This window comes from Rhinichthys klamathensis, unplaced genomic scaffold (genome assembly GCF_029890125.1).
Source record: "Rhinichthys klamathensis goyatoka isolate OS25496 unplaced genomic scaffold, OSU_Roscu_1.1 h1tg000420l_1, whole genome shotgun sequence".
NCBI classification, from domain to species: Eukaryota; Metazoa; Chordata; class Actinopteri; order Cypriniformes; family Leuciscidae; genus Rhinichthys; species Rhinichthys klamathensis.
Genome location: NW_026606918.1, coordinates 132353 through 244314, shown reverse-complemented (window position 1 = coordinate 244314; position 111962 = coordinate 132353). Strand labels below are relative to the sequence as shown.

General features: G+C 37.7%; 5 protein-coding genes and 1 long non-coding RNA gene across 9 annotated transcripts in view; 2 read left to right on the top strand and 4 right to left on the bottom strand.

Moving 5' to 3' along the window:
* Positions 1-2104, top strand: part of vamp1a (vesicle associated membrane protein 1a) — an 8157-nt gene extending 6053 nt beyond the window's left edge. Inside the window, exons 5-6 of the mRNA XM_056235370.1 lie at positions 879-930; positions 1677-2104. Coding sequence (XP_056091345.1) covers positions 879-930; positions 1677-1693 — 69 coding nt within the window. The 3' untranslated portion in view covers positions 1694-2104. The remainder of the gene's footprint in view (positions 1-878; positions 931-1676) is intronic.
* A 3989-nt stretch (positions 2105-6093) lies between these two features.
* Positions 6094-8852, bottom strand: si:ch211-288g17.3 (chromosomal protein D1). 2 transcript variants are annotated; one of them, XM_056235358.1, is made up of 2 exons: positions 8697-8852; positions 6094-7388 (listed from the first exon to the last, which is right to left on the bottom strand). In XM_056235358.1, the coding sequence occupies exon 2, from the start codon at positions 7317-7319 to the stop codon at positions 6165-6167; it is 1155 nt and encodes a 384-aa protein (XP_056091333.1). In that variant the 5' UTR covers positions 7320-7388; positions 8697-8852; the 3' UTR covers positions 6094-6164. The 2 variants fall into 2 exon arrangements, with proteins under 2 accessions (XP_056091333.1, XP_056091334.1); XM_056235359.1 differs by having other exon boundaries at positions 8702-8829.
* Positions 8853-46158: 37306 nt separating this feature from the next.
* LOC130070822 (uncharacterized) lies at positions 46159-47010 on the top strand. Its single transcript, XR_008803931.1, has 2 exons — positions 46159-46274; positions 46543-47010. It is a non-coding gene; the product is annotated as an uncharacterized LOC130070822 (long non-coding RNA).
* Positions 47011-58914: 11904 nt separating this feature from the next.
* si:ch211-288g17.4 (uncharacterized) lies at positions 58915-66402 on the bottom strand. Its single transcript, XM_056235366.1, has 17 exons — positions 66295-66402; positions 65937-66084; positions 65058-65159; positions 64822-64899; positions 64670-64726; positions 64400-64483; positions 63894-63974; positions 63617-63712; positions 62000-62092; positions 61804-61887; positions 61473-61577; positions 61073-61225; positions 60661-60777; positions 59553-59645; positions 59361-59447; positions 59169-59255; positions 58915-59040 (listed from the first exon to the last, which is right to left on the bottom strand). The coding sequence occupies exons 1-17, from the start codon at positions 66341-66343 to the stop codon at positions 58956-58958; spliced, it is 1599 nt and encodes a 532-aa protein (XP_056091341.1). The 5' UTR covers positions 66344-66402; the 3' UTR covers positions 58915-58955.
* A 3943-nt stretch (positions 66403-70345) lies between these two features.
* On the bottom strand, positions 70346-77406 carry LOC130070811 (uncharacterized). The gene is made up of 16 exons (XM_056235348.1): positions 77301-77406; positions 77079-77220; positions 76886-76990; positions 75733-75807; positions 75570-75626; positions 75321-75404; positions 73479-73571; positions 73189-73284; positions 73004-73096; positions 72832-72918; positions 71849-71953; positions 71443-71589; positions 71228-71335; positions 70952-71047; positions 70695-70781; positions 70346-70515 (listed from the first exon to the last, which is right to left on the bottom strand). Exons 1-16 carry the CDS (start codon positions 77350-77352, stop codon positions 70416-70418), a joined length of 1527 nt encoding a protein of 508 aa, XP_056091323.1. The 5' UTR covers positions 77353-77406; the 3' UTR covers positions 70346-70415.
* Positions 77407-79600: 2194 nt separating this feature from the next.
* kmt2ba (lysine (K)-specific methyltransferase 2Ba) lies at positions 79601-111669 on the bottom strand. Of its 3 annotated transcripts, none has more exons than XM_056235375.1 (37): positions 111302-111669; positions 107269-107335; positions 104949-106400; positions 104491-104675; positions 103628-103735; positions 103391-103547; positions 102183-102393; positions 101997-102049; positions 101406-101663; positions 98082-98176; positions 96402-96776; positions 95082-95195; positions 94788-94934; positions 94500-94592; positions 94248-94365; positions 93770-93883; positions 93501-93688; positions 93278-93376; positions 92902-93012; positions 92657-92733; positions 88932-89032; positions 88763-88845; positions 88548-88682; positions 88310-88468; positions 88105-88222; positions 87946-88024; positions 87481-87641; positions 87166-87321; positions 84263-86717; positions 83785-83898; positions 83586-83704; positions 83351-83479; positions 82992-83244; positions 82763-82870; positions 82233-82316; positions 80560-80689; positions 79601-80441 (listed from the first exon to the last, which is right to left on the bottom strand). In XM_056235375.1, the coding sequence occupies exons 1-37, from the start codon at positions 111590-111592 to the stop codon at positions 80166-80168; spliced, it is 8973 nt and encodes a 2990-aa protein (XP_056091350.1). In that variant the 5' UTR covers positions 111593-111669; the 3' UTR covers positions 79601-80165. The 3 variants fall into 3 exon arrangements, with proteins under 3 accessions (XP_056091350.1, XP_056091349.1, XP_056091351.1); XM_056235374.1 differs by having other exon boundaries at positions 104491-104678; positions 111302-111668; XM_056235376.1 differs by having other exon boundaries at positions 96402-96512; positions 104491-104678; positions 111302-111668.
* Between the last annotated feature and the right edge of the window lie 293 nt (positions 111670-111962).

Sequence of the window (111962 nt, the reverse complement as noted above, 5' to 3'; positions counted from 1 at the left end):
CAATTAAGGAATCGATCAAAAATGTGCCTATAATTCATAAACGGAAACGTTCCTCTTCTCTGTCACTTTATTTATGAGTAGATGTACAAGTTATTAGATTATAAATCTTTTATTTATCCAGCAGTTTACATCACTGATATAGGGACATGTTGTTTTTTTTAATCTAAAGTACTCAAATTAATATTCTAAATGAGTGTCTTAAAAACAAATGAAATATTTTAAAGAAACTAAATGTATATTACAATTTTAATATTATTTCCTTGATTTGATATTAATATTATTAATATTATTTCTTTATTTTAGTGCTGTCAAATCGATTAATTGCAATTAATCACATCTAACATAAAAGTTTGTAAATATACAATATATATATGTGTGTGTGTGTGTGTGTGTGTGTATGTTTTCAAACCTTTATGTTAGATGCGATTAATCGACTTGACAGCACTAGTTTATTTATTTTGTATTTATTTAAAATGTATCTAAAGGTATCTATGTTGTAGCCGAACAGTTAATTGTTTGATTAAAAACATTATATCTTAAATAAAGTATCATCTTCATTTTATAATTCTAATGGGTAACAATTTATTTTACAGTGTCCTTGTTACACGTTACATGTACTTATTATAGGAATAACAGTAAATTATGCATAATTACATGCAACCAACCGTAACCAATCCCTGATCCTGACCCTACCCCTACAGTAAGTACACGTAGTTATATTAATGTATAACTACACTGTAACAAGCACACCTTAAAATAAAGTGAAAACTTCTAATGTCTTTATCCCTCTACAAAAAGATATACAAAACTGTATTGTATTTAAATTTCATATTTAGAATTTAAATGTATTTCCCTATTCTTTTCTTTTTATTTCACAGATGATGATCATGATGGGAATTATTGGGGTCATCTTGGTGGGCATCCTTTTCAGTGAGTAGAAACTGTAATGTAATTCCACAAACACCAATGTTGGCTGATTTACAAACACTTTATTTTCTTTTATTCCCAGCATAAGATGTTTTGCCATCTTCCATTTTGATCTGGGATTAAGAATTATTTATGGGCGTATTAAGTCATACATGTGATAATATTAGTAAGAAGGACAAATCTCGTGTTGCAGCTGCTTCAAGCAAATACTAAAATACTGATCTTATTAAGATCACTTATAAAATGTAGCCTCCAAACCATCCTACTTTTGATCTAAGATCATCTCTCAAATGCGTACGTGTGATTCAGAGAAGCGAACGCACGCACGCACAAAAAAAAACTCTTCCAGATGTGAAATCTATAAATCGCAAATGATCTTGAAATTGTGCACAGCTGAATGGTTTCAGGTCTCCGCTTTGTAAACGGCCCCTTATTAATGTCATTTGCATATAAATGAGCAACGTCCAAATGCTTTACCTCAGAAGCGGCAAGAATATCTTAGATTTCCAAATACCACAAGGAAAAGGGTATACGCCTGCTTAGAACCTGACGTGGCGCTAAGCACTTTTCCACGTCAAACCGTTTTAGCATACGCACACTCTAAGATCAAATCTGTGTGTACGCACGTTTTATAAATGAGGCCCTAGGTCTAGATTTATGCATCAAATTTAAAAGGCTAATTTCTTTCTGAATCAGACTGGACTAACAAATTTCAATTATTTTTTTCTCTTTTCTTGTCTTTTTTCCAGTGTACTTCTATTACTGAGCCTCTCGTGGGACACACAAGGACAGGAGACTATGGCTTTGTGTGAACTCCACCACCCCCCACCCCCCCTTTCTCCCCACCAATGCCTTTCATTGAATCCACCGTGTGTAAGAGTGTGTGTGTGTGTGCAGTCATTGACGCAGTGCCTCTCCCTCCCTTTGTCTGTCACTGCATTTCTTTGTACCTCTCTTGAGTGCTTTGCAACAGTGCCCGAGCTTACTCAAAAACTCCGTCAGTTAGGACGATCTACATACGGTTTTTGGATTGGAGAATGTGTTGGTTCTTTTCAAGGTAAAAACAATGGGTGATGCAATAATATAGGTTTCTAGCGTTGTCCAAATGAACCCATGAATAACTAAAGAGGGAGAACGAAACACAAAGATCAATTTGAGTTTAGGAACAAGTCATGCATTTATGCACACAAAAAAAACAAAAGTGTACTAGTTTACCCAGAAACAACTGTTGTGGTCCTATCATTACGGTATTAACAAAGTGCAACTGCAATGAGAAGTTACAGGAACTTGTTTTAGCCCTCCTCCATATAGATTCCTAACAGCAATTTGTTTTCATTTCCTAACACCTGATTTCCTTTAAAAATCTGAATGACTTTAAATAGAGCAGTTACCATTTGTATTAAACGTCTTAAAGATAGGATATTTCCTTCCATATCATAATGTTAAACATTTCTTGGATGGTGCAATTTTATAATTAATTTTCTCATTTAAAAAGCGAGGCAAGTTGTAGGAGTGTGCAGTCGACTTGAGGGGAATATCTGATCATAAATCGACACTTTTGCTCTTTGATGCACTGTTCATGTCAGCCAGATCAGTGGAGTCTGGAGGAACAAACAGGAATGGGGGGAAAAAAACATAATATCAATCAATCTCAATATACATGGAGATTTAAGATGTTAGCTGTGACCACAATATAAAAGAATGTGACTGAAATTTGGTTTGAGATTTTTACTATGTTCTATTTTTTATTTATTCATATTTCTATATTTGAGATTTTTGTGACAGTGTGGTCCATGTCTTAACAAAATGTGACCGATAAAAGAAAAAAAAATGGGTAAAATGAGTGTTAAACTTCTCCTGACTTTACTGGCGCCATGATGTTTTAGGTTGAATGAACAACTACTGATATGCAAACTTGGAAGATAACTGATAATGAGACTAATTTAATGTCTTTGTAAATATTTGGGATTCAGTGTGGGAAGCGGATACGTAATCAGCACTGGAGACGACAATGTTCAGGGATGTACCTCTGCATGTGTTTGTGTTAAATATACATGGGCACTTTAACCACCTTCGTTATAATGATTGTAAGTTTGAGAGGACTTTTCTTTTGGGGTATTAAGGACATATTGTCCAGCACCTAAATCTAAGAATCTTATTGATGTGTACCATCTGTGTGAATAACATCCCCTACATTAAGCATTAACCCAAATTGCAAACCTAATACAGGGCAGTGAATGTCATTCTCTTAAAAAAACCGAAAAACTCCTGAATACATTGTGTTTTATGCAAACTATTCATTTGTAAATATGTGCTGCAGAGCTGCATAAAATAACACCCTGTCCCTGATCATTTTGAGCTAAGCTGCTAACTCGTGGTTCATTTTAAAGCATGCCTGCTTGCCCACCATGTGCTGATTCTAATAAAGTGCTGATGCTGTTACTTGCTCCTCCCCGTCTGTAGTGTTTATTTGGGAAACTGAAGGAAAGTTACTTCCGAGTTGAGCGTCGGCTCAGCTCACATTGCAAACCATAAATGAATGTCACAACAAGGCTTGGTGAATATGGTATGATTTAATTGATTATTAATCAGCAACAATGCTCATCCAAATCATTACGGTATTAACAAAGTGCAACTGCAATGAGAAGTTACAGGAACTTGTTTTAGCCCTCCTCCATTTAGATTCCTAACAGCAATTTGTTTTCATTTCCTAACACCTGATTTCCTTTAAAAACCTGAATGACTTTAAATAGAGCAGTTACCATTTGTATTAAACGTCTTAAAGATAGGATATTTCCTTCCATATCATAATGTTAAACATTTCTTGGATGGTGCAATTTTATGATTAATTTTCTCATTTAAAAAGCGAGGCAAGTTGTAGGAGTGTGCAGTCGACTTGAGGGGAATATCTGATCATAAATCGACACTTTTGCTCTTTGATGCACTGTTCATGTCAGCCAGATCAGTGGAGTCTGGAGGAACAAACAGGAATGGGGGGAAAAAAACATAATATCAATCAATCTCAATATACATGGAGATTTAAGATTTTAGCTGTGACCACAATATAAAAGAATGTGACTGAAATTTGGTTTGAGATTTTTACTATGTTCTATTTTTTATTTATTCATATTTCTATATTTGAGATTTTTGTGACAGTGTGGTCCACGTCTTAACAAAATGTGACCGATAAAAGAAAAAAAAATAGGTAAAATGAGTGTTAAACTTCTCCTGACTTTACTGGCGCCATGATGTTTTAGGTTGAATGAACAACTACTGATATGCAAACTTGGAAGATAACTGATAATGAGACTAATTTAATGTCTTTGTAAATATTTGGGATTCAGTGTGGGAAGCGGATACGTAATCAGCACTGGAGACGACAATGTTCAGGGATGTACCTCTGCATGTGTTTGTGTTAAATATACATGGGCACTTTAACCACCTTCGTTATAATGATTGTAAGTTTGAGAGGACTTTTCTTTTGGGGTATTAAGGACATATTGTCCAGCACCTAAATCTAAGAATCTTATTGATGTGTACCATCTGTGTGAATAACATCCCCTACATTAAGCATTAACCCAAATTGCAAACCTAATACAGGGCAGTGAATGTCATTCTCTTAAAAAAACCGAAAAACTCCTGAATACATTGTGTTTTATGCAAACTATTCATTTGTAAATATGTGCTGCAGAGCTGCATAAAATAACACCCTGTCCCTGATCATTTTGAGCTAAGCTGCTAACTCGTGGTTCATTTTAAAGCATGCCTGCTTGCCCACCATGTGCTGATTCTAATAAAGTGCTGATGCTGTTACTTGCTCCTCCCCGTCTGTAGTGTTTATTTGGGAAACTGAAGGAAAGTTACTTCCGAGTTGAGCGTCGGCTCAGCTCACATTGCAAACCATAAATGAATGTCACAACAAGGCTTGGTGAATATGGTATGATTTAATTGATTATTAATCAGCAACAATGCTCATCCAAATCACAAAGTGAAATGAATCATACAAAGCGGCGATACAGAAATGTTTCGTACTACAGCACAGATGGGTAACCTAATTAGAAAGCGTGTACATGAAACGCACATAATGTCTATTGAACCATCATGTCGGAACCGTAACAGGTTTTATTAACATGAAAACACTTCTAGATGCATGATTTCAGCTAAAACAATCTGTTTTCAGCATCTACTGGTACATACAGATTAAAACTAAATAATACATGAAAATGAATCAAGATCTACAGTTTATAACAAGTCTATAAGGTTTTACACAAACTAAGCAAATCAAGAGGAAAAAAAAAACTGGTTAAATGAGAAAAAGTCGTAAGAGATGTATATAAAAAGCCATACATATGAAAATTTAAAATCAGGACCCATGAAGACTTGTCAAAGCAGAATATGAATGTATTCACATTTTGAAAAACAAAGGCATGTCTTAAAAAAGAAGCAATCACGATATTTGAGCAAAAATGAGGGGTGCAGTAAACTAAGCACTCGACACCTATAAATGACCAAACTATCAGGCAACTCGGATGATAAAAAGTAGAAAATGAAGACTGTTTCACTATAAAACACTGAACTCGGCGGGGTTGGTTTTACAGAGTTGGAAGTATGAACGATGATAAAAGAAATGAAACTACAGCAAAGACGCACTTAACCGTCAACCCCGAAAAAAAGCCGCAGATTTTTCCACAGCCACTACTACATCAAATTAAAACCATCTGGGCGATTTGAATTAAAAAGATTAGCCTTGAGTTTAAGAGCCTGTGCACACGGACTACTGTACAGGTATGAAGACACTGCATCTGAAACAGTCTGGTTTGGTAAACGCTTTGAAATTGTTGGCACAAACCATTGGTAACAAATAAGGTTGATGGTAACGTTTTCAATGGAACCGTTAATTGCGCATCATCTTTTAGGATCCCGTGATGTTAACAGGCTACATACTTGTCCTTCGATTTTGCATGCTTAAAAATTTTGCAATTTTTTTCCCATGCAAAAAAATTAAAATAATAATAATAATAAAATCAACTGTGCTCACTCTCATTGTGAGCAAACATTTCGGTTAATAATGAGCTTTAAAAAAAGAAGAGAAAGAAAGAGAAAAACAATACAGTCTGGCATGGCAGGCAACACCAAAAGCACACTTATCAGATAAAAAAAAAAAAATTATTGACATAGCCTATTAAAACCCTTCGAAAAATATACCCACCAATTTTCAATGAAGCCCCCCTATCTCTTTATTTCTTTTTTTTGAATTTGCCCACCATCTCGTTCTCACTAGTGTTGTTCACTTTTGAACAATCGATGGCGTCATCTTCGTCTTCTGGGTCTGCGTCGTTCTCGCTCGCCCTGGTCTCTTCTTCATCGTTCTGATTTTGCGACGAGTCGTCAGAGGTGCGGGACTGTTTGGGAGAGGGCGCGTCGGTCTCCTCTTCCTCTCCCTCCGGTAATGCCGAGGGGAGTTTTTCGAGCACGAGAGCCAGTCTGACTTTGCTTGGACGACCTCTCTTACGGCGTGGAGCGGCGCCGTCGGCGTTCGCCCCTTCTACATCTCCACCTTCTGCACCTTCTGAGGTGCGAGCCTTGATTTTGCCTGAACCAGGTGGCCGGCCTCTCTTGCGGGGAACGTCTCCGACTTTCTTTTCGACGATCTTGACTTTCTTTCCAGAACCTGGAGGCCGGCCCCTCTTTCGAGGAGTGCCGTCTGCGTTCCGTCGAATGATCTTCGGTTTGGTGCCAGAGCCTGGGGGTCGGCCTCTCTTTCGAGGGGTTCCGTCAGCCCGCTGAATCTTCTTCACCTTGTTGGCCGAGCCTGGAGGGCGGCCTCTCCTTTTGGGGGTCCCATCTGAGGACTTGGCAATTGAAGTCTTGGTAGGACCTGCGGGCCGACCCCTCTTCCTCTTCATTGAGCCCATCGGCCTCCCTCTCTTTTTAGTTGGAGATCCATTAGCGTCAAGGCTGATTCCGTCACTACTTTGCTCAGCCAGATCGCCAGATTTGCGAGGTCTTCCTCTTCCCCTTTTTTCTTTGGGGCCTTCTGCGATGGGATGAATGCGGGGTCTTCCGAGGGGCTTTGACAGTTTCCGCTTGCGTTGTAAACTCAACCTGTTAAGTCTCTCTGATTCTTCCTCAGGCGTGAGAGGGATCTTTCTCGGCCTACCGGGCATTTTTATCTTCTTTGGTCGACCACGTTTCTTCACCTTGTTCTTTATGACTATGTCAGGGGAAAAGAAGTCCACCTTTTTCGATGGCCTGGGATTGTGTGTCGGCGCTTTCTCGGCAGTGAACTTCTTATTGAGCGACCCTCGTGGTCTGCCTCTTCCACGTTTGGGTGGATGGGTGCTGCCGTTGGGCAGAGGGCTCTCAGATCCTTCTTTATTCTCAACCTCCATCACGGCGTTGCTTCTCGCTCCCAACTTCAGGCGTATCAGTGCCACCCTTGTCTATTAGGTGCTGAGATTCTGAAAACTACAAGAGGAGAGAGGGGGAAAAAAAAGGTTTTACATGAAGATGCGACATATTTGAATTAAGTGCTTGAATACTTTTAGTAACCTCACATTGTTTTCCCCTCCAAATCCAGAATTGACCATTTCCATTAAAAAATATATTTTTGTGCAAATGTATGACAACACAAATTAAAGATGTTTTTACGTACCCTGTATTTTCACAGGGGAAAAATCTAAAGTTTCATACACAACCTCAATGAACCTACTTTATTTTTGTTTTCTCAAACTTTATTTTAGAAGATAAATAATTTACTGCAGAGCTAGCCAGATGAAAATGAAATGAATGAAAGAAAAAAAGCACATTTGAAAACATTTAAACATTATTAGACTTTACAGGCCAGGTAAACACACAAAACTGTATTTATTTACAATATATTATTTTAAATAACATTATTTGGACATGGCTGCAGTGTTTGGGGAATCATTGTACAACTTCACTGAAATCATTCATTTAGTTTATTCATAACAAATATAACCATGTTAACACTATCAGGGCATTTATATTATAGAAAAAAAAAGCAATTTAAAGTATTCGTAGTAATACACGGAAGTAAATTAAGTATATCAACCAAATTAAATGGAGTACTTTAGCTGAGAATCAAAGAGCAAAATGTCTACATTTATATTAAATATACACAGGTGTTTAAATATAGAAATGCACTCACTGAAAAATATTTTATAAGAATGGAAGGGGTATGATGTGCATTGGTGATTTTTTTTAAAATAATTTTGGGAGCAGTTTATTTAAAACTGACCGTATCGTTTGTAGCGCTGTTTGAAGACACAAGACAATAGAAAAAAACCCATCACAGTATTTACACCAGAACACGCTACAGAAGTTCAAGAGCGTTGCTAGCGTACTTCATGCATGCTTAATGGATGCAAATGGACATCTTTATTACAGCAGGAAAAAAATGAATCGTTTTATAACGCGAGATCTTACATATTAAAAAAAAAATATTGACGATAACATTCTACTTGCTTTTAAAAATATATGGAGAAATAACGCAAAATGTGTGCGAATAATTTCAAAATACACACGATTTCATGCAGTATGACACGCATAAAAGAGCGGATGCTGTAGACTGGCTGCCATCATGTACAGTGAAGCCCGCGAGCTTTTGTAGTTCCAGGTAAAATGTGAGGCACTGGCGATTTTTGTTAGCTGCCTGCTAACCCGACTAAGACAACTTTTCAATGGAAAAAGAGACGGCTTTCTTCGTTCGATATTAAAAATCGGCAAATATTCGAAACACAACGCACCTTACTCGTAAAGCGCTTTCACAACAGCAGAGATGATCTTTTTCATGCATTCGACAATATTTTCGATGCAAACAGCATCGGACAGTGGGCGGGCGACTGTGATTATTTGAAAGGCAATGCCTGTTCTTCCTCGTCTCTCGCTCGCCGCAGATGCTTCAAGGCACAGCGCCGCCTATTGTACTGGAGTGCGCAAGCGCGAAGAATGAATGAATGAGTTAAATTAAATAAACAAATAAACAAGTTGTGTTTGTGTGAAACTGAATGTAATGTGACATATCCAAATCATTTAAACTATATTACTGTATAGCTAAAGAACACAAGGATACAATAAATCCAGTTATGAGTTGCTGACAAGTAACGTGCTAAAGTGTTTTTTAAAGGCCTATCTTTATTTTTTTAACAGACATTTGTTGAATAACGTAAAATGCACCTATTGTCTGACAGATACAGCAAAACGGCTTGAGATTTCACGTCTCTCTAAACACACACACACACACACACGCACACACACACACACACACACACACACACACGCGCGCGCGCGCGCGCACACACGCACGCACACACACACACAAAAGGGTTGCCGCCCTTTTTAGCCAATCAGAAACGCACTATTCTTTTCAATCATTTGCTGCGTTTCGCTTTGCGAACATCCGGTTTGCTGGCATATCTTGTGGGCGGGATTTCATGGAGAGGGTTCTTCTGGTTGAAAGAGAAAAGAACAAAACAGCTGAAACATTACAAGGGGTAAAATAATCATAATAATCATAGAAATAATATGCGTAAATAGTAGGCTAAATAAATTGTTTAATCACTATCTTTTATGGTAAATAATGTGTATTCAGAATGTGTATATAGGCCTATGTGTAATAAGAAATTCTCTAAAAGCATAAACTAATTTATATGTGTGTGTGTGTGTGTGTATACAGGTACACACACGCACACAGTATATACGGTAGGCTACTGTAAAAATGCTGGGTTGTTTACTAGACAAACTCAACCATTTTATTAAAAAATTTAAACCAACGCTTGGGTTTGTCCATATTTGACCCAAACTTGGGCTTTTAAAAAAAAAAAAAGTTTTTTTATACATATATATATATATATACAGCTTATTCAAGTGTGCTATTAGTAGGCCTACTTCTTGTAAACTAAAAATAAGAGAGTATACTGTCAATCTAAGTGTCACCCCCCTTTTTTTGAATATGAAAATGCACATTTCGAACTTAAATGTTTGTAATTCAAGAATGGTTTGGAATATAGACGTAAGATTGGTCTCGTTTTAAAGAAGACATTTGGCAGATTTTTGTAGAAGTGAAATACATTAAGAAAGTGAAACAGAAAAAGTTATAGAATTTTGAGTTTATGAAAATGTACAATGTAAAAAAAGTAATTATTCATATTTTATATAAAATATATATTTTCAAAAACCTGGGCGACTCTAAAACTGCAACAAAAAAAATCAAAGCCAAAAATCTGAAGTTGCGTTTCAAATTTTAGGTTGATATCTCAAAAAATGAGCTTTCAGTAAGATTTTGTTTGGGCGCAGTACCAAACTTTTTCACTAGATGACAACCAGACTCCATTACTGCCCATATAAGGGCGCCTCCATTTCCATATGTGTTTTGAGTGATATGAACCATTATTTCCACAATTTTCATACAATATATGAAGTAGACATCCTATTCAGAAGTAATATGAGAAGTTTGGCAGATTTTGATATGAATTCAACCTCAAAGAAACATAAAAAGAACAAGTATGTGCGTTGTAGCTTCCTGCCACATGCATCACAAATGGTGAATCTATAATTTTTTTCTTTATATTTAGAAAAATTTCAGACCTTTTTTCTAAAATAATTGAATGGATGCTATCTTTTGAACTCTTGGCATGAAAACAAACTGAGATTTCTACCCTTCTTTCAGGATTTTTTATGTTCATCACTATTTCAAAATAAAGGTCTAAACACGCCTTAGGAGTATGAAAATATTATTGTTTCAAATTGATAAATTACGGCTCCTCTGTAATTTATTTAGAAAATCAATCACCAAATATGGAAACTAGAGATAAGCTTTCAAATGATTATATCGTTTGTCAAGATTAGTTTAGGTTTAGTATAGGATTTTACTGTTTTAAAAATGTAATGGATTTGGGCCCACCGGTGTGCCAGTGACACTTAAGAGGTTAACTGAAACCGAAAAAGGATTTTTTCTTGGTAGCTTCCAGACTAGTGCACACATAGGCCTATTACAACAAGATACATATTACAATTAAAGAATAAAAATCTGAAAAAAGTATAAAGGCACAGTCACAAGTCAGACTCAGCATATTTAACAAAATTATAGACCTAGCTATACTTGGCTTATATTTGCCCAATACTTGTATTTGATTGAGATAAAATTGTAAATAGCCTATTCTGCTTAGTTGTGATTCCTCTTTTTATACAGTATATCAGCCTAAATAATATTTTCACATACTATGGGTTTTTAAGGTAAACTCCGGCATGTCTTCATGTTCAAGTTTATGTAACAAGTCAGCTTTAGGAAGAACTTCCCTTACAAAGTTAATTTTATTAAGTAAACTTAACTAAGCAGTTGCAATATTAACTTAGGGTAGTCAATTTAGTTATATACTTCTAACCCATTTTTGTTTTGTAATATTAATAAAAACATTTACCTCCATTTGAACTATACTGTCAGTGTTTTTTTAATGTCACTGCCTTAAATGTGATGCCAGGAAGATCAAAACATTATTTTTTAAAGGAAGCAAATATTACAGCGTATCAGGGTTCAAGAGAAAGTGAGAGACAAGAGACAAGAGTGAGAGACATTAAGAATAACCTTTAATTTTGATTGTATGTACAGCACTTCATTATCCATTCAAATGTATGGTGATGAATGGGGCTGATATTCTATCAAATATTGTGACTGAATTTGTATCCTGTCATGAGGACAGTGAATGTTTCCTGAGAATGACTCTCCATTAAACACATCGCAGTGTAGAAAAGCACTAGACAATGATTGTCAAGATGTGGAAATAGTCTCTGATGGGTGCTGAAGTTCCCCATTATGCATGGTGAGATCCCCCATTATCAAAAGCTGGGAAACCTACTTCAGGCCCTGCATGGGAACGAAGAACATGGTGTGTAGGCATTGATGGCCCTCATCTCATTCCTAATGATTTCTTCTGCATTTTATGTTCCCATCTTTCCAAACACAATGTGAAATTGTATATTTTCTCTGCCTCATATATTAGTAAGGAACAAATTACTTTCCTCAAAATATAGGCAAATACTACTCACACCAGTTCATGCTTGATAATGGCGAGGGTCTTTCAAAATGAAACGATGCTGTAGAAAAAAAGGTTATTTGGTACCCTGCATGTGTTTGTCTGAAACGTAACATTAAGAGACCACCTGCTGATTTCAATGCTCAATCTCATCAGTTCGTTCGCATCGTTGTGAAACAGATTTCTGGTGTGGCTGTCAAACGAATACACTGCATACCAGATGGTGAAAGTCGATGTTCCGTATCTGATGTCTCGAAACACCAGCAGAAAGGAGTGGGACTGTTTCTTTTTGCCTACTCAGATCCAGGGGACTTTTTGGAGAGAGCCTGTGCTTTGCGTATAACTTAATCATAACTGTTTGGCTTCATGGTTTGAGGCACTGATAGAACAAAAGACATGAACATATGGTTGGAAGAAAATGTGACGCAGATTATATAACACGGTCGGTTTATATATACGGGTTGGCTTTGATTTTCAGGCCACTGCACAACATATCAGATTTAATGGTTTATTTTCAGGTTGCACAATGCAGAATCAATGTCTTAATGAATTTATACAATAAGATCATCAAAGATGCATAAAAAAATCTCATGACATCAAGATCAAAACTATGCTCCACATGAAACATATTAAGTGTTAACAACAACACTCGATTCATACAGCCTCTATAGTATCGAACTATATCTAATTGAAAAAAACAACAACGCATATACACTCTCTTTATGTTCACTCTGTCTCGCGCTGTAAAATACAATTATCTTCACTGCAGTAAAACACCATGTCTCGTACGAGCTGCTCCGGGGCAACATCCATCACCAAAGCGTTTGGCAATAATGAGCACAAGATGGCAGGCTAGCCCGTAAAATGGTTTCATGGAACAGTTCCACATCGAAGCCTCAGGAGAAATGTATAGGGGTCGTGAACCTAGGCTGGATTTGGATTGGTCGCTCCGAGTGGTCAGGGCACAAAGTCAGCCAATCGGTACCGTCCCCGACAGCTGCGTCAAAGTGGTCTGAAGCTGATGTCACTGCTGTCTGGAAATCTGTGGAGCCGTTTCAGGTAATGTGGAGTAGAAGTAGCATGGCGAGTTTAAAATCACAGTCAAACAGTCGTGCTAATGGTAACGTCAGTCACGACACGAGACGTGTTCAGAGGAAAGACGAACTAGAGGGGAATCTGAAGGTCACTCAATCTATGAATTCATTAGAAGTTACCTAGGATAATGTGTCCGTCATATCAATCAGCAAGATCAGACTCCAGATGTTGCAGACGGATCATGTGTTAACATCGACTGATGTCGTCATATACAGCTGTGTTCCCAAGGACCTCACCTGTGACCTTTAAGACATCACAGGTTAAGGGTCTCAGGGACACAGACGTACACTAGTTCAAATTCAAAGTATTCAGATGAACTCAAAAGTGAGGGGGAAATTCCCGCTCTGGGTTCGTTTGAATGCAGCTTTTCCCACAAATTGCATGTCATAGACTAAGATTTCATTGTACATTCTCAAGTAGATATACAGAAATAATTAAGACCACAGATTTATGAGACAGCTTTTTATTATTTTTATTAAAAAAGTATAATTTACCACACCTTATGATATACTGAAATATATTTGTTATAGCTGTTCTTTTAAACTTTCTTTTTATCGAAGAATACTGGGAGAAAATGTATTGCGGTTTCCACAAAAATATTAAGCATAACTGTTTTCAACATTGATAATAATAAATGTTTCATGAGCACCAAATCAGCATATTAGAGTCTAAAGGATCGTGTGACGCTGAAGACTGGAGTAATGATGCTGAAAATTCAGCTTTGCCATCAGAAATGACATTTTAAAATATATTAAAATAGAAGACAGTTATTTAAAATTGTAATAATATTCTCAATATTGCTTTTTTACAGTATTTTTGATCAAATAAATGCAGCCTTGGTGAGTATAAGAGACTAACATGATTCAATCTTACCAACCCCAAACTTTTGAACGTTATTAATAACAACGATTGATCTTGGATGAGGACACTTCATTACCGTCCTACGTACCTTTGTCAGATTTGCCGAAAGAAAAAGTAAATGAATCGACCTCACAATGACGGTTTCTTCTCCGAATCGAGTGACGTCGCTGGATGTCTTGAGACTGCGACCTGTGGCGAACAGAAACAAGGTTTGACATTAAACTCATTTGAACCCTCAGGAATTGACAGCAACTGCCCAATTAACACTGAAATTAAGGCTTAGCATCTCTGCTTCAGCACCATAAAAGAATGCGCAGTTTGTTCCGTCCGGCCCCCTGGTGGCAGACACCGAACACGACGCTTGAACCGAATGAACCCAAAGACAGATATGCACTACCAGCAAACTGTCTCTGCCCTCTCTCTCTGGCTGCCCTCCTTTTCTGCCACGCCACAAACACAGAGGCATCGGTGTGAACGCCAGCGACATAGATCTATAAATGTGTGAGGCATATCATAAACCGGCTGGCCTTTGTGCGGTATAGGCGACGCGTTGCGGTTCTAAGATGTATAGAAAGCACGTAGTCCCAGAAAACTGCAAACGCTGCTCTCTCTTCCTCTGTCTGTCTCGGTCTCGTAGTGCCCCAGTTTTAAGGCTCTTTCCAAAGAAGAGTGGAGGGGGAAACGGCAGACAAAAAGGCAGATTTGGAAAGGCATGCAGGGAAAAAACAACAGTTTGCAGGGTTATAAGGCAACGTCAAACGTTTAAAAAGCCGAACATAGAAGTCGAAACAGCACTGCTTCTTCTTCTTCTGCAGTCTTTTGCTCACTATTCCTGCTCGTCCCAACCTAATTTATGGCTAAACACGCGCTCACGGACATGCACGGTGCACCTCGTATGTTATACATTAAAGAGTTGTCACGAAATCCGCTATAGTGTCTCCCGAGCGCGATCCGACGTTCGCTTCCTTAGAGCCGTACGATAAACTAGTTTCCTCCATCCCTGTTTGACTTCTATCTCCCCACGGTCCCCCCGCGCTCTCCTCTCTTCTTCTTCTCTCTCCTAGCGTGGCGTTGATGCTGTGACACTCGTGGCGATCATGAGATAGGTGCGCTTTGAGCAGCCCACCATTATCTGATGCCGTCCCCTCTTCTCTTCCCTTTCTCTCCGTTTCTCCCTCCCTTCCTCTCATTACTCCTTCCTCCCGCCCGACAGAAACCATGTCTAATCCCCCCAGCATCATAAATCAGTGTCACCTAAACACTAACGCACCCAACCAGCGTGTGCCGTGGACGTTCAGACCTAGTGCTGCTCCCTGTCGTCACTGTCCCTGCCTCCGCGTCTCGCTCCGCTTCCTCTAACCAACACCCCCCCCCCCCCTCTTTCTTCTCCTACTCTCCTGCATTTTGTCCATAGAATATCTGCCGTTCTCTCTCTCTCTTTCTCCCCCCCACAGAAACGTCTGGCACTCGAACGCAAGAACAGTCATAACACCTTGTGATTGATCTCAAGGCTTGGAAGGGTGTCTTTGTGTGTGAAATGGAACAGATGAGACAATATGGGATAGATTGGGAAATTGGGAGTTAAAGATCATTTGGGAGATGGAGAGAAAGAGAGATTCCTCTCCCAGACAACAAAAGCTCTGAGGTGATTACCCTGCAGTAATAAAAAGTGTCACCAGCCATCATGCTGCGTTATACTAAACTCCTTCCTTTGACAGAAAGATCTGATCTAATGACAGGTTGGAATAACTCATTTAAGGCTGTTTGAGGAAACTGTGCATACATGTTAGGTTACACATTTCATTTTCAGACTGTATGTAATATGGTACATTTATATGAGCTAGCAGGTTACATAATCCTATAGCCTACTTAGTTTTTAATAATATACACTAGGGGCCTCACAATCTGAGATCACACTAGACATACAGGATTTAAATCTGGAAATAAGTAGGAAATGTATTTTTCTTTTTAAAACAATAATGATAATGAAACAAAAATTAAGTTATTACCTACATTGAGTTTTAAAAAATGTATATTTAAGATTGTGCGCATTTCTAGGTCATTAAGCAAAAAATGTATTTGTAACATCGATCATGTGACTCCATTGTACAAAATATTTGTCTTTTTATTATGTATAATAATAATAATAGTAAAAATACTCAAATGAAACCATAAAAGTCTTAAATTAAAAGGAAAGAAAAAAAATGAAGGAAAATGAATAATATTTAAAACAACAACAACAACAAAAAACAACAATAAAACGTCAAATTAAAAGGAAGTGAAAATTAGGGAAATTAATAAAAAATAACTTTATCACTTTTTAATGCAATCACTTTTTATATTCTTACATATAAAGGACTTCCAGCACGTTTATCTATGATATACTTTTAAGAGTAAAAAAAATGAATTGTTCCGTGTAAAATGTATTATTATTATTATTATTATTATTATTATACGAGATTGTAACGCGATGGCTGTAATAACACATAACGACGGAGAATACAAAAGATCAGTCTTTAATGACAAACATTTAGGAGAACACGGAGAAATACAACCAATACCATAAACTATACAGGACAAAGAACTAAGGAAAACTCAGGGCTTGAATAGACAGGTAATGATTAACGTAACTTAGGAACACGTGCAAACTCAATGAATTACGATGGAAACAACCAACCAAAGGGAACACAGGTTAAACAGGAACAGAACACAGAGAAAACAAAACCAAAACAGAACTACACGTGAATTTTATAAGAAGGCGCGCAACACTATTTATAGGCAAGATATTCGTGCTAGAACGCTTGTTTTTCAGCGGGAATGCAAATTAGAATAGCATTTAACCATGAACACAAAAGCCACACCAAACAAATGGCTTTTAATTAGTTTATTTCGTTAGCAAACATATCACTATAATTGTTAAGTTCTTTCCATCGATCAATTTTCTGCAAACATAACGATCGACATGCTTGTTTGCTTCGCGCCCCCTTTAAATAAAGTTTTAAAAAAGACCACGCATTCGATCTACGTCAGAGCATCAGAGCGTCCACGAATCTTTCCACGGCGTCGCTGACAGGGCGGCGAGAGCGAATTTTGCCGCTCTCGCCGGCGGCGGTGTGAACGTACGGTAACAGTCCAACTGATGCAAAGCAGGCAAAGGATAGGGAGCCAGGGACGATGACAGAGTAAAATACCAGGGTGCTGAAGATGGTGGGATGAGCCAGGGTGTAGACAGGAGCAGGAGGAGTCTGGAAGAAACCCAGAGATGATGCCCTATGGCGGGAGGAGGAGCCATGGTGTAGATCTCCTCGACAAAGCCATGGGGAAAATGGAAGGAGGCGGAGCTGATAGGAGGGGAGGCCAGAGTTCAGACGGAGAGCATATGGACCAAAACGACACCGGAAGCATCGGAGGCCGTGACAGAGATGTAGTGATGACCCCCAAGGTGGAACCAGGGTATTGGAGGGCTGAGGTGGAGCCGGAGCAACTGAGGGCCAAGGTGTAGCCAAAAGGGAGGGCGAAGCCAGACGGAGCCATAGGGGTTGAGAGACAGAGCGCACTGGACGGCTCGCAAGTCTGTGGCGCAGTTGAGGTGACGCCTGACCGAGGTGGAGCTGGAGGATCTAGGGAGCCCAGTGGAGGCGTAATTTCGATGGTTCCAGGTGGAGCAGATGGAGGGAGGAGTCAGGGCGACGGGCCGAGGAGGAGTGATGGGAACAGCAGTTGGAGGCTCATCTGGTAGGAGCTGGGTGATGGAACGCCCGAGGTGGAGCCACACCACATAGGGGAGGTCGAGGAGGAGGCTGACGGGAGGCTACGGAGATGGGGCTGACGGACTGGCTGATATTGAAAGAGGAGGCAGGAGAGGGAGGCTGGGTGGGAACTCTGGAGACTACGAGCTGGATGGAACCAGCGGGAACAGGAGACAAAGGGAAACATCCTCTTCCAAATCATCAAATAAATCAGATGCCAGTGGCAGCTTACCCTCAGTGGCGGGAATGTGGGCAGGACTCCAATCCATACCCTCGAACTCCACAAGCAGTCTCTCGGCGACGCACAGAGTTGCCGACTTACACACCTGCCAGACGTTATTCGAGGCTCAGGCTCCGGGACGATGTATGACTCAGTCCTTGTAGTAGGCTCCGGCTCATTCATCGTGGCAGGCTCAATTCCTCCATCTGCGGTGAGCTCTGGTATCGCATTTATGCAGATATCTGCTTGAGCCAAAGTCATTATTAGTCATTATCAGAATGATTTGATTTAATTCCCTCCCAGAAACATCTCACATGATTGCGTTCCCTAACACCAGTATCCGAACGCAAGATAACATGGCAGTGTTTATTGCGTTTCAACTGCACTCTCGGAGATGCAACTCATTTATGATGTACGAAAAAAGAGCCACAGTGGCTTCCCCGATTCCAGCAACTTCCATTTTTATTACAGATATTTTGCGCCATTTTCCTATGTGGTAACGATTTTGTTCTCTTTAATACATGGTATGGAAACGCTGCTTCATTAGCCAGCGTTTTATTCAATATTCCGCATAAGTAAAATTTGCCACTTTGAATGGAAAAATAGCTAATGGCAAAAAATGCAATATGATGCTGTTTGTACCCAGATGGTGTAGTTACGACATCTACCAGTAGGGGTTAACTAAGTAATGCTAACCAGTCAATTCATCACCACTGGTTTCATATTAAATACACAAGTATATAATCTCCAAGGATCTGAATACCAACAGCCTGTGTACAATACATATTCATGATCCACATTGTGAATTCACAAAACACACACTGATGAGGGAGCCGAATAAACAAACAAACAAAGAAGTTATAATCATGGCAATATTGAAAAGGGAAACAAACAATTAGACGGATTAATCAAAAGATAACGAGCCAAAAACACCAGAGACAGACAAAGTGTTTGGGGAAAATAAAGTGAGGAAGAATCAGGTGATTATGACAGAAAGCATGATGCGCCTTTAAAAATGGATGGGGATCAAGGTGATGCTTCGAAGAATTTCAATATATTAGCTTGCATTATGATGCGAGATATTTAGAAAAAAACATCCCTTGAGACACCTGTTCTAGCATACCATCAAATGAATGCATCAAGATCTATGGTGCATTTGTTTACGCCACTCAAATAATTGTCATTATATGATCAAACATTTGAAAAATCTGGAATTTTCCATCAAATAAAAGTTAGGCTTTCATTTTGTGCCGTTTTTTTTATGTACACAGGACCGTTTCTTTGTTGTCGAGTCAGTCTCGCCCCAGTCTCTCCTGAGTGCGATTCCTCTGTTTCTCGTAATGTGGAGCTGGGTGTGTGTTTACGTGTCCGGAAAAGAACAACGACAGGCACAGATTGCTGATATGTGCTCTTTTTATCTCTTAGAGGAGAAGGGCAACGCAATGCGGATCCTGGCAGACCGTGTGAGCGGCCAGACAGTCAGCGGGACAGACAGAGGAGGAGGAGACTGTTCTCATTCAGAAGAGTGCTGGAGAGATGATTGAGGGGCTAATTGCAAACACACACTGACCACACAACTTAAAACCAATCCTAATTTCCTGCTATTATTATATTGTATGTGCTTGAGAAGAAAAGAACAGCAGTTTGCTCCTGAATTCACACTAAAATGAGCTAATCTGAAGATTATGGGTAATGGAAAATGGATAATGAAGTGCTGCCTGGTTTTGTTTAAAATACTTTTAGTATTGAGGAAAAATGAGAAGAATGAGAGCCAAAGCAGTGCTAATTCTCTTTTTTTAAAACCATAAATAAATACCTGTGCGAATTGAGTCATTTTTTCAATGACAAAATACTTTCTCCACTTCCAGTTTAGTCAGCTATTGTGTGCTTATCTACAGTACAGCTTGTGATCAAATAAAAAAACGCGATGTTTTATCAACATTTATCCACAAATTTTTCTCCATTGAAAAGATTCGAAAGTATCTGTGTATGTAATAAATATTTTATAAATCAACATATCAATTGCTATATAATATAATATTATCCTTTTTTTTTTTTGAAATATAAATAATGATAGAAAAATTCTGGGCTAATTAGAATGTTTTATTAAAACACTTAATTTACCTTAAAGGGTTTGTGTGGCAAGCAGGACGAGGCCGAGGGCCGTGAGAACGGGGCGAGGCTACTCATTGCGCGGCTCGCCAAGCTTTAATTTGTGACTCGCATGGCAGTAAATAATACAGTGATATGATCATGCAGGCACTACAGATATTTCATAAAAACATTAGGGCTATAACATAACCCATTAAAAACTATTTATCAGTAAATCACACTGAACAATGAAATCTATTATTTAAAGTGTCAGCTCTATTACAGATAATTTTGATCGGATTGAAAGGGGTGGTTCATTCCTTTTCTAATGCGATCGAGAGACGATGTAAACTCTTGATCGGATTGAAACCCGAAACTGCGAGCTGTTCTTCCTGTTGAATAAAGTCTCATATAAATGAGTGTCCCGTCATTCTAAAATTCTCCTTTCACTCGGCATCTTTAAAGTGGAGCAGGACAACGTCCCACCAGTCCTTGTTTCAATTCTCATCCACAGACGACGGGGAGGATTTAATCAAAGTGACTTTAATTGCATTCAATATTTTATAAGTTCATGCATTCCCTGGGAATTGAAACCAATACTTAGCATTGCTAGCAACACCATCCTCTATACTGTTTGAGCTACAGGTTGAACAACCCTATTAGGTACACAAAACACATTTAACCTCTTGTATATTTTCTCATGTCAATCTGTTATCTTCTCCACCGTGTTGTTTTTAATTAGGAATTTACTAGACTTCATGGATTTGTTGGAGCCCTCTTGTGGATGGGGGCATTTGGGCACTCACCCAAACTGCCCATATGGGAGATAGGGGTGACTAACAGCCTGTTAATGAGCGCAACAAACACTGAAACTACAAAAACAACAACAAAGAAAGTGCTGTGCGGATTCACACCATATGTTGCAGCTCAATTTTAAGGCAAAAACGATTGAAATGCTTGTCTATATGCATCTGATGGTCATTCATACTCACCTCGACGTAATGGTGACACCGCAGGGAAAGCTAGAAGGTTGTACAGTTAACTCCAGGCTGATTATGATGCAAAACCATACAACCAACTACCTCAGCCCGCAGCGCACTGACTCGTGGTTCGATTTCTATATACTCTCACAGTCAGGTGTCAATATATTTAATGCATAATGTCTTCCCCTACTGGACAACTGATGTAAAGCAACACATCATCCACTTTTGAAAAATGACAATACTGTACTGTACAAGTAGATCTACTTCCCAAAGATTTTTGCTCAAACAAATACTCCTATAAAAAATATTTACATAATGTAAATCAATAAATGAGCAAAGAAAAAATATTTGATAGAAGGTTCTTTCGGATGTCTGATTGACCTATAGGGTTAATTCACCTAACATCGGTCATTATTTACTCACCATCATGCTCCAAACCCACAATCCGAACTCATGAGACTTTCATTGGTCTTCGAAACAAAAATGAAGATATTTCTAATGAAACCTGAGTGATTTCTGTCCCTACATTGAAAGTCCACACAACCAAAACTTAGATAGTTCGAAAAGTTCATAAAGACATCGTAAAGAGTAAACCATATTTTGTTTAGTCCAAGTCTTCTGAAGGAGCACAATTGCTTATCAAATATGATATGGAAGCTCAAATGTGCTTTGTTGACGTGTAAAAAACCAATGAGGTTTCTTCTTGTGTGTCAAACAAGTATGACTGAACTCTATACATGTTCGCTATTTAATGTTTATATGCGAATGAAAGCCTAAATCAAACCTTTTCAAACATAAAGTGATTGTGTCTCTTCAGAAGACTTGGATTAAACCTTTCGATCCTTTTTGAAAGAACTTTTCATGGAGGGACAGAAATCTCTTCGGTTTCATTCAAAATATCTTCACTTGTGTTTTGAAGATGAAAAAGTCTTACAGGTTTGGAACAACATGAGGGTCAATAGGTTGATGACAGGATTTTCAACTACCCCTTTAAGGAGTGCACTATGGGAATGTATCCTTTTCTTATGCCCAGACATACACATCTTTATTCTTTTCATAGCGTCCACAGCCTTAAAGTCTGGAAAAGCTGCATTTCATTCTACAGTGTTTTTGTGAACACAGAGCGTTATGTCGAGGGACGTGATTGATTTCTTGACTATTATTTACTACTAATTTAATCATAATGGTGTTTTTACTATTCAAATTCTTACATTCATTCCATAAGTGCGAAGAATCCTTGAATGAAGCTGAGAGCAAATCAAACTATGTAGATAAAATACCTTCTAAGAGAAGGAACTGGTATTTAAAACACAATTCAAGAGACTGACATGAAGCTTTTCATGGAGAAAAAAAAAAAATCAGGATGGATCAAGCCATCCAATAGTGCTGTTGTTCAAAGTCTTACTTATTGTACTACCGAAAACAACCGAAAAGAAAGTCAGATTTGGGGCGTTTGAAGTACAGTACTTGGAAATTGCACATGCTTAGCGAGGTGAAATCAATCAATTTCATATCCAGTTCAAACAAGATAAAGACCCTTCATCTGTTTCATTTTGAACTTTTGTCTGAAATCCTGGAAAATGAATCCAGCCTCTGGATAAGTCTATATTTGCTCATCTCTAGAATGAAGAATCTCTCATTTGTAACCACAAAAGCTAGTTTATCTGCAAACAATTACCAGAAACTTGGCACCAGCTTTGAATTAAGTTATAGTTCACCCAAAAATGGAAAAAAAGGCATTGTTTACTCACCCGCATGTGGTTCCAAAACCTTATGAATGACATTCATTCTGCGCAAAACAAAAGGAGAAATGTTTTGTTTTACATACAATTATTATGAATGAGGATTTTAAAAATTACATAAAAGCACCACTTAATCATAGATGTATGACTCGTGCACTATATTCCAGACCATAGTGTATTTTACATCACTTCAATGAAAATCTTAAAATACCCCCTAGAAGTAGCAAGTTGTAACGGTCTCGTTCTGTTTTGGTTTCGTTTTAATTCGATTCCTGTTTACCAGTGTTCCCTGTCATTATTAGGGTGCGTCTCAATCAGCTCCCTAGTTCAGTAGTCAGGGCACTGATCGGGGAGTCAGCCATTTTAAAAAACATTCCAGTGCACTGAAACATTCGCTTCCTAAAAAGTCCCACAATTCACTGTGAAAACCAGGGAGCATTGATGCTCACTATGTTCCCTTAATGGAAGTTCTGAAGCGCGAAACATAAATCACGTGAGCCAACTCACTACACATAATGACACACGATAGATGTTAAGTTTATTTCAGCACAAACATACATTGCTATACAGGTAAGGAACATTATGGCTGAAATGTTGCACGTATATGTAACAAGCAAGTATTTATTATAATGTACTTTAAATAACATTAAACTATGTCAGAAAGATATCAGTACTGCTGTTGTTCATAAGTAGCAGTACTGATGTTGCCGGAAATAGAGTCATCAGTGTCCCAATGTGTAGTGAGCCAGGGTCCTTACTGTTCATTCCAATTCCTGTACATGATATATTGATTCATGACCTAGGAAGCTTGGGAGCTGATTGAGACGCACCCTCGGTATCCTTGGTTGCTGATTTGAGTTACACACCTGTTCGCTGTTACCTTGATTACTCCCTGTGTTTATAAGCCCTGGGTTTTTTCAGGCCTTGTCCACACTAAAATGGTTTTGTTTGAAAACTCATATTTTTTTCTCAGTTTTGGCCTTCTGTCCACACTGAGTTGGAGTTTTTGTCCTGCAAAAACTGAGCTTTTTGAAAACACTAACCCAAGTGGATCAATTTGAAAACAGCGTTTTTGTGATGATACATGTTTAGTCATGTGACGGATATTGAACCAATAGATATCTATGTTTATACCGCTATTGTGCCTGTTATGTGCTATTCACTTTAAAGATGTTACTTTGCACACTCTTCATATCACAGTACTGCAAAGATAACAGAAAATATACTCGTAATTGCCGTTCTGCGGCAAAACATGAGAGCAGTTGCGTTTTAGACCAAACATATAACGGTGATTGAGTGCGACCTGGACTCATCAGTGAATGGTGAGATATTTTGCTAAATAAAATGATCCTGCCAGAAGAATAGCATGAGAAATGTATGATGTCTGCCATCTGCAGAGCTGGGTATTTACAATTTGTTGTCAGTTAACTCAATTCTAAATTACATGACAAAAATTGTAAGTTAGTAATGTAATCTAGATTACTCATTTTAGGTAATGTAATGACTACTTTTTAAATTACTTTTGACCCAACTCGTTTATCAAATTGATTAGATAATCTTGTACCATATTGATATATAAATATAAAGAGATGAACAACATGAAGTGCATTCAATATTTCATTACATCAGGGTTTCCCAGACTGGGGTTCCAAAGAGTAATAATTCTAATAATTTTTCATGTTTTCGTCAGGAGCTGATTAGATATACAATGTTGCGAAAACATTAAAAGTTAAAAGTTAAATGATTTCTGTAAATCCAGTGATCAAATCTATTGTGGGTCTCAGTTTTCAGTGATAGATGTGACTAGTCAGTGAGCTTTTATAAAGGGGTTTAAGCAATCACAGTAAGGTGAATTTAGTTTCTGTGAATCAGAAACTTCTGGAAAACGCGTGTGGAGTTTTCAAATGTCTCCAAATTAAGGTAGACGGAGTTATCTAAAGACTTTCTGAATTTCATTCTGAGTTACGTGTGTTATACTACATGTTACACAAGTGAGCCGTTTCATGTGCAAAACGTTCTTTTGTGAATCAAACTGATGCGGTTCTTGAGTTCAAATCACTCATGATACGTTTCGCATCAGTTAACAGCTCACTACAGGGGGAAATTATCAGATTATTGCGATTTTTGAGTGAACCGTTCTTTTAACACGAAACGGTTAACAGTCACACTGTTCCCAGACAACTGCAGACACATATGTTGGACAGCTCTGTTCCTCTGACAATGACAGAGATCTCCAGGGTGAGACATGAATGCGGTCCAAACATTAACTGAGCGGTCTATTCAGGTCCTTTCTCATTCTCTGTCCTTTTCACAGCCAAACGCATTCATTTTTTAGACGCAAACTAAACTAAAAAACTTGACAGTTGATAGCCTATCAACTGTCAACATTGTTGGCCTATAGATTTGTGCCTTCTCCTCATAATGTTGCTGTTGGTCACTTATGTGGCTTAATATCCTTTAAGACTTTTGTCCTTCTCTTTCTGGCTCGGCTCCACCCTATCTTCCTCCCTCTTTCTTTTTCTTTCTCTCACTGCCACATTCACAGTCCAATCACGTGCGAATGCGGCACGGTGGTGCCAGTGCCAGCTTTTTGCCAACCTGAATGTGTGTGTGTGTGTGTGTCTTTGCCAGCCCGAATCACTGGGACATAAGGTCAAAACACACTTGTCATGATCTTAATTATCAGACCACAAAGCGATGAAGCCACAAATCTTTAGGAGTTTTAAAGTGTTTTCAGTTTTAAATTTAAAAATGTTGATTTTAAAAAGATAAGATTTAGTTTGAATTTTTGATTTAAAAAAAAGTGGCATTGAGAAGGATTATTTTTGATTTTGTATTAAAAAAAAGCACAACATGAAAAAATTCAACGTTTATCACATACATTTAAGTTCAATTTAGGGCCAGTTAACAAAAGTCTTTCTTATTCCCTCCATCTATCTCTCTTTTACTCAAAAGAGGGGTTTTTTTTCAATCACTCTTTATCTACTGTCCAACCTCATCCAAACTCCTCTTTCTCCCCGTAAGCCTGAGTGTTTGTCAGCCGATACCTTATTCAAAATGCCAGGGAATGGCAAGTTGCTATGGGAACTCGCTGCTTGGCAACTTGCTGGCTTGGCGACGTGCCCATCGGTTGCCAGGGCAGTGTTGTCAGTGGCAGCAAAGTGCCGTGCCAGCTGTGTGCGACTGGATGTGTATCTATAATGTGTTCATTTTGTTTGAGTCTATACCTGTAAATTATATGTACTGAGTAAATATGCATTTAACCATGGCTATGGGATTAAAAATGATGCGGAAAAATGTATTCGTAAAATCCATAACTAGAGAACGCCGCATCGAAAGTGGAAGTGCTCTACGTCTTTGTACAGCATGCGGTGAATCTCACGAGACCACGTCAAAAAAAATGTCCAGTTCATATTTAAGACATAGCAATCAACAGAAAAAAATAATAAAATGTTATTTTTCCTTATAGAAATGTAAGCATATTATTAAGATTAAGACTTTCTTGCACAACATTATTTTCATAAAAAATAATGTAAAAAAATCACTCATGTAGAAAAAAAAATATTTTACTTCAATTGTTAAGAATTTATACACCATTTTAGTATTTGTGGTACAGTCTATCATTTATGCAATGCAATTTTTTTTTATTGCAGCACAGTATTGAGAATAATAAAAAGTGCCGCTTATCATGGGAAAAATGGGAATTTTATTTAATTTTTTAAAGTCGAAAATCCAAAGATTTTGGGAGAAGGATGGTTTAATTTAATGAAAATATGAACAAAAATTAGGGTTCATTTTATTTATGCAAAATATAACTTTTTCCCCTCTGATTTGTGATGAAATATATCCATGTTTTCACAACATCAAAGAAACGTTTGAAATTCCCTTCAGTCACAATGTATGACAGAGAGATCAATATATAAAAGCAAAGAAAGAGAAAGATGGTTATTTTCATTATTACCGTACATGCTGGAATTCCTTTTGTCATTCCAGTCTTGGAGAAACATTCTAAACTGCAGTTCCAAAGCATTCCTGCCATCAGAAAAGACATTAAATATTGATGAATATCTGTATGGAAAGATTTACAGGATAGGGTCATGGCAATTTATTTATTTACACAAAACATTTCTCATTCCTTAACAAGATTCACCTCCCAAAAAGGCAATAAAATGCAAAAGTGAAAAAGGATCTATCTATCTATCTAAAGTGTTTATCTATGTTCATCAACTGTGGACATTCTATGCAGCAGGATTTACTTATTAGATGCTATTATCAGCGTACACTGTCAGGTAACATTTTCCATTGTATATAAGTGCTCCTCAACTAATGTAGAGAGGCATAATTGGCAAGCAGAAATTTGAGGTCCACATGTTGATGAAAAAGTATTTAGGTTAAGAGCGTACTTATATTGAATGAATAAAAACGTCTATGTCACATAAATACTATACATTCTTAAGGCCCATTCACACCAAGAACGATAACTATAAAGATGACTATAGTAGCATCCACACCAGCGGATGATATCACTCTGTTTATTCTAAGCACATGCTTGTCAATCACTTTAAATGGTTGAGCTCGTTACAGCAGGATGGATTCTGATTGGCTGGTTTTATTGTTCATCAGCTGGATAAAATCATTCTGAAAGTGATTCCAAAGATATCGTTTCTCTTTGCCGTTATCGATATAGTTGTGGTGTGTCCTCTGATATTCTTTAAAATTGAGAACAATTTTTAGAACTATATTTTTATTGTTATCTTTATAGTTTTCATCCTTGGAGTGAATGGGTCTTTACACTGAACAATACAAGCCAATACAAAGAATGCAGATGACAACTATTACCAATAAAAAAATCTTGACTAAATTCATTAAGCCTCACAGAAAAATACCAAATGAATGTCTGCAATTCAATTCTAGTTGCAAAGTACCTTTCTCAACGCATTCAGAATGCATTCAAAGCAGCTTTACAAAGAATAGCCCCACAGTGAGCAAGCCAAAGGTGACAGTGACAAGGATAAACTCTTTAAGCTGTTCCAGATGTGTGTAGAGAAAAGGGAATGTACAGAAGAGGAATTTGAAGTGTTTTTCATACTATTTCTACCTTGAAAATATTCTAAACTCTTCAAAGCACTATTGAAACAAGTGATGTGGTGGTCATGACCAGTCTTTACATATAAAAGTATTTTTTATGAAATTCATGTGAAAGAATAAGGCTAGATAATATAATGCATTATACCTATTATAACTGAATCTTTAAACTTGAATAGTCTTTTAATTTAACAGATTGAACATGTTCTCCATTCAATTATTTGAGCCTCAAGTAATTGCATCATGGTACTTTGATGTACATCATGGTACTAAATACCATATACCATACTATTTAGATGGTAGTCAAAGTACTTCAACATTTCTGTGGCATAAAATAATACAATAAAAATAAATATAAAAAATAAGATGAAACCTTAAGTAACACTTTTCGTTTTATATTTTGTTTTATATATATATATATATATATATATATATATATATATATATATATATATATATATATATATATATATATATATATATATATATATATATATTTTGTGATTATTTTCCCATTCCCATCATTTTTCTTATAAAAGAGGCTCTTCAGAGGTTATCAAGGGACTGCACCTTTAATTTTGTCACCAGTCAAGTCCTTCTCAAATCTTTCCTTCAGGACAGAGATCAATATGGCATCTGTGCCTCCAGTCTACATCATTACACAGTCTGATGGAGAGACCTGGTGCAAGTGTGTGTTTTCAAACCCTTTACACTCTTTAAACTTCTAAATAGTGCTGATTTTTTTAGTGAAAAAGTACGTTTAAGGATGAAAAATATTTCATTGTTTTTTTTGTATTTGAGCGCAAGTGACATGCACTAAAGAAGTGAGTGGTTTATGGCGTGTGATTCTGAGTGTGTGTTGGCAGTGGTCTGAGCAGTCTGTGTGTCCTTGTGTTTGCACAATGCGGCAGAGGGCGGATAACTAAATCAATAAGAAACAAATGAATTCAGATCAATATTGAGTCGAGTGATGGATAAAAGGGGATGAAGGAGAGAAAGACTGACAAAGGGAAAGAGAAAATGAAAGATGGGGAATTTGGGGAAACACTCAAATAGCCTCTTAGACAAACTAATGCACTTGAACCTTTAGACTACACTGTAAAAAATGATATGATCAATAAGTTATGACAACATGTGTTTTTACATTGCTTTAACTCATCACAATAAGTTAAGCTATTTTCAACTTCTTTTATAAGCTATTCAAGATTCAACTAATTCAGTTTAATGTAATTTAAGTTGAAATGACTTAATATTTAAGTACAATCAATTTGGATGTTTAAGGCAGTAGGTGCTTTGCGAGTTTGCTTTACTAATATTTATGGGCTGAAATAATTCATATTGACCACCTAAATTTTTTATTTTAGTAATACTATAATACTCCAAAGGTAGGTAAAGGAGATGCCAAGATATGTGCTGGTAATTCTCTTTATTTCTCCATATCTCACCCAAGAACTCACCATGGAAACCATATTTTTCATAAAAAGTCCTAGTAACTACAGTAATCATTAGTGCTGTAAAGCATATTAATAAAAAAAATAAAAAATAAAAAAAAAGTACTGTGGCAGTACCATGGGATCAGATGATAATATTATGATCATTTTGGATATAACAGTACTGAATTTTCACTATTTTCCTATTCATATTCAAATACTATGGCATTTAAGGTGTTCACACTTGTAGATCGGTTCTCTTGGTTCCTTTGGTCCAGAACAAAAAAAGAAAATGATACATTTAGTCCTGGTTTGCTTAACATTCACACTGTCATTTTTAAGACCTAACCTAAACATACAAATAAAATAAAAAACAACAATGCTGTATGCTGGGCTAAATGAACTTGTTTATGTGCGTATGGTATTTTTACCAGCTGAGAACAAAACAGCACTATTCATTTCTCCGTTACACTTAAATGAAGATCTGATGCAAGGAGACTGCGGTTCTGATGCCTGTACCAAACTGTAATGGGCAAAATAACTACTCTGATGAGTAAAAACATGTATGCTTGATTTTAGGGTCGCATCTTGTGACATCACGTCTAGTTTTTGGTTTGTTTAGATGTCTTTGGTTCGTGTTGCATTCATATTTCAGTCGAACCACACCAGCGTTCGTTTGGAAGTGGACCGAGACCCATCTTTTCAGAGGTCTCGGCCCATTTGTTTGGTGCGCATCAGGGTTCGGATAGCAGTGTTCACACTTATTTAAATGACCCGCACTAAAAGAGCAATCGGTTTTGCAAAATTTGGTTTTAATTGAACCAAATATGCCAAGTGTGAACACACCCTTAGATAGCAAATCAACAAATACCATGGTATATCCATTTTTAAAAATGGTGTTTCCAATGGTACAAAAGTAATTTATTTAATTTCCTGTTTGATGACAGTGGTGGCCAAGTCACCACTGTTTTAGTGACTTGTTTTAGCGTTTTTCTTAATTTTATCAAAGTTGAAAACAGCTGTGCTGCTTTAATACTTTTGTGAAAACCGTGATACAATTATTCAGGACTCTACAATGAATAGAAAGTTCAAAGAACAGCATCTATTTGAAATAGAAATTCTTTGTAATAATGTAAAAATGTCACTTTTGATTCATTTAATATGTCCTGGCTACATAAAGGTATTAACTTTTGAACAGTAGTGGATCCAAGAAAACAAAACCGCCAAAGATCGTAAAGTATCTATACTTTAACATTACCCTTTTAAATCCACGAAGCCCAAATCCATAAATCCCTCGCTCACTTCCTCTTTTACACCCATCACTTAGCAAAACCACCTCATCTGCTTGAAATCACCACAGACTCTTAAATATGATTTCATTTGACAATTCCATTGAGGTAAATTGTTCACAGAAACAGCTAAATGCTATATATTTTCATATGAACTTGGATGGAGGGAATGAGTGGATCGCTTCATAAGCCTGGTCACATCTCAAAACACAATTTATTTATATGCTTGCTGCATTACGTGATACAGCAAAGTGTGTGTGTGTGTGTGCGTGTGTTTAAGAGGACATTAAAGAAGGAGGACAGAAACGGATGAAGGGATGGAAATCTATAGTAATTGAACTATTCTGCAATCAACAATTCAGTTAAACGAGTGAATCATGCAGCGGAGGGTGAAAGAGAGAGAGAACAATGCAGGACGAAGAGAAAAAAGGTATGTATATAGTGACAGCAGATTCAGTAGCAGCCTGCGTTTTTAAATGTCTTAGAGCCTTGAACCTGAAACTTAATTATACTTACTCTTAATTAATTTCTTAGTCTGTGCGTCTTATTTCTGTGGCATTTTCAGGCTTTTTTGTATTAAAGAGATAGTCCACCCCTACTATCCCTTTAAGACAGCTGTACTGTTTAATTGTGTGGTATAAACGTTTCTTTATCTATTATAGTGGGCAAGCCAATTACAATGCAGTGTATACTTGACCTTGAAACCTAACTCGTATTATCAAGGTGATAATGGAGTGCATAACAACACATGACTATATAATAAACATGTTTACATCATACAATATTCACTTCAACCATCACAAAATCTCTCATTATACAGCCACTAATACTATAGTTGTCCCCAGAGTAGATAGATCAAATTAATAGATAAAGTATTAATTAAAAAGACCATGCACCTTTAAACTTTACTTACATTCTTTTGTAACTGGCATTTATTCCAGTAGAATAAAAACAGTGATCTGAAAAGAAAATAGGGAGAGAAAATAGTGTGATATAAAGGCCTGACTCGTGTATAAATTCAAGGTCTATAAAATCTACATTAAAGACATTCAGCCACAAATCTCAAAACAATTTCATTTAAATTCAATTTAATAATGATATTGTGAAATTCAATCAGTAACATCACAATCCAGCATCCTGAATCTAAATTCAAATGCATTAGGAATAACTAACCTATGCACACACTGTAAAAAAAAAATATGGAAGACAGATGGATGGATGGTTAGATATGTTATTTGGGTTAACAGCTGTGTCTTGTCTCCAATGCTTGAATTGAATTTCTATGTGTCCCAGAGCTCTCTTGAGGGTCTGTTTAGCCACTCAGATCAATACGACTTCCGAGACTGTTAGCACAAAATGAGTGTGAAAAATGTGTTGTGTAAAGATGGTTTGTTAAAAGGGATAGTTCAGCCAAAAATGAAAATTCTGTCATCATTTACTTACCCTCATGTTGTTCCAAACCTGTATGACTTCTTCTGCAAAACACAAAAGAACATATTTAGGAAAAAAATGTCTCAAGTGTTGTTGTTTTGGAACCCAATGTTCTTTAAAATATCTTCTTTCTATGCCCTCCTTGAACTGCCACCTTACCGTGGGTACCTGAATGACCCTAGGAGCTATGTTGTCCGGGGCTATATGCCCCTGGTAGGGTATCCCAAGGCAAACAGGTCCTAGGTGACGGGTCAGACTAAGAGCGTGCATGGAGTTAAAATCGTGACGTCGCCTGGCATGGCGCAGCTGAGGCCCCACCCTGGAGCCAGGCCCGGGGTTGGGGCTCGTATGCGATTGCCTGGCGGCCAGGCCGGCCGGCCAGGCTCAACCCGAAGGTGCGACTCGGGGCCCCCTTCCCGTGGGCTCACCACCTGCAGGAGGTACCGTAAGGGGACGATGCTTAGTGGATCGGGCGGTAGTCGAAGGCGGGGCCTCGACAACCCGATCCCTGGACACGGAAACTAGCTCTAGGGATGTGGAACGTCACCTCGCTGGCGGGGAAGGAGCCTGAGATTGTGCGTGAGGTTGAGAGGTACCGACTAGAGATAGTCGGGATCACCTCCACGCACGGCTTGGGCTCTGGAACCACACTCCTTGAGAGAGGATGGACTCTTTATCACTCTGGAGTTGCCCATGGTGAGAGGCGGCGGGCTGGTGTGGGTTTGCTTATAGCCCCCCAGCTCAGCCGCCATGTGTTGGAGTTCACCCCGGTGAACGAGAGGGTCGCTTCCCTGCGCCTTCGGGTCTGGGATAGGTCTCTCACTGTCGTGTGCACCTACATGCCAAACGGCAGTGCAGAGAACCCGCCCGGCCTTCTTGGGGTCTCTGGGAGGGGTGCTGGAAAGTGCTCCGACTGGGTACTCCGTCGTTCTACTGGGGGACTTCAACGCCCACGTGGGCAGGGACAGTGACACCTGGAGGGGCGTGATTGGGAGGAACGGCCCCCCTGATCTGAACCCGAGCGGTGTTTTGTTATTGGACTTCTGTGCTAGTTACAGCTTGTCCACAACGAACACCATGTTCAAGCACAAGGGTGTCCATCAGTGCACGTGGCATCAGGACACCCTAGGCCAGAGGTCGATGATCGACTTTGTAGTCGTTTCATCCGACCTCCGGCCATATGTCATGGATACTCGGGTGAAGAGAGGGGCGGAGCTGTCAACTGATCACCACCTGGTGGTGAGTTGGATCTGATGGAGGGGGAGGAAGCTGGACAGACTCGGCAGACCCAAACGTACTGTAAGGGTCTGCTGGGAACGTTTGGCCGAGTCTCCAGTCAGAGAGATCTTCAACACCCACCTCCGGCGGAGCTTCGACCGGATCCCGAGGGAGTCTGGAGATGAGTTCGAGTGGACCATGTTTTCCACCTCCATTATAGACGCGGCCGCTCGGAGCTGTGGCCGTAAGGTCTCTGGTGCCTTTAGAGGCGGCAATCCCCGAACCCGGTGGTGGACACCGGAAGTAAGGGATGCCGTCAAGCTGAAGAAAGAGTCCTATCGGGCATGGCTGGCTTGTGGGACTTCTGAGGCAGCTGACGGGTACTGGCCTGGGAAGAGTTCGGTGAGGCCATGGAGAAGGACTACCGGTTGGCCTTGAAGAGATTCTTGCAAACCGTCCGGCGCCTCAGGAGAGAGAGGCAGTGCCCTACCAACGCTGTTTACAGTGAAGGTGGGCAGCTGTTGACCTCAACTGGGGATGTCGTCGGACGGTGGAAGGAATACTTCGAGTCTCTCTTCAATCCCACCGACACGTCTTCCATTGAGGAAGCAGAGGCAGAGAGCTCGGAGGTGGACTCGTCCATCACCCAAGCTAAAGTCACCAAGGTAGTAAAGAAACTCCTTGGTGGCAAGGCACCGGGGGTGGATGAGATCCACCCTGAGTACCTCAAGTCTCTGGATGTTGTAGGGCTGTCTTGGCTGACACACCTCTGCAGCATCGCGTGGCGGTCGGGGACAGTACCTTTGGGCTGGCAGACCGGGGTGGTGGTCCCTCTTTTTAAGAAGGTGGACCGGAGGGTGTCTTCCAACTACAGGGGGATCACACTGCTCAGCCTCCCCGGGAAAGTCTATGCCAGGGTACTGGAGAGGAGAATACGGCCGATAGTAAAACCTCAGATTCAGGAGGAACAGTGCGGTTTTCGTCCCAGTCGTGGAACACTGGACCAGCTCTATACCCTCTCCAGGGTGCTGGAGGGTTCATGGGAGTTTGCCCAACCAATCTACATGTGCTTTGTGGATTTAGAGAAGGCATTCGACTGTGTCCCTCGCGGCGTCCTGTGGAGGGTGCTCTGGGAGTTTGGGGTCCGGGGCCCTTTGGTAAGGGCTGTCTGGTCCCTGAACGACCAGAGCAGGAGCTTGGTTCGCATTACCGGCAGTAAGTCAGACTCGTTCCCAGTGCATGTTGGACTCTTTGTCGCCGGTTCTGTTCATAATTTTTGAAGAAAGAGCTGAGCCGCAAGGCGAAGCTCTCAAATACCGGTCAATCTACGTTCCTACTCTCATCTATGGTCATGAGCTGTGGGTCGTAACCGAAAGGACAAGATCCCGGATACAGGCGGCCGAAATGAGCTTTCTCCGCAGGGTGGCTGTGCAATCCCTTAGAGATAGGGTGAGAAGCTCAGTCACTCGGGAGGAGCTCAGAGTAGAGCCGCTGCTCCTCCACATCGAGAGGGGCCAGCTGAGGTGGCTCGGGCATCTGTTCCGGATGCCTCCTGGACGCCTTCCCGGGAAGGTGTTCGTGGCGCGTCCCTCCGGGAGGAGACCCCGGGGAAGACCTAGGACACGCTGGAGGGACTATGTCCTGGCCTGGGAACGCCTCGGTGTTCCTCCGGAAGAGCTGGAGGAAGTGTCTAGGGAGAGGAAAGTCTGGGCATCTCTGCTTAGACTAGGGATGGGACGATACACTTAAACTCACGATACGATGCACCTCGATATGCCAGGGTCACGATACGGTACGTCACGATACGATATCAAAAAAGGGATAAAAAAAGACAAAAATATTACTGTATAACAACAACTTATTTATTTTTGTAACTTACAACATTTTTATGGTAACGTTGAAGGTGGTGGTTCATGTTTGATGTGTTGGATGTGGTGTAAGTTACGGAATGACAGCATGGCATAGCTTACACACAGTCTTAGTCTTGTCAGTTACTCTATTGCCATCTTTGTCTTTTTTAATGAGAAAGCCAAAATACTGCCAGACATATGACTTGTATCCAGGCGGAGCGTCCTCAATTTCAACCTCATTTGACTCCATCGTCGGCTGTTTGGGGGCAAGGCAGTTGGTGCTATGCTAATATTTGTTAGCTCGGTGTAGACTGCAGTGTTCGTTGTTGTTGCAACATGCGCTGTCTTGACGTACCGCACCGTTCCCCGGATATAATTTTTTTTTTTCATTTAGTTTTACCCTGCTTGATCAGCAGATGGTGCTGCCAGCCTGCCACCATAGACTGTATGTTTGCCCCATATACATACACACACAGATATAATACACTAAATTATTTATATACCGTAAAAACTTCAAATAGTAGCCCGGGGCTTTTATTTTCCCAAATCGTCAAACTGCACCGGCTTGTATTTGAGACAGGCGTCTATATGAGACAGGCCTTTATAATTTAGTGTTGAGATGTTGTTCATTGATTGTATAGGTCCGTCTCTAATCTCTAAAAATCTCCAAATGCTCCACGTGAAACTGCGGTCTTCCGACCTTTTACTATCGCGTCAATTGATTTTGATTAATATGCACGAGGGAGAGAGAGCAAGACAGCGCTCGTGTTGTTTGAAGACGTGAGAGTGTGCGCGCGTGGCCGGAGCGCTCTCTCTGCTCGTAACGCGCCCTGTCAAGCGCAGCAGTCATTCTATTCTACATCACTCACCGATCAAAAAAGGCAGGGACAAAAAATTTGCTTTGGCTCCCGCCAAAAAGCAGACAATCTGACGGTTTTAGAGGATTAAATACAACCGAAACTAAAAAACAGACCCGGCCTCTATTTGAGACTGACCTTTATTTACCCAAACCTGCAGCCACACCAGGCGTGTAAAAGAGACAATCGTCTATTTGGGACTCTGCTATTATTTGAAGTTTTACGGTACTACGCAAATCATGCAGCAGTGCCATCTATCTTTATTTTGCGATCCATTTTTTTCGACCTCGATGCGTTTCGTCACGTTTTGTATCGCGATATTTTGTCAAACGATATTTCGTCCCATCCCTAGCTTAGACTGCTGCCCACGCAACCCAACCCCGGATAAACGGAAGAAGATGGATGGATGGATGGTGTTGTTGTTTTGGAACCCAATGTTCATTAAAATATCTTCTTTTGTGTTCCACAGAATACAGAAACTCATACAAGTTTTGAACGGCATTGGTGCGAGTAAGAATTTTAATTTTTGCCTAAACAAGCCTTTTAACAAATTACAATTGAGTATTACAGTAACAAAAAGTGTTAATGAAATGACCACAATTGAACGCCAGATCCCCTTCACACTGTAACACGAAACTGGCCAATCTAATCGTAAGAGACAGATGTGCTGCCCAATTACTGACTGTAGCCCTTTGAGAATGAGAGCTACAAATCAGACACGACCAACAGTACCAGGCACTCTAATGCACCGATAACAGACACTGTCTCTGTTTCTTTGTCTCTCATGACACACACACACACACACGTTTGCATGTAGATGAACATACTGAAGTATCTATGCATGCATACCGCTGACACACACACACTTCAACTCGTTCACACACATACAGTCTCTCTTCTTGTCTCGCTATCCCTCACACCCAACCCCCCAGCACCTCAGGGTTTGAAATTCATGTGCGAAATAAAGAGAGAGAGAGAGAGAGAGAGAGAGAGAGAGAGAGAGAGAGAGAGAGAGAGAGAGAGAGAGAGAGAGAGAGAGAGAGAGAGAGAGAGAGAGAGAGAGAGAGAGAGAGAGAGAGAGAGAGAGAGAGAGAGAGAGAGCACATGGGGTATGGCAGGAGGCTGGTGAGGGAAGGAGAGAGGAAAAGGGGGGAGGGGAGAATCGAGCAGGAAGACAGTGACATATGAGGACAAAAGAGGCAAAAAGAAAGTCAAAAACAAAAAAGGAACCACAGTATCTCATAAAAGAGAGCGCCTCGTCAAAGGTACGACTTTGGCGGGGCAAATGTAAATGTCTGCATCAACCTGGAAACATTCCAACACACACACACACACACACACAACATGTGGACACATTCCAGCAAGCTGCAGCTATTAACCCTTACACCACAACTGTACTTCCATAATTACTGCTTCTCCAAAGAAACATATGTTCAGACAGACCGCTGCTACCCCCCACTAGATATTAAGTGCAGTATATTATGCACACTATCAGGCCCAATCATCAGATTCTTCCTACACAGTGAAATGTCATTGCCTCTAACAGTGATATTCTCAATGTCATGACAACTCACACGCAGACAATACCAAATAGCTTTAAAACTCAGACAATAATATCCCAAAGCTGTTCACACATAACCACTTCAACACATCGCCCCAGCATTCAGAATAAGGGTCAAGGTTTTTCAATGACCAACTAATGAACTTTGAAGCCGAATGAGTTGCATACTTTCATCTGGTATTGTCTCTGAAAGAACACATGATTTCACCATTGTATTATGTTAAATTGAGTTAATTCTATTTATTTGAATCACAATCAGTATAAACAAATACAAACCACACTTACATTAAGGTAAATATATGTATATATTTGTAATTCTCTGGCAGATGTTTATTGAAGAAAATGTCTGTATAAGATTACAGAAATTGCTCTTAATTGAAACTATAGCAACAGAAAACATACTATAAATAGTCTGAAATTAATTAATTTTTTGTACATGTTCATATTATATTATATGATCATGTAAAATAAAAGTATTATTATATTATATACAAGTATATGACAAAAACATGCACATTATATAACTTGGCAATCAAAAGCCGGTGAGCCGCTATACTGGAGAGTGAAGCAGCAAATGTAAGCTAATATGTAAATCAGGCTAAGGGTATTTAATAAAATATTTGCTGATTCCAGCTCCAAACTTCCACTGCAAGCATATTTTAGTCTATAAACTAAAAGTTGCGAATTGTGTTTTTCTCTGGTTGTAAAACAGATTGTTCACTCTATAGTGTCAATTTAAGTACAAAAAGTTAAGTATTTTGTGCTCTATTTTTAAGTGGCGGTAGGATTACACAACAAACATACATTTCTATGTGCCTTCCCTTTGGTAAAGATGCATATTCAGTGTTTTTCAAAAATGCCTCCCGATCAAATTAGCGGGAACAATGAACCTGATACTTTAAACTGGTAAACAGCCTCTTTAATTTTCAGCCCATGTTTTCCAAATGCATTGTTTTATGCTACTGACTGGAAATCGTATCATTCAGCTAATTGAGACATCTGGCTGAATCACACGCCACTGTGAGTTTGTACTGAGTGTGTGTGCATCTGAATGAAGAGCTATGTGCGGCTGCGGTCTCCCAACACAGCTCTGAGATGCAGGGGAGGATGATATGAACACGACTGAAAGATGAATTATGAGATCCTTGCCAGTATTAAAACAAGAGCCAACGCTCTCAAAACATTTTAATTTCTCCCCAAACTCAAACTGCAATTTTACAACCTGTCTAATTATGAATCACATTCACATTGGCACTGAACCGCATGACCATCTGCTGATAGTAACCAATACAAAACTGACAGTCTTTTCCTCTAGTCTATCCCATCCAAATTTAAAGAACAATAACAATTATTGGATTATTTGTCCAATGGATAAGACTTAAGCTTTGTAGTTCAAATAACATTCATGCACCTGTGTTCTCCTTGGGTTCCTTTCAAGCTTGGACAAGCACAGCAGAGCAGACCTTAACTGACACAATTCCCCATAGGGTTTTGTTTTAATCTTTCTTGAGGAATTCATCCGCCTGCACGCTGGTGGACTGCTACTGAGCTCCAAACGTATCCTGTGGCTACACGAAAATTGAGATGTCAAATTATCAACCAATTTCTGACACTGACACCAGGCTCTTCTGCTGGCTCTGCTCCCTTTTAGGAATTTAAACTGCATTTTTCCTAAATTATCTATTTCTGAGAAATTTCATGGAACAAACAACTTATCGGCCCAAGATTCTGGGAAATGTGGAAGTTTTAAGTACATGACAGATTCTCCTCTTCAGTATTTTGTTCACCAAGTTCCAGAGAAGCTAACATTACAGTTTTGTCCCTGGAAGCACAGTTATCCTAAATACTGCTCATCATCATCCTCTCAAGAATGTTAAGTTAGTTTTAAATTAATAGCCTAGATCTTCCAAAACCAGACAATACATCATTAACTCTCAACTCAGATTTTCTGAATAAGTGAGAACAATGTCCCTGAGTCTAATTTTATTTCTCATCAACACTAAATGTTTTTCACAATTCTACCAACCATTGCTTTTCCTTTCACAAATAGACAAACTGGCTAACTATGTTAATTGGTGCCAATACTTAATTCTCAAAACTATGTGATGACTGGAACCTCGCAGAGTAATGCAACAAGTCTTTCAAGCAAGATCTGAACTATTTAATATTCAATTGCTGCCATAGATACCTATAGATGCAACTAGATATGGGTCTAGCAATCATTAATGTCAAATTGCCACTCTTTTTTTCAAAACTGCATCACCTAAAGTATTTTGTAAATGTGCCTGATTGCATTTTTGCACCACTGCTTTGTTTAAACCATATTGTGCTATTGTAGTGAAGTCAAGACAGCTAGAGAAATAGATGATGATGTATATCTGAAATATGCTGAACATTTGTTATTGAAATGTTCACAATTCATTCTTTCTAAGAAGACGAGCATTTCCCATGCAATTGTAATATGCTAATACACAAAACAATGTAATGACTTCAACATCACAAATTACCAATACTGGGACTACTGCAACAAGTTTCTGAAAACTTTCAAAAGCAAGATCTGACATATTCAACATCCATTTGCCATAGTACATACTTAAACATACTAGCATACATACTCGGGTATTAGGCACAACTAAATATATGGATCTAGCAATCATTATTGCCAAACTACCTCTCATTTATTTTCAATCTTCTATTTATTTGCATCTTCTATTTAGTAAATGTGCCACAGTGGAATTGCTCCAATGCTTTGTTTAAACCAAATTGTGGTATTGTGGTGAAGTCAAGAGAGCTAGAGAAATGATGATGTATATCTGAAATATGCTGAACTGAAATGTTCACGCTTCATTCTTTCTAAGAAGTAAAGCTTTCCCCATGCAATAGTATCGTCAAGAGGTCAAAAGTAAGTGAAAGTTCATCACAAGATATTTCACTTTTGCGTGTTTTATCCATCTCTCTAAGCGGAAAGATCCAGTGCAATCCGGTGACTGGGGATATCCTGAGGTGTATGCAATCCATTACAGTATGGTGTGTGGTTGAATTTCATCCATTATGAATGAGAAATACATGAGATGGAGAGAATGGAGGGAGGGAGTAAAAAAAAGGAGTGGGAGAGATTGACAAACAATGGAATGTTGAAATGTTCTACAGCCTGATCTGAACATGGAAAATATTCCAGATAAGGAAAGTTGCGACTGGATAAGAGAAAGAATGGTATACTGAAAATCGTTTGTATTAATAAAACTGTCAGTATTAATATACACCACTGAACATCAAATCAATTTAAAGCTGAAGTATGTCATGTCTGTGCCACCAGCATCAGACCCAGCCCAAACTAATACTATTGGTTGAGTTAATGTTGCTATATCAAGTAATGTTTTGATAGCACCACAGAGTACTTAAACATACTTGTGCAGAACATTAAGATGTTTCTTTTTTAAATACAATACACATTTCATTTAATGTCTCAATTTCTTTTAATCTCAATATCAAGATCATGTCAATTTCAATTATGGATTCTAAAAATAATAGGGGTGTAACAATTCATGCATTTTCTTGGTCTATGTTCAGACTGCAAGATCAGATTTTTGAAAGTCAAGATCAGTGACTGTCCGCACTTTTAATTGCAAGTGATCAAATAAGATATGTGTGTCCAGACATAACCAACCTGTCTGCATTGGTTGCTTTAGTAATGACGTAGGCGTACCCACGTATGTGACGAGCCTTTCAAAGTGGAAGCAGGAAAAATGGAGGTGCATCATCTTCCTCTCCAAATAAGCTGTCGAGTTGCGGTGCAGAACTCCGTCGCACAGGAAAACGCAGAAATCTTTGGACATACCAATTGAAAACCCTGTGAAGTTTTGACATTATCGTTATGTGCCGCGTTAAGAATAATGCAAAAGACAGTTTGAAATTCAATTTCATGTGTTTTTTTGCTATCCAGAGACCCAAAAACCCATCTGGATATGCAAAATATATATATATATATATATATATATATATTTTGCTGGCAGTCTGAACATGGCCTTAATGAATCAATCGATTAAAAATCCAACCAATGCATTTTGAAAATTAGTTTTAAATGGTTTAATATTTAATTATTTAATAATCAATTAAAAGTGCTAAATATCAAACCCATTGTGACAATATTTTAAAATATACAATATTCAAAATATCAAGTATCTTTTTTTCATCCTTAACAGGATTGCACTGGCTCTTCAGCCCCTACGCAACTCTCACTGAAATTAAAGTAGTCTCTCATTCTTCATTTTCTTGGCTATTATTTGAAAGTATTTTAAAAGTCCTGTATACGTACTGGTAAAAGTTACTAAACTGAATGGCTATTCCTTGTTCACTCTGAATTGACTTTTGAACTGAATTGAATGAGACATGAATGTTGTTGAACAAGCATTGAAGTTTCTATAGACAGTTGATATGCAATACCCATGGGGCTCTGACATGAACAAACATGGATAAGACTGATGAAGTTTCTGACCTTGATATTGGGACAAGGCTGATGCTAATTTACACACTGTTTTGTTACAGAGAACCATGGGAAACATTCCACGATGACAACTTTGTAAGAGTGATGAGCCTGAAACAAGGCCACATGGTCTGCTACAACTGACTGAGAGATTGGAAATTCAAAATATAAATAAAAAAAAGCTGAAGAATAAAGCTAACTCTTATAGTTGTCAAAACATAAGCTTAAATAAATGGAAATATCCATTTAATCTAGTAGAGTGATTCAAAAATCTGAGACCACACTGAAAATGTGTAGTTCAAAAACAGAAAGAATTAGGATTTTTGAAATGTTAAACAAAGAAACATTATAACGTAAAGTGAATAAACAATATGTAACATTCTGCACCATTTCTATGTAATGTATTCAAATAAGTGACCATGTGCAAAAGATCAGATTTTCTTGCTTCCATTGAAAATTCTTAAACAAAATTCACAACTGGATTGTTTGATTGCATGTTGATCATGCTGTTATTTTAGCAACAAAGGAACTTATTTATGGAGAAAAAACGCACATGTCGAGTCGTTTCCGTTGAGCTGAATCAAAAGAAGGCACAGTGCATAGTTACATGACTGTGATTCCACACACTTCTTAAATTATGCATCAAAGGACTTCTTCAGCTCCAATCCATAAGTTTCAAATATCCTCCTGATCACAAGTTGAGCTCCAATAACAGTGTTACCACGGAAGCCTGGGTTATGTAACGTTACATAACAGACAGGCGGTATGAGTAATATTTCATAACACTAGAGACCCTGACACCATGGCATCATCTCTCCTTTGCTCTTTTCTCTCACTTCATCTCTCTTCTGATGTTGAAATCAATGGCGTTATTTTCCGGAAAGTTCCCTTGACGGCCATTGATGGCTCAGTATCAAACGGAGCGTGTCGTTGTGGGGCGGCTGTGTTTTTCCCCCCTCTGCCTCTGTCTGTCAAGCACTAGACTAGACACTTTCCTCATCCAAATTTTGATATCAAAGAGTCATCAAATTCATCCCCCACCCTCGACTCTGTTCGCCCTGATTTCTCTCTCCCTTCAGTCCCCTTGAGTGCTGACAGGGTCAGGCTAGGGTCACGGCACAGATGCACGCCATCCACCAACAGGCCATGGCAAGCAACCAATCACAGACAGGAGACTGCAAAACCACTATCATGATGATTTTCTGAAGATAATGGATTTTATATTGCTGCAGATTAATAATATCAACAACAAGCTCTTTGTTAGATCAGACGTTATAAATACGAAAGCTACAAAATGTACAGTAGATCCATAACAGGAACACCGAGCAGACATATTCGACCACATCCTCTTTATATATATTTTTTTCATCCATGTTACCCCAAAAAAATAAAAGCTAAATATAAACTTGTTAAAATGGGAAACATAAAGCATGAAGAATTAACTAATATTAAGTTGTTATTGCTTGTTAAGCCACTGGTTCAAAAGTCAAACCAATACAAAGAAAAACAACACCACCACAACCACAAGTGTAAAGAATTGAAAAATGAACATGACCAAACAAGAACCAAAAGAAATCAGACCTTTCATACAAAAGAATTCACACGGTCAGTATCACTCATTTGATTTTTGAGAAAGTCAGTCTTTTGAAATCCAGTTTTTGCTTATGCATTTAAAATGTATTAAAGGGATAGTTCACCAAAAAAATGAAAATTCTGTCATCATTTACTCACCCCCAAGTTGTTCAACAGAAGACACGTCGTCTTCATGATTATATTTCAACAACAAATTGGAGTAAAAACATATAATTAAATTTAGAAGTTAATGAAAAACTGCCTCATGTGCGGTTTACATGTTTTCATACAATTTGTTATTTGAGTGTTGATTATATCTAAAAATAAATAGAAACTGAATTTAGGCTTATAGTCTGGGTTCTGTTGTTAACCTTAAATATTATAGTAATGTACAAGTAAGGGCTCCCTAGATTACAGCCTTAGCAGAGATTTTTTTTTTTTTTTTTTAATGTAAACTTAATAAACTTTTAATTATAACTGAATTCATTTAAAGACAGAGACACAATTTGTTCAGTAAACCACTGTTTAATAAAAATATTTAGTTTTCTCCACTCTGCTGTACCGAAACGTGACGTCAAAACCGAGGTACATACCGAACCGTCAGTTTTGAGTACCGGTACCGTTACACCCCTACTGATGTTAAGAAATACACAGTTCCTTTAAACAAAGTCTGTCCATAAAAATTGCACAGCACACATAATGCTCATAAACACAATACAGATATACAAAACATAAAACAACTATATGTATCAAAATGATAGTTCACCCAAAACTGATTTACTCACCCTCATGTTGTTCTAAAACTGGAACGTAAAAGAAGATATTTTTGAGAAATGTCTTTGTAATTTTGCCCATACAATGGAAGTCAATGGTCACCAAAACAGATTTTCCTAAATGTCTTCTTTAATTGTTCCACAGAAGAAAAAAAGTGATACAGGTTTACTTTGAGACAGCATGTAGGTGAGTAAATGATGACAGAATTGTCATGTTTGGATGAAAAATCCCTTTATTATGTATAGTTTCCCATTTAAAATGCAGAGCAAAAATGAAAACTTGCTTGAGGAGAACAACCTTACGAAAACCACAAACACACTTATTCTCATTACAAAATGCTTACAGACACACACCCACACACAAACAAATGTTACACCTACCAGATCCAGGTGCATTAAGGACAGCAGCAGAAAATGATCAAAACCAGACACTCCCTCTGTACAAAAATGTGGAGAGATACCACAATAATCCACAAAAATCTCATCCGGAATGAAAGGAGGGAGAAATTTCTCAGAGGAAACAGAGGTACGAACATCACGACACACACAGACAGAGCTGGAGCATTTGGCTTTTGTGCATTTCAACAACAATGTATCTGATTTAATGCCTCGATGCACCGAACAAACCCCTGGATGAGATGTGCACTTTACCACATGTGTCCACGATCTCGGTGCGCTCTTTCGTTAGTGGTTCCGACGATATATCTCCCAAACGTTCGCAACAAAAACGCTTTAGATTGTTACTTTTCCGAACTCAAAAACTGAGCGTGCCTTTTTGCCTAGAGCTAATTGTACAAGTCAACTATGGCACACATACAGGCCCGAGATCTGTGGCCATTGTCTCGGATTCCCCTGAGCTAGCGGTCGACCGGATGGATGGACGGACAGTTGTGGGGGTTCCCGGATGAAAGGATGATGGGCAGAGGAAGTAAGGGGCATACTGGGAACGGCACGCAAGACAGAAACAGGGAAAGAGAACGACCCCCACAATTCCAAGCACGGTTTACCCTCCTGCATGTTCAAGCATGCATGGTGAAATACACACGCACTCACGACACACGCATGCATGCAGAATCACTTACAGACAAAAGCTACCGTGCAAACTAACAATATATTTGCAGCACAAGCATTAGACAAGGAAAAGTGAAGGAATGAAGAAACGATAAGTCCGTTCTCATCACACATGCTTTGATTCTTTGCTTCGCCGATGCCTGAACGCTGCACATCCCCAATATCAGCCCCGCACAATATGAAACAAGGCAACCCATAGCAAAACTATACGGTTATTCAACAAGACGAAATTGAGGAAACAAAAATAGAGAAAAAAAATAACGCTTTTGAACATGATTTCAAAAAGTGAACGAGAAATTGTAGGAGAGAATGAACAGAGATAAAGTTGAAAGATACAGATTGACAGAATGGGATAGTGACTGATGAAAAAGAGAGAACTAGAGGGTTAAAACAGAAAGACGAGAGTACCAGTCTGGTCGTTCCTCCTCCTTTTCCCGCGGTTCCGTTGATCCCACGTTTGGTTCTTTCTCTCGTTGCTCCGGGTCCTTCCTCCTCTCCGCTATCCCAGCGGCAGTCACTTCTCTCATCTCAGTGTTTCCTTCCAAACCACGTTTTTTTCCTACTACCCATCCCATCAGCCCATTTCCTACTGTTCATTCAGCACTCTGTACTGCTTTCACACTATGAATGCAAGATTTTTGTGGGATAGGGCTGGAAAAATATTCAACAAAAAACATGAATAAAAATTTTTTGAATGTAAGTGAAGTGCAAAGGAGAGCGGACGGTGACCAGGCACCGAGACAAGTAGGAAAATGAGCTGTTGAAGGGGCCTGGTATTTTAGGGAGGCATGCAGAGGGGTGGGGGGGACCATTAGAAAAGGCTGCGCGTGTTTCTCCGTCCAGGAGGGAGGAACACGGATGAAGCTGCCAGGCTGCGAGGATGAGAAGCACTGCAGTCGTCGGAGAGAGGAAGAGAGAGAAAGAGAGAAATCGTAAGGGCGCATGTGTACGCGGGCGACCGCATGAGGAGGTGGGAGGGGAGAGAATGACAGAGAGGGAACGATAGATAGAAAAGCGAGGCTAAGGGGTTCACAGGAGGGAGGGAAGGAGGAGGAGTGAGCCATAGCCGAGAGTTCAGGGGAGGGGGCCGGAATACATTTTCTTGTCCTCCGCTCTCATCTCCCGGCGTTCGATTTTCTTTCATTTGTTCTTGTGTGTTCTTCTTTTTTTTTTTATCCAATCTCACCTTCTTGGTTCCAGGGCAAATATCTGTGCCTGGAAAAAAAGCGGATATTCCAGTCTGTGCTTTCCCGTTCCGCTCTCCGTCTCACTGTCTTCCAGGTCATTTTCTCCACATGCACTTGAACTCCAAATCCTGTCTGCCGGCCCCTCCCCCCGACCTCTGTGACTCGCTCTCCTTCTGATGGAGGCTTGAAATAGTGCTCGCAGGCTGTAAGTGAGAGTGAGAGCGAGGGGAGGACGAGGGGGACAGAAAGGGAGAGAGACGTGGGGGGAAGGGGAGAAGGTTTACACGAACAGACTCTGTGCCGAGAGTGAGTGTGTGTGTGTGTCAGACGGAGAGAAAATGAGAGGAAGAAACCCTGTGCACATACATGTGTTCAGAGATTTGGTTCTCAGAAATTACAGTGAACTGCAAAAAACATTAATTCTTGGAACCAATTTTAAACAGGGCCATCTATTGTCTTTGAGGGGCCATGGCTCACTTGATACCCTAGGCGAGATACGATATGAGCAAAAAAAAAACTATTTTTAACAACTTAGTAACTCTTTACATATGTGCTAAACCAGCGGTTTTCAATAGGTGAGGCGCGCCTCCCCAGGGGGGCGCCAAAGAGCGACAGGGGAGGCGCGACACGCGAAGAAAAATTAACTGTATGCAGCTCTTGAGCTCTATTAATATCGGCTGTGAGGAAAAAAAGATTTTTGGGGGGGAACTTGCATGCGGTTTAATATTTTCGAGTCAATTAATTTCACCTACCAATCATATGAGAGGAACGCAGCTCTAACACGTTACAAGCCTATCAGAAGCAGAGCAGGTCCAGGCAACACAGTATGATTGAGATACGTCAGCGTCGTCGGTGAAAGCATGGAGCGCGAGTTAAAAAATAAATAAAAAATTGGAGCGCAAGTTCATGAAGCCTGGGGATGATGTCCTACCCACGGGCGTAATTTCCTATGCGGACAGGGGGGACATGTCCCCCTACACTTTTCAAAATCCCGTTTGTGTCGTTTGGAAAGAAAGAAATATCTGAGAGACCGTTTTGAGGCAAATAAATGGAAATTTTATAATTATATAGAGTTAACACTGCGTAAGAGAGACCAAGTGTGTCCGAGCATTAGTAAATTGGTCCATAGTAATATATAATTACTATATAAGAGAAGAGGCATGGTTCGTTCGAGCAAGTTCGATAAATGGACAATAATATGTTGTCCAAGCCGATTTACTGTGCATGCGTGGTACGCGTTCACCGAGCGGACCTCAGCAGACAGTAAATATACAAGTAGTGCGCGCCATAGACATAATAATTATGTCTATGGTGCGCGCCCATGCTGTCCGCGGCTGTCCATGTACGCGTCCAAACTGGAGTATATTTTGTGCTTCACACACACACACACACACACACACGACGCACAGAAAGACACGCGCCAGTATCGAGTTATCTTTCGCGCTTGAACGAAAAATAACACAGACATTTAGGCTATGCCAAAATGTCCGTTTTGTCGAGTATCTTCACAAGAATAGTCTTAAATGAGTTAAATACAATCTTAAATGAAAGTAAAGAGTAGTGAGAGAATGAGATGCGTGAGATCCTGTCAGCAGGTCTTAAAGTGACAGTAGCCACTAATTCTCACTAATTCAGTAAAGTTAACGAAAGAACAAAGAGAACATAGAAAATTACTCACTACTCTTGAGTAAGGAACGCTTGTAGCTTTAATAACGATTAATCTATATTTCATTTATAATTTATGCAGTACGGACTGTTTTATAACCTTATTCAATTTCTGTATATTTCATACCTGTTAGACAGGAAAGGTACGGGCAAATATGACATTTATTATGGGTTTAAGTGAGGATTGTTTTAAGTTAACTTAAATTAAAAGTTGTTATATTTTTTGAAGCTTAAAGGGTAAGTTCGGTATTTTACAATTAAAGCCCTGTTTTAAGATCGTTTCTAAAGAAATCGAACGGTTAAGATTAAAGTTTGGACACATGCTGCTGTCCCGAGAATTTTAGGTTTATTTGGTAGCTCCCCCAACCTCTACAATGCTTTCATAGCATATGAAAGAATCATTCATAAAACGCATATAATAAAATACCGAACTTACCCTTTAATGTACGGAGCAAAAATAATTTTCATGGAGACATCATAGCTATATTAATATCAGTGATACTGGACCTTCATTCATAAAAAAGATGCCATTAACATACAGCCATAATACTTGAAAATAAATCCATTGAAGATAAGTCCGTCTGTGCGGTTTCTCTCCAATCGGCTTTGGCGCCGATTACACGTTAAGCATGTTTTGTTGACTTGTGGTTAGGCCTACTGACGTTCAGTGATTTTAAATTAGGCCTGCATGAAGTTGGAAATGATTTGCTGTTGCAAAGAATCGTTTATGAATGCACTTTAAAAAAAGTTGTGGAAATAAAATGTCTTCAAATACAATATTAAAAAATTAGGGCTGTCAAATGATTAATCGTGATTAATCACATCCAAAATAAAAGTTTTTTTTACATAATATATGTGGGTGCATTGTGTATAATTATTATATATATATAAATACACACACATGCTTGTATATGTTTAAGAAATATTTTCATGTATATACTGTATATAGATTTATATATAATTTATATTATATATAAATATAAATATTTTATATATAAATTATATTTTTTTCTTAAATATACATGCATGTGTGTGTATATATATATATACAAAATAATTATACACAGTGCACCCACATATATTATGTAAAAAAAACTTTTATTTTGGATGTGATTAATCGTGATTAATCATTTGACAGCCCTATAAAAAATATTTACATTTTATCTGTTTTTATTGAAACTCTTCATTGCCTGGAACACACAAAAGATGGCATTTACTGCAGAGGCGTGTGGGGGTTAGGGCAGGCGGACAGGATTTTGGGGAAGGTGGGGCTCGGCTGTCCTTACCTACTGTAAGGGGAGGCTCACATTCACCCAATTTGAAAACCCCTGTGCTAAACTACTGATCATCATGGATTTTCATTGTATGGAAAAAAAACATGAGATTTCTATAATGGCCTAATTCCACAGGACAAAGTCATACAAGTTTTGAAAAAGAGTTGAAAAAAGTTTTGACTGTCAGTTTAAAGCAAATTAACTGATTGGACTTTACCACATTTAGACATGTTAATGGGTGGTTATGTCATAGAATTGTAGACAACTGTTTTTTTTACCTATGATAATCCATATATATATATATAAATATATATATACAGATGCCTCATTAACGGCTGTTTCTATGGGTCGCTATACATAATCCGTCCAGCATATTGGAGTGATCAAAGCCAGTCCATGAACATTCGAGAGCAAGTTGACAGTGTCTGCAACCATAGTTAGACGCATATATCAGGGCTCTAGAATGCGACCAATTTGGTCGCATATGCGACCAAAATTTGTAAGGGTGCGACTAAATTTTTTCCTAGGTCGCACCAGTGCACCTAACCTTCTCGCATGATCGCATCCGTTGCCTCTCAACAAACGAGTCTTTTGTTCTCCTTGCACGCTTGGTTGGATCATATCGTGGTCTAAACCAATCAGAGATAGAGATTGGGCTGGTCTTTGCCTCTGATTGGCTGTGGTTCAGATATTCCTGTAGGACTAAAATGCTCCGTGCTGTCTGTGTGATAGAACTAAATTGCGACGTGAGCACCAGAGAATCAGTTACGGCAATCAGCAGCATCAGCTAAATAAACGCAAGAAAACAGACGACGAAGAAACTTTAAAAAATGTAGGCTACTTGAACTAGGTAAAAAATATTGATTTCTCGATTTTAATCGATTCTCATTTTACGAACCGTTGGGCTATGCTGTTTTCAGTTGATGAATGAATGGAACATGTAGCGAGCATCCCATCCAATAAATCGCAATAATATTTGTGCTTTGTTACTATTGATATGAAACAAAGTCTCAGATTTCAAATTAGGTCCATTTTCTTATGAAATTCAAAAACATAAATAGTGTTTTGACGCTGTTGCGTGAGATCGCTCTGGCTCAGCTCAGCCCCAGAGAAGCAGCAGCGCGGAGTGCACATGATCTTCTCTTCCGCCTTAATAATACCAGTTACAGCGCGAAATAAACATGAACGAGCATCTGAAAGTGTGTTAAAAGATAGGGTACAACTTATCGAAATCCGTATCTTTCACATGGAATCGCTCAATCAGTGTTTCAACCGTGGAAAGACGTCAGTAAAACGCTTGTAAACAATGTCATGTAACGTCACATTTACCTCAGAAAAAACATATCCAGTGACCATAAACTCGTTAGCTAGCTAGAAAAATTAACTCTAGGGAGGAGCATTTTGCCAAATATATGCACCATATTGCATATTAACCCTCTGAGACCTAAGGGTATTTTTAAAATAAATTTTCCGTCTGGTGTTATTTACTAAAAAAGCTTGTAAAACATCAACCCTTTTGTGCACAGACAATTGACACACCTCTTTTTTTTCAGGACAAATTGAACTTTCAGCATATTTGTGTTGCATTGATGTCACCTGAATGTAAAATAAGTTATGGGACCACAAAGACAAATGAAAAAATAAAACGGAAATTGAATCACTCAAACATTTATTGAAATCACACACAAATAAATAAAAGCTAAGCAAATGTCCTCTGGAAAACAGTTTGTTCATGTCTTTGGAGTCCTGGAGCACAGGAATAAACATTATAACTTGAACAGAACCAAAACTATTTACATTTTTCCAAAAGAAGTCCAGGCGTTTTGGGCCTCATGAAATTCACTGATGCCAAGCCTCAAAACAGTTCCTATCAGGAATCACACAGAGGGCCACATCACAGGCTTTGCATTTCCAGGGGGTGGCCTGTTTGACCATATTTAGAAAATGTATATTTTATTATATTAGTTTTTTTTTTTATATACTTTTACAGACAAACTATGGCAGACAAAGTGTAATCCACAACTCTGTAACAAACATAGAAAAACGAAATACTACTTTTACAGAACTTATTTTTACATATTTAGAAAATGTATATTTTATCATATTAGTGATAATATGATATTGATATATCATAGAATAGTGATATTCACTTTTACAGTAAATAAATAAATGGAACTTATTCTTCAGCAGGGTCTAAGACCATCCAGGTAATCTAGTTCCTCATCAGTCAAAAAGCTCTTTTCTCCAGAAAATCCATTATCCTCCATGGGATCAAAAAAGACCAGCGCTTGATTTAGATCCATGTTTCTCAATCTGACGATCCATTATTCAAAACTCGCGTCTCTCTGTGCGTCTCTCTCTCCACAATATCAGCCTTGGTTCATGCGTAATGACGCACACCAACGTGGATGACGGATCAGCCTGTCATTGGTCAACAACCTCACGCAACGCATGACGTGTTATCCAAAATGGCAGCTAGCATCGAGCTAGCGGCAAAAATGACGGATAATGTATAAATTATGGACATCAAGTCGATAAAACTTGGATATAAGCGTTTGGATTTATTGCTGAAACACTCTGAAAGGACGCACAAGTTCCAGGCTGGATAGAAAACCTTCTGTAAAGGCTAGAAAGACACGAAAGACACCCCCGTGACGGCTAGCTCGTTAGCTTTCTGCTGCAAAAAACGGTAAGAAAATCGATCAAATTTTCATCAAATAATATAAATATTTATCGGAGGAGTCGTGTGGCGTCGTGGACGATGCCGTCGGGTTCAGCGGGTTAATTATAATTTTTTAATGTTTTGCAATATTTAATGCATGTTGTTTGAAAAAATCTGGCAAGTTTTTATGCAGCCACCATTTAAATGTTTATATTTCATATAACTTTATTATTATAAAAATAAATAAAAGTGTAATTTAAGTGTTTGTGTACAAATCAGGTAATTTTTACCTTCAATATTATAGTAGGCTAATGAAGCAGTGGGCTACAACTGACTCCCAGTTTACAGCATTAGTTAAAGGAGAACTCCGGCGCAAAATGAACCTTTGGTCTAATTACACATTGTTACCTAGTCAACCGTTATCTGAGATTTGTTTTCATGATTATCGAATGTAAATAGTTTTATCTCTAAAAACAGTTTAGCCTATAAAGCTAGTATAACGCTAGTATATTGGGCATAGTGTAATGACAAATAAAAATCGCTTGTTAATACCACTAACAAGGCTGAAAATAGACCCACACTAACACGGTAGCATAATGAGGGTCCCCGCGAAGTTGACTGTATGTTTAAAATATCTTCTTATTAAACTGTCTGTACACTTACAAAGTTCTCAATGCTTCGGTTTGAAGGTAGGGACCCTCATTATGCTACCGTGCTAGTGTGGGGCTATTTTGAGCCTTGTTAGTGGTATTAACAAGCGATTTTTATTTGTCATTACACTATGCCCAATATACTAGCGTTATACTAGCTTTATAGGCTAAACTGTTTGTAGAGATAAAACTATTTACATTCGATAATCATGAAAACAAATCTCAGATAACGGTTGACTAGGTAACAATGTGTAATTAGACCAAAGGTTCATTTTGCGCCGGAGTTCTCCTTTAAGAGATTTGTTTTCCTTGAGAAAATTTGCCATGTATTGTACCTGATATCCAAAATAATCAATATTGAATCGAATTGTGAAATTTGTGTCAATACCCTGCCCTAACTTGAACAATGTAAAAACAGCACTTTAAATGTTTTATTTTTTTTAAAGATTAACATTTTTATATACAGTATAATTGTGCTTCAAAAAAAATGTATTATTATTATTCTTGTTTAAAAGCATTTACATAATATATATGAATGTATATGGAGCGTGATAAAAAGGTGACCTTGAAATTGTGGCGTTAAAGGCAACGCGAGACGAGGAAAAATTTTAGTGCACCTAAATTTTGTGCTGGTGCACCTAAATAAAAAAGTTAGGCGCACCAGTGCAACCAAGGCAAAAAGTTAGTCTGGAGCCCTGTATATGAATATTTATATCTGCAATTAACTTCAGCAGCTGATTTTGCTACACTAACACAATACAACAAGACAGAGTCAGCTAACATCACATTAAAAAGTTACCATTGTAAAAGTAAAACATTAAAAAAGTACCATGGTAAAAATCTGCAATACTGAGTTAAAAACAAACCAACACATTTTCACCTGTGAAAGGTTATCCCATTGCTTCAGGAATTTAAATCTCAGCGGTTTGACAAAGCAATGTGGTGGCATCATTGATTCTTACTGTGAGTGACGACACGCTGACTGTTCCAAGATGGCGGGAGCGCCGACGTGTCTGGAGCGGTCGAATCTATGAAGATAATCATGCAACTAATTATTAAGTAATCTTTTTTTTCTGTAAAAGTTGAAAATCTGGTGAGTCTAAAATAAATACAGTGAAATTAATAGTGGTATATTTTGGGTGCTGCAACAATACAACTACTTTAAGTGTTGGGTATTAAGTTTTGGGATTGAAAATAGTGATTTCACATGAGGCAAAGTAACCACAAAATAGTTTAGTGAAATTAAAAACAATGTCACTAGAGAGTCCATCTATAAGACATCAAATAGAGATTCAAAAAGACAAACCATCTAAAGTATTAAAATACATAATATGAAAGAAACACACTTTCACTTAATAATCTATGCTAGTAGGCCTATAATGGGGCAGAAAATATTGATTAATAACCTGTTCAAATGTAAGAGAGAAATTATTGCTGGGAACTACAAATTTACAAAGTTAAAGGGATAGTTCACCCAAAAATGAAAATTCTGTCACTGTCAGTAATTAGACACCCAAATGTTGTTCCAAATCCCGTAAGACTTTCGTTCTTGTTCGGGAACACACATTGAGATATTTTTAAATAAATCTGAGAGCTGGATCACTCCTCCATTGAAACTTGCCGGCCCAGAAAAGTTATAAAAGACATTGTTAAAATAGTCCAAGTGACTACAGTGGCTCAATCTTAAGTTTAAGTGAGTTCACGTAGTTTAACAGCGCAGCGCTTCCATGTTTGAACGTCACACGCATCACACACATGACCAGCGTTGGCCAATAGTGAGCCTACGTGTGACATACAACACAGAAGCGCTGCGCAGTTACAATACGTGAACTAACTCGAGGCCCACAGAGAAGGAAATGAATAGTTGAATAAAGTCGTTATTTTTGTTTGTTTTTTGCACACAAAAAGTATTCTCATCGCTCGATAAACTTGAGCCACTGTAGTCACTTGGACTATTTTAACGATGTCTTAACTTTTCTGGGCCGGCAAGTTTCAATCCCATAGAAGCCTATGGAGGAGTGATCCAGCTCTCAGATTTAATCAAAAATATCTATATTTGTGTTCTGAAGATGAACAAAAGTCTTACGGGGTTAGAACAACATGAGGGTGAGTAATTACTGACAAAATGTTATATTTGGGTGAACTGTCCCTATAACTTTGTAAATGTGTAGTTCCCAGCAATAATTTCTCTCATTTCAACGTCGCTTGAAACTTAAAAGGCTGATTCGCGCTTCACGGCAGTGACGAGCACATGACGTCCAGTCCAGTGATTGTCCAGACACTTGGCTCAACCTTAAGCAATGGCCCTGAACGGTGGTTCAATGTCAATGTTAATGCCTTAACAACCTTCACCCTTTTGGCCATGTTGTTAAAACGTTGTTAGAAGGTTGGGTACATCCTGCCAACGTTCTGTGTTTGCTGGGTATTGTATACCCTCACTTTTTTGCTTCTATTTTAGAACACTTAATGATTATCTAATCAAAATAACAAATATGTTACAGTGACGAGATAAAAAAAAGAACTGGAATAGCTGCATGAACATATCAATTTGCTTTCTCAAGTCAATAGCTTTATATGCAACTTTGCTTGCAAACGAATGCATAAAAATGACCATCTGGATATAAACGAATGCAAACAGATGGTAAAAATCGTGACATTAAACATTTGGGTAAGACTTGCCTGTATTTTTCACAGTTTTAACCGTTTGAGGTAATGTTAGCATCCTCTCTGCCTCAATGGCAAACATAACGTTACTGCAGTTCTCCAATAATGCAGCATCTAGTCAACAAATTATTTACTTTATAATGACATGAAAAAAATACTGTAGATTACTTTATAGATACCATATCATCGTCTGTTTTAAAACTGCATCTGTCCCGCTCCGTGCGCGCGCAGCCTTCACGTGTCGAACTCCACGAGGAGAATCAGTGATATTTTTTATTTCGCCTCTAGAGGCCGCTCTCGTAATCGATTGATTGAATGATTCAATGTCTCGCTCATAAAGACAGTAACTTGTCGCCACCTACAGTTAAAGAAAGGGTCTGCACCACTGAAGCAAAGACTTAGACCCTTTCTTATACTGTCTATGACTTAGACTGACCCAAAATGTCAATAAATAACCAACTGCAGAACCACATGTCCTCACTGCAGTCTGCACCGTAATGAAGGTACTGGATTAAATCCAATAGTGGACACATGACTTTTCCCCCAAAACCAGATAACGGTTAGGGTGTAGCCAGGTTTAGGGGTTAGAATTGAATAATGCTGCAGGGAAGAGTTTTTGCACTGGACTGTTTTGGGTGAAAAAAATCCAGACGAGCAAGTGGTACAAGTGAGACAAGTGAGGTGATACAAACAGATACAAAACAAATCTAACTCGCTAATTAGCTCAGTAACAATAATACCAAGACAATTGTGTTTTTAACAATGTAAATGAATACAATTTCTTAAGGTCTCATATTTTATAAAGGCCACAGTGAGCACTAATTAAAGTCTAGAGCAACCTAATGTTTAAAGACCTGATAAGCCAGGAAAAATTGTTAGTGAGATAACAACCCTGCATTAACAACACTGTGCTATGCCCTTCAATAAGACACTCAACCTCAAGCTGCTCCAGGGGAATCGTCCCTGCAATTAGTGTACTCTAAAAGATGAAATACGACTGCTAAATCTCGCTTAACAGGGCCGGTTATGTCCTGTTGCGTTTAAACTAAGCAGTAATGTGTGTAATCCTATTAATTATTGGTGCTTTCTAAGGCTAATATTGTTATTTCGCATACTTAACTCCTCTTACCTTCTTTGATGTGTGCATTTTGGCCTCTAATTATCAACAAACATGATCAATATCAATCTATAAATGCCTTATGTCGTCTGATTGACAATTTATACTTTTTTAGTAAATAAAATAACCTTATTGTATAATTCTAAAAACATCTACATTCAGGTTGTTAAACGCCTTTTTACTGTGAAATCTGGAATGCTTTTTTATAAAGTAAATGTAAGAATAACTTTTACTGTGTATTGTAAGTGTTAAATAGGATACAATAGGCTTTTGAGGAGCATTTATTTGTACGTCTCAATCTTCACTGGATTGCATTGTATGTTTTGAATGAAAACTACAGAGCTTAAATCATAAAAGTAAGCATTTAAATATCATCTTGCTAAGACAGAGTAAAAAATATGATATGTATTTTATGCAATAAGCCTGCTATACTGTTATGAAGATATCATTGATTTACATTACAATCTATCACATTTCATCATATTTTTTGGCTCTATAAATAACTTCACCAAATTGCATATTTTTGCTCAGTTTGAACCTCTGAATAAAACTGGTGTTTTTTCATCCTCGAGTATGAGCTCTATATTATGTTGTTCTATTTAAAGCATAAAAGCTTGATTTTTCAAATATGATACAAACTGTTCCAATAAACTATTATTTCATATATCAGGTTTTACAGGGTTAAGATGAAAAACAAACCCCTAATCGTAAATATTACGCCTTTGGCACTTAAATAGTCATGCACTGGTTGTGCTATTGACATACCACAATTCATGGGAAGATTTTTAAACAAAGAAATTATTAACCTTTTTATTTATTATATTTAAAATGTTAAATATTTTATTTCAGATATGCTTTTTTTCTGAATCAGGCAAGTAAACAACCACCTAACAATATATCTAGCAATCCAAAATATCTAGCAATGCACTATTAACCACCTTAGCAAGCACTTAGTGTTACTAAGTGCTTGCTAAGGTGGTTAATAGTGCATTGCTAGATATTTTGGCAACCAACAACAACACACTAAGGTTATCCCAAAGTTACCGTAGTCAGCCGGATCCGGTCCATATCCATATCCAGACCAGTTGATAGACATGCACCTAGAGATGACCACAACAGATCCTAAATGATATCGATCCTCAATCTGACTTGTGACGTGTGTTCGTCTGGCCTGAGGAGAACTGGCCCCCTGAAGGTTTTTTTTTTTTATAGTCACCTTTGGCTTGCTTATAGTTGCAGGGGACACTCAATATTCAGCAATATTATTGATTTGACTGCACTGACACTATCGGATGAGCACTGAACTGAGCTGGACAATGACATCACTGTTTCTGCAGAGCTGCTTTATAGCTGAATTGAACTAAAAACTTTACAGTTATTAAACTGAACTGAATCAACTGCAGCTGAACAATGGCACTATTATCTTTTTAGAGCTGCTTTACTGCAGAATTGAATTCTTTTGATTCAATTATTTAATTTCATTATTTCATTCATTATTGACTTTCATTTAGCATTATTTTGATATTTATTACTGTAAAGCCGCTTTGAAACAATCTGTTTTGTATGAAGCTGTATATAAATAGCAATGGTTACTGAATTTTCATTGGCTTAGTCCTTGTGAGGATCAAACCAGGAACCTTTTTACTTGTTCATGAAGTATTAAACACCACACCATAATATAGCAACAAAGCTATCATTGACAATAACAATACATTATAAATTCCACAAAAGTACTGTATTTTTGGTTCCTCCACCAGCAGCCAGGTGCACACATGCATCACCCTAGTGCTGATAAAGCTTCATTTTTTCATTTCAAAATGCTTGTACATCTATCTTTTGTTGCTTTAATGCTCATTTTCTCGCCACTTCTACTTCCCCCTTGGTCTCCAAACAAATCAGTCACAATGACAGCACTGCAAACAAAAGTGAGCTGATGCAATAGAAAGACCCTGCTCCAGATTGAATGCGTCTGCTGCTTAAGTGTCTGTAATTATACTGCCACACAGATCTAAAACCGACATCAAAATAAGACATTATTATAAATAGTATCCTCTAACTACAGAAGATAAGGTCGGATGGTATCATTTTTTTATTTGCTTCTATCATGGCGGCAAAAGAAAGTGGTTCTGGTTGATGTTCACATTATAGTGCAGGTCGTGGAAGCAGACTGTCAGCGTCCTCTGCTGGTTGATGGAGGCTCATGAAATAAGATGAAGGTGAAATGAACTAGCTGAAGGGTTCACTAAGGAAGGGTGTCTACGCTATTAGCATTCCAGTCAACAACTTCAGGGATTGAGCAATGGCAATTATACTAGAAATAGAAGAGGGAAAGTTACAAGGATTAATCATAGGACACGGGATGGCAGAAGCATTTACTTCTTGGCTTGTGAGAGATTAATCAGACAGCAGAAAACCCAGAGTATTAACCAGGACAGTATTTGTGGCAGAAAAAGCCTTCAGCATCAATTTGCCAAGAGTTCTGGAATTGCAAAATGGAAAAGTTAGTCATTTAAATTTCTAGATTTGAAAGTATTTTATAGTATATTTTTGTAACTCATTTTGGAATGAAATATTTCAGAAATTTTCAAATGAGGCTTAAGTTCTTACTCAGTGGAAGCACTGATCCTTTCCTCCAGCCCATCGACCATTTTTACATATTTGTCGAAGACAATTTGTGTGACACTATTAAAGACTCTTTATAACCGTGAAGAAAACAGAAAAAGTGTTATTTAGTTAATTAACAGCATAATTGTAAATTTTCAGACATTTTATATGTAGCCGACATGTGACATTTCTTACTTTTGTGCTTCATCAAGCTTCTGTTGAGTTAATTCTTCACTGTCAGTTAGTTCTTTAATGAAAATGCTCTTCACTTCATCCCATTGCCTATTTAAAAAATAATAATTCATAACTTGCTGCACGTGTTGTTTGGAAATGTCAGGATTTTCTTTCAGATTGTTTGAGCACAAAAATATTTCTGTTACGCTTTACCTTGCTGATTGCTCAAGTCCATAATTATAATTATTTCTGTTGATCTCGATGAGAACTCTGTCCCAGATGTCAAAGCACGTTGCTTTCATTTTGCTGTTGTGAACAAAAAGAAAGAAAATGGTTGGGATCAGTTTTCATTAGAAAAAAATGTAGTTGCAAAGTTACTTATAGTTAGTAGAATAGTTAGTTAACCCTTAAACGCATACCTTGAATGCCTTTAGTGATCCGGGACTACCCTCTCTTTTTCATTCATTTTTTAAAGTTGAACCTTTTTAGTATTCCTCAACCAATTCATAATAAACAATATAACAAATTATAAAATTATAAAAGAATGCCTGTTTTCTCATACATTTTTTGTACAAATTGTATAGGGTCACTTACGACCCGAGGTGTGTAACAGTGTAAGTATATTTATTCTGCAGAACAATAATTTAATCTTTGATGACTGAATAAGTGCAATTCACCTTTATTCCACAAGCTGGCAATGTCTGATACACAATGATAAACTGACGTTTCACTTATAGTTACTGCAGGCAAAAAAACAAAAGAATAGGAAGTATCATCAGCTAAACTTAAAATTGCTCAGCGATTTAATGCAGAGCAAGTACTGAACGCAATCAAATATTAGTGTCACTGTCACCTGACGGTGGATCTGGTGAAGCGATCAAAATATTGATTTTGAAGATGTTGAAAATGCTAGTTTTGAGAACATGTTTGAGATTGTGAATATGAGCCAGACGCTGAATGTACTGGGAAATGAGCTCTGACGAAGACAGTGATGAGAAAACATCTGTTCAAACTGAACCCTTCCAAGCTTCAAAAGGTAACAAAATATGCTTTATTTTTTTCCTCTATAATTGTTACTGTAATATCAGGAGAGTTTATATTATCACGACAGGTAGAGATCCATCAGTGTTAGATATAGATCCGGATCTCTAAAGACCCAAATATGTAATAATGTTTGTGAAACATTCATGCATTTAAGGGTTCATAGAATGTCTAAAGTGGACCATCAAAATGTGTTCATCATAAATTGTTTTGGCATCTCAGAGAAACCATCTATACAGTTAATCATATACTACAAATATCAGGACTTTACGTATCTTACCGTAAATGTCGCATTGGGTCCTCACTTTCCACATCTGATGTCACTTGGTTTTTCTTGTTTATGGAGATATGCAAAATGTCATTACTAATAATATTCCATAATTCATTAAGCATACCCCTGGAACACGACAGAAGGGGAAATTATTGCATTTATGAGCAAATGATAATGATGAATCATTAGATGAACCGAGACAGCAACAAAGTGTGTCGGCCCAGATCCGCCCGTGTGGAATCCATGTGTACCAGATGTGGGCCAACAATATGTTGCCATCTGGGTATATTCATAAGTTTCGTTTATCTGTACATTATTGTATTTGTACAGGTGCAATTGCTCAAATGTGTTTTGTATTTGGGCCTCTATGATAGAAATTCATAGTCCCCAGATTGAACAGTTCAAACAAGTACGTTCTTACTTCAAATTGTACAAGATGTCCTCGCCTACTAATTCAGTGAGTGTGTCATCAGTGCCTATAAAAAAATCATTGACTTCAGACAATCCAAGGCCACTTTCAGACAATCTTTCATAAATCGGAAGAGGATATACTGTCGCCATCTTCATAATGGCCCTGTGTAATAAAAGAACAGACTGAATGGGCATACATTTATGCATATATATATTCAAAGGATGTTCAAACAGACTAATAAACGAATGCAACACATTCATAACCACACAATAAGGGTAACAGCATTATGAATGATTCATGGATTTTTGTGATTCATGCCGTCTGTAGTCCCAGTTAGTTATTATAAGTCATTAATTCAGTCATTTATTATGTACAGTGTGCATTGAATGAAACGTACTGTCATACTCACCAATTGGATTGATTGAATCTGTCATCTCCAAAAATCCCATTACCAAATCGATCATATTCAAGGGCAGCATTGTCAAAAAGATCACCAAAACGCTCATCTGCCCAGCTGGATAAAGAGGAGGAGTTAGGCATAGGTATTACAAGACAGAAGTCACAAAAACAGTTCTTATTTCAACTGTGATGCTATTTACACAGAGAGAAAAGCTCATAACCCAAAGTCTCAAATCTTGAGACCTTTCACGTGTTTTTTCCTTAGCAGGCAGCAAACAGCTGTAAAATGGTATTACAACTGAATTGAAATGACAAAAACGATACATGTGATATTTTCTTACGTCCAAGCTTGAAGTCCTGTCTCTGGTTTAGTAATCATGTGATATTTTTCAGTGTCTTTCAAAATGTTTAACTCCTTCCATTTCCTGCAACACAAACGACTCAAAACTCAGTTTATTATACAATTTATCATTCCACATTTTGCTTTATTTAAGACTACCACCCGGATCAAATATACTAATATGATGATAGTCTTACCGTACAGCAGCTAAATACTTGTTATGGAATGGCTGGCTCTCAGTGTATTCCAAAAGTTTATCCCAGTAAAATGCAAGAACTCCAGAGGCAGTTCTATGAAACACAGTCCGTAAATTACAGAATAATTATTATTAAAAAACGTATAGCTGCCTTAACAGCTCAACATTTTCAACGATTAATATGAGAACATGAGAGATGTAAATAAATGATTTTCTATCTAAATAAAACACACACACACACACACACAAGGATGTTGGGTTTCCATGTTTTATGTGGACTCCAGAGAGTTGTCATAACATAATGAGTTTCATACTGTACAAACTGTACATTTATCCTCTAACCCTAGCACTGAACACATCCCTCACAGAAACCGTAAAAAAAACACAAAAAAAACATAATTCTTTATGATTTATAAGCTATGGAAGCTTGTTTCCGCCACTGAATAAAAATAAATAAATAAATAATTGCGACTTTTTATCTCACAATTGCTAGATATGAAGTTAGAAATGTGAGAAATAAAGTCGCAATTGCGAGATATAAAGTCGCAATTCTGAGAAATAAAGTCGCAATTGCGAGATATAAAGTCGCAAAATAAAGTCGCAATTGCGAGAAAAAAAGACAGAATTGCAACTTTTTATCTCACAATTCTGACTTTTTTTCTCACAATTGCGAGTTTACATCTCGCAATTCTAACTTCATAACACACAATTGCGAGTTTATATCTTGAAATTCTGACATCTTTTCTCAGAATTGTGAGATATAAACTCGCAATTGCGAGTTATCAGGCCAATTCTAAGGGGGGAAAAAGACTAACTTTTTCCCCTAAGAATAGTTTATATCTCACAATTCTGACTTTACAACACGCAATTTCGACTTTATATCACACAATTCTGACTTTATAACACGCAATTGCGACTTTATATCAATCAATTCTGACTTTATATCTCGCAATTCTGACTTTATAACACGCAATTGCGACTTTATATCAATCAATTCTGACTTTATATCTCGCAATTCTGACTTTATAACCTGGAATTGCGACTTTATATCAATCAATTCTGACGTTATATCTCGCAATTCTGACTTTATAACACGCAATTGCGATTTTGTATCACGCAATTCTGACTTTATAACACGCAATTGCAACTTTAAATCAATCAATTCTGACTTTATATCTCGCAATTCTGACTTTATAATCTGCAATTGCGACTTTATATCACGCAATTCTGACTTTATAACACACAATTGCGACTTTATATCAATCAATTCTGACATTATATCTCGCAATTCTGACTTTATAACATGCAATTGCGATTTTATATCACGCAATTCTGACTTTATATCTCGCAATTCTGAGAAATAAAGTCAGAATTGCGAGATGTAAACTCGCAATTGTGAGATAAAAAGTCTGAATTGTGAGATAAAGTCGCAATTACCTTTTTTATTTTTCATTCTGTGGCGGAAACAAGCTTCCATAATAAGCTGATTCCTCATGGGGACCAAAATATTTCTCTACAAGGGTTTTCTGATATCACAATCCTTGTTGGGAAATTGTATATACCAGGACCTCTCTCTCACACACACACACACACACACAGTCTTGCTGTATGTTCTTACCTCAATGTTATCAGAAACTCATCCTTCTCTGTCTGCCTCTCTAAGGTGAAAATTTCCATGGCCTTCTCTTTGACCAGATGTATGGCCATTTGTGCTCTAAAAAGTATTACTGAGAATTAAATGATGACCTACAAAAATCTATATTTGTCATCTGAGTGCATTTGCATGTGTTACTCTACAGGAAAAAGGACCTGCATGAAAGAAACAACTTAAATGCCAGAAGTATCACTGATTTTGTATGCTTTGACCCAGCAATGCAAGACAAAATAGGTCTTACTCATCAAAAAGTTGATTGATGTCTATCTTCCCAACTTCCAAAGCAACTTTTAGGATTTCAACCACACGTGGCTGTGCCATCCTGTTAAAACAAAGAAAACAATATCCTGTCAACATGAAAAATAACCTGTTGGTAACGCTTTACAATAAGGTCTGATTAGTTAATGTTGGTTAACAATGAGCAATACGTTTGTTACAGTATTTATTAATCTGTCAACATCAGTTAAAAACACAATTGTTCATTGTTAGTACGTGTCCATTAAATATTAACAGATACAACTTTTGAAATTAATAATGTATTAGTAAAAAATAAAAGTTCAGGTGAAGACATTTCAATATAGAATGTTTTTTAAATTTTAGACAAACATCTTACACAACACAAATATAATTTATAATTACATCTCACTTTAATTTAGCATATTTTTAAGATATTTATGTCATATACACTGTATATTCTTGTATTGTTTTACATTGGGAAAGAAACTGTAAAAGAGCTTGAGGTCATACTTCTTGGACAGAAGGTGACCGAGGAACCCCACGGGATCGCTGTAGATCGGCGGAGCTCCTGGAAGGTAGCGTGACTCCACATATCTGCATTAAACAAAACTGATGAGCTACGGTTGCGTTATCAATGATTGAAAATAAATCTTGAGAAGGTTGATCTGCATGTTAGAGGTGGTGGATTTGAACTGTTCAATGGATGCATTTTTATACTAGCTATTTCAAATCAAATATTTTCAATCATCTTGCAAGCAAAAAAAAAAAAAACATGCTTACTTCCAGAGGTCCACCACCTTCTCGTTTTTGATGATCCCTTTAAACATGCCAAATTCTCTGTAGAAGAACAGAGTCATCAGTCTTTTGTGACATGAGACCAGTCAAATACTCAATATTTTTCAATAAATTAATCAGCTGAATGGCCTTCATACCTAGGAATCTCATCAGGTAATGCTCTCCACAGGCGAAACATACCGTCTCCATAAAGATCACCCAGTCGTCGAAAAATGCTGTTAAACACACAAACAAATAAACTGATGTTTGAAATAGTTCAGAAGAGTTCCTTAAATATATCATGTTCAGCCTTAGCAGTATTTCAATGTTCAAGATCGCTGTATAATTATAAAGTGCAGAGGTTTTTGTATCAAGTGGATAAAGTTCTACTTACTGCAGCGCCACAATGAAATCATCATTTCCTTTAACTCTTTTCTGAGCACTGATCCTCTCGATCAGCTCCTTCACAGAAATCCACAAGTCTTGCATATCAGTGCTGTACAACACAGGAAACAAGGGTCGTGTTAGGAGGGACTGAATTATACTCCAGGCTCAGAGAAAAGTCTGTAAGAACATGGTCCAATTATAAAGTGTTAATGTGAAGACATATTCTGTACTAAATTTTTCACAAGCGGTTTTCTCGTCTTTTAAATCACGTTTAAATCACAACATTGTGTTGTTTTAGTGTTGAAGAAAACATCCATAAACTATTTTTTTATTCATAGAGTGCATATTAACGGTCATCCCATTGTTTTATTTATATTTATATTTAAATTTTTAATATTTTATTAATTTTTAGTAATTTTAAGATTTGCTTTTGTCATTTTATTCTTTTATTAAAAAAATGTAGGCATCATTTTTTTTTATCTCTTTTGAGTTTTGATCTATTTATAGTTAATTATTTTAGTGCAGCGATGCAAATAAAGTGCAAATATGTGCAATTATCAATAGATGATAATTACACTAAGTATAGCAACAAAAAGTATTTTCTTTACAATTAGTACAAATAGCAATAAATGTAAAAAGTTTTAGTTTTTTGTTTATCATTTAAATATTGCTATTTAGCTTAATTTTTTATTCATTTTAGTTTTTATTTATTTCTAGTTAATAATTTTAGTGCTTTAACTTTTCAAACATTTACAACATTTCAAAATTTTCTCATATTTATATATTATTTTATTCCAGCTTTATTTCAAATAACAGAAATGTTTTAATAGTTTTATTTTAAGTTAACAACAATAATAACCCTGCATCATAAATTTCTGGTTTTTACCCTGTTTTGTTGATCCCATTTCTTTCCACAACCACCACTCCTGCCGCCTTTAAATTCTCCAAGTATTTCAAAAACCCTTCAGCTCCCATTGTGAAGAGTTTGTCTGCCATTTCATAGTCTTCATCTGTTAGGCTCACACTCTCCACACCTGTATAAGAAATCAAATCAGAATCAACTCAATTATAATAAGCAATAGTAACATTCAATGACTGAATATGACCGCAGCATATGTTTAAAAAAAAGGCATTGAGAGATTGAGATTATCACTCTTTTAAGAGAGCTGCTGTGTCTAATAAGAGATCAAATACCACCGGATTACAACGAATTTAAAAATATAAGAAAAGAAACATTAGCTTACCTTTAGAGAGAAGAACAGTTAAGATTAAGATGACCAGTGACTTATTCATATTGCTGTTTCTTTCCCAGAACAAAAAAAAACGAAGAAAACGTTCACAACATGTCCAATGTGGACTGTCCGTTAACGTCAAGAGTCAAAACCTAGACTGAACTTTATCTCCATTAATATGAACTTTCATCTGTGCAAACACCAACTTCATTGCAATCGGTTCAATGTAAACTCTTCTTAAGGTCACAGTATGTTTAAATGCCTCTTTTCATTTGAAAGTTTAACATCAGGTTTGGGTCAGATTGATATTTTGGTAACTTTATTTCGATACTCCACTTTAGACACTCAAATTATAAGTAACTTTGTAACTACATGTAGACTGTCTGACTGTCTCTACATATCTGCAAAACCCCAACAGACATTCTACTGATATGTAACTTTGCAAGTACGTCAACTTATTTTACCAACCCGAACAGTTTACTACTCTAATGTGAGAAAGTTGACATGCAGTTGAAAAGTTACTAGTTATAGAATTGAAATAAAGTGTAACAATATAGTAAATAGTAAACTATATGAATATTTGACAGTAAATATGGTACAATGTCAGATTGCAAGGGCTTATGCATTTTTTTTTAACGCAAAAAATGCAATCTGTCAATATTAAATTGAATTTAGGTCATGAGTTCAATGCACTTTGTTTCTGATCAATATTTCTTCAGTCAACATCAGTTTTTAGGGTCAGTAAAAGTCAGCCAATCAGGATGCTCCTTCTCTTTTCCACTAGTGTTAATATTGTTTATTTTTACATACTGATGTAAGACTGGAGAAACTGAGAACTGGAAGAGAGGGCTACTCTCTAAGAAAACAAAGGAAATAAACATTTGAATTCTCCTGCTATATTACCATACCTATTATTTCGAGACACGATCCCACTTGAGTTGATCACCTCCCAATTTACACATCATTCCCTTCACCCATCCCTACCTGAATTCACCCGAAAATCGACATGGTTTAATATGAACAATAATCATACAGTATTATACATGTTTGGTATCATTTGAAATGTCTCAGTGCGATTGGTACAAAGGTCTCATTCCCACAGAAGTAAACCAAAAAGGTAATAAGGTGTGGAGAGTTTACATTTATCTTGTTAACTGCTGTGGGTGTGTCCCCATGTAAATCAACTTCTGTCCCCAGTAAGTCTGGGACGGTGATTAATGCAAATTCCCACTGTGAACTCATGTTTATATTTGAAAAGAGGTTCCTGCCTTGGCCTGAGTATTTAGGGAGATGCTGAAGAAGGCTTGTGGTGATTTGTAACTCAAACTAGCCCGTGATGCGGAGTGTATGCTGACACTTCGCATCACGTATTTTATAATGTCGGATAACCAATTGGAAATCTAACCTAAATTCGAGGCCGTGATAAAATGGAGTCAGATATAAATTGGAATTTAAAAATATAAGAAAAGAAACATTAGCTTACCTTTAGAGAGAAGAACAGTTAAGATTAAGATGACCAGTGACTTATTCATATTACTGTTTCTTTCCCAGAACAAAAAAAAACGAAGAAAACGTTCACAACATGTCCACTGTGGACTGTCCGTTAACGTCAAGAGTCAAAACCTAGACTGAACTTTATCTCCATTAATATGAACTTTCATCTGTGCAAACACCAACTTCATTGCAATCGGTTCAATGTAAACTCTTCTTAAGGTCACAGTATGTTTAAATGCCTCTTTTCATTTGAAAGTTTAACATCAGGTTTGGGTCAGGTTGATATTTTGGTAACTTTATTTCGATACTCCACTTTAGACACTCTAATTATAAGTAACTTTGCAACTACATGTAGACTGTCTGTCTGCTTAATATCTGCAAAACCCCAACAGACATTCTACTGATATGTAACTTTGCAAGTACGTCAACTTATTCTACCAACCCGAACAGTTTACTAATACTCTAATGTGAGAAAGTTGACATGCAGTTGAAAAGTTACTAGTTATAGAATGTATAAAGTGAAGAATTGAAATAAAGTGTAACAATATAGTAAATAGTAAACTATATGAATATTTGACAGTAAATATGGTACAATGTCAGATTGCAAGGGCTTATGCATTTTTTTTTTACGCAAAAAATGCAATCTGTCAATATTAAATTGAATTTAGGTCATGAGTTCAATGCACTTTGTTTCTGATCAATATTTCTTCAGTCAACATCAGTTTTTAGGGTCAGTAAAAGTCAGCCAATCAGGATGCTCCTTCTCTTTTCCACTAGTGTTAATATTGTTTATTTTTACATACTGATGTAAGACTGGAGAAACTGAGAACTGGAAGAGAGGGCTACTCTCTAAGAAAACAAAGGAAATAAACATTTGAATTCTCCTGCTATATTACCATACCTATTATTTCGAGACACGATCCCACTTGAGTTGATCACCTCCCAATTTACACATCATTCCCTTCACCCATCCCTACCTGAATTCACCCGAAAATCGATATGGTTTAATATGAACAATAATCACACAGTATTATACATGTTTGGTATCATTTGAAATGTCTCAGTGCGATTGGTACAAAGGTCTCATTCCCACAGAAGTAAACCAAAAAGGTAATAAGGTGTGGAGAGTTTACATTTATATCTTGTTAACTGCTGTGGGTGTGTCCCCATGTAAATCAACTTCTGTCCCCAGTAAGTCTGGGACGGTGATTAATACAAATTCCCACTGTGAACTCATGTTTATATTTGAAAAGAGGTTCCTGCCTTGGCCTGAGTATTTAGGGAGATGCTGAAGAAGGCTTGTGGCGATTTGTAACTCAAACTAGCCCGTGATGCGGAGTGTATGCTGACACTTCACATCATGTATTTTATAATGTCGGATAACCAATTGGAAATCTAACCTAAATTCGAGGCCGTGATAAAATGGAGTCAGATATAAAATGGAGTCAGATAACAGCTTAAACGGAATTAAATTACTTTGCCACGCTGAAAGGCATTAACGTGCAGAGACCTTCACCCGTTCTATCGGATGCCTTGGGCCGATCCAGACGGGCTTACACTCGTAAAATAGACCTGCTTATCCTGCATAATTTGTCTTAAATTTACATAAATTGATGTCACATAAAAGTCATTTTGATATGGTCAGTGTAACAAAAAAAGTATTGCCAGTATCAAATCAATTTTAGTTTTGTTATCGTTGCCATTTAATACTGCAGGGACACATTTTTGATGAGTATTTTTGAGTAATTTGCACTGTATCAAATTATTTATTTAAATGTTAGTACATAGTACATAGACACTTAATATTAAGTGGGAAAATTACACTGTCAAGTGCAAATTAACACATGAAAATAGATCCAAATGTTGTTGATTAATGTGTTTAGATGCTGGAAGATGTATAACAAATCTAAACAAACAGTTTTTATCATGTAAAAACAAAGTTTACAGTAGAACAAAACTTTTTTTACTCAGTATTTACTTACGTAATTATCATGGTATTTTTTTTTTTATTTTTTTTTCAATAACAACATGTTATGTACTGTTAATAATACATTGCTGGTATAATCCTACTTATTGACAGCAGCTGCAATCATATGAAAGAATCAAACATTAAAAAGGGTAATTGTGACTTTTCATCTCACAATTCGAAATTTTCTTTTTTCAATTGCAGGATATAAATTCAGAATTGCGGGACGTATACTTGCAATTGCGAGAAAATGTCAGAATAGTGAGCTGACTTTTATTCTTGGGACTTTATTTATTCTGACTTTATTTATTCAAAATATTAGTTAATATCTTGCAAATTCTGATTTTATAACTCAAAATTGTGAGTTTAGGATATATATCACAATTCGGACTTGCAATTCTGGAAGAAAAAAAAAGTCAGAATTGTGAGATTAAAAGTCACTATTACATTTTTTCATTTCATTTTTCAAGCCTCTACAATCCTGACATTTCATTCATAGAGAGAGTTTACTCCACTAGCATATCCCAGACTTTATGAATCCCTATGTTTGTGCGATGCATTGACGTCTCGAAGGCTCTGTGGGAAAAATTAAAATTGCGAAGATGGAATAAGAATGTATATTTATCTATATAGCTTCTGTTCAAATGCAAATATGGTATGGAAATTATAAATCTTACGTAGCAGTTCGATCAATCATTTCATCAAAGCCATCAACCAGATCAGTATACTGCTTCAGTTTCTTTAGGATTCGATGAATGGCTTGAACAAAGTTCCTTCATGATTCAAACAACAACAAAAATAACTTGTCAAATATAAACTTATTTCAAAAAGATCAAACAAAGCTGAAATCATTCAATCAAAAAGGGGAGTGAAGAGAATACATGTCTCAACATGTCTTTATAAATAAATCCTAGTTCCTAAAATAACACTTGATCGTTCTTGTTCCTCTTACTTTGGTGCTTCTTCAAGCTGCTTTCGGGTAAATGCTTCACTTGTCAACAGCTCATTAATGACGACGCTCTTCACTTGATTCCATTCACTGTAAAATATAAGTTATACCATTTCTGATTGATTATTTGATTGCAAAAATCATACACAAGAACATGCTAAATTTCAGCCAACATAGTGTCTCAGATTTAGGCAGTGTTTTAACCAGATTTCCAACCTCCCCATATGAAGAATAAAGAGGATAAAATTAACATTTCTTACTTCACTGATTGCTGGAGTTCAGTAGCGGTATTTTCAAAACGTTTTTCAAAGAAGAGAAAAAAATCCCAAAATACGAGGAACAGTCTCCTAATTACGCTATAGCAAACAAAAGAAGATTATGAAGAGGAATATATTATATATGCATACAGAGCACAAACCATTAGTCTTCTAGATGAATATATCAAGAACATACAACTTGTCTTTACTGAAAGGTGATCATATAACAAGATCATGTATTCACTGTTTGATTGTTGTTGTTGTTTTACTTTCTCTTACCGCAAAGGCAGTACTAGTTGATTATCTTCGCTCCGGGTTATCTCCCGTTCAATAATTCGACTAAACGGATACAAAATTAACCTAATGATTTCCTCCAAAAACGTCTGTCTGCAAGACAGAGAAAAGCAAACCAAAACAATGTCTTACTATTTTAAGATTTACATATTAATTCAATATGATATAATTAAACATGAGCCATGCTTAATGTTCCTTACCTGTTTGATCTATCATTCCGTTCAAGAATAAGGGTTATGTGATTTACTCTATGCAGAAACCTGTTGATCTCAGTAATCCCAAAGCCGACTTCAGAAAGTTTTTCATAAACAGGAAGAGAGTAAACAACAGCGCTTTTGCCAATAGCCCTGAACAAAATGGAGGGATCATCTTTGTTTTACCTTTGATTAGTCATTATTATCGCCTAAAATTCTCACAGATGTTTATGAAGTATATCTACATGTTTCGTGTCATTAATATCGGAAACAACAGATGAACAACTTTTGAATCACAAACTGTTATTTCCTTAAGCTACTCACAAATCAAATCAAAAGTATCAGATGCACGGTTACATATTCATTAATCACAAATTATGTTTAATTTCATCCAGTATAGATGTCCACTTGCCAGTTAGACTGATTGAATCTGTCCAAACCAAGAGCTTCATTTCCACGACTGTAATATTCCAGTTCCAAGGCGTCAAAGAATTTATCAAAATGAAGTTTAGTCCAACTATAGAAAAGAAAATCGGAATTACTATCATTATGCAGTTACAGTAAAAATAAATATTCCAGCCCTGGATTCTGATTGTTGGAGCCGCGTTCGACATTACTCTACTAACGTTACGAGGATACGCGTGACCTTATTACTTAATATTTAAATAAAATATTTTTTATGGACTAACCGTTTTATAAAATCAATAAGCCCTGAGAAGCTGTAGTTTACAATGAATTTAGAACTGTAAACCACAGTATGATTTTGATTTTTAATGGGAATAAAAGCAGGGCTGTGAGGGATAGACATACATATCTTCAGTGGGTTGTAGGCTATTGTTATTTAATGTGTTTTTGGATCGTTCTGCTGATGAAACACTGCAAAAATATCTTTCCAAGAAATTTCAGTAGATGAAAAAAACTCTAGACAACATGAGCTCTGGAAAATTATAAGTGATCTGGGAGCTTTATACAGTGGATGCCATTGATAACACGGTAAGCCAATCCCCTCACAGGGGTAAATGGACATGGTAATGGTTTGAAAAATATATATATTTAAATCCTTTTGTGTTCGCTTGCAAAACTTTTGCTTCTCTCTCAACAGTATTGCATGCCATTCCTCCAAAGAAAACTTGACTTTCACTCGCAAAACTTTAGCATCCCCCAGAGAAACTTTGGGTTCACTTGCAAAACTTTTGTGATGGAAAAGACATGAGGTGGGAGGAAAAACTATATTTCTCGGGGGAACACAATAGAAGGATCATAATCGTTCAAGTGATAATTATGAAATAGTTTTAGTTGCCTGAAAGGATAAGAAATACCAAGGTATAACTATTAATTATGTAGTGGTTTAAATGACATTTGTAATATTCAACATTTTGAGCATGTCTTCCTTACTTCAAAAGACCATGCCTTGTATCCGGGTCTAAAAGCACATGATACTTTTCACTTGCGTTTCTCAACTCAATCAGCTCTGCCCATTGCCTGTAACACACAAAATTCAGGCATTTTTTTTAATGCTCATTTTACTTTATATTTATCAACCTGTCAATCAGTAGCATAGTCTTACTTCCTAGAATCCAAGTATTTCGCATGGAACGACGGACTTTCAGTGTGTTTCAAAACTTCATCCCAGTAAAAAACAATCAGTCCAGATGCGGTTCTAGGAAACACAGAAGAGAATTTTTTTTTTATTGAGAGATGTCATTAGGTAAAATATTGAAGTTTGGAATTAATATTAACAAAGGTTCTTACCTTAATGATATAAGGAAATCATTCTTCTCTTTTTGCCTTTCCATAACTGACATTTCAAAAGCTTTGTTTCTAATCTGATCCAAAACAATCTGCACTCTTCGGAGGAGATAACAAGTGGTTAAAATTACACTTTATGAAATGGAATAATTTTTTGTCATGGGCTTATGTGTGCATTTTAGCTTAACTTAACACTGTTTGGAGGACAATAATATAAAATGCATCCATTTTATTGCATCATTAATCCATAGTTGCTATTTGCTTTAACAGCATTGCTTTAAAACAGCTCTTACTCCTCATGAAGTTGGTTAAAATCTATTTTTCCGATGTCCAAAACAGTATCCACCCCTGCTTCAAGCATGTTCACCAGCCGGGATCTCACCACCCTTTTAAATGTCAAAATACAGAATGTCACCTTTTAATATGCTATACTTAAAAACTACAAGTAAAATTACTTTGTAGTACAATGCATGTTTTACTAACACCGTGTCTACACTGGATGTGAACGGCGCAATGCGAAGCGCCAAAAGACAATAGAAACCATTCAAATCAGTGATGTTGTCTACACTGGATGTGGCGCAGCGCAGCACAGCGCGACACATTCCCAACAGTAAACTGATGCCTCGTTCAATTTATGACATACTCCATGCACCCACGATATTTCTAATAGGAATGACAAATGGATTTGTAACGGTAACTTTTTCGAGATGCGACACGTCAACGGTTGCGTCCGGCGTTGACACGGTGTAATCATCACAGAATCTCATGGAGCCCCTAAAGAGACATGGTGATGGGAAAAAAATTTGAGATGGGAGGAAAAAAATATATGTCAATGCTTTAGCGTTCACTGGCAAAAGTTTTGCGTTCCCCTGAGAAATTTAGTGTTCGCTCACAAAACCTTAGTGTTCCCTCGCAAAAGTTTTGCGTTCCCCGAGAAACTTTGCGTTCACTCGCAAAACCTTTGCGTTCCCTCGAGAAACTTTTGCGTTCTCCCATAAGAAATGTTGCTAGCTTACAGTCGCAAAAATGTTGCGTTCCCCAGAGAAACTCAGTATTCGCTCGCAACACTTTTGAGTTTCCCAAAGAAACTTTGCTTTCGCTGGCAAAACCGCCGAATTCCCTCGCAAAACCTTTGCGTTCCCTTCGAGAAACTTTTCCGTTCTCCCATAAGAAACTTTGCGTTCCCTCACAAAGGTTTTGCGTTCCCCCAAAAAACTTTGCTTTTGCTCGCAAAACCTTTGCGTTCCCTCTCAAAAGTTTTGCGTTCCCCCGAGAAACTCAGTATTCGCTCGCCTAACCTTTGTATTCCCTCGCAAAACTTTTGCGTTCCCCCAAGAAACTTTGCTTTCGCTCGCAAAACCTTTGCGTTCCCTTCGAGAAACTTTTCCGTTCTCCCATAAGAAACTTTGCGTTCCCCCAAAAAACTTTGCTTTTGCTCGCAAAACCTTTGCGTTTCCTCGAGAAACTTTTGCGTTCTCCCATAAGAAATGTTGCTAGCTTACACTCGCAAAAATGTTGCGTTCCCCCGAGAAACTCAGTATTCGCTCGCAACACTTTTGAGTTTCCTAAAGAAACTTTGCTTTCGCTGGCAAAACCGCCGAATTCCCTCGCAAAACCTTTGCGTTCCCTTCGAGAAACTTTGCTTTCGCTCGCAAAACCTTTGCGTTCCCTCACAAAAGTTTTGCGTTCCCCCAAGAAACTTTGCTTTCGCTCGCAAAACCTTTGCGTTCCCTCACAAAAGTTTTGCGTTCCCCCAAGAAACTTTGCTTTCGCTCGCAAAACCTTTGCGTTCCCTCACAAAAGTTTTGCGTTCCCCCAAGAAACTTTGCTTTCGCTCGCAAAACCTTTGCGTTCCCTCACAAAAGTTTTGCGTTCCCCCAAGAAACTTTGCCTTCGCTCGCAAAAGCTTTGCATTTCCCCGAGAAACGGTGTGTTCCTTCAAGACACGTTGCTTTCATTCGCAAAACCTCTGGAAGAGAACGCAAAAGCATTGACATTATTTTTCCTCCCATCTCATAGGTTTTCCTTCACCATGTCCCTTTAGGGGCTCCGTAGAATCTGCGCATAGCTCATTGCTGATAATATTTTAAATACAACATTAAACGAGTTTAAATTAAATTATAGAGAGGTCCTACGCCTTGGCCAGAAGGTAACTGGAGAACTCCATGGGTTTACTGTAGATTGGAGGGGCTCCTGGAAAATAGTATGACTCCACTTCTCTGTAATAACAAGTCAGATGAATAAATCAAGTTATGAGCAAAACAAAAGGTACATGGTTTGGAGGGTGGATTTGTAAGGCCAGTGCACAATCACATCTTGGATAAGCACTTTGACAAAGGAACACTGGATCTGGTGTTCTCCACTCTCAATGAACTGATGCTTACTTCCAGATCTCCACCATCGTCTCGTTTTTGAAGCTCTGACGGTAGATGTTTAAATACCTGTAGAGCACATTCATAGGTATTATATTGGGATTCAGAGAACTTGTCAGAAGTAAACAAGATCCTTTAGTGTTTTAAGAATGTGTAAATATGATAAAGCTCTTACGGAAAGAACATTTTGTCAAAAATCTCCTTGATCGATGCCGCAAATGTACCAGCAGCCATGAACGGAAAAAGTCTCCTGTAAAATAAAGAACAGGCAATATAAATATATTTTTTTAAATCACCAAAAATCCTACATAAATAAAATAAGACAAATTTGTTCTTTATCTAATAATTGTGACCAGTTCTAACTATAACCATGAGATCCTAAAAATCATTCTAACTAATTGTTCTAAGTAAATAGCAGAGTGAGTCCACACCACAACTATAACAATAGCGGAAGCAGAGGAAAGATGTTGGTCTAAATTATTCTTATTTTGTCTTCTGGAATCAGGGTTTAAACAACAATTAATATTCAGGGACATTATCGATTTAACTGCACTGACACTATCGGTGGAGGACAAAATTTGAACTGAATTGAGCCGGATAATGACACTAATTGAGCTAAATAATGAAACCATTGTCTTCCATAGAGATGATTTATAGCCAAATTTAAATGGTTTCATATCTGATGAACTTTGCAACATTGACACTGTTATTGAATTGACTTGGGGAGGACAATAACACTAATTTCTGAAGATCTGCTTCACAGCTGAAATTTAATTGGTTTCATAATTGATTCACTTTACGTTAACGCTCTTATTTTCCTGTTTATTAAAAGTAAAGTTGCTTTGAGATGATCTTTAAAGTTCTGTATATAAATAAATGTGACTTAAATAAATGTTCTGAAGCTTCTTAAGGGCAGTACTAAACAAAACAAAAAAAAGATCTTTAAACAAAACACAAACAATTCACACCAATCATTCTGTTCAAAAGTTTACACCCCCCGTTTTGCCTTTTTGAACATCAATGAACGCTTGCACCTTTTGTAATAGTTAAGTATGAGTCCTCAGTGTGAAAAGATGGATCCAAAAATCATACAGTTACTGTTGGAAGGGGTTCAAGAAGGTGCAGGACCTTTTCTATAGAACAGTTTCACTGCTCAGGACAAAGAACTCATTAACATCTATCATAAAACATCCAGGTAATGACACAGTATTAAGAATCATGCTAACTTTTCAACTGGTTCATTTGAGATTTATATTCATGACTTGTGCTTAGAATAAACATAACATTACTATCATTACACAGTATTTGAGACCGTTGGACAGACTTACTGTGTTAACACATCTGACTTATCCTGGCTCCCGCTAGCACTCTCTGTATTTTTCATTGGTTTTGCAAACTCTCTTAATGATTTCATCAATCTTTGGACAGTGATCCTGTAAAAATGTAAAAAGGTTATGATAAGGAAGCTGTTAAATATCAGTAGCAGACACTTTAAGGTACATTATCCACTGCTCGTCTTACCTAGATTTCCTGAACTGATCATCTCTCACTATTTTCTCTGTAACGTTTCTGACTTTGTCCAGGAAGTCTAAAAAGACTACAGTCCCAGAGTTGAGGATTTGTTCTCTTAAGTCACGATATGATAGTTCAGCACTCTGCACACCTTCTAAACAAAGACAGAATCATTCAACTTGAATCATTCATTGAAATTGTTCAACAACAATAAGAGGGAAAACAACATACCGTAGCAGCAGAGAAATGCAGTTAAACTTACAACAGCCAAAACCTTAATCATGTTTCCGTCTTATGCTGAAAGAGAGAAAAAAAGATCCAAGTAGGCTACTAAACATGCCAGAAAGGAACGAAAACCAATGGATGTGTACTTTGTACTGAATATTATTGACGACATAAGAGACAAACACTTACGTTTTGATCTGAGTCTGTGCACACTAAATATCCTTTACTGTCTGAATCTTGGCTTATATGGGTCATTACACGGTCAACCATCCACAGCAGAGCAAATGTGTGTACTTGTCAGCACCGAGCAGGGTAAAAGGGTAGATGGGTAGCAAGATGGGTCTAAACAAACATTTATCTGTTAATATTTGAGTGTTTTGTCCCTCTTACTGTTAGTGTCATTTCAGGTTACATTTCCAAATTGAAAAAATAAATAAATGTATCAGGGATTAGTTTAGCAGGGACAAAATGATGTTTTATGCAGACCTTTTTTGCATTTTTGGATTGATACATAGGTCTCAGCACCTAATTATCTGGAAGAGCGCCGTGAGCGTGTTGATTGGATTATTAGTTAAAAAAAAAACAATGTCTGTAGTTTTATATTTAAAAATTTTAGTTTATTTGTTCATTGTTTTATTTATTGTAGTACTTCAACTAAACAAAAATAAGAATTGTCTTGGCAAACAGCTGATTTTTTTTTTTAAAGAGTTTATTTTAGTTTTTTTATGGTTTTAGTTATAGTTAATAATGAATCCGGCTGTGCCATCTGTTTTATTATTAAGAGAAATAAACTGAACCATTGGAAAATGTTATAAAAAATGGAAATATAAAATCAGATTGAATGATTCTGGTCAATTATCATACAGGTTTATGCTGAATGATAAATAATAAAAAATAGTTGAGATGTAAATGCAATTAAATGAAATTACTATTATCTATATAAATTAAATAACTATTAAATTATTATGAATTCTAATAAATATTTCAACTTTATAATAAATGTAATACTTTTGACTCTCCCCCTCCAAATTTAAAATGACCTTGCCCACAAATCCACCATTACTAAAAAATAAATCTTATAAATGTTCTGATGAAAGCCAAAATAAATAGTTAATAAATCCAAATTAATTTGATTTTTAATGGGTCAAATCAAGTTAAAGTTCATTAACGGCAGAACGGAAGCCATTTTTTATTTAGTATAACATGCTGTAATACAGTAATCAGGATCAATTTTGTTTTCATGCCAATTTAAAATATTTAGAACAAAAAAAAAATTCAAGAATGTACTTTGTTCAAATATCTTTGTATCTTTATTACGTACAGAACATCATAAATAAAAAAAAAAGTGCGTAGAAAAATTTAACAGATTTAGAAATTCTTGTATACAACTATACACAAAGTTTCACTTTGAGTTGGATCACGTTCAGTGATGGAATCAAGTCTCAGTCTTCATTTTTAATAAGCACACTTCAATTCTGTACAAAAGCACGAGGGAAGAGGGATCTGGAAATTCTCGGGAAAAACAAACAAATGAAACAAACAACCCCTACAGTCACGTTGCATAAAATCAAAGCTATTTCGGGATTATCCCAGCATAATTTTTTACTATTGTTTGCACTGTAACTTCACTAGCCGTCACTGGTTTACTGAGCTACTGAGGTAGTCAAACAAAATGGAAATGAGAGTCGGCCTAAACGTGCTGCATGAGGAAAGGAACAAACACATGGCTATTAGAAGCAAGTCGGCTGTTTCAAGCTAAACCCGCCATTCATGAGTACGGGTTTGTATATTTCTGTTAATACTTGTGCATGTTTTGATCAGGATGGGAGTTTTTTTTTGGAACATTTAACACTGCACAAGTAATCCTAATATGGAGAATATTACAATAGACCCCTCCAAAGACTGACCTTAAGATATAAAAGCACATAAAAACAGTGGGTTCTTAAAATCAATTTGTCAAAAATTGGGCTTTGGGTGAAGTCTTATGAAGAAAGGTAATCTGTACATGACCCAGAATGCTGCAAAACTGTCTGTACATGCATTCAGAGCAAAGGTACTCTATCTTAAATTAATGTGGCAGTCAAGGGAATTTGTGAAAGGGAAAAAGCATGTACTAAGTGATGCATTCATTTGCACCCATGTAAAAAAAACACTGAAATATACAAATGTAAATGTTCTAGAAACATACAGGCTCCTGTTTACAAACTATGTTGTGTGGCAGGATTGTTCATAGTTCACCAAAATGTACATCTGTTCAGGAAAATATGTACAGTGCCAACATTTCTGGGGGGGGGGGGGGGGGGGGGGGGCGGGGGGAAGAGCAAAGATTATTAAGGTGCTATTGAGGATGACCCATCATAGGAACTCCTCTGATTCAGTAGCAAAAATAATCACACCCATTGAAACTTCAGGGTATCTTCCACTATGAAAACCTCTGTACATTAGTTCTGACAGCTAAAGGATTCTTCCAGAAAAGATCTACTGTATAACCAGTGGCAAGATTTGAAAGGCATGCTGGGGAAAAGTAGCATAAGGACAGGTGAAGTAGTTAAGTAAAGGGTATTCGTTTGAGGTCACAAATTTTAATTGTTAAATCAAAGCAATCATCTGCCTAATGCAGTCCAGGACTTTCCAGGTTGTCGAATGTTGGGGTAGGAAATATAGCTCATACGAGGTAACCAATCAAGACGTGAGTGGTGGTCTAAAAACGCTACACACCTGGCCGATCCATATCAATATGGTGTATCCTTCAGCTCCATACCCTCAAGCACCCGTAATGAGTGTCTTCCTTCAAAAATAGCCACCCATACCAAAATATCCCCTCACAAACCTCCTATTTCCACCCATGTGCCAGAGTAAACCACGGTGACTTTAGTTCAGGAAGCGTCGGCAGCGCCGGGCCCCGCAATTACAGTGCAATTTGTTGTTTGCATCTTCAATGGGGAACTTGTAGTCGTAGGTGAGCTCCTCTCCGCGGTAAATCTTCCGCAGGGCGAAAATAACGATGTGCTTCTGGCTCTCCACGTTGATGACTCTCGAGTAACAGTTGGGGTCGCAGGAGTGATTGATGAACCGTGCCGCGTTTCCATGCATGGTGGCATCCACCACATCGAAGTCGTCAATGCGAAACATGTAGCAGCCGATGCCCTTTGAGGAGACAGATGGAGGAAATAGACAGTAGAGGGTTAGGAAATAAACAATTATATGAGATAAGCCTGGTGAAAACCGCAAAAGGATAAATTGCTATTTTTAAAATCACATTTACCTTGCCGTCATAGTATTTCTCCCTTTTGTCTGTGAGAACTGAGCGGATGACATTTCCAGCGTACTCGATCACCATCTCCCCAGCCTCAATGTTCCTCTTGCAGAAAAGACCACGACCATGTATAGCAGATCTATCATGGAGACGAGGAAAACGTGGTTACTTTTCATCTAGTGTTAATTACGTGAACAAAATCTATGAAGGAAAATGTTCGCCGACGTCCTTTTTTCCATGACTAAAATGACACCAACGCCATTAAACAATAACTGTAAATATATCAACATGCAATATCGTTGATGAAAAGAGACGACACTAAAATGTAGAGGAAAAACAAATCTCTTTTTGTTTTGTTGAAAGAAATGGACAAAATATTAGACTCTTTTTAAACAAGACTCTTCGAGCTTGCGGTTGCCAGATGTCAAGATTTTAAAGCCCCCAATTAGAGCCTTTCTCTTAAAAGGTTACATTTTCTACCTGGTGTTTTACTTAATCTTCTCAATCTGGCAACCGAGCGCACGGTAGACTTTCTACACTGAGAATAAAGTGCGATCTTCATTGAGATGTTGTGCTTAAATTAAATGAAAAAACGAATTTCTCAAATGACGACAATCATTGTGATTATAATTTTGAGCAAAATAACCAGGATTAACTAGCCTGACTTCGTCATACTCATATTCTTGTCAGAATGTGAGTCTGATACTGCTCCATAGGGCTTTGATTATGAGGCGTGTCTTAACCGAACCAGGGAAAAAAAACCTCTGCACTCAATTGGATAGACCTACAACCAATCAGAGCAACGCAGTATTTTTTTTTTTTTTTTTTATGAGCTACACAAATTGTCAACAGAACTCAACTAACACACGCACACTGAAAGTAGTAAAATAATGAGTGTTGCTTCTTTTACTTGGTCCTCCATGAGTGCGACCAAAGGAGAAACCACAACGACCACAGGGTTTTCATTGCATCCCATCTTCTTAGCGACCATCGGAGCCAAACTTTTGCCGAATCCCGTAGGAAGGACGGCAAACACATCTTTACGATCGACAAATGCCTTGATTGCAGTTCTCTGTTCGTCTTTTAAAATGAATGCGCTGTCGATTTCGTTTACAACAGACCCAATAGCGGAATCTATACATCTCAATTCTCCAGCTGCAGTCATCTTTGAGGGAAACCAGTTCAACCCAAGCGCTCTTTGATAACGTGATGATTACGTAACTGCAGATCATCTGTCCATCATCGTATAAAGCCCGCCCTGGCAATTTGATTGGCCCGACTAATTCTGAACCGATCATAATTACTCCTCAATGGATCGAGTCCAGACCGAACTTCCCGACCAAAAAATGTTGTGGGCGGGGTTCGGGCTGGCATCCAGGCTGAGGATTAACAATTTAATGACGAAATTGTGAGTTTTCATTGACTAAAACTAGACTAAGACATTTAGTCGACTTGACAAAACAAACTTGAGAAAACAGAAACAGGACAAGGTTGACTTAATATGATAAAAACTAAAAAGTACATTTGACACAGGACTAAGACTAAGACTAAATAAAAAACAGCTGAAAAAAATGAACAATATTTTTATCTTTAGAGATCAAATCTCTTTTATTGGCATATGATTGGTTATTAGAAATTTTACACAGCTAGTTTTCGTGCTGTATCACTGTGGATGGAATTACCTGTAAACTCCCACAGCTTCTTTGGAGGTTCTTTCCAAGTGTCTGAACCTCATAGCCACTGGCAACTCCGTACTTGTGGCTCTTCTAAAGGGAAGTTGAAATGCAAGAATGAATATATATACTCTTGAGATTTATACATGCATACACACACACTGCCCTTCAAAAGTTTGGGTCAGTACGATTTTTGTTAATGTCTCTGAAAGAAGTCTCTTATGAAGTAAAGAGATTTATGTTACAAAAGATTTTTATTTCAAATAAATTCTATTCTTTTGAACTTTTAATTAAGAAAGAATCCTGAAAAAAACAATTATACTAATTGAGCTGCAAATCAGCATATTAGAATGATTTCTGAAGGATAAAGTGACACTGAAGACTGGAAAAATTATGTAAAACAGTTATTTTAAATTGTAATAATATTTCAGAATATCATCGTTTTTAATAAGCAAATAAATGGAGCCTTGGTGAGCAAGAGACCTCTTTCAAAAAAACATCTTAAAGCGGAAGTGTATTATGTTGCTATAGTGTCTAACCTGCTGGATTTGAGCATAACATCATCCTCTTCATCATCACATGGCCTAGACTCGGGAAGCTGCCGATGTTGCGACGCCAGGAAATTAAACATATCAAAGGTAGATTTTCTGGAGAGTGAAAAAAAAAAGGTAATTTTTGATTTCCAAACTTGAAAATGAACAAATGAAGTAACTCAGTCAATATGTGACAAAGGCTACGTGAGTTCAGATAGTCTTTACTGATACTTACCGCTCATAGACCTCTGCGCGGGCACAGCCACTGGGGTTGATTGGGAGCACCTCTTCTGGTACTTCATGCTGGTGGAAACGGAAACGGTGTTTCTGGCAGAGGGAAGCACCCTGCAACTGCTCCAGCAGGAAGAGCACAGCATCATGGAGGACACCCAGCACCCTGGCACCGCTGATCCTGCTGATGGGCAATTGCTCCAGCCGACAGCCTATCCGTGCCTCCTGGACACCATCCATTACTGCCTTCCACGCCACTGAAGAAACACAGTGGAGGAAACGTATTATAATGTGCCCAAGTATTAAAGGAAGAAAACCAATTGCTTTTTTCATAGTACCAGTACAAGATTTCTCGAAACTGACCATCCATACTGTCGGCTTCTATGCTAAAACCATCCTCACTGGTAATTTGGAATCGCAGGTGGGGCTGATACAGACTGGCACATTTATCCTGCTTGCCAGGTGATGGGGAGTCCTCATCTGAACTCCAACCTGAAACAATTAGTCATGCAGTGAACTTTTCATCGAACTATTCATCGAATTAGTGTGAGCAACTACAACAAATGTGTCTAACGTCAAAGCCATATTTCATATTAACCTGCATACGGGGCCCAGTCAGAGGAATCACTATGTTTTGTGCTCATACATTGAGATTTCCCACCGTCTCGTGTGTTATTTTCCTGCGCCGCAGTGGGCTCTAAATTATTTGGAGTAATTCTAAAAAGAAGAAAAAGAAAATATTGTGATTTTCTGGGGTAAAACATGACTAAATGTGATTTTAAATTCTCATTACTGACCTCTCTAGTTCAGCAACCTTGGATTCATCAATCTTCTGCTGGTCAAGAGGTTCAGGTTCGTCAAAGTCGAGCACATCCTTTACACTAGGGGCCTTTATTCGAACCCGATTTGATCTAAAAATGTGAAAAATAACGATTATTATTACATGATGAAAATAAAAATAAATTAACAAGAACATCCAGTTGAGATGTTCAACATGACATTTTTATCTATTAAGATTTGGTTTATGATCAGGTCCACCATTCATAGATGTTATTCAGTGTAAAGCATGTATATGCAGAAAAACAGAAAATCTAACTTTTTCACAGCATTTAATATAACCTTTTATGGCACAAAATGATAGTGTTACATCTGATGGACTGTTTACATGCTAAAAAACAGGAAATTCCCCTCCCAGATGCTAGGTCTCTAAAATAATCTAAACCTAGACCAACGATTAGATCATCCTGACCGATTTGACAAAATATTCGTCCCTACCTGCTGTGGTCATCCTGGGAACAAGGATCAATTTGATCCAAGAAGTCTGTCCTGCATCTTTTCACACCAATTCGATCAGTTAATGAAGACACTCTCTTGATCTTGACTGGAGGTCTGGAGTGGGACAAGATGTTGGGTTGAGTTCGAAGACGACACACAGTAGATGATTCCTTCGATTCAGGAGAGAGCCGTTTATCAAGGTGGAGCGGAGAAGGTTTTGTGCTGATGGGATTTGCCATTTCGCGGTGACTTGCCATTGCTTTGTCGATTATGGCCTGGGCCACCATTTCCTTCCGCCCACCTTCAGAAATCAAGTCAGCTCTTTCTATCGGCGGACTAATACCGTGCAATTGGCTTCCAGGATTACTCTGAGGAATCCTCCTGATAAGCACCTGGGTTGACGGTGCTGCTCCATTGCTGCTGCTGTAAGAGATGATACGCGTTGGTGTGGTTTTGCCGAGACTAGTCTGAAGCTGCGGCACTGGTATCACCGTAACCTTAGGCACGGGTCGCTGGAGAACGTTACTACTGTGGATTATCTTCGCAATCTGGCTGATTTGGGTATACGAGGGGGAATTAGCACTAGGTACTTGGTAGGTATTAGTCAGTGGGTTTTTCACTAGAATCTGTCCAGCACGGTTGACCAGAAGAACCTGAGGTGTAGAGGGTGTACCGGGCAAACACTGGAGCAGAGACTGTCCTGTCACTTGTTTTGGGGTGGTAATGCGTATGGCGATCGCACGACCCTTTGTGGCTTCCTTCGCCAGAGCTCCGAAACCATTTATTACAGCCGGGGCAGGAGCAAGCAGAGTTCCTTGCTGTGCAATGGAAAAGGTGGGAGAAGATGAAACAACACTGACGGGCATGGAGAGTGGCAGAGAGGTGGCAGTAGGTATGGCCATCTGGAGAGTTTTGGGTTGGGATCCAGGTTGTATAGTCACATAACGTCTTTTTGTGTGCATAGCTGGTGCAACAACATGAATTGTTCTAGTACCCCTCATTGGCATGGCTGCTGCCAGATTCTCAACAGGCAACAAACCTTTCATTAAAACAGATTCATCCTTGTTTATTGGTGAGGAATCACTTGTCGCCTCAGGACCAGCAGCATTTTCTGTCAAGTCCAAAACTCTGCCGTCAACAGCGGATATAAAATTCCCACTGGCGTCGTCCAAGAACACCTCTTGCGAGCTCTCTGTTGATTCATTCTCCATCAAGACTACTTCTTGGCTCGTCACAAGATCACCGCCTTTGTAAATGATGGGGGTTGTTGCTTTCAATCCTTCTGTGAAGGATCCTTCCTGTTGGTTGGATATGTCAGCGCTAAGGTCAACAAGCAACTTTCCGCTCTCTTGTAAAGTACTTATTTCCTGTTCTTCACAAACCTGTTCCATGTTTAGTGTCTCTGACTGAGCATTCTGATCAATAGAATCTGCTGTTTGTGGATTTGCAATCGATGTTTGTGTGCAAACTAGCTGCTCGTCGCCAAGCGTTCTGCCCTTGTTTGGACTAGTGAGTTTTAATGGCTCAGTATCCTGACTACAAAAACTACTCCCTATTTCCTGAGTATCATCATCTGTGTTGGCTTCACCTGTATCGCTCTCTGAGTCATTGTCAGCTCCATCCAGCTGCGAGATGGACCCTGAGTTAGAAAGGACAGCAAGACCTGCCTGTGTAGAGTCTTTGGCAGGCTCACGGACCACAACTGTGCGAGAGAAATTCAGATAATGGTCAGCAACATCATTATCTGTTTCCATCTGCATCTCTGAAGTCACAGGAGATGACAGATCATTCCTGCCAGTGATGTATTTGCAGGCTCCTTCTTCCACATCTGCCTCACTACCTTGAGGGTCACAATCCAGAGCCACATTTTCATTGAGCAAAGCCTCATCAAATTCAAGCTTTGCGTTCAATACAGAGGCCAAAGCCACATCTGTGTCTGGATCAAAGTGCACAGAAAGCAGTTCTTGATCCGACTTGTCAGATGTGGTGGGAATTCTGTGGCTTGGCGCACCTGCAGCCTCCTCTGGCTCTGACAAGGCAAAGAACTCCTGATCCACCTCGTCAGTTTTATGTGTTGTAGTTGTGAAAGGCTGTTGAAGTCGTGAGGAGTGGCGGACAGATGAAGGTGCGGTCGAAGAGGGACTTCGGAGAGCTGCTTGTGGCGGAGAGGGTCCTGAGGTGATGCTAGATGGAGATAATGAAGAAGGCCTCCCTCTTCGTCGAGGTGAAGTGGTGCTCATGAGGTTCTCGGTTGCACCAAGTGGTGAGACAGGGGGGCTAAATGAAAGTGACCTAGGGTGAATCAAGCTCCCTGATCGCAGAGCTATCGGGCCCGAAAGTACCACAGGGGGAGGAGAGGCGTTTCGGCTACGTGTGGAAAGTCTCCTTGTTGCACGCCGTGTCTCATCAAGGTCACTGATGGTCAAAATGTGATGGGATGTGGAAACAGCATTTCCTGAGATGTAAATAAAACAACAAAAGATAGAGAAAATCAAATCGCTGCTCATTAGTAGATTAAATCTATATTTATACAGAGTGAAGATGCAGTGTTGTTTTACATTTGATTACTTTCTGTTGATAAACACTTTGTTCCGTTTTTTTTTCTCTCTATTTATTTCACAGGAATGCTTTATTTGTTAAGCTCTAAGGTTAAACACCTCTAAGAGAGGGAATGGAATATGTTGCTTGCCAATAAATCACTGTCAGTTCATACTTTCTCATCTCTTAATTAATACTTATTTATACTCATTCGATTCACATGGATTTGTGATGGGTATGGAATGACATGAGGGTGAGTTAATGACAGATTTTTCATTTTTTTTCATCAGATTGAAATTTTATGTAATTTGATTTATTTGTTTAATAAATGAACAGAGAACTTGAAAATGATGGAAGAATCTTACCTGGGGAAGGTAATGGTCTGGACATTCCTCCTGCTGGTCTCCTATTGTGTGGATACCCAGGAGTCTTACCTGCGACCCCTGAGTCCTGTTTAGACTTGGAGGGAGTATTGGTAGGAAGCTCAGGTGAAAAAGACTCGCTGTCTGTGTCATCCTCATCTACGAGACAGAAATATGATTTTGAAAAATTAACACAAAGTACAAAGATTTTACACCATGCTGGCCAAAAACTGTACAGGCTCCAAAAGGCTTTAAATGCTTCAATGTTAAAAAAACAAAAAACAATATGCATGTAGATAGATATCCTTAAACACACACCATTGTGAACTTTTGGGCTGTGTACAATTGTGTGATTTTCTCCCTGGTCCACCAAGAAACAAGGAGTTTTGCACCGTGTTGAAGGTCGCACCTCTGTCACTTTACAAGTGTACCGACATCGCCTGCGAGGGTCAACAGTGCTCCAATACCATCTAGAACATCTGAGACCAGATCAAACTATGAGTACAGATTACTATGGAAAAAGATCATCAAGCTGGAACAACTATTGCTTCTTAAAATAAACATTCATAGAGGGTGAATGTGCAATCTGAAGCTGATCCTAGTTTACTGTTAACAATCAAAGTTCTGCTAAACCCTTTAATGTTTTTTTTAAATAATTTTTGAACAATAATTGTACTACAAAAGGAATTATGTGACTAATGCTTTGATAACTGATCATCACCAGTATCAAATGAAAAAACAATATCAAATGAAAGCTGAGTGATTTTAAACTTTGTTACTTACTGGTAACCAACTGGATACAATTTTCCAGAATTTGCAGACAGCTCCGTCAGAACACCAAGTTTTTGAATGTGTAGAGACCCTGCATGGGTACATCATGAAAAATGTTGAATTCTCTCTTATTTTTAAACACCAAAAAAAAAAAGGGACCCGCTTACTCACCAATCATCACATTTACAGACTCTGGCTCCAAGCCTGTTAGAAACTTCCTACGCAGACTGATTCCATCAAAATCAACGTAGACCCTTCTGAGAACTTCAAACCCATTGCCTTGTTCAATCTACAAAAAGAAAAGCTTGTTTACATTCTTCTCACTTCAATTATACAGTAGCTGTAAAACATTAACAGTTTTGCTAAACATACAAACCTTGTTGTCTATGAGATCACGGTGTTTGTAACAGTAGACTTTCTTATCACACTGGAAGACACAGTTGCTGGCACGAGCACACATGAAGTGGTAGTTACTCTGACACGAGGTGAGACAACAACCCACAGTCGCCCCTGTTTGGCCACAACTTTCACAGCGCTGGGAAAAAAAGGTACATTTAATAATATTTCTACATTTTATTCTACATATACACTATCCTTTATCAGTTGATACTTACCATGAAGCGGCCCCTGGCGACGGCACTGTGAACATGCAGTAAAGCTCCTTTGACGTCCTGCACTTCCGCCGACCACATGCAGCAGTTCACATGAGCCCATTCATTCTGTCCAATATTCAGCAGCCTACCAGCATCCTACACATACAATACAACTCAACTGAGTCCAACAGAATACTCATATCCCAGAACACAGAACTGCTCAAGGTTTCACCTACATTCGGTTTGGCATCTCCATGTTGCTGACAGAGGGAGCACTGTCTTTCATCCATGAAAGACTGAGAGTTCACATTCTGCAGATCTGTGGTTCATGAACAAAAATTAACAAAACAAGATAGAAACAAGATGAAAGCATGAGCCATAAATATAAAAACACAATGTGCTTACCTTGAGATTTTGAGTGAGAGTTTTCTGGGTTCTGCTCTTTGAGCCATTGTGCATAACTGTGTTCATTGCTGGGGGGAATTACAGCTTCAGGAAGCATACCACTATGAAACAAAAGGGGCAAAATGAACCTTCACTTAAAAACATCACAAATAGAAAAACCTGAAAACATGCAGCAGAGTGGTTCTCCACCAGGGGGCCTCAACACATTTCCAAGGGGGACTCAAGAAGACTTAAAATTAGAGGTGGGCATAGATTAATTTTTTTAACCTGTTAAGCTTCAAGCCCATTTTTGAAAAATCCCCAGATATGGCATTCCCAAACTGAAACAGATACAGTTCATGAACCCTTTGTACTAAAAGCACAAGTAAGATCTCATTTGAAAGCTGACACCTGGAAGTTTATTGTAAATGTAGAATTAATTATTGTCATAATGAAAAAAAATAGTTATAAATAGCTTCAAAGTTTTGTAAAGTTATTATACATTTATTTTTATGAAACATCTTCATGAAAATAAAATTGAAGTTGGCATTGTAGCAATCTAGAAATGCACTGCAGCTAAAGCCACATGTCTAACCATGTTATATTTAAAATCTGAAGATGATAAGTCTAAAACTCTGTATTTAGTTCAATGTTTTTCAAGATCATGTCATATGACTTTATTTTGATTAGACTGGTGTTTATTGTCATCTTATAAGCATCTATTCAGTCTATTGCCTCTATTGTTTTGTGACATATTCACACCTCTCCAGCCTGTTTATTGCTCTAAATATGCTTTTCTTTTGTCTGCATTATAATCACTAACGACTAGCAATTCACACTGTTTCAATCCCTCATTTATTTTATAAAAGTTCTCACTTCACAGTGAAACTGTATCAAATGCCCTTTTTGAAAAACGAAACATTTCAGTAAGCATTCTTATTTAGAAAAAAAAATCATAAAAATTACATCGAAGTTAGGTAGCAGGTGCTCAGTACTAGCTAGCATGTTAGCTTAGCACACCATCAATACACGACAATTTATGAGAATAAAACTATGTTTGTGCTCCAACTTACTTTATAGCGCAAGTCGAGTGTTTTAAATAACTTTCTGTAATCTGATTTGGCTTCAGATAAAAAAATCAGATAGAAAATATATTACTTTATTGTATTCTGCACAATTTGAAAGTCTATCTCGATTAGCAACATTATACATATAATCTATTATTATGAAAATACCTGACATGACTCGAAGAACACAGGTAAATCAAATATCATTGCAATCATGTTTATTGTCTTCAAAACATCTTTATCTGCACTTTACAGCGATCTCGGATAGCTTTGTTTATGTGTCAGGACTTCCTGAATGTCACATGATTATGGCTCTTCTTCATGTGATCCATATATGGACTTTACTGTGCAAACAGCGCCCCAGACTGTTAGTATGAATGGATAACACAACTGTACATCAGAGTATACAGCGCTCAAAATGATTACATCGACGCATTTGGGTATAAATTCAATAAATATTATTCCTGTCTATAGAAGTCTGATGTAAACCTATGAGAATCTATCAATATTTCTCCAAATCTGTACATGTTTGAGCTAAAAGCCCTGAGGGACATTGTTTTGTGAATCGCTGTCATGACGATCGCACGGGAGTTTTTTTCTGAATGAGAGCAGCTGACGCTCATAATTCATATTAAAGGTAACGACTCATTTTTTTATTTCATAACTCCTGACACAAATTAAGACATAACTGTCACTATAAGTTTCACAGAATACAATAGTGGTCAAATACTGAAACTTGAGTCTTATATCGTTTTAATGATGTATAGTTTGTCAAGTTAATCACATTAAATATGATAGTAACTTTGAACTATTTAAAAAAAAAACGCTTCAGAGCGCCCACGCACTGGTGACGGTTAACAGGTTAATCTAGATTAATCTAGATTAAAATGGCTCATTTGAATTCTCCCGAAGGCATTCAGAATATGTGTGCTACCAAATAATGACTAAAAGTAAGTCTTTGAGAATAGTTCGCCTCGCGTAGGGATGTGCATTTCTGCCAAAAATGCCATTCGACAATCGAGGAGCAAAAGTCGAATATCTAAAAAATAAAAAATAAAATAAATAAAAAACCGCAATGACAGAAAGGGAGGCCAATTTCATCTTTAGCGATTTGTCATCAAACAAACTGTTTATTAATTGAACAAGTAACATGTTTTCGTCCTTTTTTTTTAACATAGTAGGCTAATTGGAAGAAGAAAAAAAACAATACGCACGACAGTCCGTTTTTCCATCGCCAATGCTCGTTAGATCAAAAAATAATGTCATCATATGTCATAACGATTTTATGTGAACCTGCCTCGTTACTGCAATAGCCTCATTTTTAAACAAATTAGTTTCAATCAATGTAAACTATTCATGTGATTATGCCACTGCGCAATACACGCGCAAAACACACACATATACCGCGGGGATGGCGGGTGTTCATTTCATAAACTGTGGACAATGGAGCTTATTTAACCTGTTAACCAGTGCGCCGACGCTCTGAAGCGTTTTTTTTGTAGCCTATAAATAAATGTATGACCAAAAACCGGATAATGTCATACTTTTTATTAGTGCTATCGTGGCGTAATAATCTGTTTGGTTGTAAAATGTATTACCTGAATGAAATGAAATCGAATGTATCGTCCTGTGGAATCATTCATTCACAGACAGCATACGAAGATGTTCAACTAATAAAGATCTTTATCGCTGGCAAAAATATGATGCATTTGCAGATTTGCTTTCACTAGACTAGACTGTAGATCGGCCACTTCATCCAACGCTCTTGATGCTCTTAAATCTTCCTGTTTCGACTCCGAGTGTGAATTGAAAGCGCTTCAGACGATTCAGTGCGCGAGGAACTGAACAGATCAACTGATTCGCGAACCGATTTAGACAGATCATCTGACAACTTGTTTGATGAAGTCTTTGAACAGAATCGACTCAAAAGAGTGATTCATTTGTAAATGAGCATCGCTCATGCCCATACAAAGGCCCATAACGAGACGAACGTCGCCCAACGTAACAAAGTTAAAGTACACCTTGTGTCCCTGACAGGAAAATACCCTGCTGCGCGATCTGTGACAGTAGGCGCGGCGTCATACTACACATTAGAATTGCGCGAAAATATAACGATATTCGAAAAAGCTATTTATGATCCCAACCCAACTTTGATTAACGGCGATATTTTTTTTATCGCCCGATAAGAGTCTCACGTTAACGCAGCACGTTAACGCTGATAACAGCCCAGAACTACTTAAAATAAGACAAAACAAGCATGAAAATGAGCTCAAACATCTAAAAAAACTTATTTTCTTATTATTTGGTTATATTTATAACGAATATACATAATTTTTTGGGTAAAAATTGTGAATGGAGGTGTGGGGGGGTTGTTTTAAGTCAAAAAGGTCGAAATCCACTGATTCCCAATTTAATTTGCTCAGTTTTATACTGACTTTAAGGAATATGAATTATTAATATAATTGCTGTAGCAAAAATACAAGCTTAATATTTCGGTTTGTAAACCCAACAGAACAACTGTCTTATAAACTAAGACTGTGGTAAACACATTTTTGTTGGTTACAATCTGAATGATGACTCAAAGTTATCTTCGATGGTAATAGACAGTCTACAAAGCAACAAGTTGTTTAACCCGGAATACTTTATTGCTTTAAAAATAAAGAAAAATTAGGTTCATACCGTGGAAATTCTTGCATATGAGAGTTCCATGTTTTGGGGTCCTGACTGTTGAACCAGCTAAATACTTGTTCTACTAGCTGCAAAGACAGAACAAAGACAAAATATGCACCAAAATGAACTACAGTCTGCAAATATCACTCATAAAATATCACTCATAAAATATGCATTGCTTCAAAATGTCCAATGTCCAATAACACCAGCAACTATTGTATTGTAGACCTACAGAAAGAAAGAAAAAACATTACCTTTATGTAATACAACTTGGCTTGGCTTGTAGGCCTTTTCTCCACTGGAGGATATTCTTCTTTTCTCAGCCTTTCCACCAACACCATCACCACATCCTCATGAAATGCTTTCTGAAAGGACAGAGTAAACAGCTAGTTACCGTTTTATACCTATTTAACTGATACCAAATCTCTAAACTGTGATTTTCAACTTAAATATTTTGGTAGACTGACTAATTCAATGGTTCTTCTGCAAATACATAGGAAAGATTTAGACTGAATGTAAATTATACATAGTATTGGATTATTAAGGATATAGAAAGTTAGTTTTCACACAATTCTTCTTGAAAAACCTATTTATATTGTCAACTTGTTTCACGTGTATAAAAGATCTCACCAGTGAAGTGTACAGGTCATTCTCCAGCTTCTTCTCTATAGGATGTAAACAACAGCCTGACTGTTTCTTTACAACCTCAAAATCTGGACAGGCCTCACACTGTTCAGATACACACAAAACACATTTGATTCACCTAGACACTACAGGAGGGTGAACAGATAATCATTTAAACTTAATCTTAAAGGGGACATATTCTCAGTACACAGACTGCTGAAAACCTCACCTGCGCACATACGAGGAGGTGACACATGTTCGGAGAGCTCCTCAATCCATCCATGATCTTCTCTAGACCGTTCCTCAAAACGACCTGCACGACGTCCTGCCAGCCGCTGCGGAATCTCTTACTGCAGGGAGCACAGGAAAACACCAGGCTCTTCCCCCGCAGACGACAAAGGATCTCATACAGATCATCTGAAGATGAAAAAGACAGGAAGGAAATACAGGACAGAGTACGGTGTGTGGGATCAGCAAGACATTGAAAACGGATCTTACCTGTGAGCCCCTCACATTTGGGATGGACCCAGTGTGCACATCGGGCACACTGCATCATGCTGCTGTCAAACTCATGTTCCTCAAAGCACTTCAGACACACAGTGCAGAAGTTCCCTGAGAAAACACACTCAACAAATTACAACAATGCAAAATTCTTAGACATAAATCACACAAAACCATGAGTTATACAAACTTTACATTTTAATATAAACAATTTGCAATAATAACATTAATGTTATTATTATTAAATTAACTGAATTCATATAATTAAATGAAAATAACCAATACAATCACATTATTTAATTACTATAATTAAAATGTTCAATTAAAGGTGCAGAAACTTGAATAGAGTTTGCTGAAAGGATGACTTGGCCAAAAAAAAATACAGGGACAGAGGGATTAGATCAAACATTCATTCCTATATAGTCTGAATTTTCAGACTGAACTAGAATCTGACAAGACGTTTGCATCGTCAAACCTTTGCTATGGAGTTTGCTACAGTCAGGGCAGAGGTCCAGCTCACTGTTCCAGGACAAGTCCGAGGACTTCCCAGGAGTCACTCCGCAGCTCTTACACCTGATACACAGCATACAAATCTGCAAAGAAACAAAGCAAACTTTATTGATGGACTTATCACTGTATGAATAATTAAAACGCAATGTCTGACAAACTAGGCGAAAATTAGAATGATGATTTTAGGACATTACCCTATGGCAGGGATATAACTCACCCAAGAGGTGTTCATTTTTACAGATTTGGGATATGTGGGTCCTAAACAGGATGGATGGTAGCAGTACATGCATCTCTTGCACTGCAAAACTGGCTAAATGAGGAAGAACAGAATTTGATTTGTTGATTTCTTGTCAAATATATGTACTTGCATGGCTCCTTCAATGTACGTTAACAATATTTTTCTCTTCTGCAATGTGAAAACTGTAGGTCTGATTAATTAGAACAGTAATAAGAACACACCTCCATGACTAATCTTTATTAGTACTAAATTAAAAGCGTAATGCACCTTTGCTTGCTTGCTCTTGCGGCCACACACATGGCAGAACTTGCAGCGTCTGCAGCACCAGTTCTCCTTGTTCTCCTCCTTTGGGCAGTCGTCCGGTGACAGGCAGAAACGGTGAAAAGGCTCACAGCACATCTGACAGTAGATCATCTGGTAAAAAAGATCAATCAAACTCAAAATTAGATTCTTTTATTCTTCTGCAAATAATGAAATTTTGCTGTAGTACTGAGTTATGATAGAAGGAATATGGATGTTGATTCTTTGGTATTTAGTGATGTATTGAGAGCTGGATCTTACATCATGTTGGCCTTTGCTGGCACAGAGCAGACACACAGACTGGGGCATGATGGGAACTGAAGTGAGAATACTCAGTCCCCCCATCAACCACACATTCTGGATGTTACAGTCTTCCTGCATAAATTAACATTAAAATGTTGTTAACAAACAACCTGGGGAAGAGGCAGCAAAATAAAAACGTTTGAGATCCACTTTTGGGAATTAAAAACTTAACAGCTTTTTTTTATAATTTTTTTATAAATGAAGTGAGAAAAAGGGGTTATTGCCACAAAAACCATCAAGAACATTTCTGGCTTTAAGTCCACGTGAGCCAGAAGTTGCAACCGACTTTACTTCAGTGTTGACGCATTTCCAAGTTAAACGGAATATTGAACTGAGGGCGGGGTTTTACTTTAGCGCACCTCCTCTCCATTCGTCGCTCAAAGCAGACTGACAGTTGGAGAGGAGTGGTTAAGGATATTCAACCCAAGCCGTCAAACTGACGTCATCAGAGAAGGAACGCCATTCCAGAGCAGAAGCAAATTTTCAGATTTTGATTAAAGATTACCACGACAAACACATTTTTTTTGTGTGTATTATCTTGCACGAATGAATTGTCCACCACACGATTAGTAAATGTGAGCTAATAAAAGCAAATCGGGTCAATTTTGATTTCATGATGACTTTAAATATCACCCCAAAACTACAAATTTAACAATTTAAATTTGACATAATTTACAAATATTTTAAATAACTTATTTACCATTAGGATTTTTTGTTGTTGTTGGCATAATAAAAAAAAAATTAAAAGGTACATACAACAAAAACAGATTTAACACACATATATATATATGTGTGTGTGTGTGTGTGTGTGTGTGTGTGCGTGCGTGTGTCTTTTTCTATCCCGGTGGGGACTTCAACCTGAATGCACACAGACTCATGGGGACCTCAATTTAGGTCCCCATGAGGAAACAAGCTTATAAATCATACAGAACGAGGTTTTTTTTTTTTTTAATTGTAAAAATGCAGAAAGTTTTCTGTGATGGTAGGTTTAGGGGAAGGGTTAGTGTAAGGGAATAGAATATACAGTTTGTACAGTATAAAAACCATTACATCTATGGAGAGTCCCCACAAAGTTAGCAAACCAGACAGTGTGTGTGGGTGTGTTTATAAAAGTTTGTTTAAAACTTTAATTTTTAATTTTTGTTAAAAATTATTTTTTGTTTTATTTTTGGTGTTTTGAATGAACAATCAATTTTTATAATCAATATTCATTTAAAACACCCCCAAAAAACAGAGCTTTTGGTTTCATAGAAAACTCATAGAAATCTCAGCTCTGACCTTGAAGTCCACGCGAATCTTGTTCATCGTCCGCTGTGACAACTTGCCTCTCTGGGTGCAGCCATTGGCCAGCGGAGTCAGGACACTAGAAGGCGTTTGCTCCGCCGAACTCTGAGAATGAGTAAGAGAGGAGCAATGAAAAAAAGCTTGCTCCTCTTCCACCACCTCGCACATCACTTTCTGTGACTTTGTGGTGTCCGGGATTGCTACGCCCAACAAGGCCGCTTGCACAACACTGGCCGGTAGCCTTTCCAGCCGCAACAGCAGCTTGCGCTCAGGCTTGAGGGAGGGACTTTCTGTGGGGGTGAAGGGATGGTGGGGTGGTGCTGGAGGGTCTGATGATGATGATGATGATGAAGATGGTTCAAGTGGCTCCTGTGTAAATGTCAAAAACACCAAGAGAATTGGGGGAATACGAGGGGACCAGCGTTATAGTGGATAAAAGCAGGAAAATGAATCGATAAAAACTGGGCGGGAGGAGGACTGTCACCAAACAGAGCATGAGAGGAAATGAGGAGCATGAGAGAAAAGAGGAAAACACCCATTTCCATCACCATCAGATGTAGATGTTTAGAACAAAGGCAAGAGTACTACTAGTCCAACAGTGTCCTAACCAGGCAGAACATTATAAATGGTTATTATTCTTATGTTGAGTTGAGGCAACCACAAAAAGCAATATGCAACATTGCATATTTGTCACAAGTTTGGGTCTTAATTTATCTCGCTGAGAAGGCAAGGACAGAAAAATGAGTTGATGGCAGAATCTTGTCATGTAACACCTGGTTAGGACACGTTGTTATGCTGTAGTTGTGGAGAAACGGGAAGAACTGCATCCAAGAAAAGGGGAAGAGCAGTTTTATTTTAAAGAGAGAAAGATAATTCCCAAATGCATTCAATTAGACAGTTAAAGAGGATAACATTTTATTTCAGAGGTGATTCAGGAATTGGATTGAGCTATAACTGATAGACCATAATAAGGCTACACAATTAATCTAAACAAAACCAAAATCGCAATATGGCTAAGTGTGATTATGAAAATGGCAAAGGATGTGATTTAATTAAATATATGCGTGGTTCAGTAAATTTTGCTCCACACAAACACATCTCCGCATCTGAGTTTGGGTCACTTATAACGTGCATTTGGGAATGCAATGTGCCAACCAATAAAATAACTTCTAGATGCACCAAAATGTTTTTTAAAGCTAGATAATTTAACATTTGAAAAATGAAGAAATTAAGTTAAAATTACTCAATTTGTTTTATTTTACAATGAAATATAACAATAGTAGTTAATATTTTCATTTAGTAGAAGAAATAATAATATTAGCTATTTTGGTTTTGTATTATTATTATTTTATAATTATATTGACATAAAAAAATCAAATTTTTGGCCAACTTGTGCAGCCCTGCAAACAGCCACAGCAAGCTTGGAGCTTGTTCACAATAAAAAAAATTTAAAAAAAATAATTCCCATAAAATTGTGTACCCCTAGACCAAAATATATCTTCCAGGGCTACGTTTCTCAAAAGCATTGTGAGTTACGTTTATTGTAGAGACCATTGGTGGCAGTGGTTTTACGATCTACTTAGGCTTACAATGCTTTTGGGAAACTAAGCCCAGGTCAATTAATCGTCAGATTATCCATTTTGGGATCATCAAAATGACAATGAGTTACTGTACCTTATCAATTCTGCGTTGGGCCCAAAATGCTCTGTAAAGCCCTTGCCTTTTCTGCTTTGTTGCTTCTTCTGGAGCAGTTACAGAGGTAGCCATGTCTGGAAAGAAGTTCAAAGTATTGGTTAAGTCTCAGAGACACTGGTTTCACAGAATTTTATTTGGGGGGGGGTCCCATCTTAAAATGAGGGGGCCGCAATATATATAGGCTTGGGATGTTCATTTTGGGCGGTTTCCCCTGAGTTATTAGAATTAAATTAGAATGGATAAGTGTCTGAGAGCCATTAAAAATACCAACATTTGTTGTTCAGTTTTACATGTGCAAATAGCGGCATAAAAAACAGATCATTAAGATTCATACATCGTCACATCACGCACATGCAGCACTTCTGTGAAAGGAGAAAAACAGAATATATATATACACGTATATAAAAAGGAATATAAACAAAATATATTTCATTTAAATACAGATTAACAAAACGAAAGAAAAGACTGCAACAAGGAGTAGCCTATATGCTGAGTTTTGTATTCATTTTTGTGACGTGCACAAAGGAAACCGAGACAGCAGACAGCGCATCCTGTTTTTCTTTACTTTACAAAAGCACAATGTTTTGTTTTTATTGTGAGTATAGTTTCGAATGATGTCTTACTCTTATCTGTATGATAAGGATGCAGTATTTTAAGGTGTTTTCGTTGTTATAAATGAGACAAAATCATTTGGCATTGTGTCGATTTGTGTCGTAGAAGTCTCACTACTACAGTCCAGTGATGAAATATGCATATCCTGGAAACCTCAGGTGCCGCTTCACTCACTGTCTTGTGGAAAGGTGAAGTAGGTTCAGATACAGATTAGTCTTCGACCGATATATCGCCGACGCATTTTTAAATTATTGGTATCGGCTGATGAGTTTTTCTGATTGGCTGATTTGTTAGAAGCGGGACTTTTATTTTGACGGGCAGCAATGAGAACATTCTCCGTCTTCATTAGTTTATGGTCTCTGTTTAACAGTCATATCTAATACGTTATTAGATAGAACTGTTATGGTAAATGGTACGCGAAAAAGTATAGCGTTTGCATTTATATTATTAGTAACATAAATGCAAACACTATAATACTTTTTCATTTCCCGTCAAGATTAAGTAAATACAGATTTATATCATTAAAACTCTTTGAATATCTAATAAACATTTAATTTCACAAACCTTGCAGATTTAATGGACTCCAGCTGTGAGATCTTCTGAAGTGTGCATTTGTAGCCTGCATGATCACGTGTTACTCTGTGCATGACGGTCTGTCCGTGTGAAAATTGTTCCAGCTGTTCAGCTTTACTGGATACGTGATCAACAAACTTTAAATCCTTGATTTTAAACAATGTGTTATGCAGTACAACCGATATGCTGTAACCAATTTCACTGTGTGCTGTATGAAAAATTAGTATTACCTTGTCTTTAAAAAAAAAAAAAAAAGATTACCACTGTGCACAAACTTACCAGATTACTGAGTGCCCTGTTACAGTGTTTACTTCCTTTTTATTCATATGTTTATATATTTTTAAACAATAACTTTATTTCTGAAAAATAATGTAATAGGATTGGAGAATCAAGACGTTTCCATCTAAAGTATAAGCACGTTTATTTTAAAGATTTATTTTTTAAATGTATTTTATTATTTATCATTTCTAATTAATTAAATATGAATTAAAATAAATATAAATTATTTATTTTACATATCGGCCACCCTGCTCTCTGAGATATCGGCATCGACCATAAAAAAACCCCAATATCGGTCGACAACTATAATGTAGCAACTTTTTCTCCTTCTCGCTCATCTTTCCGTGATTTCTTGAAAAAGCGCTATTGACCTTTGTGCATCCGCCATTGTCATCGCATGCTAATAATTAGGGATGCACGATGATATCGGGACAACATCGGTATCGGCCGATAAAAGCTTAAAATGACCATCATCGGCATCGGCCGATATGAATATTTCTGCCGATGAGTCTTGCCGATAGGGTGGCGTGTTTCCTATGCGCACGTGACGACCGTGAACGAAGCATGAGCGCCAGCAACTTAAACTTCCAACTAGGGGTGTGCCGTGCGTCTCACGGTTTTTGATCGTGGACGATTAAAATGTCTCCACTATCTGCTTTTGAAGAAAAATCATAGTATGGTGCATTCTATCAGTTCAATTCTGGCGCCTTCATCTCAACATACTGTACAACGCGACGTACATTCACATCACATCACATGTAAACGCAGAGGTAGAGTTACACTCACGGGACACTGCAATTCACAAAAGTTCATTGTTTGCATGTGCGTCAAAGTCTTGCTAGGTAAACATGTCATTCACGTGCTGATGCGCTGTTCTAACATCCGCTTTTCTGAGCGCGTACACCCGACGCTCACAGGAACTAAAAGCCTGTCACAGCGCCTGCATACTGGATTAATCTTTCGAGTCTTATTGCGCTGATACTGTCAAATACACACAAGGTTTACATAAACAAAGTTGGTTATGTCTAAAGTGAAAGCAAACAGAGAAAATCTGCTTGTCAAATGCGTGTATATTGGACGCGTCGCGTTACTCGCGTGCAGTTCTTAAAGAGACAGTAATAATATTCTGCCGCTTGTCTTTAAAGAGATACTGCACCCAGAAATAAAAATTCTGTCTATCTAATGTTGTTTCAAACCTGGATTCATTTCTTTCTTGTGCTTAAATATACTATGGAAGTCACTGGAGTACAGCAACTGTTTGGTCAGCCACATTCTTCCAAATAACTTTTATAATTTCAACAGAAGAAAGAAACTTGAGAGAGTAAATGATGACAATTTAAATTTTTGGGAGAACTATCCCGTTAATGTTAATAAAACAACAAAACACAGAGGAAATCACTCACTGCTCTTGACTGAGAATATTAATAGAAGCTTTAATAAGCTTTTTTTGCACTTAAAAAAAAAGACAAATATATCGGTATCGGCATCGGGCAAAATTAGTTTGAAAATATCGCCATATCGAATATCGGCCAAAATCCTATATCGTGCATCCCTACTAATAAACTTTCACGAGCAAAGAAAATGAAAGCGTAAGCCTCGCACAACATGTTAATCAAACCAATACGTTTGAAAACAGCCGTTGCATTTTATCGCACAGCATTGGTCAATCTATTAATAAGAGGGACAAATCAACAATTCCTTATTTTTTTTATTTTAAGCAATCAGGAATCTAGTGAATCTAGTAGAATCAGGCCCCCTCATGGCTACGCTACTGCTCTTAAGACAAACAAAGAGCTGTTCCTGTGTATATTGGCGTAAGGGTTGACATGAAACTCATACCACTGGATTGAGTCTTTTGGGTGCCGCTGGCCTTTGTCTTCTCTGAGCTGACACTCTGTGTCTCTGTGTCAGAGTCGTCGTACCCCAGCATTTTTCTGTAGGACCGTGGAGTGACCTGTCGTCTGGGCTGCCTCCTGGTGGGGCTGAACTGGGCTTGTCCTCCTCCATCATCTCCCCCTTCCTCCTCGTTTTCTTCTTCGCTGCTGTTCATGCCAGAGGCCGCTGATGGCCGCCGCCGCCGCCGCCGCTTCATCTGGACTGCGCCAAAGAGAGGTGGTCAATTAAAATGATCAATTCTGTACGAATAACCAACAGGCCAGGGCTGAGTTTCCCAAAAAGTCCAAGTAGATAGTAGAACCATTGCCACCAATAGTCTCTACGATGAACCCAGCTCACAATGCGTTTGGGAAACACAGCCCAGAGCTTTAATGCCAACTTTGTCTGCTAAAATTGAAGGGTACCGGTATTTTTAACTGTAATTTTTGAAACATTTTATTCCTTTTTTTATTATATTTGCATTGGCAAGTGGCAATTGACTGTAAATACCAGGTCACTAAAAAGGGGTCAATTTTAAAGAGGCAAGTAGAGTACCTTTGTTAAATCGTCTCGTTTTGTTCTGCTCAATCAGCGAACACTTCTTTAAGCTGTTGAAAAATTACAAAAACAAGTCCACAAATAGGATCACAAAAGACGAAATGTATGATATGACTTCTTTAAACCCCGGGAAAGGTTTGCTGCCATGTAATACCTTGTAGTTAACACTATTTGGACACTTACACACAGCTCTGCCGTTTCTTGTTGGGTCCTCCAAATTTGGGCTTGTCCAGACAGAACACGCACCTCCCGCAGTCCTCCAGCCGATTGCATCCCTTGCAGCGCAAGCAGCGCTTTAGCCGATAGCCAAAAGCAGTGCTTTCATACTTGCGTCTAAATGTTGGCTTTGGTTCAACAGATTCTTCACTCTCTGGTTCTGAGTGAGATGCAACATCTTGAAGAGCCAGAAGGGGCCGGTGGAAGAGGGAGACAGAGGCAAAAGAAAGCATCTAACATAAGAATAAGGGCATTTCGGGAATGTCAAGGTTTGGTTTGCTAAGAAATGAAGGTAACACCACCTAGATATAATGGTGAACTGCTGCCACAAGTAGGCATTACAATTATTTCAGACATTGGAATGATGGAGCACTTTAAATTGCAAACATATATTAGCATTCAAATACGAGCATTTTAAACAAATAAAGAAATACCATAATGCAAATTTTTATGTTTCTATTTTTATGGGGTTTTTTTTTTTTTGTGCAGTAGTGCATTATGTGAGTTTTTCAAATGACCTCAGGCCATCTCATGTGGTGTTTTGAATACAATCCACGACTCAGTTTGCATATGTTGTGCATTATGAATGCAACAGACTCTAGGATCATTTTATTTTCACATTCACGTAATTACAAAACTTCTAGCCATTACATGTTCCCATATCCAGAAAGGATGAGAATATTCAGCTAAACAGAGCTAAAAAGAGTTTAATGCAAAATTACACTATTATTACACGTAATTATACTAAATTAAATTAATAAAAATAATAATAAACATTCTAATATCCTGGTGGGCTGGGTTTCAAAAATAATAGTGTAAATGTAAAGTAGTCCAAATAGAGAGATACTTTTAGAAAATGTACATTAAATCTAAAATAAATATTTTTATATTTTAGAATATTTATTATAGAATACCTATATTTACATTTCATTATTATATTAATCATTTTTAAAATCATTCGACATTATATACAACTTGTTTACAAAGCCTTAAAGGAAATCATACATTTTATGCATTTAAGCCCACAAATTATGAGCTGAACTTGTATTACAGTTACACTGCAACTAACATGACATAATACACAATTTACAGGCCAAAAGAGCCCATTTATCTCCATATTAGCAAATGTCACTTATAACGGATGTGGACAGAATGAGCAAAGGAGAGGTGTGTACCCTCTTCGGCAGGTGAAGCAGTGATCCCCTCTCTCTCATGCAGAGGAAGGGCGCTGAGCCTGGGAATGTCATCGGGAACCATGGCACGTGGCTGTCCCAGTGCAACCGCTGCTGCTCGACACACATGCTTTATCCGTGGACCACCGATCACTTGCTCCTACAGAGTTCAAAAAGCACAGCGTTAAACTCACAATCCGATGAAAAATCTGCAAAGCAATATTTTTCAGTGAAACATACTTGTGGAGCCCCCTCTGGGTTAGCTGGGACTACTCTCTTGCCCCTCTTTCTTCCTCTCTGCATGCCTGTGGCTGATCCATCTCTTACTCTCACAGAGCCAGACAGAAGCTGCAGAGCATAAACATCACTGTTTGTATAATTACACAGATTTAAAAGATATTACAGACTTATATATTGTTTTATCAAAATATCATTTGCCACTCAAAAACATTGTTCACACTAAGGTCTCCAAAGATGACAAAAAATATTAATACTCTACCGTTCCAAAAAAAAAGAAGTTTTTTTTATGTTTGTTTTGAAGAAAAAGGCTGGATGGAAATGACAATATGCGTATAAATTCTAAAAACGTATGTGCTCAATCGAGGCGGACAATTTTATCCAATAAAAAGACAAGCGCATAAAATTTAGATAGCGTCACATGATCCTTCAGAAATCATTCTAATATACTGATTTGGTGCTCATTTCTTATCATTATCAATGTTGAAAACTATTGTGCTGCTTAATATTTGTGTGTGTGTGGGGGGGGGGGGTCAGGATTATTTGATAAATAGAACATTAATAGATTAATAGCAACATTAATAGAAATAGAAATCTCTTGTAACATTATAAATGTCTTTACTGTCACTTTTCATCAATTGAATGTGTCTACTGAAAAAAACTATACATTTCTTTAGAAAAAAAAAAGAAGAAAATTTCCCAAACTTTTGACCGATTGTGTATACAGTGAACCTCCAAATGATTCTTCGTAAATGAACACATTGCGTTTACCCAGCTTATGAATAGTCAGAACTTGTCAGATTCAGTGCCTTATAAAAATGCAAAACAGCACTGTTTGCCGTCATAAAATTGTTAAACATTCTGACCTGAGCTGATTTGAGCTGTTTCTGCTGGTCGATTTTAATCAGTTGGACTCTGGCTCTCTTCAGCAGGTGGAACATCCTCTTATTGGCACCCGAAAGACTCATTCTGTGGGTGTTACCACCTTGCTCCAACATCATCTGGGTATTTTGTGCACTCGTTTGAGAGATTCCCTCAAGGTTAGAATTCTCTACTGAAGGAATAAAGGAATTTGCCTCAAGGTTAATGGGAAAAGGTGGAAAAAAACAATCATTTTCATCTTTTGTTATGCATTTTATGTACACTCATTTTATTAGCATTGCAAAGTGGGTGTCATCTTTAATATTTTATATTAATTATGGTATTACTTGTTTTCAAGTCAATTATTTGGTGCTAACTATAATGTAGTTTTTATAAGCACCTTGGTATACAAATAAGGTTTATTATTCTTATTATGTGTGGCATAATACAGCAAAAACCCTACCGTTCTCCTTAGCAGGTACTTCTGCCAAAGGTGTCTGATCCGAATGTTCCCCAACACGTATAGCTACTTTTGGCACCACCCCTGGAGAATACATGTCCTGCAATTTGAGATCAGACTTCCTTTCCTGCATATCATGTGTTCCTCCCTCAGCACCTTCCTCTGCTAGCCTGGAGCTCGAACTGGCAATCCGCTGCATCCTTCGTTTTGCCAGACATGCTGTAAGCTTCTTCAACTTCCAGTATATCTTATACTGGTCCGTGGATTGGCCGGGTCTCCCACCCCTCCCACGAGGACCAGCAGAAGGCCTTGAGGAACTCAAAACAGGCTTGACTCCTTGAGATTGCCCCTTTTCTGAAACACTTTTTTCATCATTGTTTGGGATCAGCGGTTCTTGTGCGGTCTTCAGCCTGCTTCTGGAATTGACGGTTTGGAGATCTATATTCGGTTTGCCGAGATCCATTGGGAGTTCAGAAAGAGCTGGTTTCTTTGGGGAACCTCGTTCTGGGAGAGCAGACATGCGCTCATCATCCATGAACCTCTTTGGGATCTTGATGACGCGGGAAGAACGAGCGCTAACAATTGGTCTGGCGGAGTGTTTAGGTTGTTCAGCTTGGACTCCGGATTTGGACTTCTCCATCTCTCCCAGTGGCTGTTCCTGTCCCTCCACCCGTTGCAGCACATGTGTAGAGCCTGTGTCTGCGCAAACAAGTCGCTGTCTCTTTCTAGGCATGCTAGAGGTCTGCCCTCGACTGTCAGGTACTTTGCGGGGCACTTCCTTTTGCAGTAAAGTTCGACGGCCAAATATATTCTTTCGTCGCCTTACAAAAGGCTTCTTTTTGGAAGAACTTAATGAACTGTCACTTAAAGATGCTCCAGCACCTCCGCCAAGGGATTCAAGAGGCTCATCATCTGCTTTTGTCATTCTGCCCCTTCTCTGTTTGCCCATTGGTTTTGAGGATACAGCACCAGCCTGTTCACTACCGGCAATTTTTTTTGTCCTGTTCTTGTGGGTCTTAGCATATTCTGCTGAAGCTCTTTGCCCTTTGGTGTCTTTTACTCTGGAGGCTCGCTCTTTTCCTTTAACCAGTGTTAAAGTCCACACTAATTTGTCCTGCCTTCTCCTGCTTTGTGCTGCACTGGAACCACGTCTTTGTGACCTTCCAGTGATCTCCTCCTCTTCACACGCCCCATCCACCCCATTTTCAGTCTGCAAGGAGGCCAATGGTCCCTCTCTCTGGTTTCTGAGTACCCTGCCATTTCTCTTACTTGAGCTGCCCTGTTTCAGATGTCCATCTTTATCCACAGATGGCCTTTTTGCTTGTATCGTTTCTTTTTTGGTCATCTTTTTGGCTGCCATTTTAATAACCAATTTGGGCCTCGCAGATTTTTGGTCAGTTCTGGATAACCTTCTGCCTTTCAAGTTAGGTTTGTCCAATAATGATGATTTTATATCTAATGCAAGAAAAAAATTAAACATTTTATCATTCATAAAAATAAAAACCTAGAAATACAGGCACAATTTCAATATTAACATTTTACACACTTTGAATAAAACGTATTTTATTGAATATGTATTTATTATTTCATTATATTTGAGACAAACAAACTAAAATAAAATGCTAGAAAAAAATATTTAATGTATGAAAAGATTAATTTAAATTCAAGATATACTTAAAATGAGCATAGCTAATCCAAATGTAAAAATATGTAGAAATGAATGCACATTTAAATATAAATAAAATACATTGTAATCTGGACTACAACATGCCCTAGATATTGATTAAAAAATGTGCTGATTCTTTATTATTGACAGGTAACACTTTACAATAAGGTTATATTAGTTAATTCATTGGTTAACATAAAATAACAATAAAAAAAATCTTCTAAAGCATTTATTAAACCTGTTATAGTATAATAAAGCTTTTTTTTTACTCATTTCAATATCGTGATAATACCGTATACCATGATAAAAGCTTCAGCAATCATCGTAACATGAAAATTTGATATGATCACACAGGAAGTTATGCCCCCTACACGCTTAAATAATACATCCTCTAAACATTCACATCCTATTCTCTTAAAGAGACACCATGTTAAATACCAATATTTACAACTATCAACACCATGTTAAATACATAGCTTAGAAGAATTACATAGGAAACAAAAAAATAACAAACACACTTTTCTTTAGTAGATCAATTTTGGTCTGAATGACAATGTTTAATATAAAATCTAGCACGTGTAAAAGCGAAGCCCAAACTAATGTTAGAATTAACATCATCAAATTGCTTAGACATAAAAAAACAGCTGAAACACTCACTGGATGAACCTTGTCCTGACCGCAAGGACGACTGACCGTCCACTTTAAAGCCTGTGAAGTCTCCTTCCTGAGAAAGAAAGATGGATAAAACATCACCACAAAACTACATGTAGTTTTATATTTTTAATCATTTAGCATCAAATTCATTTAAAATATTATCAGTAGGGATAGACGATTTAGCACTACAGAATCCCTGATGGATTGATAACAGTGTTATACATAACAAATATTCAACAAACAACTATTTCCGTGAAAACTAAGGCCAGGCTTTAAACACAAAACTCATTTTTTCAATGCGTAACATGGGATACCTGCTCAATCACTCTAATATAGTGAGCAGTGAGAAACGCTGACACAGAAGAGAACAGTCCTCATCACAAAACTGAATTAGGTTACAGGTTAGGTTAATAAAAGTGACAGAGTCTGAAAGCTGAGACTTTGTTTCATATCAAAACTAACAAAGCACAACGCTTCTTGCGATTTATTGGATGAGAGGCACGCTACAAAGTTTTATTTCTTCATCAACTGAATACAGCGAATCGACATCGGTTCTTCAAAATGAGAATCGATTAAAATGGGAAAATGTATATTTTTCCATTTTAAAAAAAAATTATATTTTACCTCGATGCGTAAAAAAAAATGGATCGCGAAATAAAGATAGATGGCACTGCTGCATGATTTGCATAGTATATAAATAATTTAGTGTATTATATCTGTGTGTGTATGTATATGGGGCAAACATACAGTCTATGGTGGCAGGCTGGCAGGACCATCTGCTGATCAAGCAGGGTAAAACTAAATGAAAAAAAAATGTATATCCGGGGAACGGTGCGGTACGTCATCACGTCAAGACAGCGCATGTTGCAACAACCATAGACATATAATGTCTATGGCAACAACAACACTGCAGTCTACAGCGAGCTAACAAATATTAGCATTAGCATCAACTGCCTTGCCCCCAAACAGCCGACCATGGAGTCAAATGTATATATATACCGGTGTGCTACATCAGTGCCCAGTGAGCGTGTCTTTTCCACAGCAGGAGACATTGTGTCTGCTCAAAGATCACTGATTACACCAGAACATGTTGATATGTTAGTTTTTTGGAAGAAGAACCAGTCCTGAGATAACTTAACCTAGGATTAGAGCAGCACTAAGGGAGTGTTCTTGTTTGTGTTTGGCCAGTTAGGCCTTGTGTTTCCCTGTGTGCAGCTGAAACAAAAATAAATAAGTTGTTGTAATACAGTAATATTTTTTCCTTTTTTTTCCTTTTTTGATATCGTATCGTATCGTGACCCTGGCATATCGAGGTGCATCGTATCGTGAGTTTAAGTGTATCGTCCCATCCCTAACATTTATTCACAAGATGTCATTGTCAATAAGCTATTTTTCAAAGAAAAATAGATTTTGCCAAGTGCAACTAACAGAGCATCAACTTCACATAAGTGGTAACAAGTTCATTCATTACATCAGCAAACTTAGCAAACTTAGAAGGATATTTCCATAAAACTTATATGCATTACACAAAATAGAATCTTTAAATCGTCAATCTAACCTAATTATACATTTGGAATAGATCAGGGGAATATGTCTACAGACAGAAACATCAATGCATGCAAGCCTGACTTGACATAAACCATTTAATGATACTTATACTCATGAGTCATAAGGATTCAGACTGAAGAAATCAAGTTCAGTACTGCAACTGTCCTCTCATGTAAGGAAGGATGATGCTGCATAACCGACTGATTGCAGATACCTCAGAATTTCAAAGCACAGAATCGGATTGCATCAGTCTACAATGTGTGATATAAAAGCTCAAGATGAGTTCTATACTGGCTCAGCTTTGAGTCAGACTGCATTATGGGAATTTCTGAAAAAGTCCCCATAATTAAGGAAAACCTAGTAAGGCTGGTGCTCATTGACTATGTTTACATGTGCACCATAACGTGATTGTGATTATTTAATCAGAGTAAGGTCTTGATGTTTACATGAGACGAGCAGAGCTCTTCACTCCAGTTTACATGCAATTTTCAATATTCAGATTATTTGCTAATAAGAATGGTTACACCACACTCAGATAGGCATACAGTATGCATGTTACCGGACATTGTTTTAATCTACTCACATTAAGTTCAAAATACGTACAGGATATTACGCCTGTGTCATCTCCTCTCGGCGTCTGAGGTACAGAAACCCGGTATTAAATTATGTTCTGTTTTAGTCAAGCTCTTTAATAAGCCGAAGTATCCTAAAATGGATAGTTTTTTTGCCCAAGCTCTGTTTTTCAAGACCTATTAAAATGTTCATTGTAAAATTCATATTTGTTGTGCTTTTTTTTTGGATTCTCAATTAAAACAACAATTACAACATTACTATAAATAATATAACCAAGGCAACATCTGTGGTATTACTTTATTTGAAAGAAAAAAAGTTATCAGTGATCTTACATATCAAGCTTGAATGATCAGGATCGGTATTGGCCGATCATGATAAGAAATCAGTAGTATCCCTAAAAGAAATACATCGACTATAATAAACATAATGTAAGAACAACTAAAGTCAAATTAGAGATCTCTCAATGATCATGGTACATTGTAATGAAAACTGCAGAGCTTTGATCATAAAACTTATTCACCTTACTAATATATATTATTATTAAGGGAAACAGAATGACAACTAACATTTAAGCATTTTTGTAGTAGTCTGCTATACCGTCATAAACAAATCTCATTGATTTACATTACAACAAGCTATCAGAATATTATCTTTTTGGTATATTAATTACAAAATCTGCACCAATTAAACTATTTTCTTCAGTTTGGGCCTCTGAAAAAAAGTGTTGTTTTTTTCTCCTTGAGTGAACGATCCATATTCTATTCTATCTAGATCATACTACAAGAGCCATAAATTTTTTTTATAAAGTTTTAAATATTTTGTCTAAAGTTTCAACAAACGGTTTAATTAATAAAAATCTTTTTTCTGACTATTGTTTTATATGCCTGGCTTTGCAGGATTAATCACCAACTTGGCAAAATAAAAATTGGATATAGAAAACTCAAATAAAGCTTCACTAATTTTACTGAGGAAATTTTACAGAATGAAAATGAACTTGTTTTCTAACAGGTAGTGTCTGATTAACAAGATTACTATGATATGAAGCAATGGTAACACTTTACAATAAGGTCCATTTAGTTAACATTAGTTCATGTATTAACTAACATGAACTAACAATGAGCAATACATTTGTTGCAGTATTTATTAATCTTTGTCAATGTTTAGGTCATAAAATACTGCTGTTCATTGTTAGTTCACAGTGCATTAACTATTGTTAACAAATACAACCTTTGATTTTAATAGTGTATTAGTAAATGTTATAATATTAACTAAGATTAATAAATGCTGAAGATAAAAAGTATTGTTAATTCATAGTTCATGTTAACTAATTAACCTTATTGTAAAGAGTTACCGAAGCAATTAACTTGTTAGTAAACAATGCTACCTTACGTTCTTGTACAAATGGATCTGGGATATATATTTTTTTACAAACATGCAATACTATATTTACTCATCCAATGGCGATTCCTGACAGAATACATAATTAGTTACTGTACCTTATTTCTGATGCACACCACGCCTACTTAAACATAAATAACCAATATTAACTATTAAGACGAACAGGCCAGTCAGCAACACTGACATTAAGTTTTAAAGCTGATAACTGTACACAAACTCCCTCATAACTAATTAACACCACACCTTCACTGTCCCACACACAATCCCCGTAGCCACGGCAACACCGTCAGCCACAGTTAAACACCCGCGATGTGAACGCCACAGCCCGGCAAAAGCCCACCATATGACGGGCGTCCCTTTAAATACTTTTCATCTCTGTAATCTGTAAAGCCCACGACCGTGCAACTGTAATCAGGTGGATGCATCTCTGCAGGAACTGACATCAGCCACTCAGCGACATGCTGATGATGCACTTGCTGTGAATTATTAGCACGGTATTACTAGGCGAATCGCTCACCTCATCGCTCCCGCTCGTGCAGAATCCCGCCTCGCGCTGGAGCCTGTGTTTCTCCGCCAGCCCGAGCAAACACGACAGTGACGGATCCTCTCTCAGCGTAGCTCCAACGTCGACGGGCCTCGGCCCTTTTCTGTCTTCATCCCTCACCCGACCGATATGAGAGCGTTTCTCTGTCCTCAACAGGCTCCGAGACGTCCATGGTCGACCTGGGAAACGGCAGCGAACGGTGGCGGAGGTGTTTATGGTTGCTACTACAGCCGAGGCTGGTAATCCGCCTCCTGCTGCCGCCATTATTACATACCACAACAACAACTACGGCGCTTGAGCTCTCGAGAGGAACAAGATGGAAAGGCGCGAGATAGCAGAGGAAACGAACGGCATTGTGGGAGATGAAGTTTTTCTCTTTTTTGGCCGTTTGGCATTGAATATAATTAAACATCATTCTGTAAACACTTTATAAATAATATATATTCAATAGTTTAATCATGTAAAGCAGTTTATTGAACCTTCAGACAAAATATTAGAAAAGTCTATGCCTAAATAAAAATGTGCATGTGTGTTTTATGTTTAATATCATATTTGATACATTAGACTTTCATAGCACATACAGTAGGCTATTGTATAGTAGTGAGAATATGGAGCTCACACTCAAGGAGGGAAG

What these genes read in the sequence shown, in the direction of transcription:
- si:ch211-288g17.4 (XM_056235366.1), bottom strand. Translation starts at nt 66,343, where the DNA reads ATGAATAAGTCACTGGTCATCTTAATCTTAACTGTTCTTCTCTCTAAA. An exon ending in AAGTATTTAGCTGCTGTACG is followed by an intron (nt 61,888 to 61,999) that starts GTAAGACTATCA and finishes TTTGTGTTGCAG; the next exon opens with GAAATGGAAGGAGTTAAACA. An exon ending in ACAGGACTTCAAGCTTGGAC is followed by an intron (nt 61,578 to 61,803) that starts GTAAGAAAATAT and finishes CTCTTTATCCAG; the next exon opens with CTGGGCAGATGAGCGTTTTG.
- si:ch211-288g17.3 (XM_056235358.1), bottom strand. Translation starts at nt 7,319, where the DNA reads ATGGAGGTTGAGAATAAAGAAGGATCTGAGAGCCCTCTGCCCAACGGC.
- LOC130070811 (XM_056235348.1), bottom strand. Translation starts at nt 77,352, where the DNA reads ATGATTAAGGTTTTGGCTGTTGTAAGTTTAACTGCATTTCTCTGCTGC. An exon ending in CGGAATGATAGATCAAACAG is followed by an intron (nt 71,336 to 71,442) that starts GTAAGGAACATT and finishes TCTGTCTTGCAG; the next exon opens with ACAGACGTTTTTGGAGGAAA. An exon ending in CAGCTTGAAGAAGCACCAAA is followed by an intron (nt 70,516 to 70,694) that starts GTAAGAGGAACA and finishes TGAATCATGAAG; the next exon opens with GAACTTTGTTCAAGCCATTC.
- kmt2ba (XM_056235374.1), bottom strand. Translation starts at nt 111,592, where the DNA reads ATGGCGGCAGCAGGAGGCGGATTACCAGCCTCGGCTGTAGTAGCAACC. An exon ending in CCCAACGCAGAATTGATAAG is followed by an intron (nt 96,777 to 98,081) that starts GTACAGTAACTC and finishes ACATTTACACAG; the next exon opens with GAGCCACTTGAACCATCTTC. An exon ending in GAAGCTGTGGGAGTTTACAG is followed by an intron (nt 80,690 to 82,232) that starts GTAATTCCATCC and finishes TCTCCATGATAG; the next exon opens with ATCTGCTATACATGGTCGTG.